The following is a 144,179-nucleotide window of genomic DNA, read 5'->3' on the forward strand; positions in this document are numbered from 1 at the left end:
AGGTCTGCAAGTCTGAAAACAGCCATCCTCGATCACTATTATAAGGACTGTATCAAAGCATCTGATCAGGATATCATAACAATTGACAAAAATATTTGATTATAAGCATCGTCTCCGGCATGGAGAACAAAATAGAAATGGAGATTGATTGCCTCCAGATTTAGCAATATATGTCAGTCATGTCATGGACGAGACTTTACCAAACTGGCAGAGTTTTTTTATCAGGAAAAAAAAAAAAAAAATGTGCGCAGCTAGTTGTTATGGGCTATGGCTTATGGGAAAGCGCATGAGTCTTCCCTTAATTTTTTTTACACAATTAACAAAAAAAAAAAAAAAAAATGGTCAGCAAATTTGGGATTTTCATTGATTCAGAATATCCCAGAACATCCATTTTTGGCTGCATCTTTCGATGGACTTGTGAAAGAAGATTCAATCAAATCATCGAGGTGAAAAATATCCTTATTCAAGACGATATGATAAAATCGTTCCACGATCTAAATTTCCATTTTTGGAAATTTAAAAAAATAAATTACAATTATTATACTACCAAATTCAGGGTCAGCTATGAGCAGCAAAGAAATCAAAATGTTTTTCACATTTGAAAATACTTTTATTGATTAAATTCTATTAAATAATAAATTCTTCAATGAGGATATACTGCCTCCTCTCATCAATTTTATAACCATCGTTATGTTAAATACATATTAAAAAAAGAAGATATTGCTTGAAAACCTCACGGTAAGCACGTAGTTTTTATTCCTTGAAGGTCACATCCGAAATCGCACTTCAAAGCTTTTGGTTTTCCAAGTCATTGGAGTAAATCTTATACCACAAATATTTTCAATCATGCTAGGATTTTGGTTATGAAAGATATTGTTTAAAAAATACATTTATAAAGTAGTGAAGAAAGCATGCCCATAAATATGAACTATGGGAAGGTGGAGTGGCGTTTGGCATATATGTTACAAACATTCGAAAACTTTAGCATCCTTGCTGAGGGAGTCCATCATAAAAAAATACATTAGACAATTGTACATTAAAAATTGATTGTTCCATTAAAAATCATTTGTATTGTAATTTAAAAAAATATGCTTATTTTCTTTATACTTATTACAGGAAACTTGCAAGAAAGGTTCTAATTGTACTGCATCACTTTTATATAGTAAAATAATACATATAATTTTGCTCTTCGAACTGAAATTCAATGTGACAACTGTGGTGTGTGATTTCTTTCAATAATATTTCTATTTTTCATCTTATTTTTTTACTGCTTTTTGAAGATCAGAACAAGAATTTCATTATTATGGCCCTTTTAAGACACATTGTAATGCTGGAGAAAATGGATAAATCTATCTTCATTTTTTATAAGAGAGTTTTTCCATATTTTCTACGATTAAAGCTTTGGAATGGTTTCTAAATCTTCTAAAAACACCAAAGTATTGATTGCATGGATTACTTAATTGAAGTAGTAAATAATACGTCTCCAAAATAAAATGGAGTTAAATGGTTCAATTGAAAAAAACCCGTATGTAAATACTTTAGTAATACAAAAGAAATAAAAGAATATCATGTATTTATGTTCTCCTCTGATCATCCTTGAAAATTTTATGAGTACCTTCTCGTCTGTTTTGGTCTTGATATATTGTTCAACTTTTCAGCTATAAAAGTTATTTTCTTTGAAAATCATCTTTTTTTATATTTTCAATAGTATTAGAATTGCTATATACTGCTAAGCATTGATTCAAGTATCTAGATAATTTGTTCTTTCAAATTTATAGTATTCGTGTCCAAAAAGTTGCTACATAATCGTAAATTTTGACAACGTTTCTAATCTTTCCTACCATAATCACAACTTCCCAACCAATGTAGTATAGCAAAGAATGTTTACAATATTAATCAATTATCTTACTCTGTTTGTATCTAACTTAGCAAATGTTCAAATTTGAAGAAAATGATACTGGCCTGGATTATTTGTGTCCTAAAATGGCATTGCTATCAATAAATGCATAACAATTGACGATACGGATCTTCGGTATTACAATATAAAATATAGGTTGTAGTCTTCCTTTATGTAAGATAAAAATTATAAAAAATATTTCCATTTGTATAAAATATGCGCATATAATATAGATAGTTTCATTTTTTTCAATGTATTTATTTTATAACTTTTGTACCTAAAATTCCAATATTACTTACTTTTCTTATGATGAATTCTAACACGTTTCAAACAAAATATTATGTGTCTAACATGAAAAAATAAATATAACTAATAATTATATGTTATTTTCTAACATTAAATAACATTCAATTATATTATATAACTTATATACATAAATATTAATTTTAATTCTTTTTTGCCGATAGTGAAGGAGAAAAAGTCTAGATTTATGTAAATGCTTTTAGAATTGTGTCACGTGGCCTTTGTAACTTTTTGAGTCAAGCTATTAGAAAATTCGAACTTCAACAACATAATAAAAGTCGTATTCACGATAATAATTTGAAATTTTATTCAAATAAAATATTTGAATCAAGTCCTAATGCTTCTAATTTTATGTCGGATATAAACATGATGCATGTTACATACACTTTCCCAGTCCTCATTGAAAGTCATCCCAATCTTGTAAAATTTATGGAACTTTATACTGATAAAGCCATTCCTTTTCGCTACATCATTGCTACTCCCAAGTCAATAGAGTCCTAAAGTAAAGTATTGTTGTGAAAGATTAAGAAAGAACTTGTAGGAATAATTATCCTCTTGTCTCAGACGAAACTACGATATCTCTGGAGTAAACATTTAGTTTCTTTATTCTGATGAACAAAAACAATTGATTACTACGTCGATCACTTTAATTCAGTCTCAATGGTATGGATGAAAACAGTGATGCAATCAATAAAACAACAAGGATAACGTTATCCATTCATGGTATATAAAACCTCTGTTATGTTGACATTTGTACGCATAACTTAAATGTGTACTGATGAATGATGCCACTACACATTTTCGTCGAGGTTATCATCAATAAAACCTACATAGTACTATCAATATAAGAAACCAAATATTAAGATATATTTTTAATTATATACTAATATCTACCTATATTCATAATTCCCATTAATTATTTTGCATCTTCATTTAGATCCTCTTCATATTCCATATAAAAATTTAATAATTCATTCTAAATATAACTCAAGAAAAGAGTAAAAATCCAATTATCGGAGCTGTATTTGAATCCACCTATTCAGTGTTCAGATCCAAGTCCCACTCCTAATGCTCCGGGATTTCCTGGTTCCGAGTACAATTCCTCATGCTCACAGTCGATGGAAAAATAAGTAATGTAGCCTCGACTAAGGTAGGATATCCTTTCCCAAGAGTTATTCCATAATCTTTGACAACACTAACAATTTTTTTGACGGCGAGGTTCTGTAGCAAATATATATGTATATATATGTTTAAAAATTAAAACCTGTGTAATGAGTAGAACACATTGAGATGAATGTTATGGACACAAAACCGAAATCTCCAAATAATTGATCCTCTTGCACAGATTAATCGAATCCTTAAACACTTTACATACATAGGGAAATCTGAATGCTCAATAATCATAAACTATATTCCATATTAATTTCTTTCTCTAATTAAACAAAGATCAAGGACTCACAAGTAATATATATTTAATTGAGTTTATAGTAAAAAAGGAATAACATCAAATGGATGATTAGAAGAAATATTACCAATATGAGGATAGACGTTAAGAGCTCGGCTTGTGAGCTATCGCCTCATCCCTAATTATACGACGCTCTGACGTCAGAGAACATCTCTGACGATCACTAGAACATTCTATCAATATTCATGAGTATTATTATTGTGTTATGAGTAGAGATATACACGTGGGAGATTAAGCAATAAAATAGAATTAATTATATAAGATTATATTATACATTATTTAATTGGTCTTATGGTAATCCCATAACCGAATATAATCCAAAGTATCGTCATTCAATTCTTTAAATTACTAAAACAAAGTAACTCTAAAGTCAACTCCTGTACATTTTCTTCCTCTCTTCAACTCCGTAATTTTTCTTCTGAATATTGACAGTTATTTTATTATACAGGAGTGCAAAAAAAAAAAAAAATAACTGTCTTAAAAAAAAAATCTACTATAATTAATAATCCCACATTGAATACATCAACAAAATTATAAACGCTGAAATATTCTCTCAGGTGCTTCAATAAATACTTATTACATGCTTAGAATTAAGAATCACTTTCCTCTTAATCCTCTAAAGAGTAATTTGTGGATTAGATCCTAACTCATATTTGATATTCCTCAGAATAATAATACAATTATATTGCCAAATGCTAGAGTAGAAATTGAAAAGAAGGGATTCATTGGAATTATTGGAAGGCATTGGGAGAAGAGGGAAGAAAACGGTCAAGACTTTTCTATTATTATTTGTATTTCAAGTTGTGAGTTGAAGTATACAATAGTCAAAAGAGATTTTTACTCTTTAATATCGACTACGAATCTCAAAGAAATGAAAAAGATGATTTTATTCAATAAAAATGTCCAAATTAGATATTTCATTAAAGAATAGCGGGTCAAACACTCTGTTCATAATTAAATCCTAGTATCGAATCGCGAAAATAGTATAATTACGTTATCAAAAATTATTGTAATACAAAAAAAAATTGTGATTTTTTCCTTATCTTGATTTTTGTTCAATAATATGTGTATGTTGAGACACCACAATTGTGAAAAGAAAATTAAATCTGGAACACCGTGTTTTATTTTTATTTTATAGTGACCGTAAATTTCATCGTCATCTTTACGTAGGAATAAGGTGGCCTTTGTAAGGCTAATCAAAGTAATTTATTAAAAGAAATGGAAGATAATTTATTGAAGGATACAAATCCATTCTACTCTTTTTTGAGAAAAAATCCTTCTAGCCTCATTTCAAGTGGCCTCACTACATATTTGCATTACACTATTATTTACAATTTATCAATAAGAAAATAATTTCAACTGTTAATGTGATATTAATATACTTTACAATTCTCAAAGAACATAATCTATTAATAAGTGTTAATAAATACTAAAATAATTGTTCTTATATACAGTTTTGTTACATTATAAGCATTTAGTGTAATACGTAATTTATTTTATTAAATATTGATTTGGAGATCCTAAATCCTCACAATCGAGTGATATTTAAATATCACAAGTGATTTAGTAATTCAGAAAATGACTTCCGCCTCACTAACTTAAAAAGTAAATTAACTGAAATTCATATTTTCTAATATAGCTCTACTAAAGTTATAAGATTACCGTTAATTTATTAACATGTTTATTACCTAAGAGTTTCTATGAACTATTTATGCATATATGTAGGTATTAGGAGAGTTGAATATGCCTTGCTTTGCTGATAAAGATATCTAAAAAGAGGACCATATTAAATTCATGGTCCAGGATCGTTTTCTATTTTTTTCCAATGGCCGAAGAGACTCACAAGTAATAATGGAATCGGAAGCGAGGAAGAAGTGTCTAGAATTACAGAAATAATTCAGCCTTATAAATGCATTCAGTGTCATAGATATGAGTTGTTTCTTTGATATGGACATCAATGGCATTTAAAGACTCAAATCGATGTAAGAGTTTTCTAAGAATATTAGGAGACGAAATTGAGTAGACATTGGAAGGTGTTTCAATGGAAGAGATGTAGATGAAGGATGATAAGTCTCTTTGTTCCTCTCTGTACATTTCATTCCAGAATTACTCATCTTGATTAAACATATCCTCAGTTATTATAGAAGTATACAACGATTACATACAAGATATAAAGGGACAGATGTGTATTTGAACCAATGGATGATGAAGTAACATATTTTGGACGTTAAAAGACATCTGCACAATGACAGATACTTCAATTAAATAAGATTCAATCAAGGCGCGATAACCTTTTTTAAAGAGATGAAATCCCTGAACATGATGGATATTCGCATGTCATGAACACATATGAGTTGAATAGAACTATAAATTGACTCAAATCCATCTCAACCATTCTTAGTGTCTTAGAAGTAATTAATTTGATGACTAAAGTTTATTACACAAACTCAGTCATTCTCTCTTGCTTTAATATTATTGGATAGTTTTCTTTTGTTGTTGTTAAGCTATGAGGTTGGGTAGACTCTTGTGGAATAAGTGTTCCGAGATCTGTGGTTAATACGTATTTATAATTGTCCTCAAAATTATTCATACCCTTGTGAATTTTTGTTAAACAAACTTGACAAAAATGTATTAGTTCAAGGACGACTGAATATTTTCATCATCAAAATGAAAAATCACAAAAATTAACAGGATTATGAATAATTTTTGATTAAAAGTTACGGTTATGGAGGATAAAATATAACGTGGTGCTGGTATAAAAAATGAGAATCTTCTATACAAAATATTACACTAGAAGAGTGAATATAAAGATTAGTTGAAATTTTCAAATTCAGGAATACCTGATTTACTTCGTGAAAATCAAGAAAAAACTTCCAAATTTATATATTATAGATTTATTAACAAATATTAATAAAAGTCCCTAATATGATATGTAATAAAATGAATAGTCAAAAACTTATGATTATCACTTAGCCCGTAGCAGTAGATTACTTGTAAATTTAGATATTCCGTCTCCAGCTTCTCTATTTTTTAAATTAATTCTGATATCGGGGGCTGGTTAAAGAATGCACCATCCCTAGAACACCTTCAGGACGGACTGCAGTAGGATACCTAATCCGGCAAACTATTCCAAGGCCATCAAAAGTTAAAGTTATTTTTACATGTGCCCGTACTGATTATCTGTTTTATATGAAGTGTAACAATAAATGTTTTTTTTAAAATTAATTATTAGTAAATTTATAAATTAAACTATTATAACGTATATTTGTGATATTAAGTTAAAGAAGTATGGGTAAAATAAAAAATTATAAAGAAGAATATTAAATAAAATTTTAATAGTAGCTATAGACAGAAAGTGAAACAAATTAATAAATTCAAACGATACTAAATATTACAAATGGATTCAACAAATTATTAGGGACAAATAATACAAAATTCAAGTTATTAAAATTAAATATTAGGAATGGATTTAACAAATTATTAGGGACAAATGTCAATTATAAATATACAAAAAATAATAATACATTTTTATAAAGAAAAAAATATATTAAGTATGAGTAGAAATAAAATCCGTCTTTTTCCTATCAAACTTCAAATTCCATGTAGAATCCTCATTTTTCTTCTTCTAAATAATTTGTATAGCTAAGAAAAGAAAAAGTAAATTAATATGTGTAGTATTAAAAACGTCTTATACTTATCTTAAATAAATTGTACTTTAACATGTTGGAATCCATGGAGCATACCCAATTTTTAACCCGAAGAAATTGATGTTAGACAAACTATTTGCACGCTAGACATTTGTGTCTTAGTCCCCCTTTGACACCATTCATGCTGTTGAAAAAAAAAAAAAACTGACATCCATCAAGGCCACAAACTTCCAAGACGAAGAAAATACGTGGTAATTGATGGAAATTTAAAAAATGAAGTGTTACATTATAGTCCTAAAGAAAAAATTTATTTTGAAAGAAGAATCTCCTGGAAATGGCATGATTTTTAAATTGATTTTCATGTCTTTATGTGTATATTTTATTTGAGTAGTTTGAGAAATTAAAATATGTATTATTATTTATTCCTTCACCTTCCCTTAAGTAATAATATATTATTTAGGACGCTCCATATTGTCTTTTTTTTACCTATACCGACATTAACCAACTCTTAATTTCCAATACCGATATTAAATTTAAGTGTTCACCATTAGTATACGTCTATTTACTTTTTTTCATTGTTAAATAGTGTTTACTTAAGACAAGGCCAGGTCATCTTGTATTTGTTTAACAGAAAATGGTCACCTAATTTCAACTAATGACAATTACAGTTTTCCATAAGCAATTGTTTTCTTTTCGAGACTTTTTAAAATCCGATACAGATATTGTTTTTAAATTAATTATATTGGGTATTTCTAACATAAAAACTTAATTATACAATTAGCAACTAAGTAATATCTTTGGGGTTTCATATTATAATGATACAAGCACATTTTAGATCAACGGATTTAAGCACCGTTTCCTAAACTAATTTAATGAAAGGAGATGCTTGCTCTTATTATCGTTGGTTATGTGTCAGCTATATTAAATGTTAAATAGAAAAAGGTATACAATATAAATGACTTATAATTTACAGTCAGCCTATTACTCAAATACGATGTTAATTATTGTGGGGCTTTGGTCAGAGACATAATACACACGACGTGTAATGTATTTCATATTTCCTTCCCCTTTGTTCTTCTTATCGTCTTGTATTTTCTTTTATTATGTATTAAAGTACTGTCTTTTACGTAGTATAAATAGTCATATATTTTGTATATTAGAGTAGGTTTTTATATTATAAATAAAGTTGATAATATTGTAGAGAAAAACGCGTGCAAGGAGAAGGGGGAAAAAATACATATGGTATCATTGTTTAAAATACTGATGTGATTCTCATCTGGCTGCTTTATTATGATTTTTGAGGGTATAACGAAAGTATTTATTAGCAAAATGTTTAATGAAGATATACTACGTATAATTGACTTAGACGTTTTTTATCCGTTACAGTAGATTTGAAAACGTCACACTCCATGAAATTATAATTCATTATGAACCTTATTCTCAGAATAATAGCTATTGAAACGACAAAGTAGAGTATTCCAAAATATATTCTAAGTTTAAAAAAGAAGGCTTTCATTAAATATAATCTACATACTAAAAAAATATACCATCATACATTTAAGTTAAATATACAAAATTAAACAATTGGAATCATCTGAATAATAACAATACATTATATATAGAGAGTATTGAAATAATAGATTGATACAAATAATATTTTCTTGTTCTGACATCGGAGCCCAGTTAAATATGTCATAACTTTAGGTTGCAAAACCCAAGCGAGACGTGAAGTTTAAACAAAAAGATAATCACCCCTCTTCTTCAAGTGGAAGTTGCTATATACAATTGTGCACAAGATAGATATATCTCTACCGATGAAATCTAACTAATTATTAATAATAAAGTAAATGTCAAAATCATAAAATTAGACAATAAATATACTAATAAAAAACATGTTACAAATAAATCCATCTTAAAGATTTAGAGCCAAAGAAAATTATGTAGTAATGTCCGGCGATATTACTTCTTGTTAAGAGCATCAAAAAAGATATTTTCCCCGTTATTTATACTTATATAACAACATACTATTATTGTGAAGGATATACACAATTTCTAATTATAATGCTACACCCAATGTAACTACCCCCGTTGTTGTGACCATTTAAGCAGTTGTTTTTGTCTTTTATGAGTTTTCTGAACACCATGTCTTGGAGCCTATCAACCATAACTAAGCCTTAAGTGTTAAAAAAAGTAATATTTATTGACTTTATAATATTGGAAAACCTAATGATCATACACAAGTCTTTAAGTGAAGAAACTAGTCTCAGACAAACTAGTTGTGAACCATCCAAAGCTATTACCCCCGTTGTTGTGACCATTTAAGCAGTTGTTTTTGCTATTCAATGAGTTGTGTATCATAATTCTTGATATGTTTAGCTAAAATAGAATTATATTTTATGGTTAGATTTAAAACATATTGAATACTTACTGTTAGATAGTACAAAATTCAGAGCTCCATTTCGAAATTAGTAAATATTTTATACTTTTTACTGATAACTTGATCGTCATTTGGTGTGGATGACTCAAAACATTTTTATATGTATTCCTATAAATGATATTAGTACCAACATCCTCCATTAATTTAATAATGGTTCCTCGGGAAGGGATAGGTTTACCCGTGTATTTCTCCATAAATTTTTTGAACATAGATGATTAGCAATGGATAAGGTTATATTACATACAATCAGCATCTTTGAGAGATCAAAGGTAAAGTCTGACTTGATGTATTCACCGTTAACTTGATTTTATAGATGAATATCCATACTCTTGTTATGAGATGAGGATAATGAGTGGCGTGTAATTCTAGACAGGGGACTAAAGGCACATTTATATCGATAAATCCGACAAGCCATCTGTTTCTCATCCGGTAAGTATTTTCCAAATTCCTGGGCCTCTATTTCCAGAAATCCAGACAGAAGGATACGTTATTTTAGGAATTTTATTCAATTCTCTATCGACTATCATTATCTAACATTATATTAATATTGAATAATAAAGGCGGGAATGATAACGTTCTTGATTGATAGATGAAGATGTATATTATTTAATCAATGATGCCATAAGTATTTCTTCTCTTCTCCTCGCACGCTTTTCTATTCTTAGCAAAATTATCACCCTTAATTATAAAGAATACAAATGTTCCTTTAATAAGTGTTATATTATTGCTCCATGTGATTTCTTCTCATTTGTCTCTCGGTCGTCCTGGATCTCTCCGCCTACAAATAAGTTTGTGTCTCCTCTCCCTCGTCAAGACACGACACGACGTCACGATAAAATGAAGGGGTATGCCGTTCAAGAAGTGTAAAAAGCACAAAAGGATCTTCCAAACTCCAAGACAACTCCAATTATATGCCTGTAACACTATTTTTTTTTGACACAAACGTGGAAAAAATAACATATATCCCTTAATTATAAGGCCTTTAAGACAACTTTTCCAAAACTGGCGTTCTTGTACCACTAGAAGTACTCAACTTCATGGTGGTTCATTTGGTAGAGCTGTCATATTTCGTTTCTCCATTTGTTAAAATAATGATATGCACAAGAATATTTTTAAAACAAGAGCCAGGCAAAGACTGTATGTAGTAGACTAATAGCAATTGATATAAAAAAATAACCAAGCCAGTTTGGCCTTTTTGACACAGCCTTCTTCTTCTCCAACTTTCGGACTTGCTTACGGGGTAGGCAGTGTTTGTTGAGACGCCCAATTGATTGTTGTTCACAAATGAAAATTCGTCAATCTCGTTAAAGTGTCATTTTCTCGACTTGTACGTAAGTTTAGGTTTGTTTTGTTTTGTAATTATTGTTAATGATTTAATACATATATACAAATATGAACTAATTCTAATATTTCACCCTTCATTAATTATTGAACTAGTAAGTATTCAAATTTCAATGGACCACCCGGTAATATAGTATTATAACTTGAACGAACTAATTGTTATAATATTGATATTGATATATTTCCCATGTAAGAGATACTGTTTTACATAATAGGAGGACATCAAGAAACAATTCAGGATTGACATATATTTCCTTTAATCATTAGTTTGATATTGGATAGAGATTTTTTATTTTTCTATTATTAAATTTCTTGTCTGATATCCTTTTTCTATTCTGAACAGAAATATGTTCATTCAATTGACAGTGCAACAGTAGTAAAACTAAATTACCACAGAATTTGAATAATAGGATTATACTTGTTAAACAAGAACTCCGCTATTAAATTTGTCAGAAGGATGAGGGTAATCATGTCCATTTACTTCTCAGCAACTGATTTTATCATAAAGGGGAGAATAGTTTGCCTTATTGTTCTCATGTCCAAAAAACTTACCACTGACAAACTTTACTGTTTGAGCTGAGTATATTTCATCAATCATCAGTGTCAAATACTTATCTCTTTCAAACCTTTGATTCTTGAGATGAGGTATCTAATCCTGGATTAAGGTAGTCTGCTTGTACCGGGATCGCATTATATATTATTTTCAGGTATCCCGTAGACATAAGTGTCAGGATATTGGGGAATCAATGTTGATTGCTTACTTTATATTCTGAATTGAAACAATAGGACATTGAGTTATTTTTAAATTGTGTACAATTATAAAATTTTTTTAAAGGAGAGATCATCTTCTACTCCAAATGCTACAATATATAAACCTCTCGTATTCAGAAGGATTTAGACTAGTGAAACATTTGGAAATTTGAGTAAAGAGTATTCTGAGTGTAATGATTCTGACAAAAATATAACATAAAGTTCTTTAGGTGGGTGTAATTTGTTCTCTATGAACTGCTTTTTGTTGTTCATTCTCAAACTGGAGCCTTTTTGTTCTCGATGATAATTGTGTAGGTCTAGAAGAGGAAGTGCTAATGAGAGATAACTTGGCAAATTTGACCACTAGATGGGATGACATCACCTTGAAACTTCATGTAATGAAAAATAAAAAGTATGTATACTCATATATCGATGCTAGTATTTGAAATTGACCTAAATCCATTACCGCGAACACACAAAAAATTAAAAAAAAACTAGCTTTTAAAATACAACAGCATTTATTAAACTCATAATACCATTCTAAGTTTCATTAACACATGATGCAAAAATTTCAAATAAGTTATTTAGGAACTTGAGAGCCTATGTTTGACCCATAATAAATTTATTTTTTATATTTAAAATTTACGTTACTCTATAAATTTGCAATGAAGTAGTCCACCAGTGGTATGTGCCCAGTAAAACAAATTCCTTCTTTATTTATGGAATATATGAAATTGATAAGATAAATAATTATGTTGGAAAAACAGCAAGGAAATAGTAGTAAAATTTGATATTAACACCCCTCTCTACTCCTATTTTCCTAATGCACATGAGAATGGGCAAGGTATCCATCTTTATCTATAACTCGGGTACACTCCTTGATGTAAGTAGAGATTTCAATATCTCTTTATGACCTGTTGATAGAGAAATGGACTGCATATAAATGCAATTTTGAATGTCTAGCTTGTTTACATTTTTGTTTATAATTTCTCAAACCTGGAATACAATGGTAAAAAAACGTACTTATCTTCATTTAAGTAAGTGATGTAACATAATTAACTTCTTAACTAATTATAAAATGATAATTATAATTATTACGTAATATCTCTACCTATAATTCGTCAGATATTATTCTCAGAGAAAATCAAAGGACAACTTATTGCTTCCTAAACCCACCATTATTTGTTTACAAAAGGAAAGGAATCCTTACTACCACAAGCAATAGATTATATTTTCATTTTGTAGAAAAAACTCTGTCAATTAGAAGAATGCTTGGAAGGAGAAAGCTTCTTTAAGTGAGCTACAAGCTGTTTGAAATAAACAGCTAAAAATTAGTAGTGAAAAGGGAAGAAGGAATTCACAAGGACATTGGCAAGAATTACTCTACTGCCGATCCTCAATTCTACTCTGAGTTCAACAAGGACTTACAATTATAACTGTGCAACAAATCTTGAGGGTTGAACTTCGTCTTTTATGATCACACACGAATGTTTAATCAGGTTCTTTAATATAGTTGAATTTATTTAAGAAATTATGCTCAGGAATTAAATAATAATGAAAACTTCTGAAGGAAAGAAAATTCATTCTTCAGATAACCAAATCCTAAAAAAACGGTCTACCTCAAAAATTCAAATGACTTACATCACTAAGCATGAGCGTTTACTTATGTTACTTTGTAAATAAGGTGATGTATAGTGGTGCTGTATTTGTAAAAAAAAATATTGCAGAACTCTCTGAATGATAATAATTATCATTAAGCTATAGAGGAGACACTAGTACCCTCAATTAATCCATACTTATATTAGAGCCGGCTACAAAAATAACAACACCTTATGGATATTATATGTAATTTTAGTTTGCTCATGGTTCATTGAATTAACAAGGTAAATTCTGCAAAGGAAGAAAACGTTGCATTTGGCATAAGGTGAAATAACAGAAAGTCGTCTAAGGTATCATAAGATGCGAAATCTTGCGTAGGGCAAAATGTATCAGTACGAACCGGAATCTACTCAATCTAACAGCATTTTTATAAAAAAACATTACGGATTATCTTGCTAACTACTCAGCAACTCCTAAGTGTTACTATCAGCCATTTATAATCACATATACTCCTGATTACTTTTAACTTAGATGTTCTCTCCTCTATAGTTAAAGAATATTGACAACAAGGGAAAATAAAAATACTGTTCATATAGCCAACAACTCATAATGTTATACGTTAAAAGATACTTAGAATTTACACTTCTACCTATAAAATATGAAACGCTCACTCTGTTTTCCCTTCTCATTTGAACAATTTAAGGTTATTTGATTTATTTTTCTATTATTATAATTTTTTGAAAATAAAAGAGAGAATTGAATTAAAACAGTCGTGTAATGAATCTATTCAGGGAATTAAATATCTTTTACTTATGAATAATTATTCTGATACTATAATATAAATAGATTAACCAAAAAAAAGTATATATATTTGTATTTCTTAACACATATTAAATGTTGTTTAATAAATGTCTATATATCTTTTTTTGTGCTCGAAAAAAAGATGCACTACTTTAATTTCATATGGAACATTAAAGATTTTTTTACTTGTGTTACGTAAAAAATCATTTTTACATACAAACATATGTTACTACTTATTTATTTAATAATTAAGCTCTTTTAACTCTATTACTATACGTACATACATTAATTAGGTCATTCATATAAGAAATGATCCGTTGTGCTCTATATTAGTTTTAACTATCAATTGATACAACAAACTTACAACAATTTAAAATCCTGTCATTTTTGAAATTTGTTAGTTACACATATACGTATACTCACAATTTTAATTACTTTATTGATTAGTGTCTAAATTTCAATCTCTAGTAATATTTTTTTCTTCTTTTAAATGGCCTATATTTGAACTAATATACATTTTTTTTCGTATTTAATTATTATTTAATCTCTTAAATAATAAATTTGATAAAGATCAAGAAATATTAAAAAGTGTATTAATTTTAACATTAAAGTGTTATCACCGACCTCAAAATACTTATAATAAACGGAGAGCGACGCTACATTTGTGGCGTAATTGTTGATTTAATAATGGATAAAAATTTACATCCTGTACAGAGCATCTGGGGACACATATATAAATAGGGTTGGGCAATAACTATTTTTTCTTTAAATTATTGATAACCTTCTTGTAGTAGTACAAAATTGCTACACATTAAAAAACCTTTTTTACTAATGCATAACACATGAAAATTACTTTAAATTTTACTGCTACCAAGTTCAAAACACAATTTATGCAAATTTTAATGTTTTCTTAAAATCTATATTGTACCTACCTTATAAACTTTACGTATCTATATCATTAAATTCACCATTTATAAATATATAATTAAATATATACATTTTATATCCTATTTGTGTAACCTTTAAAAAAAAAATTATAACATTAAAGAAATGTTATAGATAAAATGGGTACATATAAAAATGTTATTCGTCAAGTACTAGATGGCAAAAAAAAACACTTGGAAAATACATGTAATGGATAACCAATGTTTTTATGCAACTGTGCCATTAATGATCCTTTTGATCCGGAGACTTAAAATGGGGTTCAGATACCAAATAAACGTGTCTCTTTAATGTTTAGTTTTTGTCTGCTATTTTTTTCTCAAATATTTGACTGCCAAGCAAGACCAGCCATCAAAGTGTGTGTTGATAAATAGCTAATATTCACTTATTAATTGAACTCTTTGTCATAAGCAACGAAAATGAGCTACAAAAAATTTTCAGGTGAAGAAACTTAACATTAGTTTGGACAATATAAATGTAGAGGAATATGTTCTATATCTCAGATATAGAGGACCTTTCAGAGCCTGAGAACAATTTAATTGATGCCCCATATTTTTATTATTGTGTTTGATTGTTTAGATTAAATTTATTCAGTACGGTCAAAATGAATCGAAACTTAATCAATGTAATTTTATGTTAATAAATTACTAGAGTTAAAAAGTAACAAATACCTACTTTTATGTATATTAAATTTTTTTTCTCCCAAGAAATAAAACCCCAAAAATTAGTACAAACCTTTAAAAAACATATACAAACTATCTTTTTTTTTTGTCATAAATCGTTATAACGTCATTTCTACACGTATGATATGTAAATGTAAAAATAGACATTAACTGGGTTGCTTAAGAAGTATATTTCATACTCATGTAGATGTAAATAATTTTTTAACCATAATCATAGTTGTAATATAACAACGTTATAAAGATATGTCATTATAAAATCGTGTGTATGTTTTGAAGTTTATGAAATAAAATACTAAATTTAAAGCAAAATATCATTTTAATGTTCTTACGTTATTCCTTGAAAAGCTTGTCTTGTCTCACTTGAGATATGTACATTCCACATTCATAAATATGTGCCTTAGGATATCTATTATATATATAAAGAAGGAACTTGTTCATAAGCATATTTATGAAAGTATACAAATACATCTATGTAGTTGCGATAAGTGGGGAACAAAAACCACATGCTTCAAAGATAAATGATGTTTTTTGAGGGGGGAAAAAAATTACAACCCTAAAAATGAGCATCATCAAAAGAACTATTTTATCTGAATGAAACCTCAAAAAAAGCCTTACATATTTTGATAACATACATTAGACTATCCAATTTTCGGATTAATATTGTTCTCCCTTAGCAGAAAGACCGTTTATACTGGGAACACCAGAAAAAACTGACTTTGTGTAACTTTTAGGCCTCAAGGGCTACAGGCTTTTTTAACTTGTAAAAAGTATTTATAAGTTACAAACCATATATCAAAAGTACAATTTTTTACTCTAGTATCATATTTCCGAGGATACAAGAGGCCTAAAAATGACAAACTTTGATCAAAAAGTACTTTTTCTTAACTATATTGGCCGGCATTACCCTGAAAAGAGCCTGAAAGTCCTTCAAGTTTGTAAAAAACATAGGAGACTTTAGAGTAGGGGTAAGGTGTTAATTTATGAAAATAAGCAAAATCAACTTTAGCCCAACTTATATCGTGACTACATATTTGGGTAGTATTTTTGCGAGGAAAAAAATAAGATCAGAAAGATGATATTAAATAGACATATAAAACATATGTCGCTATTCAATAAACCTTGGGAAAATCGACTCTCTCAAATGACAAAGCAAACTAAAGTTCACGGCTATATTTTGAGTAAATGGACCAAATATAAAATCAACGTACATAATCAAAGCGCAGGTGTAAACCTCCACAATAAATTATGTTTCAATTGATAAAAAAGTTAAACTGTTTTTGTCTACTAGTTGGCTCATGGCTGTCGTTAGGAACGCAATATATATATTTATATATTTTGACCCTATGTCTAAGCCAAAAAAGAATTTCTGTATTACTATTATTCATTTCCAGAAATATTGTAGTACATATACAAATTGCAAAGAAGTAAGGAGCCCTACACCTCATGGCCCCACTGGTTGGGTTGATCCTTTCGTATAAATTACATCTTGATTTAAAATTTATTATCTACAAGGTAAATACTCGATTAATATCTCGAAAAAAAATACAGTAAATTTTGATAAAATGAATATTTTTAAGAAAAAGTAATTTTTTTGTGTTAGGAGCGGTTTTTGGCCAGATATTCTAAAATTATTTGTTTAGAGGGCTTAGAATATGCTCTTGTATCCGAAAAGTAGGGCTAAAAATGAATTTGATATCAACAACCCCCCCTCTTACCATACTGATAGTGTTGTGTCAGTCCTTTTTTATTCGGTCCAGATTAGTCCATTCCTAAGAAAAGTTCTTAAGACTGTTGATCCTTTTGACTGTCAGTACTACAACTTATTTAGAAAATAAATAATTGGGTGACCTCATTAAAGAGCAAACTGTATTATTTAAGGACTGATATGCAGAACTTAATTGGATAGGACTATAGTCTTTAGTCCTAAATAATGGCCAACACAACACTAGTCCTGACTTTTGGGGGAAATTACAACTAGAGTTAAAATGTTTACTCTGACCTTCCCCCCACCCCCCTCTTTTTTTCTTACAAATATATTAACTTTTATTACAACATATGGCAGGCAGTATTGCAACTCTTTTATTTTGTTTTTTTTAGCCTGCGGGGGAAGTAATACTCATTTAGATAGATTATAAATATACTCAAGCAATAGCTTATGAATTTAAATATGTTTTGGTTAAATTTGCTGAGTGTATGTTAAAAAAACCAACTCAGAGTATCTGAACCAAATACATATGTTCTTGCAGTTGTCCATTTGTATCTATAATAACAGATCTAAAAATGTCGAAACAAAGCTGTAGGAAGGACATACTTTTCCAAAGTTATTTATCTAATTCTGGGATATCCATCAGATTTTTTATTGGACGTAAAACTTAACAACTTGGAACAGTATCTTTGAATCCAAAATATTTACTACTTTTCTATATGACCATATAAAATTAAGTATGTAAATGTACATAAACTCAGTAGGCCAAAGAAACACATTCTTTCCTTATGACTTGATTCTTCCGTATTCTTGCATGAGAATACATAAAATATAATGCCTAGAACGAAGATAAATGTATTATGTACTTCTCATAACGGTCAAAAATATTTTTGATTTCCAATATGTGATAAACCAACGAAGCGTTATAGCATTAAAGTGGATATTTGATCATGTTATCTCTATCTATATATCCATAGTCCTATATCTAGTCATGCATTTCATTTTGTATTAACTTTGAGTCAATATTTTAAGATAATTCTCATTAAAATTCAAATAGGTATATATATCCTTTAAATTCAAAAGAATCTAATTTTTTTATTAACTCACATATTAAATATTGGATCACGAAAATAGTTTGAATTTTTATGAATTTATTTACCAGTGGGAATAGCCAGCATTGCTCAGAGATATCAGTCGTCGTTACAAGGACTGACAAACTTTGATTTTAATATAAAAATGTACTCCCCTGCTTCTTTTCTTTTTTAACATTAAGCTCTGTGCTTTGATACACACACTCCTTGCTACATTGCTAGCTTTTAGAGGAAGTAGTCACACAGTTCAAAGTTCACACTTAAAAATTAGATTTAAAAAAAACAAAAAAAAACTACTTTGATTTCATTAATGTAGATTGTAATTAGAAAGATATTTTATTTTTAAAAGCCACTTTAGTGCAGAATAGCTGCACTAACAATAAGTGCGGCCACGTATATTTCTTAATATGAGATTTGTGTTTCAGCAGGAACTTCGACAGTTTTAGATATAGAGGAAATATACGGGCAGAGTAAACTTTTATAATAGTTAAAAGAAATAAACCTTCCATAAATATCTTATTTATAAAAAACTTGGACAATGCCTCCCCCCATCTGGTGTGAACAGCCTTAAATTCAAAATATGAAAATTGCGTCATTAATTCTAAAGACCGATATAATATATATATCGATCTCCAATTTTCAAATGATAAAACTGGTCTATTACACCAAAAAGAGTGAAAACCCCCTAATTAGTATATATTTAGAAAAAAAAAAGCTTGAACAAGATGTACTCCTAAAAATTATTTAATTTCAATTTTCTATCTGGAATAGGCATATTAACTTATAATTTACATAACGTTATTAAATTCTTAGGTACAATTTGAGTACATATTATGAAAGGTAATTTTTTCAAAAAATAAAAATATCAATTCACTGAAAATATTTCCATAGGTCTTTAAATTTTTTTTTTTTCAAAAAAGCTATGTATGCAATTGAGTATTTATAAAATAACTGGAATATTTTTGTACAACTTCACACAACGTTATATTTTAAGATTTTTGATGAAGAAGAATAGATGACATTATCATGTTGTCATAAAACCTATTTTTGGATGTTGAACTTATATTTTTCTTTGTAAATGAGTTTCTTTCGATACATTGCAGTTCTATTTGTCATAATTACTTTTACCATATCTTAAATAAAATCAAAATAATAATATATTTAAATTAAAGGAGGTCGTTTGTAGTGTAGTAAATCAGATATGTTTAATTACAATAGAGCTCTCAATTCAAAAAATAAAAATAAAACATGTGTTATATTCAAAGACAAATGTTTCTTTGCAAATCTATTGGATTGAAAAAGTCAGTATCAATTCAGGATTCTAAGAGCTTACAAAATGATGAGAGGAACAAGTCTTGTTTGGAAAGCTATCATCATGATTGTTTTGATACAGGAACCCTTTGTAAAAGGTAAGGACGACATTAAGTACATAAGAATAAGTGTTTCTAACTCAGCATGAATGAACTTTCAGCTCAACTTACAAAAACTACTCCACCACCTGCCACAAAGAGTACCAATGCTGCTAAAACACCTACTACAGCCCCTCCTATATTTACCAAAACAACCCTTCAACCAGCCACAAAATCAACCGTTCCCCTCAAGTCAACTAATACAGCTGCCCCACCCACCAAAACCACACTTCCAACAGCTACCAAATCAACTACTCCTTTCAAAACAACTACTGTTACTCCAAACACCAATCCAACTCCTACTAAAACTAGTGCTGCTCCCACCATAACCACGACTCCTATTCCAACAAAAACTAGTGCTGCTCCCACCATAACCACGACTCCTATTCCAACAAAAACTAGTGCTGCTCCCACCAAAACCACGAATCCTATTCCAACAAAAACTAGTGCTGCTCCCACCAAAACCACAAATCGCCTTTCAACGAAAACTACTTTATCTACTGTGGTAAATACAACCCCTCTCTCGACCCCAAGTTCCCGTAAGTATAGGGTCTGTCTTTTTTGTAGATGATTAATAGTAATGCTCTATTTACTGGTAGAATGCAAAACATTGGGAGGCAAGAGATGCATATTTCCTTACACTTATGAGGCCAGAACATATAGTGGCTGTACCGACGTCGACGATGACCGATTCTGGTGCGCAACCTCAGTTGACCAAAATGGATTTGTTCTTCAATTCGATTACTGTTCTACGAGTTGCCCCGGTATTCCCTTCATTTTTTGCATTTTTTTTGCTTGATCATTATTGATTATTTCTATAGTGGCCACAATTCCACCCTCAACAGTATGCCAGACACTAACTGGTTATGATTGCATTCTTCCCTTCTTCTATTGTGGAATTGAGTATAAAGGTTGTACTGGAAAGGACAATCTTGGAATAGGATGGTGTGCAACATCGGTAACTAGCAATGGAGAAACTGTCACTTGGGATGAGTGTACAGATACGTGTCCCAGTAAGTTGATAAAGATCCTTTTAAATATATTATTGATTTATTTATATTATTTTTTACTCTACTTATAGAAGCCTAAATGAAATGAGGAAACCATGAACTGCTTTAAAAAAACCTTATTTATTTATTTGTAGTTTCTTAAAAATGCAAACATACTATAAAATAATATATTTTTCAACGTACTTTACAATAAATTTTTTTTTTTTTTCAATGTACATTTCGAAGTTATATACTCTCCCAATTAAGGTGAAATATTGAAAAAAAAAAAAATGGGAGGATTAGTTTTAGATTGGAATACTCTGTATCTTTTTTACGTATTTTTTTGAAGAAAATAACAATTTTCCCTGGGGAAAAGACTGATTCCACATTTTGCAAAACATATTTCTAGCTACCATTAATCCAAAAACCTCAGTCCACTTGATTTCACTGGAATCATGTAAGATTAAGATAATTGATTTATTTGTACGGAATCCAAATATCAATTTCCTGTTGTTAAGAAGAAATGTCTTGCCTTTGAAATAGGGCCATTTGATTTAATCGTTCACTGTCTCTAGCGATCACATAGAGGCCGATATGAAGGCCAAGGGCCCTGCCATATAAAAATAATAACTGAGAGCTATTTATCCTTTGTTAGCTATCCTAGTCTAGTAGTATTAACTTAAGTTAAATTGCTTCATAACCTTCCATTTTTAAATTGATATGATAACTATAAAACCATTCTAAAAATAATTATATAAATTAAAAATATATTTCCGCTTCATTGAAGTGAATGATCTTTTATAATTAGTTCAATGAGGGATCAGATAAGATAAGAAATATAGGTATCTAATCCATGAATACAAAAATAAGGAAGAAAAGGCTGCCAAAGATAACTTCATGAAACGATCTTAGTGTAGTGTGATTAAATATCTTGGCGGCTTGATCTTCTAATTTATTTATCTGGATGGATCTCCTCATCTATCTCTGCCCACTGTTCCTTTGAATTTATATATTTTGGTTTGGATATCCTTTCCTCTCACTTCCAGACTTGAGCCTGATGTGCAGGGATATCATCCTTTTATGAAGAGGCTTATATGCCTTAATCTGGGGATCGCAGGTCCCATCTCATCTACCGTCAAGGTTTGTGATAAAAACTTCTAACTTTGTGGAACATCGTTTAGTACTCAATTCTATCAGTCGGAGTCTATCCTTCATCCAAGGTTCCTTGACTTACATCTTCATCCAACTGATTAAATAGCAATTTCATTTATGAGACTGAATTTGTGCTGTACGCTGTGTACGAACTATTAATTACTATACATCATAGACTCTTCACGCCTTCCCCTTGAGTTTTTTTTACTAAATGTGAGTCATCTAAGTCATTCAAAAATATAAATGTATTTATAAACATAGTGAGTCTGAATTACTTAATTGTTTATCACCGTACTAAAATATTGACATTTTCAAGACCTATAATTTTCTCTCAAATAAATAAATTACAGATTTTAACTAAATGTTCCTCATAATATTTTTTATTTATTTTAATGGTTATATCTTATTTTGGTTTTCGTATTTCATGACAAAACCATTCAGAACTTTAAAAATATTCTGTTCCTTGAACATAAATTGTTTATTTCCTATTTATTCCCTATAAAATTTTAATTCTTTTTGATTCCTTGGATTTAATTTTACTGTAGCATAGATCTTCTCATTTTTATGTACAATCGTATTATCATTCTTTGAAACAAATTTTGTAGCAATGTAATTCAACATTTAACTTTAATAAGAGAGTTGTATTGTTGAAAGTGATGATCTTCATCATATTCTGATTCCGGAATTTCAAAAGCACGAGGTTCATCTGCTAATATTTCCATAAAACAATTTAGCAATATTTTTAGCATAGGCATGGAAGTAATGTCTTTTAAAATTGACTTTTTTTTCCTAGTCTCGAAAATATTTCAAATTCAAAAGTGGAAATTAAAGACATCAACTCGGATGGACGTTAAGTCCTCCTCGGTCAATTTGATTGATAAGCATGAAATATTTTCCCTTGATATGTAAATATATTTTTAAATTATCAATATTTTCAATAAAATTTGAATGATTCAAAATATAATTCATACAGTATAACAGATTCAAGTAAGCTACTATATTCAGTAATAAGTCCCATTTTTGAATACAATTGTTACTAATAATATACTTTAGGCAGTGAAGTAGGAGCTTTTTATTTTTTATACATAAAATTAAAAAATCTTAAATGCTTAAGCGCAAAAATATTTTTAATTGTTACCTCCCTTACCAAATTTGAATCGAAATTTTAACATCAACTTAACACTAAATCCCACCAAAGATCAAGCTGCATTTACAAATAGTAAGGTTGTAAAATAGGTATTATTTAAAAGATTCATTTTATTAAGATTTTCAAATATGCCTTTGGGGTAACAAGCTCAATCAAGCTTCATTTAAAGTTGTTCTGGGAAAGATGATGTGTCAATCATTTCAAAGTTTTTAATATTACGATTCCAACTAAATGCTGTGTTACTCATAATCATTTAAGAGTTTTATATATTCAACGGCAAAGGGTTACCCAGTGTTACTCTGGCCAATTAGAAAGACGGAAATGAAATTGGCCATGGTGAAAATTATTTATTTTTAATGTTTATAACACTTAGGATTGGGCACACATTATGTATAATTGAAATATAAGGCCTATTCTATAAGTTCAGCTATGATATAAAGCATTTGAAGAAAGAATAATGAAAAATATATTAGCATATAAGGAAAGTCCTTCATTTAACTCGATTTTTTTGGTGGTTATATACATTTTTTATTAAATATAATCTAAATAACGTAATAAATAATTAATTTCTTAAATGCTGATATGTTTTTATCAATTTATTATTTACTTTGATTTCCATATATTTCGCTTTTTCATGTCGAAATATGGCACTGAAGCTTAGTTATACCCTAAAAACTTGATTGAAAAAAATGCTTTAAAGGCCAAACCTTCGTATATTGAAAGTTTTAATGGTTATATTTGTGGTCTACAGCTTAAATAACCTTAATAACTGTGGGTTTCAGTCTGTGGCCGTTCCGAGACCTTCATTTTGTTGCATAGTCTTATGAATTTGAAAAAAAGTGTAATAAACTTTCAAATAATACCAACATATATGAATGAAAAAATTGTGTTCATGAGAAGTCCAATTTTTATTGTTGTCAATAAATTGCCTAATCGAAATTCTTGAAAAGAACTGTTTTAGCGTTAATTTTACAAAAAAATAGTAGTAAAAACATTCAATGCCATTGTAAAAAAGAATAAAAATGTAGCAACTTTTTTTTGTACATTCAAAAACAAGAAAGTTGAATATGTTGTGGAAAAAATTACCCTTGATATTTTTTATTGGAAAAATTATTTAATAAAATGTTTTTTTGAAAATACTAATTTGTATAAATAGAGTCTACTTATTGAACAAAATGCATCGTTTTGTCCCATTTCTTCTTAAAAATTGAAATGGACGATGGATAAAAAAAAGAGAACAAAATGAAAAAAATATTTAAAAAGTATTTAGAAAGTAGTTGATATTTCAGTTAAGCATCAATTTTTATGGGACCAAATTTATATGCAAATGATTTTCTTGACAAATTTCTACAAACTTTATTTTATTTAAAAATCCAATATTCCAATGGAAATACATTTTTGTTGCATCTGAAAAAAAAAGAAGTTGCAATTTTCGTTTCACTTAGAACAACAATAAGGAAATTGCATTTAAAAAAGACAAAAAACGGAGACAGATCAAGACATTAGATATAATTTAAAAGTTGTTTAAAATTTTAAGTTACTTACGGAAGACTTTCTTTGATTATGATCAGACGAAATTCCTGGGCTCTGTAAGGCAAGTTTGATTTTTGCATGTAAGGTGAATTTTTTCCTTCACTTCCCTGCGTCTCAAAGTTTTTTCAGGTATGAGTTTTTGGTTTGAAAATTCACCAACAAAAATTAAAAAAACGAATTATTGTATGTGTATTAAATACGAATTAAAAAAGGGAATTAGGAAGAAAATCACCGAATTAATTTTAGTATATGTTTTCAATCTTCTTTATGGTTGAAAAAGGAACATGACAATTTAGCAATTCCAATGACAATGAATAAATCATAGGGGCAAACATTTAAAAAAATGCTTTATATTTACCAAAATCAGTATTTTCACATAGTATATGTTGCATTTTCAAGAATATCAAGAAGGGGTGCAGATTTGATGATATTTGCATCAAATGGACAGACACAAAAAAAAATATTGTATACAAGGAGCTTTTACAATATAAATTTACTTAGTATATAGTTATAGCTTATAGAAATCATTTTAGTTTATAATTTGAACTGAAATAAACTAACTATAATTAAAATATTTTTAATTTTTCATGGGCTACATATCTTTAAAATAGCATGTTTGTGCAAGTCTAAATAAAAGAAAATTAAAGTAGTAGTAATTTTTATATAGTTGCTAAGAGCAGAAAAAGGAGGAGCTCTCTTTCTTCTTTTATTCGATGGGTCTTGGATCCAGCTATTATAAAGGTTGGTGGATGTAGCAGACATATAAATGAAATAAGGTAATTATAATCCTGAATATAGATAGGTATAAAATTGTCTACTTACGTAATGAACATCTTTTTTACTTGCATTATTCTTTGAGATGTTTTTTTTTGTATATAAATGTTAAATTTTTATTTATAGAGTGACATCAAGCCAAATTCTACGTTACAACAATTTATTTGACTTACTTTTAAAATTATCAATGTTTAAACAAAATGGCACAGTTATTTCGTTTGGACCAATTTGACGGGAATTTGAACAAGCAATGGAATTATTGACATGATTTTACTTAAAGGTGCTGTTATCAAATAAGCTCACGTTAGCTGTTGTTTTGGGGATTTATCCCATATTTATATATATATATACAAGCTTGGAAAAACCTGATTTTTTGTCAAAATCGTTCCCAAAACTTTTGAAGGGTGTTTAAAATTCTAATTGTTTATATATATCGATTTTGAAAATTTAAAAAAAAATCTAATTTTCCACTTTTTATTGGCTCAAGAATAAGAAGTTTAATCTTTAATAATTCCTACACAAATCAAATTTAGAGAAATATCTTTGAAATTAAAAGTGTAGTACTGCATTATTACTAACAAATTGTAAAGGTCCAATAAAAAAATATTTAGAATTGTAAATTTGATTAAGGATTTGTATGTATTTTCAAGGTGAAATTAGTTAATTTTGTAAAAAAGTAATCTTTTTATTAGGGCAAGGAAGTCAAATAAACTTTTTGAATTAATAAGTTTTATAGAGAAACACATAATCTGCTATTAATACATTTAAAAATGGGTCTTTCTTATTCATAAAGGATAATAATTACAAAAACACGCTCTACGTATACAGCGTATACCGTGCACTTTTCTGAAGGCAACTTCCCAATTTGAAAACATAATATTTTTTTTGTTCTACCATCTTCTATACCGTAAATGATTTTGTAAAAGTTTGAACTTGTAAAATGAACAATATAATTATTGTAAAATGTTATTAGAAAATAAAATTAAAAAATTTTTTGCATTTTAAATTAATAAAATGTCTCCACGTTATCTTTGATTCAATATTAAATTATATTAATTTAGTTAGAACAAATTATTTTTTAATTTTATATCCTACTACTCTATTTAATTAATTATACGGTTTGTAAAAATGTAAATTTTTGTTAGTCTAGATTATCAATCTCCCATTATCTAATTTCAACTATGAATGAATGACTTGTAAAGCTATGTTTATAATCAGTCTCATTGGAAAAATAATTTCTTTCTTTCTGACAGACAATTGTTTTCTGTTGCCATGTCTTAATGATGACAAAATAATAACAATACAGAAATGTAGGCGCCAATTTAGGAACAAGAAAAAAAGAATGAATAAATCTTATTTATAATTAATCATATCAATTTTTATTTCATATTCATCAAGATAAGAACAAAAAAAATTCATTAGATATTGGCAGATAGCTGTTCAAATTGTTTGTTCTTGAACTGTTATAACCGAAACTGGTGAAAAGGAACAGATACATTTTCACTATTCTCAATGGTAAATATAAATACAATGTTGGACCATCATGTAATTGGTCTTGGTAGAATTTTCAATTTGATGTACCGTACCGACTGCGGGACAAGATTGACAGATTCTGACGTCATTGGGAATAACAGTGGTACATTAACACCATATGAATATAATACTGGAAATTACATGATTAATAGTAATATTATATACTCTTTCACGTCACTATTAAAAAACGAGGTGGAAGTCTAACATTACTACAAAAAGCGTAATATTTGTATTTCTATTAACCTTGGAATATTCTCAGAAAACAATTTATATATTTATTTCACGGGAATTAGTTTTTGATGATTCCCATGGACATTTCAGACAAAAAATCTTTGGCACCCCAAACATACTAGAAAATGTTTTTGCTTTTTTACGTTCAATCGAATTTAGCAATCTCATTTGGAGTATCCAACTTTTTATGCATTATAACTATACAACTTCAGTTAACAAGCGCACTAGTGTATGTATACTGTACATGCCTTGTACAATCTTATGATTGGAACGCTGAATCGAATCGGAACGGAACAAAAATAATGGATGAACGATGAACTAAAAAATAAAATAAAAATATGAAAGGAACGCCAAAATAGCGGAACGTTTACAAGCTTACGCCTGCAATTAATTGTTGCTCCGTATTAATAAAAAATAATTATCACTAGGACAATGAAGATGTCTTAAATTATAATGACTCACTTTGAATTGAAATTATTAAACCTTATCATTTCTCTCATTGAAAATCTTTGTTTCTTGGATAAATTTAATGCTGGTATTCATTCCTGTTCTATAGATATTTCAGAAGAGGATGAAGCTTTTTTGGGTATTGAACCTTCTTTACTACCCAATAAATTTTTTGCTTCCGGAAAATGTAGTTTAATAAGTACTACAACAGATTCATTGTGTTCCCAAGGAAATACAGATTGTGTAGGATAGATTGAGTATTATTGTCAATCTCTATGAACAAATTACTGTTATTAACCCATTGGAGCGCTACAAATTAAACTTGAAGTAAATCAAAATAATTGTCACAATAAAATAACAAAAATTAATGGATTATTTTTGAAAGGCCATATCTTAGTCAATATAAGTATCCTCAATCAAATAAAGGTTATTTGATATAACTATCTCTTAGGTATCTTAACTCATTCAACAAGTTTGAATAATAATACTATAGTTGATTTAAATATGTCTATGAAATATTAGGATGTTGGTATATGTATATGATGTAAACTAATATATTTTATTTCTATATTTATTTTTTATTTTTATTTAAGATTATTTTAATATAGATTCACATTTCTTTCACGAAAAAATACATTCAATAATATACATATATAAATTTTTACAATTATACATAACAAATAGTTGTGCAATTAATTATTGTTATTCCAGATAGCAGAAAATAATAGTCAATTTTCTTTTAATAGTCCCTTACTCTTTTGTTACTGTGACTCCTTTTGAAGTTATTGTGGGCTATAAATAGAACAGTCTGGACTTTGAACCCTCTCAAGGACAGGTTTGCACAAAAAGTTATGATTCATAGTGAATGAAAACTCCTTGTTATAAAATTTGAGTTTGTATGAGGCTAATTAATTAATAGCTAATCTATACTTAATATCAAATCTTTCTAACATGGTTAAATTGAGTAAATAAGATATTGTATGTTATTATGTGTAACTTTAAAGCTGAAGGTGTATAAAATAGATCCAGATTCGGGATTTCGCTCTCAAAAATGATTTGCTTTGGCATTTTTTGAGGTCTAACTTCTTTTATCTCTCTCTTACTTTTTCTCTCATTTCCTTCCTATTTCTTCTCTTTTTGTCTTCCTATAGGTCTGTAATGGAGACTTTTTGAAGTACAGTACATCTTATTAGCTGATTACGGGTAAAATTTGAAACAATAATTATGACTGAAAAAATAAAATGTGAAAAATCCAACTCAATGCAAAGTTTATTTATCAACAAAATGATACCACGAAGTAATTTTGATTCTTCGAAGGAAAGTGTTTACATTTTGAGATCCAATGAGTTTTGATGGAGAGAAGGCACCCTAGTATCCATTCTTGTACATGAAACTGCCTCTCTATAAGGGTATCTCTTATAAGATCAATTAATAAAGGAGTTTAATATACGAAATATTGTGATGGCCTTATTTCAAATTGACCAAAATATGGAGCGTTTTTAAAGAAAAGTCATTTAAAAGAAATGAAGTTCAAACTTTTAGCTGAAAGATGAGTTATTTATATACTTTTTGTATTTTATTTTCTTGTTGCTGTAAATCATTTTAATAGAATACACCCATTTTCAACTTTCATTAAAAATAACTCAAGTTTTAAATATGATGAAGATATTTTGAAATGTTTCTGGAATAATTTGAAATTGGAATTTGACATTTATTCCACCCAGTTATCCCTATCTCCCACACCAATTCTTTAAAAAAGCTTTTAAACTTAAAAATTACCAAAAATATAAAAAACTTAATGTCCTTTTTTTAAAGGTATAATAAAAAAACTATGACCATTTTTTGAGGTATGGTTCAAATTCTAATAAGTTTGACATATTTCGATCTTGGGAAATTTTTAAATTTGAAGAATGAATTATTAATCAAAAATATATATTTAGATATAACTTTCGATGTTGAAACTCGTCATTTCTTTATGCACTTTCAGACTAACTCATCTTGACATGAACGACTAATTGTACATACCTATAACAACAATCAAGAGTTGATTGGAAAGGGGACCAAAAATTTTAGAAATATCATTTGTTTGGGAAATTTTGATTAAATAAGTGTGACATAGACACTAGAGTATTTATATTTAATTTTTTGTAACTTGTAGAATTTTGTTCGCTGAGTAATGAAATGACAGATCGTGGGTCCTGCTTTCTCATTACTTAACATATCACTTATCCTGACAGGCTTTAAACTAATATTTAAGGATTATTATCTGAATGACATATTTGGAAACAATTCACGGGTTGAATCCGGTAATTCCTAAAAAGGAACAGGATTCAGACTTTCTTTGACGATATTATCTAAACTGTATCAATATTGCCTCTTCTATATTATTATTAATAATATTAATTCATTATAAATATTATATCAATATTGGTATTCGTTTATTATAGTAAAAAATCGACACTTGACGTAAAACCCATAAACTAAATGATTATGGCGGTTGCAGAAAGGTTTCTGAGTTATTCCGATTTGAGACGTTTGTGATTTTACTTTATGGTATTTTATTTAAAGGAATTACTTACACAAACAAAAAGGAATGTAAGAAGAATATATGATAAATGTTGCCAAGAAATATTTACACAATAAAAGTAGTTATAATTAGGTAATGAGTAAAATAATAATTTTTATCACTATCATTTCTATCATCAAGCTAAAAAAGAATAGTCGGACATTAAAAAAAGAAACAAATATTGAGTTAATTACCTATTCTCTTGACTTTTATTCTTATAGAAAACCTCAAAATAAATAAGTTATGGTTAGTTGTATTTGAGCTCCTTGAATGCTCAATGGACTCTATTTTATTAGTTAATTTGTTTGAACTTTTAATGTGTCTCATTTGATGACTACTCTTACACGTCGCTACCTTGGTTCTATTTTGCATTTGTTTTTTCTAACAAAATACAAAAAAAGGGCCAAAATCAATTGGTAGTTATTCAATTCTTCAAATACTATGGAACTATTATCAATTAATCATTCTTGGAAATTGTTCACAGCTGAACAAAAGCTAATTAAAAATCACAAATTAACATTAAGGGCGCTGATAACCACGTTATTACGTTTACTGTGTATTGCAATCTTTCTTCCTAAATGAAACTTGAAAAAAAAAAGACTCAAAATCAATTGGCAGTGAGGTGATTCTTCATAACTATGGAATTATTGAAGGGAATTGTTCACAGCTTTATAAAAGACAATTTGAATTCAACCAATCGTCATTCAGTACACCGATAAGCATGGCATTACTTTTAATAATCTATAACCTCCTTCCCCCCAAATTAAGGAATTTTTACTTTTCACCAGAAAATTTAATTTAATTTTTTTTTTCAAAAAATTAAATATTTAAAATTTTATTTTTATGAATAGCTGTAGATTTTTTAATAATGATTTAATACTTTAAACTTATTTCCAATTTTTTTATTTTTAGATATTTTTCCAAAAACCAAACCCTTCCTCCCTAAATAATATATACCTCTCCCCGCCCCCCTCAAAAAATAAAAATATATAATCTTACGGACGCCCCTGTGCCTTTTTATCCAGGAACTTTTTTCTCAATTTTATAAAGTTTCTGGTTTGTTATGGAATTAGTCAATTTTAAAATGGACTTAAAAGTTCAACTATTAATCAATTTAAAATAAAAAAAGTGTAAAAATCATCATTATTTCATTTCATTAAATAAATTATATAACACTATGCAACAAAAGCAAGGTCCAGGAGTGCCTTCAGGCTAAAACCTCAATATATTATTGTTTTTTAAACAGTAGAGCACAAATATGTGCATGAATACTTTCATCAGACAAAGGTTTGCCCTTTAAAGCTTTAAAAAAAATCATATTATTAGGGTATAACTACGATTTATTACTATATTTCGACATGAAAGAACGATGTAGATAAAAATCAAGGTAACTAACAAATTGATACAAACATTTTAGCATTTGAAAATGAATTATATATTATTTTATCTTGATTACAATTAATAAATAATATATATGACTATCAAAAAATAAATTTTGGGTTTTTTTTTACAATCCCAAAAAAATGATACTAACTATTTTTTACAAAATTAGTATAATAAATGTTTTTGTCGATTTTATCTTTTTGAAGCTATAATCCCGTAAACTCATCAACCTGATTAGTGAGGTTTCTGGATCCTTCTTCGCCTGTGAGGGTATCCATTCCCTTTTATATATTTTTAGCCAAAGTACCAAATATTGTACCAAAGATAAATATATATACATAAAAGGGGAGGGAACTTTGTTCCCTTTTACACAATATGTCAAATAGAACCAGTACGCAAAGTTCTCACATATTATTTTGTCTTCACTTTACAATAATGCATAAAGCACTTCTTTATTTAAAAAGAGACTTTGAAGTACATCCAGACGGTTAATGGACCAAATATTTTAGTATCCAACTTAATATAAAGTTTATTTCCTTATAAAATGTAGTTAAACAATTACATAACAGGAGAAGTGTGAAAAGTGTCTTATATTGCATGTTCTAATCGATGCTCAAACATTTCATAATGGGTCAAAGTCCTTGTCCCTAGAACAATTTTATTTAAACCTGTTCAAGTCCTCTAATTTCGTTTTAAGTCCATTATTAATTTAAAATTTCCATAGTTTTAAGACTTTTCTGTAGTCCCCCCCTATATACAAATAATACATTAATGAATATTGTATATCCTGTGTAAAAATTAAAAAGGGTGTTAGAAAATTTTTCTTGATGAAATATATTTTTATTACTTACAACTTTAGTGTATAGAGTGATATGAAAGATACTTTGTATATACTTCTCCGATAAAATTGAAACGTTTGTGACAAAATTTGTTAAAAAGTGATCTAAAATTTAATAAAGTATGCGTAGTAACTTAGAAGTCCAAGTCGTAAGCTTATAATATTTTTCAACCTCTTTAATATCCATAGACCAATCAACATTTCGATAGTTAAACCCCTTAAAAATGAATCCATCAGTTAAAAATATAAGTCTGAACTTAGATGTTTGATTGAGATCTTTATTTTTATTTGTATGAGACCATCAGTCTTTTTCATTTGTTAAAAGTTACTTAAATTCAATCAATAAAAATATCTAGCCAATCCAATAAATAACTCTAGAAAGTTACATATAATAGAAGGATGATCATTAATCAAATCAAAAGTCAATTATTTGCCAAAAGGGACTTTGAAATAAAATCTCATTTCAGTCTTTTTGTTATTCTCAAATGAATTGGTCTTATTATTAGTGCTGAGTCCAGTTTAAGACCTTTTTTCCCAGTCCGGTATTAAGTAATTTTTCTGTACCAATATGTATTAATATTTTGGTCAACATAGACCAAAGTTAAAAGTGTAAACCGGAAAAAAATATGAAAACTATTTTTTATAAGACAAAAGGATTTTTTTTTGTGTAGAAGCGATCAAAACTGTTTTTTGTGTGATGACCGAATTTTACAACGAAACCCGTTCAGACCTAACTTCTACCAAATCACTTTAGAATTACAAAATTATAGTGATCCATCACCGGTCTAGTATTTCAAGATCCAAACCAAACAAAACATAACTTCAACTTTTTTTAATCTGAGATCAAGAAGATTGTGCAATCTTATAGCTTTCTAATCCAATGAAAAATATAATATTATTATTATAAATGTGTATAAATGAAACATTTTCTTTAAAACAAACAATGATATAAATCAATCAATTTCTAGGAATTCAGATTTGACAAATATTGTTCAAAAATGTTTATTGGCTTTTATCCTTATTTGTGAATCTCAATCCTCATTTATCCAAAGTGCTTTTCCATTAAATTTGAAACAAAAATCTTTTATTTTCTTTCATTCATACTTTTTCAATTTTACATTTTCCTTACATTATTTTTTGATATATTTCATGAAAAGCCAATATAAGTACGTCATTAACCTTTGTATAGATTTATCGCTAATCAATATTATCCAAAATGTTTACTCGATAACTTTTTGTCAAAAAATATGAATAACACATTAAGTCATTATCAATAAATCATTGTTAAGCATAAAGACTAAGCTTTTTGTATTTTCTGACTTTCTGAGACAAAGTTTTCGCTAAATTGTTAAGAAACATTTGGTTGATTTTATGTCCATGTCTCTATTTTATTTTAACGACCCGTTTGCATTACATTTTAGAATTTTTGCCATGATGTACAAGCTGTTGAAAAAAAAGCTGTTATTCACGTATGAATAAACACTAAAAAAAACTTTTTAGTGCATCTATGCTTAATTGTCTTTCATATCAGAACGAAAAGTTTGACATGTCTGAATTACTTCTTTTTGGAATTTAGGACCACACTACCTGGAAAGGTGATTTGGGGATTCTAAATTGCGTGACTTGCAGCATTGGGTCTAATTTCAATAATGAAAAGGTCTCTTCAATAAGCTATAATCTAAAATTATTTATTCATTTAAAATAATATCTTTTCGCATTTACCGATAGCAAATGTTCTTGTAAATATAACAAATATTGCATTTATATCTATAAGAAAGATTCGTTTCTGGGTTTATTGATTATGCCTCGGCTTTGAATAAAAAAAACCTACATTGGTTCATCAACCCATTCTGTAAGGTTCCCAGCATTCCTTTAATTATCTACAAATTGAGCTTACCCCCAATATCTATATCTTCGTGGGTATGTTGGATATAACGTTAAATATGCAAGTTTAGAGTCATATTGTTTTTTTAAAAGATGTAATATGACTACATAATTAGGCAGTCCCTATACAAGGTTCTTATGATAAATTGAGACTAACTTAAAACGTTTGTATCTCACGTATTTAAAAATCTCGAGTGCTGTAATTAGCGTCAAATAAAAGATTGTAAGAAACTATATGTGTTATTGCGATTGAGTTATTTATCAATCTTCTGTACAAGATAGATGACGCTCGAATACAAAACTATTGATTAATTGTCACATCTAAGAGATCTTTAAAAATATAGTTGTTAAGCTTACAAAGTATGCATGGATGACTGGTTATTGAACATTTTAAGACCACAGCCCAACAGAGCTAAACATAAATGTTTAGATGTGATGGGAAGATCACATCGCTTCTAAACGGGCTTAAAAAATTTGATAGATGCTAAGTGTGAAACTTCAAAGACTGTGCTTACCAAGAACAGGCACTGACGTCAATGTCGTTAGCAAATTAAGCATGAATATTATCATTGACAAAGCAACATCTTCTAACTACAAGCTCTTTTTCTCGAACAATAAAGATACTGCCAACATTTGATATTACAAGTGTATCATAATTATTAGCAGATTATTGTAAAAAAATTACCAAAAACTTTTTTTTCAAAATACTGATTAAAAACTTACTTTAAGGAGAAAAGTTAATTTTTGAAGGAGCAATATTATTCGATAATGTAGTTAGTTTTTCATATGTTTATGCTGAAAAAAATATAATTTGTAATTTAAGTTTTTGATTATTTTGTTTTTAGCAGATTTAATTTATCAAAATTCAAAAATCATTCATAGACGATAAATTTGAATAATAGTACTTTTTGGTACAAAGGAATCAAGACCTAAATATATTATGTTTTATGCCTACAAAAAAATTGAAATAAAAAGTTTTGAAATTACATAAACCTTTTGCCAAATTTACGCGATAAAATTTCTTGAGTTCCAAATAGCCACTTTTATTGTTTGTTAGAGATAGAGCAGACCAGAGAATCTGTTATATACAGATTACGTCGCACGGGATTCACTCTGCATGAGATTATAAAGTGTCTCAAGTACCCAAAAAGTACAGTTAACTGGATTTGTGATTAATATCAGACAATCAAACTATACTACGATAAGAAATTGTTACAATATACTCCATTTTATTTGGTAAAATATACCTAGCCCAACAGCTTTTAATTGGCTTTGTGGACTAGTGATTAACTAGCGTAATCCAAGAGCCAGGGAGTATTATAATATATTCGAATGGGTCATTGATACTCAGGATAGCTGTGGCGATCGGTTTTGATCCACTTGCAAAACCTGTTGGCCTAGGTATATTTTGCAAAATAAAATGGATACTCTTGTAACAATTACTTATCATGTTATAGCTAATTTGTCTGCATTAAATATAAATTTCAATAAACATGTACAAAATCAGGGATTTTGTATCCTTGAAATATAATGGGTTTGATTGCCACTTGGAATATTGTAGCCACATAACCTATTAAGTTAAATTTCTTGAAATTGCGTAAATATTGATTACAGTAATATTGCAGGAAAAAAATTGAACCCTTTATTATAACTTATACTACAATAATAATAATTTAGATATAAAGTGATTTAGACAAGTTTATACATCCTTCATATTCAATATTATTGTGATTAATTGATAGTTATAAACCAAAAATTTCTTAATAAGTATTAAAAAATAAACTCATATACATTTTTTATTAATTGTAATCAAGATAAAGTAATAAATATTTTCAAATGCATAGATGTTTATATCATTTGGTTATTTACTTTGATTTTCATCCATATAGTTCTTTTATGTCGAAATATGGCCCTGAATCGTAGTTATACCCTAACAACTTGCTTTATAAAAAGGCTTTAAAGGCCAAACCTGCAAAAGTTGAAAACTTTAAAGGTCAGTTTTGAGTTCTACGGATTAAATAACAATAATGAATGTGGGTTTCAACCCATGGGCCAAAATGCTGTTGCATAGTGATATATGCTCCCTCCATGTTTTTGCTTAAAAAAAAGAAGAAAATCTGTGTATTCACACACCTTTAATATTTCATGAATACAAAACAACTACGTTGTTATTTCATAGAGCAAAGTATATTTATGATTTACATTATGGATCTTTATATATAGTGCAACCATTAACTCGTTTTCATATATATATAAATTAAGATATTCATAAAGACAGACTTTGCTTATTAATATAGAATATTTTTATAAAAAAAATCCGAATCTCTGATGTCCACACTTTCCTTATTGTTATTTCTAGCTGAATAAAAATCTTATTGGTAGTTATCAGTATTTTATACCCAAATAGGTAATCGAAATTGGCTTTTAATTGGTGTACCTTCTATTTATTATATAGTTTCACAAAAATTCAGAGTAATTAAAAAACAGTATCTCTCTGTCTTTATTCTCATAAATTGACCTTTAATAATCCCATTATACTTTAACATAAAATAAGATGTAATAAATTTTTCCAACAGATGTCATGTTAGTAGAAAGACTTTACATATTATAACCAACCATCTTAAGAAAAAACTCAAATTGATTACATATGTACAACGTGCTTTTTTTGTTAATAACCGTAATAAAGTTTAAATATTAGGATTAGAGATCCAATAATTAACATTTAGGAAAAGGAATAATTAAAAACTCCATATGATATTTTTGTTTACCTAAAATACTTTTTTATATTAAGAACTACCTTTTCTTGTGAAAATGATAACAAGCATAACTTTTCAGAAGAAGTATATTCACATGATGTGCCTTAAACTTATATAGATTAAGAATTGAAAGCATAAAGTTCTTATTAAAATTTATATGTTAGCTCTTTATTATCATTATAGCAGGGATTTTATATTTTTTCTATTTGTGGCCTAAGGGATGTTCTTAATCGAAAATCAGAAAGAGTTTTGTGTTCATGTTATCTAAAAAAATAAATCTATTTTCAATTTTAATACTTAAAAGAGGGTAAAAATTGCTATATTTTATTGATATGATACATTTATAAAACATTAGTGATGTATCACGTATAAAATCAACAATTAGAGCTCGAGTTGTATTAAGTAACCCAAAAAATGCCCGAAAAATCAACTTGTGGGTATAAAAGCCGAGAATTGTTCGGAACTTGTCAACTATTATTTGAGACTAAAGTTCATAAACAAATTATGCACGCACAGTTTTAGCATTTTTTTGCCCCCTCTTCAGCCATGTTTGCATTTGGTAAACATAATGTACGTACATTATGTTTTCAATATTAAAACACCTCCTCCCTTCCCATATCTACGTATTAGAGTCTTTGACCATATTCCCCTATTGATTAAATACACCAATTAAATTGGAATGACATCATTATAAGGATGATAAAGAAAAGTATAGGATTTTTTTAATATTATTATTATATTATATATATTATTCTGTTATATTGAAAACAATTTCAAGAATCCATACCTATTAACAAAAAATAAAATTTTTTGGAAAAAAAATTGAAAAATTAAACATTAAACTTTTTGGATAAAAAATTATCATATTAAAGTTTTTGAAAAAAAAAAATCTAATATTAGATTATTTGCTCTGCTGCATGATTTGCTAGAATGATGAAAAAAATAAATCTAGTAACAAGCAAGAATTCCTTAATTGGAGTGGGGCCAAGCTACTAAAACCCTGCAGCCCACCCCTTGCGGACGGCCCTGATATCCAAATATAAGGGCCCTCATGAGGGGGAAGGGTTGTAGCCCCCAAAATATAATCTTGCGTACACCCTTGCATATATCACGGTGACACCTCACAAACACAAAAATTCCCTATGCATTTTGTTGCCAGCTGTTGATTCCCTCTTCTGACTTGATACGTCATGACTATTTTATAATTTATTTATTTTGGTGAATAAATGAAGCGATAATTGAAGCTGCTAGGGACTGGATTCAGTTGACATAGAAGTATATTGGAAAGATCTAAACCTTTGTTTGCTAAAAAGATTCATGAAAAGCGAAGACGTTTGGGCAAAAAAGAATCAAATAGGCATTCGAAAGATCAACTGGATATGATTTCTCAGAAGGAACATTTTTTGTACCGATGGATGTTTTTAATATAATAAAGACCTTATGTAACTGTTGGTATTTCTAGAGTAAGTTCTGTCATTGGTACTCTCCTTGCCTTAGGTTCTGATGAGCTACTCAACTTTAACCCACACCTTAGAACTGTCCATCAGTACTATAAAAAACATGGCCTAACTTCAACATGCGGGCTGAAAGATTTTCAGAAAATATTGCAAACTGGATTGTTCAAGTAGGGGTCACTTCCATGACTCGTACTGCTATTTTCCGACAACAACGCCCGCCAATCCTCTTCCTGCAGGTCTAAACAAAACAATCGCAATATTATTTATTGAAACAATGGACTTTTAACCGGATAAATTTTATGTTTATAGTTTATAAAGGGGTCTGTTACCCCATCCTTTTAATAATTTTGGAATCTTTGATACTTTTTAAAGTAACTAAAGAATACTTTAACTATAGTCGGAATTGTTGTATAAATGAAAAGATAATAATAATAATATATTAAAAAAAAGTAGTAAGTTATGCAATACTTATCCTCTGTGTCCAAAAAGACGTGAATATAATTTCTTGTTGATCCCTCGTCGTCTACTTATGTATATATTCTTCATCTTAGTATATCTATGATTTTTTTTAGCTATCATATACAAATGTTTAGCTACGCTTTTAATTTAATATTACTAGGCAATATTATAATACAGTATTGAATAAAATACAATGTAGTATTTTAGTATTATGTGATACATACATATGCTTTTGCAATACATTTTACAAGTTGTGAAAAATTAATATGACACTCATCCTCGGGGAGGACTTAAAAGTTACATAGTAGTTGGTGTGATTGAATTTTTTGCCTAACTACAAACTGATTTTGGGCCTTTTTTCTGTTTCTTTTTGAAGAAAAAGTTGAATGATAAAACAAAGTTAACATGGTGATATATAGTGGGCAAATTTTTATCGTTTCTACATTAAATCTTAATTAACTCTAAATATTTTCATTAATTTTTAGGGGACTCTTTTAAAAAAAAAACTTTTAAGTTTCAATATACAATAAAATATGATATGTACCATTGTAATCAAAAAATGAAAAATTTACTTTACTTAAAAAGAAACAATCTTTTTGTTTTTGTCATTTTTTTGTATTTACAAAGCATTTTCTCATATTGAAAAAAAAAAAAAAAAAAAAAAAAATAGTAATTTCGTATTTTTCACTTTTTTTCTATGCTATATAAGAAGTATTACAATCGTTCGATTTAAATAATGTATTTCCCGTTCAGTTCGATAACTTTTCAACGAAAATCCAACTTCATATCTCCCTTCTCGTAGAAGGCCTTGCCCCTATTGGGAAAAATCTGGGACTTACGTCTCTATTGAGGCAAAATTTTATCCTCCAGCGGGTTGGCCATAGATAGGATCAGGTGAACGTCACCTGGTCCCAGGTCCGTATTGCAAGGTGAATGCATAATAATTCTACATTTGAACTCTCAGAGCTTCTGGCGCGACATCTAAGATGTGAAATTTCTTATGAAACACGATTACTCTCCTATTCACTAATGCTGACTGCTTCTGTACAATCGCCAGTTTCATACAGTCAAGTTGTTCATATTCGAGGGCAGAATTGAGCGTTTGCATAGCGGAGCATCTCATAGTTGACATAGTCCTGCCAATTCTACAAAAGACACATCAACACCTGGCGTCAATTCTGACTTTTTTGGCTTTTTATCACGATCTCTTGTGCTTGACATTGACGAAAGTGATTCATTTTTATCTCCAGTTACAATCCGCTTCAGAAACGACATGTTTTTTTTTCCCTTTCAGATAGTAAAAAATTAAAATATGCCGAATTTCTCAATTCAAGACCTCCATATTCGTGTTTGTATTGTACATTCTTACTTTCATAATGCTTTATAGTATGATCCGATGAGACCAATAATGAACAAGATATACTTGGTTCAAAAAAGAAAAAGAAAAAAAAAGCGTGAAATACTAAATTAATTTTTGCCCAATCTAATGTTATACAGAACATACTTTTATAAATATAAATGGATCAATTAGATAGCAAGTACATAAATAAACATTAAATTCTATAATTATTGCTCTGGGGTAGAATTAAAAAAAATATTCTACAAATCAATTTAAAAAACAAACAAAAATATAAACAAACCAAATAAAAGTTAAATCAATCCCGAGTGATATTTTTAGATTTGTAATAATTTCTTAGAAACTTTTTTCATATTTATTTCACTACGGGAAGTGGATGCAAGATACTAAATTTTTTCTCTTGCCAAATCCCATGAATTCATTCTGATTTAAAAATTGTTATCGCTAGAGGGACATAGCTAGTAGAAACTGCCAATAAATTTCAACTCATCTTCCCGAATAGGAAATAAGGGTTTACAATAAAGAAATGCAAAGTCCAGTGCCCTTACTACAGCGGAAGTTCCATGATTCTTCTTTTAAATTGCAAAAAGAACCAGACCTTTGACTAATTTTTCTTCTCCGTTTCTTTATCCCTTTAGGTCTATGGATAAAAAATATTAAATGATATTGCTGAGCCTAATAAATTTAACTTTCGGAGATTTGTAAGTAAAAGGTATACTTCTTATAACTATTTATCTTTATCAGAAAATACACTATTATTCTTTTCCAACTCACAGGGAGGCCTAAAGCTTACTATGCAGCTCCAACAGTCAATTTATAGTTTAGAGGGACCATTTTAACGTCCCACGGTCATGTCAGTATATAAAAATTTGAAGAATTATTATGCAGAAATCATACCATCGTTTAGCAATCTTTCTGAGTCTAAATTATAAATTGTTAAAATGTTTAGTCCGATTCTATGTTGTTCTAAAATTCAGGGGTCCTTTAAATTTCTATAACACGATTTTTTATTTATATTTTGTTGAATTCAATCAATCCTTGTGTCATTTCTAAAAGAACTCTTGGTTAGTGTTAATTGTGAATTTGTTGGAAAGATTCATCCCTATCTTAAACCAAAAGTATATTCACGGTTTGTTAGAGTTCTTATCATTTTTAGAGCTGGATTTCTTCAAATATACAGAAATATTTGAATGAAATCTTCGGGATAATATGAGATACTTTGGGTTTTCCAACACATATATGGGATTTATTTCTTTACGTGGCGCAGTTGCTTTATTTCTATATAAAATTAAGTGTATTACCAAAGTGTAACAAAGGTGAACATTTTTAAGATTGAATATACAACGCCATGAACCATAACTTCCTGTGAGTACTGGACCTTCATTATGCGAGGGACGTTATAAGGACTTTTTGCCAAACATCTATTGTTCTTCAAGTCATACTTCTGGGGTTCACATAATTTTTTCACTTCTAAGGAGAACCAGACAAGATCTTTCATAGGAGGCCTCTGTTTTAGATTAATCTAAGCCTTGCTTTACTGTTATACTGTAGTTCTTCATTGATGCCACGATGAACAGTCGAAAGGGACGCTACGTCGATGCTGCCAGCGATTACATTCAATGATTGGCCAGATTTTTTTCCCTTCAAATAGGAGGACTGTGGACGATTTTGCCAATTCTGGGTCACAAGGTTTCCAAGAAGTAATTATCAGTGGGCACTCAGAATCCCCATCGTTACTTTTTCGGAATTTTAGCCAAAAACGCTCTTTATATTTACCATTTAAATTACACAAAATAACAAAAGTAATCGTAGTATATGGATTTCCTAAATAAAAAATGAAGTAGAGATTTTTAAGTTCTGAATAATAAAGTGCCAATATTTGAAGTTAGACTTTTAGAAAAATAGGTACTAGAATTACAAAAAATTAATGTTATATAGGGTCAAATAAAAAAACAGATTAGTAAACTTAAATGGAAGTAATCTAAATCGGATTACTTTCATATAAGTTTACTAATCTTTTTTTTTTGTTCCCAATTAAAAGAAGATGGGGTATGCTGTAGTAAGGAAGCATAATGAGAAACTGAGTGGATACAGTGAGATTCGTACCAGACTGTGTGTCTGTGTTAAAACCAGTTATAACGGGGACGGGATGAGGCCAGATAAATTTCACAACATTTTAAAAACTCCAATTTAACTCTATATATCTTAGGTGTCATGCATAAGAACAGTAACTTGTAATTACGTTGTACTTATATGTCATCTTTTCAAAAATGGAAGAAAAAATTATAATAATTTAGACAATTAAAAATAATATTCAGGGGTTTAACAACAAAAAGATCTCAGAAAATGATTAGAATTTATAACTTTATGAATAGTAATGTTGTTCAGTATAACAGTACCATACTGGTAACAAAGCAATGAAACATTTAAAACGTTACTATAACAACAGGTATTGGAACCAGTACTCCAATCAGTCATATAAAATGGTCCCAGCGGTTATTATACCCTCAAATTTTTAAACCCCACTCTAAACAAATTTGTCTTCTATAAAAATAAGTACAAATATCAAATCAAATCTCCTATCAAAAAAGTCACAAACTTCGGAGATAGCCACCACTCAAACAAAAACTCCGTAGATATCAATGTAAGTGCATGTGAATTGCCTCTAAGCATTTTTGTTTTTACATTTTTTAGTGGAAAAAGTATCGAACATTACCGAAGTATTGATATCCATTTTTTATCAGAAACGTTAGAATAATATTGGTATCGTGACAGTACCAATGTATAGATTGTATATATAGAATGTTACAAATTTTCAATTTTTCTTTGCCTTCGGATTGAAATGGCGTCTTTATGATTTGTCTTATTTATCTTTTAGCCAGCTTCTGCAGTCCATATTGAGCTTTTTAGAAAAATATTATTTGACATACTCTAGATGATTAAATCTCGATTTTAGCTATGAAAATAAATAGACAAAAGCAAATAATATAAAAATACTTTAATTATTTTTGTACATTTTTCTGAAAAAAAAGCCTAGTACATAGAAAAATGGACCCATTTGTTCAAAATAAAATTTAATTTTCATTTTAATAAATACACAATTTTTTTAAAATTTCATTATAATTAAAAAGAATACCTTTAAAACGAATATTTTAAAAGTTATTTACCGTTTGTTTCTTGTAAAAAAAAATATTTTTATTAAACTATGAAGGTTATAGAAAAGAAATAAAATATTTATCTTTGTAGGTCATAAAAGCAGAAATCTAATTTTTGTATATATTTCTTTTTTTCATATTTATCGAAGTAATAGCAGTCCATAGCACACCACCTCATTCTACTGCAAAAATTTGTTGATTAGTGTTTTATATTGAGAAAATTATTCATTAGTTTTAAAGGTAGAATAAATAATAAGAAAAAAGTAATTATCGAAACAGTAAATATAAAAGTTATAGACTATATTTCTTTTTTGATGTTATTACGGAGAGATAAAAAAATACGGTAGGAATGAATTTAATCGAACAAAAATCTTCACAAAGTTAAATAAAGTTTTTTATCATAATGTAGATGAATCATATCTAGAATCAAGGCCTTATTATCATATGCACATATCGGGTATCCCATGTCATTCCGGAATGTGATCCGGAATGATCTAGAAAGTAATAAGTAAGGCAGCACTAAACCCAAACTCTATAAATACTTGAATCTATTATAAGGTAATCACCATATTACCGCCAAAGTATTATAATATACAGTGCATCGCACAACTACAGGAAACCCCTCGCTATATTCACTAAAGACCTATTTAAACATCTAAATCAATGTTAAGCTCCTAATACACCTCATATTGTTATTAGTCTCTAACGTAATTTATATCCAAAGATAGAGTACTTCTTATACATTTGTTACTTGATATCCTTTTAAAAATATGAGTAACTTTGAAGTAGCCTATTCTACGACTGAATTGAAAATGACAAATTGTTTACTTAAACTGTTCTTTTTATAATTTACTAGTATGAAATATCGCAAGGTTACAATATTTGATTAAGAGATTTTTAATATTTGTTCAAACAATCACTACGAAAGTAATAAATAATACTTAATATAATAAAAACTTCTTTTGAATTATGTTGCGTAATTTATTGGATAAATAAATCTACTAGATCATCTATAAATTACACAAATCAACAAATTTTAATACCTTTTCGAATATATATTAGGTTTCATTTGTAACAATATGAAAAAGTAAATAGAGTAATTACTAGTCTGTTAATCAGTTTTTTTTCTTGTCAACTTTAGTTTTGAGTATTTTGACCTTTTTTATATGTTTGAAACAATTTTGGAGGGATAAAATCCCCTAGAAATTTACATTCTAGAAAACTTATTCCCTGAAATATTTTATATTAATTCAAAATATAGAATTTTATTTTCATTTTTGAGAAAAAGTAAAAGAGATAAAAGTAAAAAAAAAATTATATACATTTTTTTGCAAAGGTGAAGGAGAATCAATATTTCCGGGCTTTTTCATTATTTCTAAAACAAAAAAGAAAAAGCAGATTACTTTTAAATTAAAAAAAAAACAAAAAAAAACAGAACAGAAACCAATGTTTCTAAAAAATCAAATTCAGTTGCAATATAAATTTATGTCCAATTTTTATTATGGCGGAAATTGCTAAAGGTTTAGTATGAATCTTTTTGCGATAGTGAATGGTATTCTTTTAGAAACGAAAACATGTAAACACAATTATATATAAATATCCCTATTCACAAATGCTTTTTATTTGCAACGGTGTCTCTGTTTACGGGATTAATTTTACTCCAAAAAGATGTCTGTGAAGCAAACTACTTACTTTCCAAATCAGTAGTGATCGCATATATAAATGGAAAATCAGTTATTCCGTTCACATCCAAATCCTTTTTTTTAGCTTATAGATATACAATTTGTTTTCCTTAATTAAAGAAACAAATTATAAAATAAATATTCGCTTTTCATCCTCTGCTTAATGCCAAATTTACACTTGCTGAAATTTTTGTTCATTTAAGAAGAAATTATCCAAATACATTTAACTTAGTTTATTAATAAGGAATTTTAATTTATCAAAATACAACATTAATTTGTCCTTAAAATAATTCATCGTACGCCAAGATACCTACTGTCATATCAGGGGTCCCAACAACCGTTTTCAGTGGTTCTCACGCTTTGTAAGCCTTCATTGTATCACATAATGTAGATTTTTATTCCCTTTCTTATCACCACACCCCCAGACTATCACACTGAGATTATATTATGTATTATAACTATCAATGTCAATCTTGTACAAACATAATACTCAGACGTAATATTATATACCTACAATTACTCCACTACATATGTACTGTTACGAATATATTCAGTTGACTTACCAAATTTTACTCGTACCAAAATATATTTGCAAGGCAAGCACAAGATTCTTAGTTTTTCCTGCCAATTTTTACCTCCATACAAAATACTTACAATCATTGTTTCATTAGCAAATCATTTATATAAAAGAACAAACGGAAGCTAAGGGTCCAATATATAGTTCGAATGATTTTATCGTCAATATTACTGAAAATAAATCAATATTGATGCTAATCTACTTTTAAGAAGCAAATAATCTTTTTTATGCGAGGAAAACGTTTTTTACACTCCGAGCTGCAAAAAATATTAACAAATAAAAAATGTTCAATAATTTAAATTGGCACAAAAAAACATGTTGGGAATAGTTTTAAGATAATAAGCCCTTGAAAATGGACATCAAGAAAATTTTTCTGGAGGAAAATGACAAGTGTAGAAAATTATTTAATTAGTTGTTTAATATCAATTTTACATTTGATAATTAATTAATATTTAATTATATATTAATTTATTTCAATAGAGTCCAGCCTTCAATTTCCTGCTTTTGTATTGAATAAGTAATAACTTTCAATCCGACTTTTTAATCGGTTTTTAATATATTATATTTCCTTAAATATATGTAGTATAAAATATTACACTTTTGTATAGAACATTTTTCTTATATATGTTTAACTTTATTGTATTTGATCGATTGATAAACTTCTGATTATACTACTCACATCTATCATTTTCTTATATAAGCCTCAAATTATGCACATATTAACTTATTTTTAATTTATTAGCTATTGATCTAAAAACTGACAATTTAAAAAAAGAAAATACTTAATCAGTCTATGTTTAGATTTGTAATAAATTTGTTTTTGTAAATTCAATTATAACGGTTAAAATATTTGGTTATAATCAAATTCTATTCAAAACTACGTTGAAGAGTAATTCCTTTGAGTAGATATCTAACAAAGACATACAAAATTAGATAATTTTATATATTTTTAATTCCCAACATTAGTGTTGGATTATTTTGAAACTAATTACAAAATGTTTATATATTGACGTATAAGCGGTAGTGCCTGGTATTATCCCAAGTAGTTAGGCGTTGGCTAAATGAAAAATATTGCTGCATGATATAGTTGATAAATCCCTAATAAATCTTTAGTGTTTCCTTCCATTTTTCATGAGTACACTCACAGGTAGCTACATGATATTCATATCAATTCATATATGTGCTCTCTTTAAAAATGAAATAATAATACTAATAGCTTGAGAAAAAAAAAAGATTTGATGACTGTTGAGCCATGGAGCTCTTCAGTCTCAATAGCGCTCACTAACCCAAACAGAACTCCCTGTCTATACTCTCAATTCGACATGCAACGCTCCTGTGATATTTCATTATTAAGACTACAATGATATTTCTTAGCTCAAATTTATGTATTTGAATATGATATAACATCATTCAAGGATAAGCAATATTTTACTCGATAAAGGAGTCTTAAGTTGAATCAATATTAGCAAAACGATAGGTTTTTCTTTCAATTCAGTCAAATTGTATCAACTGACTGAATACTCAAATTGTATCTTATGGTCACATAATGAAATAATAATGATATAATTACCTTAAAGGAACATCCTTTTACATTGAAAGAAGCAATACTTTATGTTATTATATTAAGTGTGGTAAGAAAAGTGGAATCAGTTTACTCTAGATTGCGTTAGAAGGATAAGATTTTGTGGGGAAAAAAAAATATTTGACAATTTTCTGATTGATTGACTCAGTAGTGTAATCATCGAAAATATGAATACAATAATGGAAATTGTAGAACCCCACCGTCATGTAGCCATTGTTTTGATTGCTAAGGAGACAAATACTTAGTAGTAAAACCTTGATTCATTAATTAGACTATCCAATCCAAAATTGTAATATATGTTTGTCTATTTTCTACTATTGCAATTTTTCTCGAGTGTGGTTTCCCAATAACAATTTTCTGTACACGCTTGAAAACGTGTCATTCACAGAGCTATTTTCCCAATTTCCTCCCAGTTGCATCTCCCTATTATAAATAAGTACTTAAGATATGCTGTCACTAAACCTATCATATTGAATTGGAAGTATCAGATGTTGTCAGTTAAATATTTATTAGCTCCTTTTATGCATATCCATTTATGGTTTATTCAAAATTAAATATTTATAGGCGTATAGGTAGGTATATTATAATTAGTTTAGGTATAGTTTGTATTGAAATAATTATACTTTTAATGTTGGTTGTTTTTGTTTTTGTCATGGAGAAATTTTGTGTGTATTTTTTTTCATTTTTACTGTATCATATAAAAAGTTTATTTTGTACAACGAGACAATTCGATCATGCTTTAAAAAAATGAGATATTTTTTCTTTGCACTTTTTCCCAGAATAAAAAGTTGAATACCAATTGGGGATGAGGCTGTATTGTAATCTAAAAGTACACATTCATTTTACTAATTAAAAAAAACTTGGATTTATTATATGTGGTGGGTTAATAAGAGAAAAAAATCTTGCACCAAAATCAAAAAAATTCAAAATTCTGAATTAATTTTTATACAAATTACATATATTACAACTCAATATTTCATGAACATATTTCAGTGTATTGTATGCTTGGTATTGAAATTTATGGAATAGGTTGAGATACCCAATGACACCCTATGCTAACCTTACCTCTGGTGCCTACCCTTAATAAAAAGTAAAATTATCAGACAAAATTCAAATAACTTTTATCTTATGGCAACACAGACATTAACATCTATAATACAAATAAAAATCGACAAAAAAGTGTGAATTTAGTTATTGTTGGTGTCTAGAAACGAAGATATTATATTTATAACATATGTTTCTTAATATACTAATACTTGAAATAAGCAAATAATTCTATAATATTAAATAAATGTGACTAAAAGATTGTAACATTGAATAAGTGAAAATACAATCCAGGACAAAACGATTTAAAATACGTTAGATCGAGATTAAACTTATTGTGTTATTCGTGTCATAATATTTCATCAGAGGTTTTTAAATTAATTTAGAAAGAGTATTTCGATTTATTTCCTTATTGATATAGAAAAAAAAAAATATAGTAGGATATTTCACATTTATCTGTTTCAAAATAAACTCGACTTAACGTGTAAATGAGATGTATGAAAACTAGAGGGAATGAATACAAACATATCCTTTTCTTTTTTGTGGGGTTTAATTCAGCACCTCAATGAACATCACGCTGGGCGATTTCCTAGATTGCCATATTAGGAACTCTCCGTGCTTCGATGATATAGTTTTGCTTTGATATGTTCTTTCAAGAAGAACCCATTAATTTCTTACTCTTTAGAAGTGATAATGAATTTTTTCAACTCTAAGTGGAATTTGTGGTACCTAAAATAAATTAATTAGAATATTTTATTAACATATATAGAAAATATTTATTTAAAGAATACAAATGTATTCCAGACTTAATTTTAAGAAAACTCATTCTAGCTTGCTCTTGTGCTGATGGACGACATATGTATATACATCTTCATTTTATATCTGAACCTTTAATTGAAAAGACAATTATCCGAAATAGATTGAGAGTTAATGTTGAAATGTTTTTTTGTCTTTTTAATAGGTATATTCATTGCTCAACAAGATTTAATTCGAATTTTATAAATTATCGTTCAGAATATTTATAACTCTTCGTTTGTTCTCTTTAAATCCAAACATGAATACTTCGCTGGAGGTATTTAGTCAGTTCAATAATAAACAGATGTTTATTTTTACAATATGCATCAAACTATATTTTTCCTACGTTTTATCAAAATGATGCTAAAAGCATAAATTAACATATTTAATACTTTTTTTGCATGATAATTTATACAAGTAAAACATGAATCTGAAATAGTAATTGGACAAAATAATATTTAATTTTGTATACTGTAGAGTATAGGTTGTTATTAAATTGAGAAAGAACAAGTCATGTTTTTTAAAGAATCAGACATCTCCAATTCCTTTTCCAGAGATAATTTTCATCACTAGGGCATATAAATGAATTGATACATCCTTTGAAAAGCCGATAGCTATTTATAGAATTGGTTAATATCTCTGAAACTAATGAAGTATTAAAATTTCCAAATATGAATTGGATATATGGCTTATATGATAAATCAAAATTTTACATAAAAGTTGTAGAAAAAGACGTAATACACACAAGATATCTATTGGAATTAGGTTTAAAAGGCAAAACTAAAAGATTGACAGCTGATAAAAAGTACTTGGGAAGTATGGAAGCTATGGGTGAGTCATTGTGCATTAGCAAAAAATTCTTTTTTTCAGTCAGAGTTACAAACACACGCACCAATAAATTATATATGCAATAAATGATTCCCATTGCAAAAAAAAACATGTGTTAACTAAGCAAATCAACATTTCCAAATAATAAATGCTCTATTTACAAACATATTGATCATATTTAATTATTGAACATAGAAGTGAAACCGTTTGTTGAATTTTAATATTACAGATAAATCAGTGATATTTGTTTGCATAATATTTTAAGCAAAAATGGGTGTCCTATTATTATTGTTAAAGATGTAAGAAAGTACTTGGCAGTATCTATAGGTATACGAAATTAATGATCTTGAGGGACTATATTTTACTTATTCAATACTATAAATCACATATGCATGGTGCAGTAACATGAATTCCTTTTTTATAATGCGTGGTAATTAGTCTATAGAAGTAGTAGCGCCATGGTCTTGGTTTAATTCTTGAGGCAAGATTCCAAAGTTGGCTTTTAAATAGAGTCATTTGCTATTATACGTTAGAGTTGTGAGGAACGTCTGTTTGCATCAAAAAAGAATATTACCAAAAAATAATTCTACGGAATATTTTAGTAAATAAAACTTATTTCAATTTAGCTTCGTAGTCTTTGTTAGTGCCATTCATGAATATAAACTAATTCTTCAATTTATTATATATATATAAAAAAACAATATTTTTCAATTCATTTTTATCATTAGAAGTTTGAAAAATTCTTGAAACGTATATAGCTCAATAACAATTATTCTAGAGACATAACAATAATGCTATCAAATTGTTTGTTATACAAAATTATAAATTGATGCTATTTGTACAAATCAGATAATTACAACGTGATTTATTGGGTGAAAATTACCAGTTTTAAGACCATTGCAGAATCCATGAACATTAATTATTTAATCATCCATGATTAAAAGATACAATACATTTTCCATTTAATTTTGCATCTTTCGGTTTACTATAATTTCCCTTTAAAACCTCTCAAAGAGAAACACAAAAATAAATCATCGGGTATTAATATACCAAAGTTCGGTTTAATCAGTGTATTGTATTCTATTTGATATAATATTCAAAACTATGTAAACAAAACTTTAAAAGTGCACTTTTATTATGAAATAAAAACAAAAACCTTTTTTTAATTAGGGAACTTTTTTTTTGGGAAAAAGGAAATGATGTTCCTGCACCCTGTTGTTTTGACAATTATCATTTTATTTTGTATGTACTATATTTTAAGATTTTTCTTTAAGCTAATACGTAATAGAAGCTCTACAACATTAACAAATTCTATGTATATTTTCTCACTTGTCAATTTCTACATAATTCATTAAGTCTTCTGAACATTGATCTGTTAATTATAATTTACTCTTATTGAGCTGTTAAAAAGAGAAATGTCTTACGTTTTAAAAAAATGACAGCATTGGCTTACTATCGATTAATTAAGGATATGCTTGTACTTTTTCTGTTTTTAGAAAAAAATTTCAAATACTTTATAAATATTTTTTGTGAGCAAATCAAATCTGTAAGAAATTATCACGGTATTTCCCCACCTTTCCTAAAAAAATTAACAAAAAAAAATTCTGACATTAACACCTTGTTAGTAGAGGTTTGTACATAGACTTGAGCTTATTAGAAGATTTGCAACTTGACTTAGATTAGATAGACGACTCGCTTTGAACTCGAAAGTTATTTTATGTAACTCTAAAAGAGCATATGAATCCTTTAATATATGTAATGGTGGACTTGAAATAAAATCCAAATAAAACTATGAGCTCAAACAGAACTTGATAAACATATTCAAGAACTCGATGAAAATATTCATGGATTTGGGTTACTGAGAAAAGAATTGAGATTCAACTTTCCAAGTTGGTAAGTTACTTCATTTTCCCAAATTGTTATACTTCATTGAGTAATTGGGATATATTCAATTGCTTAACAAGATTTCAACAAGGCTATTTTTAGGGTACTAATACAGAGAAAAGTTGTAGAAAATCAACACCTGACAGAAAATAATGCGTTTAAAAGTGTATGTATGTAGGACAGCGCCATGAATAAGGTAAATCTATGTTATTCTTGATAGTATGTTTAAGAGTTGCATCAATTTTTGTTTTTTCCTCAATTATTTAGAGCTGGTTTTACTTAGGAAACTAAAATTTAATCCAAAATATAAAAAAATATCTGCTACTCTTTAAATCTATTTGTAAGTTATACCTACTAGTTAGCAGTTTAAAAAGATTACATTTAAATTCAACATATTAAATGTTGCAACTGAACCCGTAGTGAGGGACAGTTGCAGTAGTTAAAAATCGAACTTATCATAAATTAAATTAAATTAGAGTTAATAATATTGTTTGAAAAAAAAAAACTACATATTCAGGGAGCGGGGATCAAATTGTTGCCAAAATATTTTTCTACAAAAAACCACACAAAATATACATTTTTTAACTTTTTTTAATGAAAATTAAAACCATGACGAGCATATAGGTATAGAGTAGCAATTCATTCGATATAATCACCGTTGGCATCAATAACGGCCTCAATACGGCCTCTGAACTGGCCGCAGGCTCTTCTGACCATCTCATTTTTGAAAATATAATGGTTACTAAAAATAAAGGGCAAAATATTGTTTTCAGTAAAAGCTATATATAACCTATTATGTAAGAATATTAAAATATTTTAAGCGAACCTAAAAATATAACAAAAAAACATAAAATTTAAATGATATGTTTTTCAATATTTTAGATAATAATAAGAACGTAAAAATTGCTTGAATACTTCCGATTTTGAAATAAAAATACAAAATTATTTTTTGTCCATTTGTGGAAATCTTCTTTGATGATGTTATTTTATTCTCCAATAAAGAAAATTTATAAATGATTGTGACAATTTTAGTTCAAAGTTCAAATATATCACATGATAACAAAGGAAAAGTTTTCTATGATAGCATCCAATATTATCTTTTATATTTCAGACATAAACAGTGATTATTTGTGTTTCTGTATTTGTCGTGTGCAGTCATTTACGCTTCATAGCTGTGTTAAATATTTTAATTTTTGTGGATTTAAGTGATTTTTACATTAATTGTTCGGTGTGTCAGTGTATCTCTAAAGACTAATTTTGTCTTTTTCGGGATCGTGAGAACATCGTTCTGTTATTCAGTTGTCTAAATAGACAGTTTTTATATATTCATTCTAATCATTCGTCATCGAAAAGGTAAGAGAAGAAGTTCAATAGATCTTATTTTTATTAAATATCAACACGTATGTCTAAGCGCCTGCCTGATATACCTCCTGAACAATCCCAAGGAAGAGAAGAAGTTCCTTCAAATTTTTATCAAAATACTACAAACACGATTAATCATAAATATAATTTTTCTTTTTATCCAAAAAAGATCAGTAATTTATTTTTTACACATTTAGATCCACCACCATACAATATACTTTTAGAAAAAAAGAGAAAAACTTCACTGTTCCATAAGGAGTTTGAAGAACTTTTATGAATTAGTTCTCTATTTTTACGAACAATTACAAAAGATACTGTAAACCTATTTCTTACCTGAATACAAAGAAAAAAACATATTGGAAACTAATCCGTCATAAGACAAAAAATTTGGTCCGAAAATATCGATCGACTACTATGATCAAGAACATTATTAAAATTGGCCTAACAATCACTGAGCCACAAGAAATTTTAAAACTCTTCCATACGCACTTCCAAAGGCTTATTGGTGGTGATAGTGCTAATTTTCCTTCGATCTAAGTCAGGAACCATTACCAATTTTAATGAATATCTTATTTCCAAATACATAACAAAGCATTTTAATGGTAATAATGCTTTTGGACCCGATAGTAATGCTGGAAGGATTTTTACCCAATGTGTAAATGAGCTAGTTCCCTACTTAGTCCAACTGAAAGTCCATGGAAATCTATGGGAAACTTCCAATATCCGTTACTAAAGGCCGGATTGCTCTTATTCCTAAGGAAGGTGTGGCGACGGACATTAATAATTGGAGACCAATTGGAGTCCAATTACAGTGCTCAATGAGAACTACAGAATTTTTTCTGGTGTTCTGGCAACTGAAATTGAACCAATTTTAAATTCCAAAATAGGAAGGGATCAAAAAGTTTTCCTCAGGAGAAGAAGATTTCTGACCTTTCAAGGAATGTACAATCTACCATTGAGATTGTGCATAACTTTTCGAGCTTATAATTGCTTTTGACTTCAACAAAGCTTTTGATTCAATTCTACATGGCCATGCATTGAAGGCAGTAAAAAAACTCCTTCTTAATAAATACTTACATCCTGTTAGAGCTCTTCTCTTCAATGGAACATCAGTTATCTCTATGGGTGATAGGAAAACTGACCCTATAGCTTTAAAAAAAGAGTGGTCGGCAAGGCTGTCCTTCAGCTTCCTTACTATTTGTTGCTGGGATAAACGATCCTGCACGTTTTATTTTAAAGAAATTTAGGGGGGTTGGGTTGATTTTGGGAAGTCATAACATATAATTGATATGTACGTTTATGGCATCACGTTAATGTTAGAGGCTAAATCTGAAAGACAATTAACTAAACAGATTGAGATTGTAATGGGCCACTTAAAAAAATATGAAAAAAGAAACGGTTTAAAAATCAACAATAAAAATACCACGATTCTTCCTATTGGTAATGGAATCTTGATAAAGATTCTCAAATTTCAGATTGTGCTGTTAGGGGAGCAATTGAAATTCTTGGATTGGGATGTGACAGAAACATTGCCTCTTTTACGAATTAAATGTTTCTGGATAATTATGTTAATTCAGCAATCTCCTCTTGGTGAAAATCTCTTATCAGAGGAGGACTATCTCTGTTCGCTAGAATAATCCCTAAAATATATCAAAATGTTTCAATTGATCTTACGCGACATTTGAACGTTGAGTGGCGATCCACTATCTCATCAAGTCCGTGTTACACATGGCTAATGCTTGGAACGGATTTCAGAAATAATCATCTGGAGAAATTTTCTCAATCTTTAGCAGCAATTCAAAAGATTTTATAGAAAGGAATACCGTCTTTTTCATCGTCCTCGACCATTAACCTGGCGAGACAAAATTGCAAAAGAAGTTTTATTTTAAAAACATTGTAGAACCCAGAAAGTTGGAATGGTTAACTTTATCAAATAATATTATTTCGATTTACGATTTAGGCAATAACTCAATGTTTAACTGTGGTCACTTTTTTTACCCACTCATAAAATCCGCAGAACTTCATATAATTCCCATTCCGTGGCATTTGAGAATGTCTTTTGAATCAAATGTTAAGGAAGATGCAGACGAAATATGCAAAAAGTTTTTAAAAGTTTTAAACCTACCCAAATCATGGAAAAAGAGAATTAAGAGCTCAATTGCGATACAAAAAAAGTTTTACTTTGCAATTTCAAATCTCAACCGGATGTCTATTTTTTATGCTCCTTCCAAAGATTGTGGGAAATTATTTAATACAGCAATACATACTTTTGCTTCTGTCCTGGTCTTTTCATTATGAAATAATTTATTTCCCTTAACATATCTGGACTACAGGATAAGTTCGTAACTCTTCTGCCATTATTCGGGGTCAGATCAAATGTCACTAATACTCCAACAAAGACATGCGTCTTGGAGTTTGCTCTCTCGAGCCGTAAAAGTAGAATAGCTGGGATGTTAACTGAAGGCAAGCCAGTCAGAAAGGAATAACTCAGAGCTATTTTTTGGGGGACCGCTGTAAGGTATTCAGTATTCACCATCTAAATCCCTTATCTGGATGGTCTATCGTGGAAATATGCGGGAATCTTATTTGCTGATACCCTTCAAGTTCGAATAACAATAGGAAGTTTCTTCCTCACTTGATAAGCATCAATAGACAGTTTAAGAAGTTCTGCACCTCAAAAGTTCAATGTCGTCTTTTTTTTTATTAGCATTGAAAGTTTAGGTATTGTTGCACTTTTTTTTTGCTGTTATAATTTTAATATGAATTCTTAGGATTATATTAATGTTTGCTTTATTCCTACGGACATATTTTATAGAATATACATATAATAATGTACATTATCTGTTTACCATGTTTATAGTAATCTTGTCTATTTAGTATAAAAATACATATATAATGTTATATAAATTAACATTTTAATTTCGAAATATTTTTAACGTATATAACTTCCATAGACCAAGAAAAAAAAAAAAAATGGAGTAACTCTTATGTCGGATCTAAATTTTACTCAAGTTCCAGCAAGGACTTACACTTATAACTCCTGAGAAATTTCTCATTCATGTGCACTCGCACCAGTTATTATTTAATATTATGATTTCTTGTCTTTGAGAATAAAATAATAGTGTTAACAGTTTTGGAAAATAAAAAAACCTTCTTGAGATTGCTTAAAAAATCTACTGCCGTTTTTTTAGAAATATTTTATAAACTTATGTACGTAAAGGAATGATGCTTAGTATAAGATAGAATAGACAAATCATCTTGAAGATTATTGTCCGTTAAGGATTTCATTTTTGTTAAGAAAAAAGAAAAAAAAGAGAGTTTACAAATTAAAAAAGGAAAACAAATAGTTGATGCATTTGCTCTTTCGACTTTTTTGTTCAGAATTTAATTTAATTTTTTAATATTTATTCTCTACCGAATAGACAAACATAATCATTATCTATGAAGAAATAAATATGTTATCAATATAAAAAAACCCACAAACATACATAATAAGAACATTACAATAAAAGGAATTTTAGAAATTCATTCATTTTCACTAGGAGAGGAAATTAATAGCTTCTAAACTTGCATAAAATTAGAAAAATTTAGTTATTCAAATGGTTATTTCACTTTGACTCTAAATAAAAGTGAAATAATATGTCCTTTTTTTTCTTCTTCTTTCAAGGTAGTTTCATAATTTAACACTAGAACAATGAGGGTATCATTTTTGATACCCATTTAGTATTCAATGAAATATTGTAAGAAACTTCTTGATTATATTTGTTCAAAATTTCTATTAACAATAAAAACAAAACGATTACTTAATATGAGTAATCGTTTCGTTGATATAGTGAACATTACTTAGACAGACGCGGGTATCATATTTGATATCCAATCATTTCAAATAATGTTTTTGTCCCACGATTCTGTATGAAACGGCTCAAGCAAGGTCAGACAAGAATGGACCTTGTATGTACCTTCCTTATATAAATATAAATAAATTTGGCTGAACAAGGAATCATGATTCAATTTCTTATTTACAAAATATCCATTGATGAAATAAGACATTATTTTGTGTCTACATCGTTCTCAAATTCTGAAGGTAATTATTTCAATTTGGAACAAGATGAATGATATGTTCAATCACCTCAATAGTTCTTCTGGTCACTATTCTTATGTTTTTGACAAGCCTGTCGGTGAGAAATTTTGTTAAATACCATTATTAGTTTTGCAACACACTATATATATATATTGACAACACATTTGTATATTTAACATGTCAAGAAATGTTAGGATGCAATCAAGTGAGTCAACTTCCGCTTTCTTCGAAGAATAAATCAACCAACTTATTAGGAGAATCAATACATGTTGGCAAAGATAACACAATTTAGCACAAATAGGAATTAGAGGGAATTCTGCCGGTGTAGACAAAAAAACACACACATTTTGAAGGAAGTCCAAGGTCTATCATCATTTGCAAAACAAAATATCTTTACAGATACATATATTGAAAAAATAAACAGGTATCATTTTTGATATCCACGGTTGTTTAAAGGGGGTTGCTACCATCCGTCGTTCTAGTGTTATATATAAAAATACAATGATTATATAATATTTCCTTCTATGATTTAATTGGCCGTCATGTAATTAACTTCTTCATCTGAAGTAGGCATGATCCCCTATCTATTTTGTAAATTGTTTTCAAAATGCATAATGAAGTAAATATATATGAATTTAAATATAATTATAATATTTTCTCCGCACCAATGCTATTCGATATGAAGAAGATTCTCCTTGAACAGCAGGTATTCATTTTCTCTTCCTCCCACTCATATAACAGGGAGCTGATATTAATGAGGATCAGTAATACCATACGTCTCGCTCCTACCTTCTTCTTACACTCTTGCAATAGTGACATCCCTGCAACTATGACGTAAGAAAATAGGATAAGAATAATTCAAAGAAAAAAGTATTGACTTCTGTGAAAAGGTAAAAAAGGCAGGATAAATAGAATGGTGAAAATTTTCACAATTATTAGATTCTGTATCTCTCCCCTGATCCCTGAATAAAGTCATGTCTCTCAGCTCCATTAGTTCCTTATTTTCTATATTTTCATCCGACATGAATTTGGAATAGAGTGATTCATAAAATTATGGATCGTCATTGTTGGGTCCATAGATGAATATTTCCTTATCCTTTGTTCTTTATGATGCAGAGTCTAATGACGTATTCCCTTCTCCATCCGTTGCTATTAGTTTGGAGTCCCCTTTCTTCTTAATTACAATCATAATTCCCCTCGTAGGATAATTTCCTGTATTTCTGTTCGCTGCTTCCGGAATTATATTATACTTGATTAGAAACAATCACCCTAAATTAATTTTAGATACCTCAGTTCAGAAAAAGATAGGATATCTGTATCATAGATCGAAAAAATTTCGACTACAGTCTTACATTCTTTAATTTGAACAATAGTATTTGCGTTTCCAGTAATCATTTTCAAATATATTCCCATTTCAAATTTTAATTACTAAAAAACAATACAAAAAGAAAACCTGGCAAACTCAATCCAATTTTGTTCTGAAATAAAGTACAATTTTTCCGAATATTGGAACAATTTTTTGAACTTGAGCATACAGGAAAATTGGAGATCTTATTCATGGGCAAAGCAACACTATATCCAACTCTTTATCCAGATCAATAACTCATATATTTTTATATGAAGGGGAAACACGAACTCTTTAAATAATACTCTGATTTAACTTTAGCTTTACAAATATGATAATTTCAACCAAGTTAGTTATGGGCTTACAAGGAAATTTTCCATGTACTTATCACTTACGATGAATAGTAGTTCTATTTTTAATTGCCTTTGTAGCTAAGTTTTTCTTTCATGTTTCAAGATAATTAGAGAAAGATCAATCGGCATCGGAAGACTCATTAATGTGATTAGATTATTTTTCACAATATTCTTACCAAATGGTGTCACAACACAGCATCCTCAAGGAGCTCTTCAATAATTTAATCTAATGAAGTGAAGACGAAATATCCTGGGAAAGATACCTCCGTGAGTTTATAAAACACACGTCACTCTCATAGATCCTTGAATCTCCGTTAAATTAATTATAAGGTAAGCTATGATCACAAGCCACGTTTTTTGTATAGAATACTTTTCATTCTGTCTTTTATTATGCATATTATTTTTTATATGGACTCCCCTTTTATTTTATTTTTTAATATGAGGAACCGAGCTACACTCGCTCACTATAAAATTGTTATTCCTTTGATCAAGTAGTTTCACCGTTCTAAAAGTTGGTTTACTGATGTTCTTACTCACGCATTTCCAAATCATATCTTATTCCTTTCCTCTTCTTATATTATTATTTCCTAAAATTTTGGCAATAAATACTGTGAACCTACTTTTAGAATTGAGCACACATTCAAAAATGACTTTTCAGCCAGAAACTCAAACTTTGTTTTATCAGTATTGATACATTATTGATTATTTATTCAAATTACTTAATATATAACCAAAATTTATTACTACAGGATATTGTATTTTTCTAAGGAGTTAAAAGTTAATTTTTTTGTCCTTTTTTTTCATTATACTTATAAAGACATAAATAAAAACTTTTTCCTGGTACATGAAAGATAATAATAAATTTTTTAGTTGGCAACCTGATCTACTCCCTCACTTAATAGGTTAAAATCATTAATGCTGGCGGTAGATAAAAAAATAATTATAATTATATGATCATTATGTACATTGGGTAAATTAATAGGAGTAAGAAACAAATATTAAAATTCTTATATGATATATCTTTATAATATATATAATTTTTTAATATATTAAACTAAGAATATTAATATTGATATAAAAAAATTACAATCAAAACTAGATTATAAGTATTTTCGAGAGAAAAAAGTGTCGGGAAAGTTTTGACATGGATACTATATTTGGCCTTCTTTTTCCTACATTTAAAATTAATTATAGGTATTTTTTTATATTATAAAAGTATAAAGATAGTTTAATCATGATATATTGAACATATGTAGAAATATATATTTATGATTTTTATGCGTAAAAAAAATAATTTTGAAGCAAAAGGGAAAACGTATTTTCATTTTTTTTACTTAACAGCCATAAGTACTTAAATACTTGAGTTAAATAATTAAATAAATATCTATTTAATTAATTAGATTAAATGTTAATTTAATAAATTTTAGCTATAGCAGTTATTTGGTAGGTAAAATTTCATTTGGCTCTGTTATGGAGCTATCAAATATAATTTATCATTCGTTTTATTCTTTTCTCTTATTTTTGCCCGTAAATGTTTACAACCTATTATAAAGTATCAAATCCGAACTGCAAACCAATTCCAAAAATATAACCCGAATAAAAACCGCCAAAAATTTAATAAAGACCCACTAAAATCTGTTATCCTTTGAGTATTAACCAGATGTAATCTGCTAAACATTATGTAAGAACCTTGACATTTCTAATTCCCATCAACCTTTTTCAGTTAACAATATACTAAGTTTTATGCTAGGAAATATATCTTGAGTAGACAATTAGCCTGAAACATTTTTGCCGACATTTCAGCAAAGGAAAATTTGCCAAACTGATATTTCGCTGAAATGACCACTTAGAACATTTCAACATAAAATTATATTTAATATATACGTATAGGCATTGTTTATTGTATGGGTAATAAGTATTCTTCATATCCTATATATTTCATATAGGTAAATTAATTAGAGTTATTTTCTGAAAAAAATATGTTATTAATAAATGGCCATTATATAAATACATCGAAGTATTATTTGAAGTTGCTTTGATTTCTGTACACCCTGTAGAGTTTTGATATTTATATTCTTTGATACATACCACTTAAGACAATTATTAAAAATGAAGTTATATATAGAAATGTAATATTTCATTCTCGAGACTAACACTTGAAAATTGGTTGAAGGAGCATATAAATGACTCATTATGCTTCTTATAACTTGGCTTGATATCCGTTTGAGGTAGATATATAACTCCAAGGATTTAAGTCCTGTGAGGGATTATGTAATGCTTACTGTTTTGTATTCAATAGACTAAAAAAAGTATATGAATAGACAATTGCCAACGCTGTCATCTTTCTATTCCCACTCAAGGTTACTTCAACTGGACTGAGCTTTATAGTTTTCCTTGCTTACGTCGCTCATTTTTTCGTAGTCTCCCAGGACACGGTCTTAAAGCTGCAAATCTTCTCTGACAACCGTATCTTCTTCTGATACATATCATTGATTATAACGAGGTGGAAATCGTTGCTCTAGTCTGATATTGTGATTGTTTCTAAAACAAATAATCTTTACATTGTCTAACAACATATTTTAAAGGTCGAACTGAAAAAAGTTTAGAAACCACTGCTTTAACGTACTATGTACATTTCCAAAAGTAAAAAAAATCAATAATAGCAGAACTGACACACATGCTGCTAATTTAAAGCATGAATTCACAAAAAATTGGAATTAGAACAGTTTCTGGTTTTCAAAGATATTCTTCATCATAGATTATTAATTAATAAATTTTTATGATGATATTGTTTAATATGCAAACAAAAGCCACACATCTACCAACAGAAGGATGTGAAAGGGTAGTTAAAGAAATTCAAGGCTGCTAAACCAACAGGAGAGGTCGTCAATAGTTCAAAATTACTGCTCACATAGTTTGTGTATATACCTAGATTCATAAATTGATTATAACAGGTTCTTTTAAGTTAGATATTTATGTTCTAAAATACTAGTGGTAGTATCTGTAACTGCCCAGAATTTTAGAAATCGACAAGCAGAAAAAAATTATTTTTATAACATTGAAGATAACTACCCTACAAATTCTCAGTTTTACTTATCATTTTTCAGAACCCAAGGCATACATAGTAACTCATTAATTATGTATTATATCCTAATGATAAAAACACCTCAAGATTTATTAAAATATGGCATAATAATCCAGGGAGTATATTTGTTCATTGCTAAAGTTTATCTCACATTCCATTGTTTTTTTTATATAAAGTACTTCCCATCCCCCCCCCTTTTTATACAACTTTAAGTATATACTTTCTTTAAAAATATGATTTGCATTCTTATCTCGAAGATAAAGTATCTATACTAAAAAATGACATATGGATTGCACCGATAAAAACAAAGTTAACTATATTGATATATATCGATATATATATGATTTACATCAGGGATCCCTATATACAGTGCACCCTGTTACACGTTCGATGCTACATGCAAAATGTTTGCAAGATTTCATTAATATTTGTTGACTAATGGAGTAACAGACTTAAACAACTATTGAAGTAGTACAGAATAGATTTCATTCAAGATGTGATCTCAATAAGCTATGTATATGGTGTATCCTTCATTGGAAACTGTTTAAGGTTAATTGTTCTGTTTCTGTAAAATTTTGAGTTTGATAGAAATAATAAATACTTCATGAATCATATACTCATAGTAATCCTTTCAAAATGATAGAATCCAGCTTCGATTATTGTGGACTTATTTATTAAAAATATTATTATAATTCCTATTATAGTGTACAAAGTATCTTCTTCTATTTTAATTCTTGAATTATTAAAATGAATCAACGAAGAAATATGTGTTTCTAACATCTTAAATTACGTTTGTACATTCCTTAAATAAGAAACTCATTAGGGAAAATTAAAACAGGAAATTATTTTCCCATTTTACTGGGAAAAAAACATGAACTGTGGGGGGCTTATTACTTAGTATTTCGTGAATTTTGTTAGTTGATATTATATATCTAATTAACTTGTTAATGACAATGTGCCCCATATTTGATATCGTCTTAAAAACAACTAATTTTATTTACTATTTTCTATAAATTTCTAAATTTTTGACTACTTTCCATATTTTATATAAATTTTATTCCACTTTAGAAAGACTTCACTTTACATTTTTATGTACAATGCACTTTCAATTATAGAGAAAAGTAGGTACATTTATTTTTTGATTATATTATGGAAAATTAAAAGTAAGTTTTTAAGAGTAGTATTTCAAATTCATATTGATTTCATAAAAAGGTATTAGATTGAGTATAATTTAATGTCACTATTCTATGTTCACGGCCAAATGTGAAAAATAAGCATAGCCATATAACATTTCGAGAACATTCAGTTTGACGTTTCGTTCTTGGTGTTTTATCTCTATTATTTATTTCTGTCACTTTTGTCTTGAACCTATTTGATGTCTTTGACTTACATATTGCTAAATATTATGAGATTTAAATTAAATATGATAAGAACATCATTGTATTTTAATTTCCTTATGACGTTTTCTTTGTATTCTTGGATTTTTAAATAGTTCTCCCACAAAAAAATTATCAGAGAATGAGAGGACACATAAAGTCCTTTCGATGGACAGCTTTTATTGAGTTTTATCCAATGATTATTTTCAATTATGGGCACAAATGAGTTCTTAAAAAATTATGTAGACTTATTTTTTTATTTAATTACTTAGGTATTGAATTAATGGCTTATCTTATCTTTATTTTTGCATTTTTATAAGTCTTTGATCTTTTGAATTTTTTGACCATGAACAATGGGTTGTAGGTCCCATGTCCCTTGGCTGATCACTTTAAAAAATTTTAAGTATTCATATTTTCAATCATATCTCAATAATGATCGGTAGAAGTTGACTGGATAATAAAAGCCTTATTCCAAAGTAAAAGTTATATAAAATACATCTTCATTTTTTTTTACAAAAGTAGATCCATATTTATTCTCCGTTATAACTAGTATGAATATATTATTTTTTATAGAAAGTCTCGTTTCTCTTTTTTCTATATAAGAAAATGTGACGATAAACTTTTCATATAAATTTAAGAGTAATCACATTATAACCAACAAAAAAAATGAGTTTTTTGCTCTTCATATAATAATTTTCTCACGGAATTTATTATTTAAATTTTATTCATTTATATATTATACCATTTTTTTGTTAAGGGTATATATAATGATTTGTAAAATATCATATTAAATCGGAATACTCAATTAAAAAATATTCTTTAATTGTATCGGATAAAATGACGGATCGAAATATATTTCTTTAATTATATCGGATAAAATATCAGATAAGAAAATATTTTGTGATTAGTTAAACTCCAATAATCTTACAACAGCTTGTAAGATTAGACAATGTTGAAACTATTAAATCTCCATATTTGATTTCGATTATATTATGGCGGAGTTTGTTTGATTCTTTATTAATCCTCCATTATTGAAAAAGGATATCATAATAATGCACAAATCCTCAACAAAATCCAGTAGGTACTCATTTAATTTCCAAAATATCTATCCTATAGAAATTTAATAATTTTACTATGAAATTAAAAATTATACTTTGTTGATCTCCAAACTCATATTGTTAAGATGATTTTAAAATAATAATTTTTTTGCTTCCATATTATATTTTCATATTTAGCATTGTAAATAATATTTACAAGTGAAAAATGAATGGATTATGATATGAATATAAATGTATATATAATAATACAATATCTAAATCATATAATTATTATAATTTTTCAAATATTTATTATGTATTTAAATACGTGTACCCAGTTTACTCACCGTGATATAAAAAGAAGGTTCACTAAAATATTAACTAAAAAGTTAATATCAACGTTTCTAAAATGTAAAAAAAAAGATAATTATTTACTTTAAAAGATGAAGTTACTTTCAAGGTTGTCAAGTATTAAGTGCCTATATCATAAAAATAAATTTTCGTCAAAAATAACTTTTAATGTAAACTTATCTAACACAGCCTAAAAAATATTCATTGAAGGCACCAAACGACCAGTGATGTCTACCTAATTTAGTAGTTTTTCAGGGATAAGATTAAATTAAACGGCGTACAGTTTTGATTAAAAAAATGTGCACGTTCGAGCCTCCTTGCCTTTATGAACTCTTTCAGATTGTGGTGTGGGGTTCTCATGTATGAAGACAATCCCAAGTAGCCCTTCACGGGCCACCTGATGGTCCTATCAGCCAAGGTGTGGTGCAGTGCGGTCTCTTTGATCTTTCTCTCTAAGCTAGACAGGAACTCCGATCCCCGATCAAATTGTACTCTCCATTTTCTGCTATGCTAGAGAGGCCTTCCCATCATTTTTCATCTTGACCACCTTAGAAACCAGGCACTTGTAGCACTTTGCAATGTCCATAATTCTTTTTTATCCTCAAAATCAGTATGTAAAGCATTTGAGATGCACTCCCTTTTGGCTTTTTGCTAACTCATGATCACGAGATGACGAAATGTTAGCCATTGTTTGTTTACACACAAAGGATGGTTAAATCAGAATTTCAAACAATAATCACTAAAGCTTCATATATTTATGAGAAAGTTATCATCAAATAATATCCCACGTTTTGCAACCCAACCCTGTATATATGTACGTGTAACTTTGAACAATTATATTCGTCATAAATGAAGTATCTTTTTGGAAAAAATATTATCTAACAATGAATTATTAATCATAAATCAAAATTAAAAACAAAAACAAATTCATGAGTTGACAAAACAATGGAACAAAAATCTTAAGAGTTTTTCTCGATTTAAGACATTTAATTCAATAATTATAGCTTATAAACTAGAGTATACGAGTATTTATTATTATTTTGGTACACATTTCCAGTGTTGTGTGAATCCTTATTTATGACTGAAGTCCCATTTAGTTCTGTCTCGTTCCGTTCCTACTAGGCATATCATTCTAAACTGATAAAGTTTAATCCTTGATGACGTCGCTCGATTTTCTTTTCTTTTTAATTTTACTTCTAGCAGTGCCAGTTCAAAAGACTGCCAATATTAAAAACTGGTCTCAATAACTGATTGGAGCAGTCCTAGGACTGAATTGGAATGGACCAAATAAATAAGTTAAATTAATAATAAATAAATAATTCACATGTACACAACTTTTACATTGCTAGTTTTTTTTTACAGATAAAAAAGCTAGACATTTTTCTTTGGCTCTGTATTTTTCGATTAGTGAAAAAAAAAAAAAAAAATGGGCCGATAGAAATAATATACTGGAAAATTAATACAATTTGAAAAGATTTTTTAATCATCAAAATCTAGCATTTCAATAAAAATAACTTTTTTAGTATATTAAACAATCTTTCAAAAGTGCTTCCAAAATTTCACCTCAAATTAATTTTTTATCTGTGAAAAAAAAAACAAGAACACAAATAATGTTGTTAGAATTCTTTATGAGAAACTTTTTTATTTCTTTGATCAAAAATAGAAATATGAATATGATACATTTTAATTGTAACATACAAACATATATACTTATAAGGAAAAACTTTGCTTTATTAATATAGATAGTAATGTGTAAATTTAATAACTAATGTATTATTCTTGTATAATCAAATATAAAACTATATACGTAAGTTCATAATAATATAATTTTGCAGAATGAGAGTTGAAAAAGTTTTATATGTAACCCCTATATAACACTCACTCCACTAATTAGTGGTAAAAAAATATTTCATTTAATGAAATTATAGTCTTAGACAGTTTTTAAGTATAAAGGTAATATTTTTGAAAATGTTTCAAACTAAAAAAATCAATTTTAATACAATAAAAATTACTGAAATATATTTTAGAAAATTACAAACTTTTTATTGAATATTAACTAAATGACTATAAATACAGATATATAATTAATACTAATTATTTGCTCCATTCTAAACCTAATTTTGTTTGTTGTAAAATACGTGGTTCTATCACTTTTTTGAGGATGTTTGTAACAAGGAATAGTTTCTGATTAGTAAAAAAAATTGTTTATATAACGATAAATTAATTACATATTCATTAATACAAACTTCTCAGGCCAAGGCCATATAAACTCATGTACCAAATATGATACAATTAGTTCTATGGTGTTATCATAAATCAGTTTACATTTATATAACAAACAACAATCTTAAGATATCACAATATGTAACAATCGCATAAGTAAAAAAAATTAAATTAAACATAGATATCAAATTTTATACGATATTCTAGTGTTATACATATAGAACATAGAAATATAAAAAAGTGCAATAGAAATATATCATAATATTTTGCAGGTCTATTGTGGAAACAGATAAATCGAAAAATTTATAAAATATTAGTGGATGTTTTTCTCATTTCATTATAAATGAATAACTTGCTTATCTCAATATTTTTTTTTTGTAAATTTTGCTCCTCTGAGTGGAATCTCCATTGAACCATTTTTTATCAAATGCTTTTTTCCTACTTTTTATAAAATAAAATAAAATAAATTTTTTCTTAAAAATTATTTTACATTCTTAATACTGTGTTTTTGTGTGATGTCAGCATTATTGATGTCAGCCATTTTGAGGGTCTAACTAACTAAGTTTTATAACAAAAAACCTATTATTATTCGTTATTTAGAAAATTTTTGAACATTTGAGGTATATTGGCATGTCAAAATGGAACCAACAAATAGGAGAACTTTAATCATTTTCATCCATCAAAAATATATCTCTTTAAAGTCTTGTATATTAACTGTATGAATTAAAAATACATTGTTGCATCATTTTATATTGTCATATACTTAGTTTAGACCATATTTTACCCATTAAATTTGCAAGAATAAGATATTTTTAACAAATTAGCTTATTTTTCTCATCCCTAATCAATTTAATAACAAATTTAATTAAAAAAACCTATTTATTTCGTACATGTTTTCCTTACTTATTATATTGATATTATTCAAATATCACTGTTTATATTTTGGATCAAGTTAAAGACGATAATTCTTTTATTTTAAAAGCATCTTTAGAAAATTTCATTAAGAGTAATTAAAAAATATGTTCGTTTAATGTTTTAAGAACATAAACTATACGGTTCCAAACGTTTAAAATTATGATACTGTTTAGGACGTCAGTGGAAACACTCCATACACTGTTGACCGTGGGTTTCTTTTTCTATTGAGGATAATATAAAATATATTCAATAAATCCAAAAACTTTTTTCCATCAAAAACTAGAATAATATTATAAGTAATCTATAACGTAAGGTGAGAAGTTCTGAAGAACTTATAACCTAGATGACACCATTAGAATTAAAACATAGGATTTTTAGTTAACGATACGTTTACAAGTTCTCAGCTGTTAAAAAATCTATTTATGCGATATAGCTTTATAAGTAAAGCAACTTTTGTTATTATTAAAAACAAATCTGCAACAGTAAAATCAATCGTTTAAAAATGATTCACTAAATTTAAAAGTGAGCTTCTAAGACGTCAAGATATGAAAGGAACGTGTTAGAAATGTCGTGCATGAATATTAGGACATGCAAAAGCTGGGTGCAATATAGATTCTGCATGAGCTCACAAGTAATAAAAAGTATCAATGTGTTTATTAGTCGAAGCAATTTTTAGCTTTGCCATATTATACAAATTTAATAAAGGATATTTGAATATGGATTTTCCAATGTTCAATCGACAATCAGCCAAGTAGGGTGTACACAAAGAGCTAAATCGAGTAGAAAGACGAAAAAACTGGGCTGCCAAAAAATAACATTAGTATTATATGATACTATTCATTGATAACCTCAAATAGTGGGAAAACATTAACAACAATTAAAAGATTACAAATCACAAAAAAATGTTCCATTTAAAGAAAAAAAATTGATGTTTCCAAAATCACTGAAAACTATGGGAAAATTTCATAGACAAGGCTACATATTTCTTCCCCATCCACTGTATTCTCCTAATCTGGCCCCATTGCCTTATTCCTGTTCTAGAGCTCAAAAGAATGATTATTACAAAAAATATCAGAGTTATTAAAAAGGACTTCGCCGAAATTGAGCCCTTTTATGATACTAAAGAGACATTGTAGTATAATAATTGCTTTAAAAACTGTATGACTGCTAGAATCATTGTATAGGCTTCCAAGGTAACTACATGGAAGAAATAAATAGAATTTTGCTAAATAAAAGTGTTCCCCTATGCTAGCCTAAGAACTTTATAGACTACATTTTATTTAAAACTGGTTTAGAGTATTTGTATTTTAATATGGGGACACTCAAAGCATTATTTTTTTACTAACATGTAATAAAGTGTGTGGCAAACATTGAGTGAAATATTTGCACAAACTAATGTTTTAATATTTTTTTTAAATAATTTTTCTGTTAACCAACAAAAATCAAAATTTGAAAGGAGTTGGCTTAATTTAAATTTCTTTAAAGTACAAATTTTGTATTTGGGGACACGGAAAAGTCAAAAAGAGTTTTTTATGCAATTTATAATTATATCATTTACTTACGATATTTAAAAAATTAGCAATTTTTTTTACATACCATATGGAATACATATTTTGATGAAATTTTTTAGTACAGGAAATTCTTATAAAATAACTTTATCAAATGGAAATGTTGATACTTTCAAAAATAAATACATTTTATAGAACTACAAAATTAAAGAATATCTTTGAAATAGAAATTACATTAAATATACAAAAACTTTCGGACTTATTTAAAAAGTTAAATATATTTATTAAAATTCTGCAACTAGAGGAAATCATATCTTTTATATAAATTTTACATACCAAGAATAAAAAAAAACTTGCATTCATTGTTCAAATTTATGTCAGAGGATCTAATAATCCCACATGTACAGGAAGTGACTGGCAAATTACCTATAAATATTTTCAAAAAAATTGGAAAAGAAAAAATTATATTTATATTTTAATGGCTAATGTTCCAGAAGCAAAAGAATGATATCACATCTCTTATTCTCTAATGTAATGATAAGATTGTTTAGTGTCACTATCTCTTACACTTCATTATTTTTTTCAGCTTGTTCTTTTACCGTATACATTTTTGTATCATGAAGACCTTGGAAGCATCGTTCACCAATCAATAAAGTTCTTAATTATAAATTTTTACATCTATGCACATTTCTCTATTCATTTGGAAAACTTACACTTTCGGAATTGGCAATGTCTACACCGATCATCAAATGAAAAAAAAATGATGTTTTACTATTCAATCGATCCAAACATGGCCTTCAATTTAACTTTAGTGATTCTGAATCTTTCTTATTCGAAGTTTTTTCTTACTTTACTTCAATTTTATCAATCATCACTGGAGTGAGTTAAATAACTGTTTTCCTCTTCTTTGTAAAATCGTCCGATTCACTTATTTATTCCTCGTCTACTTCTCCGTATCTTCATCTCAAATATTTTCATTGTTTCGTCACTATATCATATATTAAAAACTTTAATACTTGATTTTGAGACGAAACAATCCTGGCATTTTTTTTTGCTGTACCTACATTAAAAATTAAGAAATTTATTTTAAATTACAGAAAATTAAAAAAAATCATTTTTGAACCAGTTAAACTTTCATATTTTTTAAATGCTTTATTTGTTAAATGCAAAAAAAAAAGAAAAAGTGATTTAAACAGTTTCTTTGTGTTGTCATATTGTAATTTAAATTATTTCGAGTCTTAATTTGTTTTATTATATTTGGAAAGTTAATTTAGATATTATAATCGATATTTTTAATTTGTATAACTGTGGGTCTAGTAAAAAAAATGATTTGTATTTTATATTAATGTGTTTGATTTAAATTGAAAATATTACCAATAGTTTTTTATAGTTTTAATTTTATTTTCTAAAAATATGCTTTTGGCATAAATGTTCATAATAATAACAAAGTGTTGGAACATCTATAAACAGTAATAAAGACCTATTACTGACATCCCAGGTTCAATTATAAGCACTATATTTAAGGCTTAGTAGTTGATTAAAGAAAAATGATTACTTTTATAAAACATCGAAAGGAAACTTAATCTAATGGTATAAAAATAATAAAAAATCTATCGTAGCGACAAGTATTCAGTTTTAAAAAATATTTTTGGTTCGGTGATGCCTTTTTGAGTTAATCGTCTTCCATAATGATAAAGATAAAGGGATACTACTGCATTATTTAGAATACGAGTGACGTCAACACAAAGTACTTGTTTTTATATTGGACGAGAAACCATATTTTGTTCTTCAAGTATATTTTATTGAATTATATAACTTCAAAAATACCAAATCTCTAGTGGCAGGGTTGTAAGGAGCACAGGGTCCATAACCCCCTGCAATTTTCTAAATTAGTTAAAAAAGAAGAAATAAAATTTGTATTTTAAAATTAATACAAGATCCGAAATGTATTTGTTTTTTTAAGTTACATTACTTCGACGTGTCAACATAAAAGTAGGCTGTAATTGTTTTCGTCGAAATCAGTCAGTCAGCTTAAATCATTGATTAAATTCTGTTTTCCAATTTTATTACCAATTTTTGTATTCTTTGGGTGGAAGTTGCAGTTCTGAACTGGTTAATAACGTGTGATCAAATTTCAAGATAGAATACAATGTTAAATATAAAAATAATCGTGATTTATGAAAATTTTAAATTATTAGTAAGGAACATCATAAAAAAACCTTAAAAACTTATCTATAATAACCCTATACCTATAAGTAATATTTTACTGATATAATTGTGGATAATGACAGGTAAATAATCATGAGATCCTTTCTTATGAAATAAACTAGCTAAAAAAATCTTTTTTTAATCCCACCTTAATCTTATGTTGACATGCAACATATTTACTATGCATACTGTTATAATATAGTACAAAATAATTAAAGGATTTATGTAATTGCCTTAAAAAAAATTAAAACATTTCACAAATAAATATCTTGATTATAATTCCTATAACACAGAATTAATTTAAAAGTAAATTAATTAACCTTTATAAATATGTAGGACACTAAAATTAAGAAATAACCTCCCTTTTGAAAATCGTGCCACCCCACTATTGCTGATCTCACAGAGTATATATTGAGCTTGTGAATATTCAATATATGAAGAAACATGTTGATGGTGCTAATTTTATTGTCAATAATCAATGTTTTAGCATTTGTTTTACAGCATAAGTAATTTTCTTTTTTTGATTTAATTACATAAGCTTTCATAACGTAGTTTAACTACATACAAGTAGCTATGAGAGGAGGAAAATAAACACAAATTCTTCGGGTATTTAGCAATGAGATACTTGGTAATTACTCCAAGTCCATCCGCAATTCCACTTTCAGTATAACATGGACTACAGTTATAACTGAGTAACAACTTATTTATGTTACTCTCTGATATTCATGAATACATGTACATTATATCTATATCTTCACTCCACAAGACTTAAAGAATTTATGATAACAGTTTTGGAAAATAAAAAACACACTTCAGATGGCATAAATTTTAAAAATCTCGCACGTGTTAAGGTCACTTTTTATAGGACTCAACTTATTCCACATAATCCTAAGAAGTATTGTATATTTTTACAAAATTACACAGGTTACAAATAGGTTGAAATTGGTCTTTTTAAATTATTAAGGATTTTTTTAAAAATAACGTTAACCACTAATTAAACAAGTTTTTTCAAATAGGAGTATAATATAAGCTAAACTATTAATGTTTTGTATAAGAAAAATTGCATAAATACATATGGCATGCGATAAAAAGATAATTTATAAGAATTAAATATGAGAGTATTCATATATTGCTGATTTAGGATATTTCCTAATTAATGTTTGTAGTTGGTTGTTAAATCGAATTTTTGTTCTATATTTACATTTATATGTATCTATGTGGATAACATTAATAAATGTAATACAACAAAGTTGATTTATAGTTCATGTGACCTTATCCCTTACCTACTCGAGTAATATAATCTTATTAAGACAAGTTATACCATGGGTTGCTTTTTTTTTTGATATAGGCAATTAGAAGATTTGTTGATAGTTTTCTATGTGCAGCAAGTTAATGTAGAAGGTCATTTGATGACAAAGAAAGATAAAAACTTAGATTAAGTACTATTCGAATTATATTTTTCTTAAAACACTAAACTTTTTTTAATTGGATCGATTCAGAAGATGTGCCTAAAATTATTACAATCAAATAGAAATAAATTATAGGACTCAATTTTTGGACAATAAACAAATTAATAACCCTTGCCTGATATGTTCTTCCATCCACAGAAACATATTTTTGGGAAAAAAAAAAAGAAAAAAAATTGTAAATTGGTCGAAAAATACACTGAAACCAAATACCAATTTGTATATAACAACAAATTAGAACCAGCATTATACTGTTAATCCCCAATCTAGGCTCCCATTTCAGGTAGAGTCATTCAAATGTTGTTTTTTATAAGCTCAAAAACTCCTTTTTTAAATATTTAGATCGTTGAAATATTTGAAAGGACAAAAATAGCTACATTTTCTTTCCTCGGAATTAGATCGCTTCACAAAAATAGTAAAAACATTAAATATTGAATCGAATTAGTTTACTTTCATGATGATTTTGTTTTTGTTTTCAAAATCAAACCTAACAAGTATAGTATATATTCAAGTTTTAATTAAAATCCAAAAGACTTGAGAGCTTTTTTTGATTCGGTAAAACTAATTAGTACACGTCAAGTAGTACTAGAATGATAAATAAAACCTCAAAACTTTTTTGTTGTTGATTTGTGTTATTCAAATCTTTAAGAAATAAATATTTTTCTTTAATAAGTAGTCATATGAGGTAGAATATAATTCCCATCTAAAATATATACTTATTCTCAAGAGTATGTACAATACATACATTCATAATTAGTATTTATAAATTAGTGTACTCTTATCCTTAAATGTGGAGCATCAATATAAAGTAGATATACATATATGTATACTGTATAACTATTTCGACTAGCAGCTACTTATAAATGCCAGTGGGGGTCGCCTATAACTAGTTAAATTTATCAAAACAAAATAGAAATGCAGGTCAAAGATATGAATTTTAAACAGAAATAATGTTCCCTTATATGATGTCAGACGTATTGAACTCTCTCAGGATCAATCATAGCATTTTTGACATATTTGCATATTTTCATTAAGCAAATATAACCAGTCTTTAGACTTGACATAATCAACAAAATGGGGGCCATCCATAAATTCTTATGTTTATGATATTTCCATACGCATATCCACATTTTTTGATATTATATAGAGACACTTAACGGCTCAGTAGCAATAATTATTTAGTACTTCAACCAAGGATATCAAAAGAAATTTTATTGTAATCATCACACATTTTTGAATAATGATTTTATTAAATTTCGAATAGATTTTTTAGATATAGTTTTTGAGAAACAAAAGTTGAAAGTTTAATGTTCTAATCATTTGTAGTTAAAATTCAATACATCTATATTTATGATGTATGCTAATATGAAGTTCAATAAGAGTTTTGATAATTGTATTTTATTTATTTGCTGGATTTTTAACATACTATTTACGAATTAATCGCTATCTCATAATATGACCCAAACAATTTAATAATTCATATTATCAGACAGTGTATTAAATTGGATGAAATAATAAATAGCTAGTATCGAAGAGAAAACCATTCGAGTAGCTCTTAATCAGGACGAAGAAAAGGAGGAAGAGACGTACGGTACATTCAACTCCTTAACGCCTCACATAAATCATATTAATAATTACTAACAGCGATTAGGTTTATATCTGTGAATTCAACTCCGTCTCAGGAACGAATATAACGGTTCCACTTCGGGAAGATAATGCCATTTATCCCATGAATACCTCCTATACATATTTGATTGCAAGCTAAATCTCTCTTTGAATTAGAATATCCAAGTATCGTATGAAGTCTCTCAGAGTTCGAGTCGTTTCACTCCAACTGATCACCTTGGGAAATTATCAACATTTCCTTTTCAAGCAAAAATAATGTTAGGGATACCCTAACACGTGCTCATACCACCATTTAGTTTAACTGGATTAATATGGAAAAATATGAGAAAACGACAAAAGGATTTTTAGCCAATATTATGCTCCACCTCTCCCAATGATTTATTAACCAATCAAGCCGATATATTTAACTAATTAACCAATTAAGAACTCAAATTAATTCATCTATGAAACCGATATTATAATATTAAATTAATTGATTAATGAAACTATAAATTTGACAAAATGAAAACAATTTTTAATTATTGAATCAATGAGAAACTGAATTTAACAATAACGGAGTTGCAAATTGTAATTTATTAGTTCCTTAATCCTGTAAGAGCTCAGTTCTGTTTTGTATTCTTAAATACATCAGAGTTATCAAGGTGCAAGGTAGTCTATTGACTTCCTTGCTTATTAACAAGTCGAATCAAATCGAACATGAATCTTCCAAGTTAGTGAATTAAGCCTTTCTCAACAAAGAGGATGGTACTAGGAAAATTCCCCGCGGAAGATTGTCTTGGAGGAAAATTGCCCCGGAGAAAACTGTCCGTAATTTGTTCAAACTTTATGATGAATAATAACACATTATAAATTCACTCAATGTTATTTACGCCAAATATATAAACATATTTGTTTGTTCCATTCCACATGGGAGTACCTTCAAGTGTGAGTAACATTATTGCAATACAATTTCCTTGCATTTTTAAAATTCAATCCAATTTTCTACATATTGAGAGAATTGATTAATTCAATTGATATTGAATAGTTTAGTGACTCTTAAATTATGATTAAATACCTTTTGACCTCGAATTCGCCCAGAGATAGTGTAAGATTGCTAAAACTCAGTGCCAATACATCCAAGGAACCTTTCTAATTCCCAAAAAATGTTCTTTGGCATTGGTTTGCAAATTGAAACCCGCATTTTTTCTGTGTTTTTACACCATTTTACTCATTTTTATTATGGATGCTATGTTACATGTCAATAACTTTTACCTTTCATTTGGTAATGGGCGCACTGAATTTTTAATTACTTTTTTTGTTTTACTTTTGTGAAAAGTTGGAGTATCTAATAGATTTCTTTTAAAAATAATTTATATAATCCTGTTAGTAAATGGTTAAAAAAAATTTTAGTAATTATAATTTTGCTCAAACAAGTATCTGTATTTTATAACTTTCTACCTAAAATAATACAATACATTTCTTATACTAATTTTTAAACACCTAAAATAGATGCAAATTATATGATAAATCTTTTAAAATACATAAATATTAAATAAATAGTATTAAGGGAATTGATAATGTGTTATTATTCATCACTTAGTTTGAACCAAATACAGGCAATTTTCTCCAGGGCAATCTTCCACGGGTAATTTTCTTTTGGCCAGTTTTCCGTGCACGATTATCAAAACAATATACACACTGACATGGAAAAGTCTCAATGAAATATAGGATCCTATTGGAAATGAGGATTTAACTTTCTGGAGTTTACTATAAAAACCCGAGAATTATAACACATCCGAGTAAAGTTGATTATTTCCCGAGGTTCCATGAGTTGAAGTGAAACTAGAATCCGAATAGAGATTTAACAACGAATCGGATATTGTAGGTATTCATGGAATACATGATATCATATCGCAAAACTGGGTGCATTATATTCTTTCCCGAGACGGAGCTAGAAAAACAGACGTGATCCTTTAGTTTATAAATTATATGAATACCTCGAAAGGAGAAGGGGGAGAGTAGATACGTTATATTTTGAATTTTATCGACCCATAATTTATCTCCTATAATTTTACACTACAGTATGTCTAAAAATTGATGGTGTTTTTTTTTTTTAAATCATGAAATAACCTAAACAAGTGATTTTTTTTGGTGGAAAACTTTATTTACTTCCCAATATGACGACCATTAAGCTTAATACATTTTTGATCCGTTTTGGCATCCCTTCATACAGATTATTCAAAGTATCTTGAGTCAATCTTACTGCAAGTTTCTTTGTGGATTGTATCTTTTTGGTCAAATATTTTGAAATCACAAGTTTGGGAACTTTGCAAATATGTTGCTTCCTTCCTGGACTCTTCTGATTTGCAAGGGTTTGTCCATCCTTCCTTTTCTTACACCAATTCTTAATGGTCCTGAGAGGAATTTGTAACCTTGGAGCAACGTCTCTCTGGCTTGATCCACCCTCTATCATGCCAACAGTGTTGGCCCTGGTCTCCAAAGATTGCTCTCTCACCATTTCGGATTTTGAATTTCAACTAACATCTTATGGTGGTTTCTAAACCCTTTTACACTTATGTCTAAATTATTGCATTAGAAAAATACAATATTGCCTAATGACTGTATCAGCCAAATTTCATTATATTCCGACCAAAAATAATTTTACTTTTACCCTCAAACGGATATTTCTAATACCACGGTCAATTTTATCAATACATACTGTATGTTATGGTGTCTGAAATTAAGAAACATGATTCGAATAACGTCTGAAATTAAAATTTCTGATTTGAAACTTGTCTGAATTTATCAATTTTGGTCATTTTTTGATAGTGTTTTAAATTTTTAATAACCTCTTTATTCGATCTTTTGATGATAATATTTTGATACAAAATTTTACTAGAATATTTATTAATGTGTTTATTTAAAAAAATCTAAAATATTACTTACAATGTCCATATAAAATATATGAACATAAACACCACTTCGATTTATCCGACGATGTGTAATATTATTAATTTAAATATGTCATAGTCTTAATACAATCCATCCATCGACTTTTTAAAAGGGATTCAAGGACCGAAAGTCCTAGAAACCGTACCAAATCTTCACATAACTAGTTATTAGGCTTGATTGAACCAAAGAAATGGTTACCGATACAATACTACCTTAAGGGACTTCAGGTTTTGAAAAGTAATGAACAAATCAAGATAAATTCAAATTTTGCAATTTTTTTGGCCAATTGATTCAGATAAATTTGTTTTTAATCTATAAAATATAAATGTAATATTGTTAGTGGTTATAACTTATTAGTTATTTTCACTTATATAAGAATTTTCATTCTATTTTCTTCTTCCAATCACCTTATCCGTAAAGTTTCATATTTGAGAAGAAGATTTGTCTTACTGCTAATTAAATTTGTGCCTTTTTTCTGATATTTTTGTTAAACAGGTTGCAGTATTAAAGTAAAATAACAACATGTTTCGACTAAATGTTCATTACCGTCAACTATAAATAAAGTGTTTTCTAGAATATTCCTACTTTTTGTTCAAACATACCTGTTGCGTAATAAGAATCCCTAATCATCTCTTTAAATTTGAGCTAAATCATAAGTTTCTTTTATCTATGAATATTATATAAAATATTTTTATTTGACGGTATTATGATAGTTTGTGATAGGTAATGATGATTGAGTATTTACCCTAAATAAAGATCTAGTGAAATTGTACACAAAGTCAAACTTAATAGAAACAATAAAACAAAATATTCTGATTACTTTTGTTGAAACAAGTTCTCTGTTTTTTATCATTATTATTTAAATATTCATAAGAAATAAAACTTTTCTACATTGTAGGCTTATACTTTCAAATAAACATAAAGCTATTTTTTGCATAATTTATAAGCACGTTCATTTGAGAATACTCTTATGAGAGCATTAGAATTGCATCATCTACTTTCTTAATAGCATATATGCATGCTCACTAATATCTCAATTTGAGGTCATACTATTTTTGAACCTGTTAATAAGAATCTATAGGATAGAAAGAAAAAATACTTGATTGAGGCACATTTTGGTATATTTGATATGCATTATTATCTATATAAATTTAAAAAGTATACTCAAAAGTTCTGATGAAGTTCGTCTTTTGTTGGAAATGATTTGATTACTAAAAAGTTTAATTTAGTTCAAAAATTAGGTAAATTATGAGAGTATTTTTTTAGACCGTTCTTTTCATTGATTAAATGGTGTTGTACAGATAAGTATAGGTAAACATTATTTTACATATTACATTAACTCCATCTGGCCAAGGAATGGTCTTTGAAGTCATATCACATCAATTCGTTCTCTAGGAACGACCCACTATTGCACCTAAGTACATTGAGTTAAAGAGATTAATTTCTCCAAAACGCTTTGTCAATTGAGCTATGTCGTTCATTGTGAGAGTATTTCATCTGAAATGAAAAAATACAAATGATTTAATGAGGGTTTGAGAGATGTAAAAGTCATTTTTTGGAAAACCCTATTGACGTAGCAGGGTAAAGGACAAAGTTAGACCCAGCCTTTTCCTGCCTTGAATAATAGTTCGATACAAAAGAAATATTTTTGACATTTCAAAAATAAATTTAGAATTGTCATGATTTATAAAATTTCTACTCTCTAGTCTCTTTTTTATCCCGTTAATTAAGATACTTTTTGTATTTAACAAATATAGGCCTAGCAACAGGTAGTATATTTTATTTGTCCTTATAGCTTATTGATATGTGATTGTGCATTAAGCTGTGACTTCATCACAAGATTACAGTGATAATGAGTTTATCTGTTCCCCATTTACCAGTTCTGTTGGCACACGATTGTTGCAACTCCTTTATTATGGATGTAATGGATATTCGTTTTCATCTCGTATAAAAGTTGAAACTTGAACCAACAGATAGTACAAGTTGCAATTAGTGTTGTTTGGTATTCCAGATCTACAATGATACCGGAGACTGACACATGTAAAATTGTACTTTACAAAATCAGTGTAAAAACTGAAATTCATCTAAGTAATAATTTTTGACCCACAGATTACTTATCTTCTCAAATTTTTAGGATATACACCCCCCCCACCAAAAGAAAAAAAGAAATTGTGTTCAAGGAAAAATACAAAACAAGGATAAAAAATTTATTTTATAAACTCCCCCACTCCAAACAAAAATTAAACGGAAACCCCTCTGAGTGTATATGAGTTCCCTATATCTTATAGTTTGGAAATAAAAATGCCTTACATTCTTCCCAGTTATAAGATATTTTGGCCTCTAACGTCCTTCCAAGGGCTATTCGGATCTAAAAAAGATTAATCTTATGAAAAAAAGTTTAACTATTTATCCCTTTTTCTCCTTGCTCGACTGTTTGGAAGAGTACATTTCGAGTTACCATATTTTCGATATATGGATATAAATCTATTTTCTAAAATTACAATGCATAAAAATCAAGGTTGTTCCTTGGAATACAGTTTTATCATGAATCGATTTCTGAACCGTTCGGTTGAGGCCTATAAAAAACTATTTGGGGTCTTTTGAAAAAATAAAAATAAATTATGTTGTAGTCACTAGAGGGTTATTTATTTTTAATTTAATAAAAAATTGGTTCATAAAATATTTGTAAAAAAAATGTCAAAAACAAATTTACATTGTCATTTTAAGACATAATTGTGAATAAACTGGCAAATTTAATCAACCAAGTTACTAGAAGGCAGAAAAATTTTCATGTTCACAGTTTCATACTGATCAGTTGTCTCGTTTGTCAACTTATCCTAAAGATTGAAACTGTGATAAATACAAGGTTTTTTATATAAAGATTCATCATATGTCATCTGGTGGATGAATATAATTCAATACCATTAAATGACATACTTGCTAAATTATATAAAAAAATAGATGTGAATGATATTTATCAATATTTTTTTATTTTATGATTGAAATATGTAGTTTAACAATACCATTCGAATGCTCTCCAAAAAAAAAAAAAAAAAAAAGGAAAGATGGACATAAGTTTTTTAATTACAGATAAAGATTGATATTTTAAAAGTAATATGTAATGCAGTTAAGAAAATCCTGTACCATAGCGATCAAGCCAAACATAGAACTTAAGTAGAAAAAACGAAAAAAAATAAGTTATTTGTAATGGATAAAAATAGCTTTTCAGAAATTCAATATTGAACTATTAATAACTTTTTCATAAGTGAATATGTTTTCATGAAACTTTGCAAAACTGTACAATTATTAATGTACATTCAAAATATAATCTAATGCCCCCCGGCTTCGGTCATTACTTGAACGTGGTGTCTGAAACTTTGACAGGCCCTGACATTCTTTTCTGACGCATTTGAGTTCTATTCCTTCGTGATGGCTACCTTAAGTGAGTCAATGTTGGTTTGAGGAGTATCATTGAGCTTATTCTCATAGACGGTCCACCAAAAATTGTCAACAGTTTTCAATTTTTTACTTTTGAGACAAAAGAAAAGATTATTTTTGCTTTCCATTCTTGTAAGGTTTTAGTTTTTGTAATAAGCTGGTTTAAAAAAAATGTAAGACTTATAACCCAGATGTCCTTCAAATATCATCAAATTTTGTCTTGTGACAAGTGCATCTCACAGGAGTTATAGAATTGAAATTTTGGTATTGGTGCGAATTTTTCGTCCGTAAAAGTGCGTTTAATGTCCTTACTAGCTCTTTTGTTCCCTGTTATAGGCTCTATTCCAACTCCATTGAGTTTCATTTTTTTTCTGAGGAATTTGGGGTTAGAAAGAACTCTGACCCTTTAATCATTTTTCTTTTTGCGATGTCATTTTATATTAATTTTTTTTTGGAACAAAAACAAAAATAAACTTAATAAACAAAAGCTTATTTCATTTTCACATCTTCGAAAATAAACACACTTAATGAAATACACTTTTTTTTAGTATGCGCCTTGAAAATTACATTCAACCCCCACAAATTATTTTCAATTTACACAAAGTCTGAAATTTTTTTGAAATAATTAATGAATGTAGTTATTGTGATGCTAATATTCCATGTACATTTGGTATTATGCATAATAGGTAAAAATGAGTATAATTCATTTTTAGAGTAATATGAGTTTTTGAGAAAAATAAAAAGTAAGTGAATGTAAAAGAGAGTGAATACAAATATTGTATTTAAAAGATCAATTTATAAATTTATTGAAACAAAAACTTCCTTTACTTGCAACATTCACCCTGCTAGACATTCCCATTTAATATATGTAAATATTAGAGTTCAACTAATATATATCCTAGAATTTCTGATATATTTAGTGCATTCTGCTTCTAAATATAATCATAATAAATGTATTAATTTTTGTTTAGAAAATTTGATATTGGTGTCATTTAAAAATACTGATTTATAAGACCATCTAATTATAACACGATAAGACGCCTAATAATTTTTACTTATGTTTTCAAAGATTAGTTTGAACAAAAACTTACTCCATTAATTGGTCATCAGTTGTTTTATACCTCGAAAATCCTATTGATCGGATCATCATCAAGACAACGAAATAAATGATCAGTTGTTAATCTCATATAAAAGTACATTAGATAGTAATATATTATGAATGATAAAAAAATCTTATTCCCCTGCAACATTTGTACCTATGAACAAGTACATATATGTATGTAGGAGGGGGAAGGGCAGTCCATTTGAAAATCTCATTCAGATATTACTGTGGTGGTGGTTGTAGTATATTTTTACGACCATTTACATATGTATATAATAAATGTACAAAGGGTAACGACGTTTTTACAATCTCCTATTTCTGAAATATTTTTGACAAGTTTGGTATAAATTTTGAATACTTATGGATTTTTATAGCTTTTTTAGCAAAAAACCACACGCATAAACGGATTTTAAATTTATGTTATAAGCTTATATATATATGATTTTGGGGTCTCAATACAATATGTAGCTGAAATGATTTTTCCTAAAATTAAGTGTAGATGACATTTGTATTCATTTACGAATTATCGTATATTTCTATTTACAAATTATGTGGAAGCACCGCAAATTGTATTTTGAAGTAGTTCAAATTGATTGTCACAATAAAATAAAATAGATTTATTTTATTTTATATCAGGCCATTAATTCCTTTAATCAAATAAAAGTCTGGCACAATAGCTAAAACTCTTAGGCATTCTAACTCGTCCCACAAATTCAAGGTATAGGTATAATATAATTAATTTTTTTTTGGCAAGACCAAGTTACAAATATTGTATTTATTCAATACCTGGAAACACTCAAAACGGAAGGGATAATGAGATAAAATATTGAAATTACTTATATTTTATTGTTAAATTTAAAACATTTATCCTTTAAATGGCTTATGCGCCATCTTATTTTTGAATTAAATCAAATTATGTTGATTTTAGTCCTTTTTATGTAAAAAATCATCCATTGGCTTTACAGGGAATCAATTTAAAAAAAAAAGAAGATCATATAGTCATTAGCTATATCATCAAACTACTATGTAATATTTTTGTAGATATTCAACCATAAAAACGTCTCATTACTAATATAAATTTTAAGAGTTGAATAATATAATTATACTACTTTTTAATTATTACATTCTCGCTATTCATAGAACATTGATATTGTTAAATCATAAAAAAACAACTAAATAAGGTTCACGAAATTGTTGTTATAATGTTGAATGATTTGATAAAATCAAGGAAGGAATAAGTTAAAAACTTATTGTACTTACTACTTATATAAAATAAATGTAGATCCTATCATTAAATTGAATTGTTTTTTTAAGCTGCAAATTACATGCAAATGTTCCATAATAATGTTTACAGTTTGCAAAAGTATTCATGAGGATTTAAACATATTTGAAAAACATATTTTATGAAAACTTTTTTGAGCAAAAACTTAAGAAAATTTAAAAAAAAAATTTCAAATAAATTTTTTCTATTTTCTACTTTGCCTTTAAATGTGATGATGAGTCAATTTCTAAAGTTCTATATACATATTAATGATGTTTCTGAATTAGACCCCTTAACACCATTGAATTAAAATTATTGTTTTTAGAGATTTCCTTACCCAAGTGAGAATTATTTCAACAACAGGATGAAACTTTAGTCCAAACTTGAAATCATGTGAAATATTGTTGCAAAGACAATTTTGAACACTTTTGGTACGAACACTTAGGACTCTCTCTTGCCTCATCTGGTCCCCTTTGACTTTACAGAGTAGGGTAAGGTTGACAAGGACACAAAATCAGTTTCCAAGCTCAGCAAGAACTACTTGATGGCACGCAAATTGACAAAATATTCCCGAAAAATACGATGTGTGCCCTAGTTGTTCGGGAGGAGAACAGTTTAGCAATCATGATGTTCAATTGGATACGTTGCAAGGAGCTGTGAGATGAAGGAAAACCAAAATTCCACTCTGTGGATATTTTGGCTGGAATTAATACGATATCGATCCTCAATGTTACTCCAAGTCCAAAAAGACATATAATTATAACTATCGATCAAACCCTCACTGGTACTCCCTGTCTTTCTTGAGTACATGCACTATTTTTACTTTATACTTAAATGACCCCTTTACCAGAATTAAATAATAATGACAGCAGCTTTTGAAAATATAAAAACTTTTTTACAATGCGAACTAAAATACCCAAAGTGGGTATTTTAGTTCGCATTCTAAGACAAATTTTATATACCTCTGTTGACGATACCTCCTAAAAATTGTTCAGAACAAGATAATTGTATGGAATATTTTGCAATGGCTCTATGGTAATTTTAAACCAGTACAAAAGTATAAATATATATTATTCATTTACCAAAGAAGAACAAAAATATGTAAGATTATGATATACATCAGCGATCATTGTATACTGTGAATCCTGTATAGAAGTTTGATCCTACATGCAAAACGCTCGCAAGAGACAAATAATTTATTTTTATTTTCATAGATATGATCAAAATTGGGAAAGAAGGCTTCAGAAACGTATAGGAGAGCTTGAACTTCAAAAAAGAAACTAGCGACGTCACTGTTGAAAAGTAGTCCATTTGTATGGACAATAAATTATAACTCCTTTTTTTGGTGTATGTCCGAATTAAAAAAAAAAATAATATATTTATTTACAAACAAACACACAAAAAAAAACTTTAATTAAGAATATATTTTAAAGTGTTCCTTTCTATGTGTTAGTATTATTCCGTTCATTCCTTAGCCTTAAGGCATTTTTTGCTACAATATACACACAAAGTTTACGAAAAATAGAGAAGTATGTTAGGGCTAGGCTGATACCCCAATTTTGTCCAAGCTTACACTTTTCTGACACTGTGCATGGACCTTATCACCAAATCTGTGCAATTTAATCAAAATATATAATAATACGTACCTTCAGAGAAAGTGACGATAAACTATTAAATCAAATTTTTGGGTTTTTGAATGAGACTAATAATTTTTTTTTGTGCATATATATTTATGAGAGCAATTTAAAATCCTCTCTTAAAAGAATGTATAAATGAAGTAAGAAACCCAACATAAATATTGTATAGATTGTGCACAGCCAATGAAGAAAATAAATATATAGAGTTTTCATAAGACAACATAGTTTTTTAACAATGAAAACCCTTTTTTCATTTATACTCAGGAATACAGTGAGCTTTTGAAACTTAAAATGGCACCAACAACTAAAATAACTTCAGCCTTTCTGTTTAACAAAATTTGACCCCTCTTTTGCCAAGTTTTTTGGTATATCTGTTAAAAAATATGTTATGCAATAAAACTATGGAATCTTGTTTCCATAATATTCATAAAAATTAACTATTACGATAAAAATAAGCATGATATTTTAAACAAATTATCTTGTCTAAGATCGATCAAAAAAAAGTTTTACAAATTTAGTCAATTTTTATATATATAACTTTTATTATATTCAAATATCGCTAATTATCATGAACATCAATTAGATTCTTTTGAAATTTGTCTATTTTATTTAAGTTGTAAAAATATCAACTTTGAACTCTCAAAGTAAAATCTCTTTCAATTGTGATGCATTTTATGATGTCAGTAAAATTATCCTTTGCAATTTTTTGAGAATCTTATTCACTTTCTTGTATTAAATAGTAATTTATCGATCTAATGATAAAAATATTTTCGAATAATTTTATTTCAATCTAAATAATGTGATTTGTATACTTTTCTGTCACATTGTTCACTTCATTAGTTTCTTGGTCAATGTAAATATTAATGTACTTCAATAAAATTGTAGAAATATCTTCATTAGGCCCATATACAGTAACAAAATAAGATTAATTTTTGTTTGTCAAAGTTAGAAAAAGATTGAGCACTTTGGTGAAAATATTGTATCTATTGTTTGTTGTCATTTATCATTTATCTGGTTGATATTGTTCGTGCTTATAAAAGTATTTATGTATGTAACGATCTGTTAGTTGGACCTTACCTCAAGTAGACTTAAGTCAATTAAAGCCATATTTTAGGTTACAACAAGCACCAAACTCACCCTAATAACTCTATTTATTCATTTTTATAATTCAAACCTTACTTTGAATATATGTTTTATCATAAATACATAAAATTTATGTATATTCTATAAAGTATATTTGGTATTGTAAACGCCAGTTTTAATTATTTCATGAATATTAATGACACTTTGGCAAGGAGAAATCATGTTTTCATGTTTGTATGTAGGAATAAGAAAAAAATGACTTTTTGGTTATAATTTGCATGATTGAAAGTTTTTGGAGCACATTATACTACTTATGTGTCAGCTAATTTGAAAGACTAAACTTATTTAAATATATGTTTGAAACTTTTTATTTGATATTTCCCTTTTTGATATACATACATTAGGGTGAGGCTAGGATCTTACAATTTTTTTAAAGATTGGGCGGATAGTGCTTCACCTATATTATTGCTGTTGTTAAAACCTAATTAATTTATCTCTGCACTTACAGAGAAATATGTATATATATATACATATTTTTTTTTATTCGGCTCCTTGATATTAATACAAACATTTAAATAATAAAGTTCAGGGCAATTACGTACAGATACATAAAACACATTATAGTATAAATTTAGTGCCCGGAGTTGAACCATATCTACTTTAACTATACATGCAGAACAAATTAATAATAATAAAATAATAACTCCAAATCAAATGCCATACATAAAAGATAAAACGATACTATGACATGCTTTTCCAAAAATTCATGATTATTCTGTTAAAAACTCTTCCCTTGTTGAAGACCATAGATGGAATAAACATGATCACTTCTGATGCTATGGATCATGTATCCGTTCCTATGTTTAAAATTTTCAGCGATAAGGCTACATATCTCGGAGATGCAGTAAAAGTTATACTTTTCACTTCTTTCACAACAATCAGTTGATATGACGCCAGCCTACTTGCAATAAGAGCTTTAGAGTTTAGCAGAGCAAAGTCAATGGCTTTGTTTTTGGATGTAGCTCCTTTTTTTCTTCTTTTCATCTACACTTATCCAACCTTTGAAATTTGATTTTACAAATTGTTTTAAAATGGTTAAAGACAGGCAATCTACAAACGCATGGACTGTGTTATTGAATATCTTACAAGAGTCCTAACATGGCCTCAAGAAAACAGTTTAATTAGTGGAACTATATAATTGGATTCCTCTCAACAATGACTTAATTTTGTTATTTCGGTTGTCAGGGAGACTTAACCGTCTCCTATATACATCACATAGTATATCTGTCTCACCTTCAAAATTGGGCAATGTATGGGCATGACATAATATAAAGAACTGAAGTCCTTTCAAGAGGAAACTTGAATCTCTCGTAATTAAATAGATTGAGAGTGAATATCGTACCTAGCGTAAATGACGTTTCTAATATCATGTTATCTAATATATCAACTTTTTTTTATATTGTAGGTCCCAACTTTGAGATCTCCAGCAGGATTCCATAAACCTATAGACAAAACAGCAGTTTTACTCAAATTCACCTCCAGACCATAGAATCAGATTATCTCCCTCAAAACATACTCCAAACCCGCCATGCTTTTTTTATATTAATTTGATACCTTTTTTAATAAGTCTTGAGGTGTAAAATATTCTCAGTTTATTAAAAGAAAGCTAAAATATATAAAAACTGTAAGAAGATTGTGTTGCATAATATAAAAAAATACACAAAAAGTTGTGTTTTATTTGTTGGTTCTGGTATTTCTGGGACTGGTGATTCGATCAGCATTTCTCACGATTGTAACGGTAATCCTTAAATTATATTTATCATTTTTCGTTTAATAAACGATAAATAATGTGGTTTAACAGTAACAAAAAGTTCATTTTTTGTGTAATCAGACCACAAAATTGAGTCGCAAAAGGAGTCTTCTTTAAAGATATGTTTTTTTTATTAAAAATTTATTTGAGTTAGAATTTGATAAAATTTATTTACCTAGGTCTCACAAAAACCTTGATTTCTTTGGCCCCTATGCTTTTTAATTTGGGCTTCTAAAAGTTTACAGTCTTTACTCCTCGTGCAATCATTTTGATATTGAGCAAGACACAAAAAAAGGAAAAACAGTGACATGAGAAGAGGAAACTGTGACACAAGAGAGAATGTCGGAAGAGGATTAGACTGCTTTCTCAAAACAACAACCATCATTTTTTAATTTGCCAAAATAATAAATTTATTTGTAAAAAGGTAACATATTTGCACTCAAATTAAAAGACAATAATTAATGTATGGCATACACTCTTAGGATCTAGAAATAAAACTTTATATTTTGAAACGTTATGTATGTAATTTGATATAATATATTGTTGTATATTATAATTTTCTTTAGACATAAAATATAACTTTAAAAAAATTTATTTATGTAATTGATATTCGGTTCATGTAGAGTAAGTTTTATGCTTCAGTGGCGCATACCTTTGCAGTAGAGTGGAACTTATTTTTTAAATGTTCAAAATATAAAGTCGTAAGAGTCACAAATTGTACTTTTTAGTATATAAATATCTATGGTTAACGATGAAGTTTTTTAAAAAATATTTAAAGGTAGCTCCAGGCCTCTAAAGTTTTGAAATTTTACAATGTTTTAGAAAAAATGTGCTTTTTTTTATATCCTGTATTAGGTACACATTACATATTTTTGTACAAAATAACAAATTTAGATTAATAAAATTTATATTTACAATACCTTATTCTTAGTCAATATTTAACAAACGATATTTTAAATTGTTGTATTTTGTAAAATGATAATTTTGATTGAGGAAGTCTCCTGGAATCTGATTACAAATGGATATTATGGATCTTGGACTACATGGAGAGGAAATTGTAGTTGAGATTCTTCTAATGTTCATTAACCACTATATTCTTTAATTATACCCAATTCATGTTTATTTTTAATACGTTGCTGCCCTCAATCTCAAATAATCTCAAATGGTATTTTTATATGAATATGACTCCAATCAAATTTATTTTGTAAACTTTTATTATAGAAAGAATTATGACTCATTTTTTTTGTTTATTTAATCAAACAATATTAGTACTTGTATATTTTGGTATGTATCAGTATAATACGCTAAAGAAAAGACAAATAGGCGGAGAGCAGCAATTCATGTCGCTACACTTATCTTTGTTTTGGAAACGTAGATAAAGAATTTTCATAAAATTCATAAAATATTGTTTATATTCATTTAGTATATCTAAATTTGTTATTTCTTACAAAAAGATATTAAGTGTATCAAATAGATAATATTAAAACTAAAACATTGTAAAAATTCAAAACTGTGAGTCCATTAAACTATTTCTAATTACTTTTCAAAAAAAGTTTAAAGTTACCCTATAATATATATAGTCTTAAGGTAAGATTTTGAGACTCGAAGAACTTCATAATACTTCGAACATTTAAAAAAATAATCGTCACACTACTATACAGTCTGCATAGACATACAACCATTCGGGTATATATATATATATATATTTATAAAAGGATTCATTATGCAATAAAATAAATCAACCAAGTATTTAGTTGAACCTGAAAATATTTTTTTGCTCTATGTTTAATCGAAAATATTCCTGTAATAAAATTTTTAATATTTACACATAACCGGAAACAAAAACGTGAAAATAATGTTTTTTTCTTTTTTTATTAAGGTGAATTTTTGTTTCTATTTTTTTACTGTGGAATTTTACAACCTTTGAGTGCAATTAGCGACGCCTTAGTGATATTATTAATAATTTATTAGAATAAGATAATCCATTATTAATTGAAAAATCAAATTTAATTCAAAACAATCATCCTTACTTGCTTTTGTGTTGAGCCTAAAAAATAACTTTGTAAGTTCTGAAGAGGAAAACAATGCAAAAGTTATATTTTTGATCTACATACCGAACTTGGTCCTAAACACTTTCGATTTATAAAATTTTGTCGAAATTGGCAAGCTAATACTTTCCTAATTAAACAAACATATCCATATCTTTTGCATAGCATCTTAAGCCATAGTTATGAAAAGTTGTGTAATTTATTAGAAATTTTGTGCACATTTATAAGTTTTATATCGTACTAACGTTTGTGTGAGTTTTAATCGTCTTATTTGCATTTTTGTGGCAAACTACACTACTGTTACAATGGTAGAAATATAATTGAAATGGATAATCGCAAAAGTATTTAATTTATAATTGGTTATCAAGTGTATTTATGCATTTTTGTATTAGGTTTTAAATACCTTTTTTTTCTAGTTGTTTAATATCTTTCAATAAATTGTTCTCCTTTATTAGATCCTTCATATAATGTACAACACATTGGAATATGGTTGGTGTAGGACTCTTTGTTGAAAAACTATCGTGGTAAGATTGATGGGTTGACGATTTTATAATTATTTCGATGGGGATCCCCTCTAATGCACCACGTCCTTTCTTTAGTATTAGTTTATTTACTAGAGATATATATACACGAAATGGCACAGCTAAATTTTATACACATAAATTTTCAAACAGGGAAGTATACTTATATCTTATCGATTACTATTGAAAGGATTATGGTGCTGCCATAATGGTATACATAATTTGACACCCCCCCCATGTAGTCTTTCAAAAAAAATTTATCAATGTCTTATTATTTTATTATAACAATAACTTTTTTGCTACTTCAAGCTCAATCCTCAATTTGCAGCTTCTTAAATAAAGTAGAATTCTTATATTCTACCAAAAAAGGTATTTGAAAAATAAAAAATATCTTTAAAACATAAAATTTTAAAAAAGGATAGAAACACATGAGCTTCTCGAATTTATCTTTGCCCCAGGTCCCGCTTACAATAAACCCGAATCTACCCCAAATATAGTATATATACAGTCATGTTGTAGTACAAGTTACAATTTGTACACAACATAGAGTATTTGAAGTAAAAATTGCCCACTGATACGTCATTCCATTATAATTAATTTGCAGATTGATATCTGCAAAGACCCTGGGCGTAATTGTTTACTAATATTGCTTTGAGAATTATTATTAATATGTCAAAAGGAAAACCAAATAAGAGATATTGCACGTAGTGTTTTCATAAAGTAAAACAAATAAAAAATACTGCCTGAAAACTAAACTCCTCTCTTCCACAAATACTATTAATTTGTTATTTATTTTTGCAATTTGGTAATTCAGAAACGTCAAGAACTTTCTTGGGCATTATGCATATATTTAGGTTGTGTTTTTTCCTATTATAAAAATCTTTTGAAGACAGTTTAAAACAAATGTTCTTCATAATTATATTTCTTTATATAGTATGTAAGTAATCATCTTTAAATGTTATTAAATATGTTGCCAATTTTTATATGTATATGAACAATTGTCTCAAAAATATAAACAAATTCGTCCATTTTTTTTTATGTGCAAACCTATTATAATAATATTAAAGCACGTAATATATGTATACTATATTTGTATTGTATTCATTGAATCCAAAGAAGGTACAATTTCCACAAAAAAAACAAAAATAATAAAATACTGCAAATCTGTTTTTTTAAGTCTTAGTACCACAATCTATAATAAAAAATCAAATTTAAAATAGAAGGTGTTGTTATTTGAAGAAAAATAGTAAACATATTTTCAGTGATTATCCATATGTTACTTATGGCAATGCCGCACATTTTTACTTTCAATTATTTTACTAATAAAATAACACGTTTATTAAATTTGCAAAATATTTAGCCTTATAAAAGTTACTATATGAGGAGAGAAGAGATAGCAAGCACAAATAATATGTACACACAAAAAATATGTAGCCCCTTTATAACAAATATCGGAATAACTTATTTTTCTAAAAAATAAAAGGCTGAATGATATTTGAATCATTCAACTAAACATTAATTATTATAGTTTTTTAGTTATCTAGTTTGTTCTTTACAAGGAGTTCCCAATTTATCTTGACCAACCTTTAGATGCACTCTTTTCAGATTTGAAAAATATTCTACTTATTTTTGAATCTTTTTCTGAATTGAAAAAAATTTACCATAAAAACAAAAGGCAACCACAGACTATATCTTTGGAAATCTACTAAATTACTCATTTTTTATAAAAATGAAAAAAATTATAACTTGCTGTAAAGTCAGGATATATGATTTCATAATAAAAACTTATATAAGATTTGTTTTTTAGAATATATTTTGAAATATTTATGAAACTATCAATTCTTATTTTTTCAAATTAAAAAACTTAGGCCACCACACAAACAGATTTTAATACTACAAAAACAAGCTAGAAAAAAATAATTATAAGGATAAAAATAACGGAAAACAAGAAAAAAATATTACATTCTTATAAGCAAACGAGGGAAAAGCTATCTTATTACACTGTTATTACTTAATTATATGTCTATAATAATTGTTATTTTTTGCCATGCTCCTCCACCAATAAATGCCTAACGCCGGACTGAGCAATGAGCAAACATTGATATGTTTAATCTTTCTTTCGATTGTCGAATCTGAATAGGCTCCTATCAGACATTTGGTGGAAGATTAAAATATGGTTAACTCCGGAAACAAAGACTTCTTTATTTTCTTTTAATGTACAATCCCGATGTTGATCCTTAAAAATCAGTTTTATATAATGGATTTGAAGCCTTCTTTGATGTTTCATACTGTACTTATCTCCCCATTTTGTAAACACAAAATAAAAATTATTAGGCATTTTACCATGCACACAATACAAAATTACAATAAACAAAAACAGACAATTAAACAATAATGTACTTTAGGTCTGAGTATGTAGAAATGAAAATAAGAAAAAAGGAAGAACTATATTGTCTGTGTTTTAGTTGTTCTTGCCTAATATGACGAAAAGCTCTAAATATTTCCTTAAGAAAAAGAGATAATAAACAGTGCGTGGGTCAATAAAAAAAACTAAGATAGGTCAAATTGATCTTCAATATATCACAAAGGGTTAAAAAAGTCTAAAAGGGTCTTTTTTAACCTCTTCTATTGCACTTTCTAGCTTAAAACTCCCTGAATTCAAATAAATTTAATTTATATACAATTTTTTTTTTCAAAGTTTGGAACAAACTTAATAATTAACGACATATAAACAGAAAAATAATGAATAAACATTTTATATAAGTGACCTAAATTAGAAAATAAAGGGTTCTTTGATAAAAGGAACATTATTTTTTTTTTTGAAAAGTTGATGAACAAACAAACAAAATTAGTTTTATCCATTTGTGGAATCAAAGAAGTAGTTTGCATATAATATTTATGTTTATTATATACAACTGTATATAGTTGAACTTCAATATATCAGTCATACACATTTCTAACTGACAAATAGCCTCATATCAATACATAGATTGATGTCAAGAGTCTAAAAGGAATATCAGGTAGTATCAATTTATTTTAATAATTATTTTTAAACGCCCATATATGGTTTCGTAGACTCTATTTTTTGTTAGTTTTTAAAATCTAGTTCTACATATGTTTAAGTAAATTTGTTAAAAATATGACTTACGATAAGTTTAAAAAATGAAACCAAAAATCTATATTGTATTATGAATCATTTGAAAAATGTTTTAGAGATAAATAAAAGAGTATAATTAATTTTTATTTCCTTCCGTTAATAGCTACTCGCAGTTAATCTAATAAAACGTCATAGTAGTTAAAATCTTCTTCTCCCAAACATTCTTTAAATTGTTAAGGTAATCACAGTAATTTTTTGTTCATTTTTGGGGATTTTAAATTTTAAGTTATAAATCTGTTGTTACTTGTTGTTTATTTATAAAAATCATTACTAAAATTTGCTGTTTTGTGTTTTTTTTGCAGCGATATATTGTACGCTATTTACTTTCTTTTACATATTGAAAGGTAGTCACTTTTAAAGGGACTCTCTCACGCACACACAAATTGACCTCTATCAATAGATATTGCTTTCCTAAAAAAATATTAAATCTACTGTGGGTGTAACGAAATTTATGATGGATTGTGTTACTTTAAACGGATAACGGGAGAATAATTCACAAACAATGCCTTTAATCTAATATCAAGAGTTTATATATCGAGGAGTTTGACTTGTTTAGATGATATTAATTATTCATCATAGTACATTGTATTCTTTTTTCTTTTTTATTTTCGTATAAAGGAATGATCATTTTTATTCAGTTAAATAAAAGGTATTAAAATCTTAACATAGGCGACCCCGACGTGATATCATGCCTCATAAAAAATTTCATTCTAATGGCCAAGACCATGCGGACAATGCCCCTCAGGTCGAACAAAAGTACGTAGCGGAAGAGGTCAGCAACTTAACACTTACCGTAGCAGAACTATGTCCTCCTAAATTCTTGGCGATAGATCCAGAAAACTTGTTTTGAAGAATAGAGCAGGGTTTTTTGAAGAGGAAGCTCATTTAAGATCAGACAAAATATTGTTTAATGGCTTCAGCATTTCCTGGTACAGTTTTGAGGTATATTCATATTACAAAAGAAGTACTCATGTATGATTGTGCAAAACTGGTAATTTTAAAGAAATATGGTCTCTCACCTTCGGATATAATTTTAAAAAAATCTGATATGCTGTGCGATTCATTGAGATTTCCCCCTGGAGAAGTTATAGATGAAGTTGAGTGTCTCCTTGTCTAGGAATACATCCATAATTTGCGTCATCATTTACTACGGAAGGTATTCATCAGAAATGCGCCTAAAGACCAGCAAGGGTACTTGAGAGCACAGTCCCATTCAATTAAAGAGTTGAAGCAAATGTGTGTTGCAGCCAAAGAACTTAGCAATTCACATTTAACAATTCACCACTCCTATCAATAATCTTTTCAAAAAAACCTCTTCATAACACGTACAAATTTACTAAATCTAAGGAGAAAAAAAGATATCTGCTATTATCATTCTAAATTTGGAATGAACGCAACTATCTGTTTAGGAGCTAGTTGCCATTTTTTTTGTACTTGTTTCAAAAAACTAATATGCCCTCGGTTGCAAGGGAACGAGGTTGTAAATAAATCATCAAACTTCTTTTTCATCAAAGACAATTCCAATTTGATTAATTTTCTGGTAGATACAGGAGCGGAAGTGTCGGTTATTCCATTTAAAAAATGTAAAATACTTGTTCTAGAAAAACTTTCCCCATTATTGTATATGGAGGAGCCTTTGTTGATGTTATTGGTACAACAACTTTAACTCTCAATCTAGAAAATCTAGGAGATTCCAATGGAAATTTATTGTGGTATAAAGGGTTGTCCAACTTTGGGTGCAGATATTTTATATAGTTTCAGATTTTGAGTTGATATTTTCAATGAGAAATTATTCGATGATGAACCGGGCTTCATTTAAGAACTATCGAAGACTCAAGAAATCAAATCAAAATATAATGATGTCTTTAATAATAAAAGTTTCATTGAAACTTATCCAGCTTACAAAGTTGAATACCACATCGAAAGGTCCTCCTTGCATTGCGAAATCCTCCAAGTTAGATGGTAAGAAGTTAAATTTTGTACGCGACGAAATCAACGAATTCTTGAAGAAAGGAATCCTATGATCTTGTTCTTCTAATTTTTCTTCCGTTATTCACGTCATTCCAAAATCCAAAGAAAGCCAGCGAATGTGAGTCTTATATCGTCAATTAAATTGGATGACGGACCTTGATCGTTATCCCTCCCAAATCGAAGAGATTTGAAGGCTAATCTAAAAAGTATGATTGTTTTTACTAAAATGGATTTACACAGATTATATAACCAAACACTTAGGAATAACACTTCTATAAATAAAAATGGAATCATTAAACCATTTGGTTTATATGAATATTTGAGGATGGCTTTTGGTATTAAAAATGCTGCTCCGACATTTCAGAGACTCATCGATTCAACTCTACGCGGAATTCTAAATGTGTTTGTATACCTTGATGATATCTTTGTCGCTTTGGAGTCGATGGATGAGCATTGGAAAACGTTGAACGTGGTTTTATCAAAGTTTAAAACAGCTTCTATGATTGTCTCCTTTGAAAATGTGAGCTTTTCATGAAATCAGTAGACTTCCTTTGGACTTTCTATTTCATCAAATGGTTTTAGGCCTCTAGATTGTAAGGTAAAGGCAATCCAAAAAGTACCAACCCCAAAATCAAAAAATGAACAGCATAGATTTTTGGGCATTGCACAGTTCATCGAAAGATTGTCTCAATGGACAAGTCATTTGTACCCTCTGTTAAAGAAGAATGTAAAGTGTAATTGGAATACAGAACATGAACACGGCTTTTATTGTATTAAAAATAGTTTGTCTAAAAGTACTCAACTTGCATTCAGATATTGCTTTTAGCCCTGACGACTGATGTATCTGATACAAGAATGGGAGCTGTTCTCGAGCAAAAGGTAAATGGACACTGATCACACCTAACTTTTTGATCTCGGGCTCTTTCAACGACACAACATAAATATTCAACGTTTGATAGAAAATTATTAAGTGTTAAGGAAAGCATCGAACATGTTCAATGGGCTTTGAATGAACAAGTTTTTAAAGTTTTCATGGACCACAAACCTTTCGTCACTGCAATTGACGTTTGCCATCCCTCTTGGACACCAAGACAGTTCTGTCCTTATACATTCATAGCAGAATTCAATTGTGATATCGAAAAGGTTTCTGGAAAATTAAATCATACTGCAGACATTCATTATAGAAGTATAAATAACATCACAATAGACCCAACCTTCATTGAAGATATAATTGCGGATCAAAACAAACTGGATCCTAATTTACTTAAGTTTAAAATTAAACCTTTTTTTTAAATACATTGCAGGAACCCTACTTGCTAGTTTAGACAATGCTGACACATTACATCTGGCTGTGTCATCTCCAGAATTGGGTCAAAGAATAGTGCATTCTGTACACAAGGACAATAATCTGGGATTCAAAAAAACGTAAAGGAGGGTTTCAATTTCTTATGGTTGGCCTAATTTGCGAGCAGACGTCAGAAACTTCACTGGAGAGGGTTTAGAGTGTCAGAAACCCAAACCTTTCATGACATCAAAACCAACGTCATCTTTGGATCTTCCATCTGAAAGATTTTCCTTTATTCACGTGGGAATAATCGGCCATTCCCGCTAATTCAGGGACAGCACTATGTCCTAACTATTATGGATCGTTTCACAAGGTGGCCAGAAGTGATACATATTCCAGATATAAACTCCCCAAACAAAAGTCTATAATTTTTGAGTTATTGGATTACGAGATTTGGAGTTCCAGAAACCATTGTGTCTTACCAAGGAACACAATTCACACGTTCATTATAGATGGGTGTATGCAGGACACTTGGGATTGGAAGCAAGAACACAACCTTGTACCATCCAGAATCCAACGGACTCATAGAACAATTCCACAGATCGTTTAAGACCGGGCTAGTAGCACGAATTCTTTAAAAAGAAGAAGACTGGATCAATGCACTGCCAGTAGTTTTATGGGGATTGAGGAACTCAGTACCAATAGACTCCGGTTATAAATATTCACTTTTTCAATTACTCAAAGTCCGCTTAGTATCCATGGCCTTTAATTTAACGCGTCCACCTTTGACTTCTGGCAACCTGGACGTCGAAAGTTTCTTTAAAACATTGGAGAAAATAACACACGTTCCTTCCGAGAAACTTTAATAAATGAGCCATAAACAAACAATTAAAGAAAAAACAAATTCGTTTGTGTGCAAAATAAACCTATAAAAGAGTCTCTTTCTCCAACTTTATTGGGACCATTTTAGGTGATTGAGAGGCAGGATCGTTACTATAAATTGGACTTTGGATCAAGAACAGACAATTTTTCGATAGATAGATTTCGACCTGTATTTGGAGCTCCATTGTGTATTACTAACTAAACGATCTCTTTACTCACTCTGTTGTCTGTAGGAGTTCGACTTATTTAAATGATATTAATTATTCATCATCGTACCTTGTATTCTTTTTCCCCTTTTTATTTTCCTATAGAGGATTGATCATTTTTACTCAGTTAGAATAAATATATTTAATTCTTAACATATATGTATAAATACTAGTCTGGTCCCAGAAATAACTTATTTGAGTTTAAAACGGAGGGACCCCAAGTTATTATGAGGTTTGATAAGTAGAACACTTTATAAAAAACAGCTCATTTTCACCTTTTTTAATAGTGTTGCATACAAATTTAATAGAATTCAAAAGCATTATTATACAAACTATAAACAAATTGAAAAGTAGATTTATTTATTGATAATGTAATATAAATAATTGATGTATTGACATTTCAGGGATAAATCTGTAATGGCATTCACTTCTTTACTACGTAGAACATATTAAATATTCTGTTTTAGAACTAAAACTTGATAGTGGCATTTTAGGTCTGAAGATAGTGGTTATAGAAAACAGTCAGAAGAGGACATACGCTGCTACAGTATATTTTACAACGTTTAAAACAGTGATCTAATATAACAACTTCTAATTTCCACTCAAAAGTTTACAGAACTATGACTAAAGGACATTCTATTGAGTAAATAGAATGATGAGAATTACCCTCCAATCGTAATATTCTATGTCTAATTTTCCATTATTGATGTATGAAGGAAACATTGAAAAATGGGGTAAAATGTGTTTGCAAGGAACTTCTTGGTGAATTTTGCAAATGTTGCAGATCTTGAAAATATCACAGTCGCTTTTTTAGAAAGCTCAATGCCAAAAATGAAGAATGAGTTACATAGAAGCTGTGGATCAAACATTTACTCTCAAAAAGATAAAAAATGATCTAGAAAATAAGGATATGGACGTCAAACTCAGAAATAGCTAAAGATAACGGCTACAGTAACACCATTTTAGTCCACTCACAACAGTTTCGAAGAAAAGCAAATCCCAACCACGTGATTGACAGAAACGTCTGGCCCTTGTAAAAAAATTGTCAGCAGAATTGTCAATGGAACTTGCTAGAACAAAATTGAGGGATTGAAACACAGTTATTTTTATAAGGAGCTTCAGCAATATCACTTAGTAAATTACATTGTTATGATTAGAAGTACAATACGGAGAAAACGAAGTTGTGAAAATAAAAATCCACCCAAAAAACTAAATTAAATGTGGATGGTGACTTTTTGCAGTACAAAACGATCTTTAGTTTTGTAATTTTATACAATTTGATTTTATTCTCAAAGTTTTCATTTTCAATAGAGTTTTGATGAATGATCCAGCTCAACGAAGCTTGTACGATGAATATACTGCTTCAAGTCTTTATATAAGGAATATGAATGTGGTAAACGACAACTCGAAAAGAGATGTTGCTTTGATTTAGAAACTTAAGTGGACATCTCACAAAAAATATAAAACAATTACACTACCTTGAAAATGATTTCCAAACTGGAATAAACCAACACTAAAGAAAGGTTTTCACCAATAAATAAACTGAAATAACAACTAAGTGCAACGAACTAGGCCTACAGGGATATAATAATTAAAATATGCAACGATATTAGATACGTCATAGGTAGTAAAGAAATACTAAGTATTATTTGTTAAAGATTAACCACCCATTCTGCTACGGATTTTGTCAATATTGAATATTACACATATATACATGAAAAGTTATGGGCTTATCAACGAAAACCTTTTTTTTTCTTTCAAAATAGTTTTTATTAATACATTTAATCTCCATCAAGAGCAACACAATCATTCAAACGCCGCTCTAACATTTGAATGCCACTTTTATAGAACACTTTATCCCTTGCCAGAAAATAATTCTTTGTTTCAGCGATAATCTCTTTATTGCAGCGAAATTTTTTACCAGCCAGTAGATTTTTAGGTGAACAGTCAGTAGTTACTGGCAGTCGAATTTGGGGAGTTAGGTCGATGCGGAAGAGATTCAAAGTTCAGTCCATGTAGTATGGCAATTGTTTTGATTGACTTGTGACACTGTGACTTATTTTGGTGAAACAACACTTTCTTCATCTCTAAATGGGACCATTTCCCGTTATTTCGTCCTGCAACCGCTTAATTATTTTTGCTGTTTATGGTATTTTCTTCCTCAATGTAGTATATGAGTATTATGCCATCCCAAAATACCAATGCCATAACCTTTCCAGGTAATAGTTGTGTTTTTTAGCGCTTTGGACAAGGTTCACCAGTTGCAGTCGACTCAAATGATTATCTTTTTGATTCAGGAGCGAAGTGATGAATGAAAGTTCCAGTCTTTGTTACATTCCATACACTAACTTTAGTTTGTTACTTTTAACCATACTAAACACTGCTCTGAATCATCACCACATTTTTGTTTTTGGTCAACTGTGAGCAAGAGCAAACACAACATCCACTTTGACCAATGCCCTCTAATGGATAAAGGATCATGCAATATAAAGAGAACATGTTCCTTTGTAAGATGCCAGTTTACTCACGCTACTTCCTTTTACCATAATTTAAAACGATTTTGTGTATTTTCTGTTGTTACTGCTTCATTTGGACGTTAACTATGTTCTGCATCATTAGTACTCTACTACAACGTAGGAAGTAAGCAAAACAACGTTGAAATGTTTTTCCTGATAGAACTGAGTACTTTTCTAGGCATTGCTTAGCGTGTACCTTATTTTTCCCAATTAAGAATTAGCGTCAAATTAAAACACGAAAATATTTTTTATCCATTGCTTGGAAATAACAAAAGTAGCGTGACCCATACCACAGTAAATCGCTAGTTAAAGGACAAATTGTCTTGAAATTTTTGCAGCTGTCTTTTGAATATTGCTACGAACTAAGAATGAGGTAAATTAAAAAAGTAGCACCATCTTTTAGTGAAGGTCAGGACTTTCTAGTCAGTTTGCTATATCTTTAATTAATTTAATGTAAATAAAAAAAAATAACTCTTATTCCGAGATATTTGCTTAAGCTTATAAGCGCTTCAATTAAGTAATCCTCCTTAAAAAATGAGTGTATGATATCATTTTAAATTTAGATTATTCTCTGTGGAAGCATGACGTTACAAATTAACAAACAATAGTCGAAAAGGCTTGATTTTCTGAGCAACTACCTAATTATATAATACATATTGAAACTCAGGAGAGAATCATATCAATTAAGGCCAACTTATCATACATTTGGGGATATTTTTAAGAATATAATTTTTATAGTATTTATTGAATTTACAGAAGAAACAATCAGCAAATTTATTTTAAAGTCAACAGAAAAAATATGTACATGTGTAATAATTATGTAAAAATTATAATATGGAGATGCATATAGGATTATTATTACTTTTATGTGCATTAACATATTACAATTATGTTATTTTCATCCAGTAGCAGAGTGCACCAATGTTTAGAAAAGCAGGTATGTGTTAACTTGTTTAAAAACTATAATTAAGAAGAAAAAATGCTAGGGGAATTTCGAATCTTTTTTTTTTTTTTTTTTTAGACATTTTCAATTTCAATTAGATGTACCCTACAGTATATTTTGTACCAGCCACTAATTGAACTGTTACTACAAAAAAAATTACAACAAATATTTACTTTTGGTTATTCCAATGTTTTTTCTACTTAAAAACCTGTCTAACTTTTACCACACTGTATATCTTTATAATAGGAAAAAGGGTATGTATCCTTTAACCCCATCTATTTGCCATCTTTTATCTAAATCTACAGCTTTGAAATCTGCATATTTTTATCTACATTTGCAATTATATACATCTGCAAATATTTGGTACATCAGTAACGTTTTTTTATGACATTTAATATGATCATACAAGTCATTAAAGACATATTAATATACATAATGATCTTCAAAGACTTGGAGGCAGTTTTTTTTGCTTTTAAAAAATCTTATAAAAGTTGTTTGAAAGCTCATGTATTTAAAAGTTACTTAAATAATTGTATATTTTTTTAAATACAAAATAAATTGTTAACTTTATAAATTTATTCATAACTAACTATTTTGCTAAAAATTAAAGAAGTTAAAAAAATTCGATGGCCATATTTGCTAACTACCCGTTCATACACATATGTACACTGCATCTTTATCCAACATGAAAACAAATGTGGACAATTTTGCAATGAATATGCATTTATGTTTATATTTATATATTTGCAAACAAAAATTTACTCTTTGGTTTTTTTAGTATATGTATGTACGTAGAAGCATGTTTTGATATGCATCTCTGCATTAAAAACAACTCATACATGTAAGTGTGTATGTATTTGAAAACACTGGGTAAAGAGTACTTAACATTTAAATTAGGTAGTAGGGATACTCTGACCTAATTCAATATTCGTATATCGTATTATAATCATAGTTTATGAACGCATTAAATTTAAAAGCTAATGAGTTTTATTCATGCCAATGGTTAGTACTTCGGCAGTTGAATCACCAATTTGTGATAAGATAAGAAGTACATTTTACGTAATTTGTAATTTAGGTAACAATGAAAACTGCAATGGAATTACATTATTTTAATTTACATGCACTTCAAAAATAAGTTTTTACTCTACTAAGTATACTACATTATTATATGTCATAACTTATTGCCAATGTATGTTTAACTTTGGAAGTGATATTTGCCTTTGTTATATAACTATCGCTTTTTTTATTTGATTCTTTATGGAAGTATGATGATTGTGCTTTTAAAGATATATTATATTAAACATACCTCAACTTCTGAGTATATGCTAAATAATGAATGGTTGCTTGAAATGGACTAAAAAAATAACTTTGTACTTTTTTAAAAATCTTTTGAACTCCGTCCAACTCTGTCAGTACTATCAGTAATTTGCAAATAAGAAAATAATTCAATAACTTATATACAAATTCACCTATTTTGTACAAATATTTGGTAATTTCAAATAGTGTTCTATTTTTAATCTCAAATTATTTAATCCTATGAATATACAACTTAAAGGGCAAAAATAAACTCTTTTTGGGTTCTTTTTGGAAGGATTAACGCCTTATTTTTTATTTGTTATCAAAATGAATCTATTTAAAGCGTAAAAAACATATTTTCCATGTACAAATTATTATTTGTTTCACCAACTATAGCTCTGCAGCAATATAAAATAGATTTAAATTTTATTGAGGAAAGCATCAAATGAGGCTGATATAATAATATTTAATTATAATATTATTAGAATATATTTATTTTCTTTTATAATACAAAATTGATAGAAAAGTCATTTAATTCTTTGTCACTTTTGTTGACTAGACCTCTTTGAACCAATGATTTTAAATAAATAAAACACTGATTTTAGGAATTAAACGATATTACGCTTTGTGTTGATAAAAAATAAATTATAAAAAAACATCATTAGTTTGTCAATTTTTTATTAAAATGCACCGTGTAGAGATAATCTAAATTACTCCCAAAAAACAATTTTTACCATACATACCTTATGGTAAATTTATAGTTTATATATAATTAAATTTGTCTATTAATTAAATATTTTGTGATGATTTTGGTCTATTAAATCGAATCAAAGCACAAATTCAAAAATATTCTATTTTGTGTTAATTATTTAAAAAAAGTACTTTATTTCAGTTTTTGTGCATTAACCTGAAAGTCACAGCAATTAAGTAAGTATAATGTGTTGACAATATATATTTTCTTTATAAGATTATTGCATTTTATACTTATGGAAGGTTTATATTGATATTAATTAATACAATTTCTATTGATAATAGGTGATACTTAAAAAAATCTAATTGAAAAAAGAAAAATTGTTTATAGCAATGCATGAAGTTCAAAAACATAAATATATTTTTACAAATTCTATAGAGTAGTGACTCTCAAAATTTTCAAAATGTTTGCCATCTGAGCAAAGAATATCAAGTTCTCCAATTACCACCACCGTTATAAACAATCTGAATTTACCATAGCAGTAGCTTAATCTATTTATGACATTCATGTATACTGCGCCGTGAGTATAAATCTTTCCTTAGCCAGAGGTGGGTTACTTATTGACATAACTTTTGAACTTTAGTAATTTTTGAACAAAGGTTATACAAAAACTTATGGAAAATTTATTTTTAAATTATATAAAACAATATAATGTTTTTTCTCTTTAACAATATTGATTTTATTTTTGTTAATATTGGAATAAAGTATTTTAATTTTTGACAATTTTTATGAGGTCTTAAATATTAAGGATATTGGAAAGCAAAATTAGACAAGTTTGGCAAGAATACTTTTCTTACCCCTTCCTTGTAGTCACAAATATGTTTCCATCATTAGAAAAAGGAATCCGTTTTACCACAGCTATAGTGCGTAAAATGGTTTTAAAATAACATATATCAAATTATGGGTAAAGTTTAATAATTTTGACTTATAAGCAATTATTTTTAAGCGGCCTTCGATTAACCAATTAAATCAGTGTCCACATATAGATTATATATTTGTCTTCGTTTATATTTTGTTTTCTTATACATGAATGAATGTAGTAACTGTGTAGCACATTAGTTAATTGTATTTTTATGTACCATAAAAATAGAATTAACAGGTAACGAGATGAATTAAAATGCAATTTAGAATAAAGCTATTTTTCTCTAATTTGATAACCAACGATCCATTTGAGATACTGTTACTACATATAAATAAGATGTTAATACATAAATTGTCTATCCTACGAAATAAAACTTAATATTTTCTCAATTTTATTTTCTACAAAAATAGGGTGGAACCAGATCTTGACTGATTTTTTTTTTTGTACAGCGAATTTTACTACAAAACTAATTCAGATAGAGAATTAGTCAAAATTATAAAGTTTTCTGACCGTGCAAGGATTTATCGGCCAAACCCCAATCCTAATAGTTATATGTATAAATGAAAATGATTTTAATGAAATATAATGAATCGATAAAAATATTCAAGGATTTAGACATGGTGAAAAAAAGAACATACTCATTGAGGGTTCTTTTTTGAAACTCTCTCCTAAATTGTGATGGTACTTTACTTGCGTGCGCATACTTCCATTATCTTTCCAGTATATTTCCTTTCTTTAAGGCGTAGTTTGGGTGTTAAAAATGTATTTTACATAAAAAACAAAGAAATGAAATAATAGTCTATTACATGTTGAACACATTTGTGTAAAAATTATGTGGTTTTGTTTCCTTTAGGGAAAGGGTTTAAAAGAATTAAACTTTAATTAATTTAGTTTTATGTTTTTATTTCTAGAAGATTATCTAAAGTGACAACCTTCAAAAATATGTGGGAATAGTGTCTCTGTACCTACTGTAGTCTTTAGTACATGCTTTCATAAAGCATACAATATCCGAGGAAGGGGGGGGGGTGAGGGCATAGGAGATAAAAAAATCTATCTTTTCTTTTTAAATTTCTTAACTTTAAAATAAAAACTCATTTATATCGTGTTTTCTGGATTTTAAATAATTTATAAATATTATCTAAATATGCATTTGAATCTACGATCTAATAATTTGCTAAATTTGTAGAAATATTAAAGTTTTTAGATTGTAAAATCACAATTGACTAGTGGCAACGATGTTCAGTCACTCATATATATTTAAAATAGAGGCTTAAATAGCAAAATGCGGAACATTATTTACGCTGCAGTCATAAATAAAAATTCTATTAGTCACATGATGATAGAAATTATCAGTAGATATATATCAATAATTAAAAACGTGAATGATTATAAAACCCTACGAATTTAAGCAGGCGTGGCTTTGAAAACACAAAATAAAAAAATGATAGAAGCACGCAAAAAATAGGATTAATATGATTTAGCTAATTGAAAATTTGTAAACACAATAAATTATTGGTCAAATTACACTACTTTATATACTTGAAAAAAAGTACCTTTTTTCACATTTTCTTCCTAAATTTGATTGCAACTTGTACAAGCAGATTGTCTAAGAGCAATCATAAATACCTTAATTTCCTAAAATACCGGTCTATAGCGATCAGAAACCCTTGAAGTAAATAGTAAATTGTTTCCATTAAAAAAAGTTTTTATTTAAGTATCCTAACTTCTTGCTTACTGTTGGCGCTATAAATTAATTATATTAAAAAAATATATAAAAACGATATATTTATGCGAAGATTAGGTAATTTCTATATTTATTCACGTATAATAAATATACTACTACACTTATTAATTTATTGTTTATATCACGTTTCAGAAACAAAATATTTGCAATTTATTTTTATGAATCCACTTTTTTGTGGTAGGGGTGTAATTATAATCTGAGATATTATTATGTGAGAACAATAACAACTTTTGCACAACATTGCTTTCCTGTTTTTTTATTCCATAATTATTGGGTGAAGTTCCTTAGCTACATTAGTGTTTATAATACCACTAGCAAATAGCAACCATCTCCAAACATGCTTTTTAATAACATGGTTCAAGCTCGGAATTTTCTTTTTCTTGTAGGCAAATAGGTTGTTTGTTACAATATTGGTAACGACGTGTTCATTAGTGGAACCAGAGGTATTGTTAGGTATTTTTTTATGGGGAGTAGGCACTAGAACAATTTTATTACAAATGTGACACTTTGCAGACTACTTTTATGACTTGAACTTTTTGTTTGGAATGTAAAATATGGGCTGTTCATTCTTTCCAATAATGAGTAAAAGTAAAATGTTTTCTTTTATTTATTAATGATGATGGTTCTATTGATAATGATTCATAATTTAGTTAAACATTTAAGAACATTACACTCAATTTTCACATGAATCAAGATATTTATTTAGTTGGACCGTAAGTTAAGATTTAAAATATTATCTATGAACCATAGAAAATATATGTATGAAATTATTATTGTAATTTCCATAATTTTTTTAGTATGACAATATAATTGAAATTCAACCATACTTTAGGTATAATACTAAATTGACCTAGATGAAGTACTCAACATGCACAAATTATTACATTTTGGTATAGGTATATTATTAGATTTAATAAACATCACATATAAATTTAGAAACATAACCAAAATAAACAACATCAAAAGTTTGGTTTATTATTAATATCAAATATATACATTTTTTTTATTTGTATAAATAATATAAATATGTACTAAACATTTCTGTTTTGTTACCACCACAGCTAAAATAAAAATAATGTTGATCACGATATGTCAATGATCAAAAATAATTTTTTTTTACTGTTTTTTAACAAAATACGTATAATACGATGATGACGAGAAAACATCTGAACACGCCGATGTGGAAGGATGAATGCCTTCTGCTGAAAAATTCGAAATGTACTTCCCTAGAATGCGTTTCAAATGACAAATTATCAAATATTTTGTCCCATAAAAAACATATATATATAGGTGGGTCGGGATAAATTGGGAAACATCTTTAAAGGCTTAAATCTTAATGCAAATCATACCTTTCAGATGAAAAACTCTTTTTTTTATTTTTTTTATGTGATTTAAAGACATCCGTTGTAGATTCATGCGAAAGTCCTTGTTCTGGATCCATAGGGGCTGTTAAGTTACTTTAACAATAAAAAATAGGAATATTATTCGGATAATAAAAAGAGGTGGATAACAAATTAATAAAATTCAACAAATTTATATTATTAAACAACATTATATGGAGTGATATTTTGTAATAAATTGGACAGCAATGCTGAAGCAGCATCCCAAATAATTAAACGGCAATAAATCGTGAGGATAAGGAAAATGAATATTTATTAATTCTTTGTTGGATAATTTCGTTTCATTTTTTATAGATTTAAAAAGAAGTTTTTTTTATTACAAGAAAGCAAAGGATCTACATTCTTTATAAAATATTCCATTCTTTTCTCCAGTAAGTTTTTTAGCCCAATATGGACCAGTATTTTTTTTTTTCTCTGGAGTTGAATTTACAAATATTAATAATCTTTTGAGTTTTTGTTCTAAGTTGTACTTCAATTTATATTATTATACCAAATTATATTCCTAATTGTGGAATAGTATCTTCGGAGCAACTTTGTAAAGACAAAAAAAAAACTAACTATAAAAATGAGTTATATGAACAATTTGGTTGGTGTTGTTTTGAATGGACACTCGTCCAGATCGGGTTAAAATTTATTCTTCAGGAATCGAAAGAGGCAATTCACTGGACATAATTTCACGTTTTAATAAGTTCATGGAAAGAGTTTGTGAACTATCAGAGCATAATTTTATGTGTATAGAAGAGGTAAAAGTAGATTTGAAGGTATATAAGTGATATTCCTTTAAGAGAACATAAATATGTTTTTAAAAATTTCATCCGATTATACCTCTGCATTTATGGGCATCCGCTCTTCTTAGAGGATATAACATTGAATATTATAGATGATTTGACGACAACTTGTACTAAAGCTTTGATTGATTTTCAACAAAAAAAATGTATAGAAACTTAATCAAATGCACCAAAAGTAACCATATATGCTACAAAAGCCATAATGATATTATTTATATTCTGGCCTCTGTAAAATAAACTAATTGTCAAATGGAAAAAAACTTTTTATCTTATTATAATTTTCTTTCCCACAACTATTAGATTTAATTTCAAGGCGCAGAAAACAACTTATACGCTGCAATTCATAATATATAAGAGATGCCACACAATTTGAGCCTTTTTAATAGTTTTCTAAAATTATTTTGGAACAAAATTACAAAGACAGAAAACAATAGATAAAATGTATCTGCTCAGCTTCATCAAAAAAATATATATATTGGATGTTCTTTCTCCTTAATTCTCAATAACAAAAAGGTTACCTTTTTAAAAAGAAATTAAATGTGTCCTTCCTGTTTGAATTGAAGAGTACGGAATTGATTTAGCTTTAGATAAGTCCATAGTTAATAACGTAACAGATTTTTGATGATTTGTAACGTGTTGAACCTTCGTATTGTAATCTTTGCGTTCACTTCAGACATGGTGCATGTACTCCTTAATATTTTCGTTAATATTTAATGTCTCATCAACCAAAGGATTTTTTTACATAGATCCTCTTACTAATGAGGCCAATTCTTAGAATGATAATAAAAAATATTGCATACAAAGTTTTTCCCCTCCATAATACCAAATTCGGGAGACGCTGTCGCCCAATGACGAAAAAAATCGCATATACTACAATATTTATCTTACCTTTGATCCAAACATTATTCTTTATACTTATGATATACAACTCCTCTATTAAAATGACTTGACAAACGAATTGCTTAAAGATCATAATAAAATGCAACTCTTACCGGTACAAAAATACCAGGATCCTTCATTAGGTTCCCCTGAAAATTATGAAATACTTTTTCTTTTTTCATTAATATTGCGATTGTACAAATTTATTTGATGAATTTCCAGTCAACTTATGTTGCTAATTTGTGAACCCATTCTCATATTCTGAATCCTTAACTCTGTATTTACCCATAGCCATGTGGAAAGAAAAAGTTGGGAAACAAATTCTCCATTCCCTTATTTGGAATTCGATCTTTTAATCTTGCCTATCAAGGGCAACAAAACTTCGAAATACGTAGGCTTTGATCTCACCGAATAGAAATACATTTGTAATCAAACCAATTAAAACAAGAAGTTTTGTTTTCTTATGGCTTCAATTGTCCCAGAGAATGAGAAAACCCACTTTCAAGATTCCTTTCAATTCTTTGTCCTTCTTCTGCATCACAAAATGTAACGTCTCCATACTCCAATGCTCGGATATCAGAGATATTATTGATATATGAAGAACAAATCAGGGAAAAAATAATTTCTTTTGAGATGAACCAGTTATAAACAATATAACAAATATCAAGTTTTATTCATCCGAATAATCAAATGTTGTCCCATCTTTAAGAGGCTATTCTGGCTCCACCGAATCATTATACATTTAAAAAATACATTTCAATTAAACATAAGCTCTAAGCAATGCGGGGTTTGATACAATTTTTAGAACTTCTACTTAAAAGTGGTAAAATTTCGTGTTACAAGAATAGTATTTTATTTTCTTATGAAGCGAAAATAGCTAAAAATAGAGAAACTTGGTTTTCTCCTCTCACATATTTTTTAAAAGTTGGTTTCTTGTAATTACATCACATGTCGTATATCAAAAAAATGTATTTAAAAAAAAAAAGGAAAAAAAAAAAAAGGTCGTTAAAATGTCGGCACACTATTTTTGAGCTTTTTCCTATGAATATAGCAAAAATCTTACCTTTAAACGTACTATATATATACACATATAACAATAAACTTTATTTTGATCATCATGAGCATTGTTAGCAAAAAACAAAGGCATAAATAATTCAATTAAATTAAATATTTCAATACTTTCAATTTTTATATTTCTTTTAAGTCTAACTTCTTTTTCATATTGAAATAATTTTGAAAGAAATTCAATTTTTCAATTTTTACTTAGGCAAAATTATTCGTAGATATATAGAAAAAGTCATTTTTTCAAACTGACTATACAATGAATGTGTGTAAGAAACTAGTTGAAAAACTTAATGTTGTAATATAACAAAAACTCTCAGCAATACCAGGTACACCACTATTATATATATAAAAAATTATAGATTGTGCATATCTACTAGTAAGAAATTTAATTTTTCTGTTAAAAACGATCTATAACTACCAAGTATCAAATTATACAATCTGGCAAAGCTATTTATTACATTTACAAAGCAGTTATGGATATTTTTTTATACGTTGCTACTTATATATTTAAGTGTTAACACACATAAAATAATGATGCATATATTTTGCAACTAATGAGCCAAACAATTTAACAAGTACATTATATTAATTTTTTTATTTATGTCCATTAGAGTGTGGTTGATGTCATGACTTTGTCCAAAAAGACAAATTTATGTCTTGCAGAAAATGCAAATTTATAGTTTACATATTATTATTGTATTGTTTGTTATAGTATATGTTACAAAAGTATTATGATATATAAAACTATACCCAAAATTGTCTGCTATTTCGCTATCGTCTGTTACTATGACATTAATCTTCTTCCAGAAAAAGGTGCAGGACTTACGGATGTAGACCGGGTGTATTTCAATACTGGACTTGACATTCATTACATTTACGCTCACTTCAATCAGCATTCTCTGCATCCCAACATTCCGCCAGAAAGAACAAGCAAGATAGTGAATATTTGGTGGTTGGAGGGGGAACTTTAATTGTTCCAAGTAATGGATATATTTAGCAAAGACAATTTTGAGCGTATGTGCAGGGAAGTTGTTTTTAGATTACAAACAGTCTTCCTGGTCACTCCAATTAGCTTTGAAATGTCAATTGGAGTGTGATCCGCACGAAATAAAGTTATGGTCTTGAGTTTTGTAGTGTTCCCTTCTGATGTCATACTTAGGACAATTAAAAAAATTAAATGTTTGATAACATTTGGTATTTCCTAGATAAAACTTTGAAAAAGACGGACTTGAATCAACGAATACAATAAAAAATCTGTTTAAAAGGATCAGTAATATTTAATTAATTTTGTTTCCATAGGAAACCTCTTCAAAAAAATGGATGAGTTGCCCGAGTAAGAAATTAAACCTTCCAACAAGATAGTGCATCGGCCCACAAGACCAAAAAAGTACAGGATGTCTTGGCCACTAATCATTTCATTTGGCCGGCAAACAGACCAGACCTGAACCCATCAAAATTATATCTATGTGAGAGATGTGCATTTGAGGCCTGTGTCAAGTATTATTCGTCTGAGGGGGCTCTAATTATCATTCATTTCATTTATGTATCAAATTATATCATTATCCGGCCAAAAAAGTACACCAATTAACCATAAAGATGAAAATATTTTTTTGAAGGGACTTTTTTTTTAGCTTATCTTCATAATTTATCCCTTATTAATAACAAACTAATTTTACATATTGAAAATTTAACATAACCTCATGGAAACTCCAGAAACAGATCCAAAATTTTCTGAAAATAAGTTAAATGACTTTTAATGAAAAGTAGGATTTTTACAACAACCTTCTTTGTCTGCTACCTCCGACATGTAATTATATCCATCTCACCTAAAAGGCACATTTATCAATGAAGTACCAAATTTGTATAAAATTGAGATTAATTAAAATCGTAGCTGTCCATGTATATTAATAAAGCAAAGTTTTTCTTTACTCTCTATATCAATATATGCAAACGAGTTACCGGATGTAATGTATATTAAACTTTTTTATCTAAGTAAATTATAGATATTACTTGCTTATTTATTTAGTTTCTTTTACTTTAAACAGAATAGGTGAGAAGGATATTTCTTTTGACCTAATACTCAGAGTGCTCTATTAATGATGTTTATTTTTTTAATCTAACAGCAATATTGCCAAATCTTTATGGTAAAATTTAGAAAATTAGACAATATCATCAAAGGGACTTTGATTTTTCATTAAGAAATTTTTTATTAGTGCCTCTTGTTACTGTAAATCATGGAATTTCTTTAAAAATTCAAAATTTAATTTTCTGAAAAAAAATCTCCTATTTTTTTTTTAAATAATACAAAAAATTGACAAAATTAAATTTCTGTAACATAAAAGTAGTGTTGTTAATATTATAAAAATAAATACAGTGTCCTTTACGTCTTGCATTTTTTTCATATTGTAAATCTCTTTCTACTTGAAATAAATCCAGTTTCTACTTTTCATCGTTAGTAATTAATAAATGACTGAATATGAATTTTAAAGCTTGACAAAAATTTAAGATTTGGCGACGAAAAAATATAAACAATAAAAACAAAAATATTAAAAATTTCTTATATTTAATTATTAGTGAGCTTAAATTGACTTATAAATCTTGAGAACGTACAATGCCATACTTATCTAACAAGCATGGTGCATAACTCCCAGTATTATGAAGCTTAAAACTTGAGAAGGATTACCTCCAAGAAAAATGGTTAAAAGTAATAACAATTATCGATGATCATTTCTTATTTGAACACATTGAAGTTTTAGCATAACAATGAAAATTATGCTATCAAAAATGGCTCGTAAATCATTGGTCAAGACCGACTTATAGTCTGTGTTGTAGATCTTTCGCCACTCCTTCTGAAATTTTCTTGAAAACTTGAAAATCAGGTCCAGGTGAGGGAGCCATACAAATAAATATGGTAAAACCAATTGAAATACATAATGCCAATAAGGTAAACATAGATATCTTTCCAATTTTGACTCAAGCAATGTACATATACCAATAATCTGACCAGTGTTTCTAGCTGTTGTAAAAAAACATGATGCTCTCACAAAATCTTTGACATCCCAATCCTATAGCAACTACTAGATAGCTTTTTCCTGGGCCTTATCATTTCCGGGAACTAACTTAAGAATAGCCTTAAATTTACTTGTCCAAATTCCAGATATAATTATGTACAGGTGCAAAATTTACCTTTTTTTATCGATCAGGTCCTTGATAAATTTAACACTCTAATGTAGATTTGAAGTAGATTTAGGACCAAATTTGTCTTTCATATAATTAAATAATTTTAGTCCCTCATGGAAGGACTTCCATTTCGATGATTTGGGGATATTGAAGTCTTTAACATTGTAGCCAATACTTTTCAAAGTCGATGCAAGTAATAAGGTTGTATTTCCATTAAAAAACTTTATCTTTTCTTAATATTGTGTGGTTTTACGTTAATGGTTTGTTTTTTTTGTTTAAAAAAAAGATAAATAATGCGCACAGTGAGATAATGCTAGTTTCCAAAAATATCCTGAATTCCTACTCCGTTTATAATTCAATTAATTACTTTAAGAAGAAAGTAATAAAAATAATTATAAATATAATTCACTTATGTAAAATAAGTTAAAAAATACATTAAATTATATCTGCTTTTGATTAGAAGATAATAAAACAAGTAGACGAAAAAAATTAATTGTCAAAACTCTAAGGACGTTGGGTACCCTCATTTTTTTTCAAAATTTGTCAGTCATCGTTTATAACCGAAAGGCATATTTTTCGCCAATGATAGCTCAACATTTCCAAAAATTGTTAGAAATAGACCAGTATAGTGTATATACTACTACTGTTCACAAGTTCACACCTGTCAAGTGGTGTAATCGTGCTTGTAAGTGAAAAACTTAACCCCATTATCGAGGCCTCACACCATGCCTCAGTTCATGAATACTGGTATATTTACGCTTATTAAAGGGGAAGGGTCCTCTCAACTTCGTCAATTAAAGACCTATCACACTTCTCGACACGTTGTACAGGCTCCTCACTGGCACCCTTAGCAAAACCATTAACCTAACTCTCTATCTGATCATACTTCAGACACAGAAGGGCTTTCTGAAAGGCAGGTTAGCAAAAGACGTTCCAATATCCTTTCAAGATGCTATCGAAATAGGCAAGTCAAACAGAACTAACTTTGCTCTCTTTGCTAATTTGTTTCAAAATTTTTTTTGATTCAATTAGTAATGGGTTCATAATAAGCCAATTATTCAGTAGTGGTCTTCCTCCTACATTCATCAGTATGATATACTGTGTCCTGATAGACTATTCATCAAGACTTGATATACCAAATGTAACGGGAAAGTTTTTAATAGAAAGTGGATACAAGCAAGGCTATCTTCTCGCTTCTTATCTGTTTCTCTAAACAATCTCTATCAAATTAATAATCTCTACAACATAATCGATTCGCACCATCTCGTGAAACACTTAAAAATTAATGATAAATAATTTAAGACTATTTTACATGGACAATTTTTACAACAGGATTACAAAGTGATCTTGTCGATATCCCTAGAGCATCCCATTAAATATAAGTACGAAAAAAATGTGGAGACAGTGACCAAGGAAGTCAACATATATACTCTTTTGAATATTAAAAAATTAGAATAACTCCGAATCTGGGACAAATTGGTCGTTCCCAAAATTTCCATTTCTTGAGATACAAACCATTTTTATTGTGCTGTTAATTTCCCGCAATAAGGCCAGCCAATCCCCTTATTTATAGGAATTGGTTCAATGGAAAGGGAAAAGAAGCAGTTGCATCTTCGTTCCACATATTTTATTTCTGTAATCGAGTGATACCTCTATTGTTGATGTTAACATAACTCTAAAGGCGTCAGATTGCCTCATTGCTCTTAAATTGAAAGGAGAGATTGATTTTAAAGTCGAAACAATAGTTGAAAAGACCCTCACGATTATTTACGCATGTAGAACAAAAAGGACTCTATTTTCTACAGGTCTAAACAAAAAATCACAACATATATTGAAACAATGGACATTTAAACCAGACAAATTTTACATTTTAGCTTATAAAGGGGACTGTCACCCCATCTTTTCAATAACTTTGGAATCTTTGATGTTTTTTTAAATAACATGAGAAAACTCTGTTTTTTAATGATTTGTTTTTATAATTTAACTTATTGATCATTAATGGGAATTTTGTACATGCTAAAAGATAATAATAATAAAAAAGAATAGTGCTAATTAATGATACCACAATTAATACATAGGAAATAGAATAAAAAAATTCACCATGAAATCTAAAATTAAGCAGTAGACTTATTCCATCATCAACTTCATTTTTTGAGAGCAAAATTATGTTATTTTTAATTCCTTAAGTAGTTATAGAAGATACAAACCATTTATGTCTCTGACAAATATGAGTATATGAAAACATTTATCTTTTAGCATTTTACTCCTTACGAAATATTTTTAGTTTAGCCTGACAAAACTAATAAACCAAGATAAATATGCAAGCTTGTGAACGGAACATCAAATTGAACGGCGTTCCATGAAACGTGCGTTTAATGAACGGAACATGCTTTTTTTTTGTAACGCTTAAAAAGAGATCCAATTCTAATTCCGTTCAAATTGTTCATAGTAATTTTGGAAGGGTTATATTTGTACACTGGATAAGTATCCTAGAAACACAGTTATGCAAATTCAGGGACAATTTTTGAAATTGTGGAGAGAAATAAAGCCTGGTCCCCTACAGACAAACCTCATATTAAGGAAAATATAAATAATAATTATGTACTTTTTAGAGTGGTTAATTTACGTCACATTACGCAGTAATAATTTACTTTTTTGTACTCAATGAAGCACATTCTGAAGTTCTCAATTCTTTCAAGAGTACTTTACAGCTAAAAATCAAAAACAATGACGCACACAACACTTTTTGAATGATTTAAAGTACGTCACATTGAGTAGATATTTGAGTTTTATATATTGTTTAACGTTACTGGCTGCAATCAAGGTAAATAGTACATTTTTTTATCTTGACTGCAGTGTATTTTTTCAATGTCGCCTACATGTCCGAGTTTAGTTAAAACAACTATTTATTTTTATGAAAAATATACGAATCATATATTCAATGGTTCAATCATTTATAAAATGACGACCAATATTTCAAAGACATAATACGGCCAATTATAAACATTGAATTCAAATGAATTGAGACACCCAAGAGTGTTACTATAGTTTAAAACCTCTTTAAGTTCTATTTTACTAAATTTTGCTCCAATTTTGTCTTAGAAATATAATTTAGTAATTCTACAAATGTGGTGGTGAATTTTGGGTACTTTAAATACCATTTGCGTTGCCTTCAAAAGGATTAATCAGAATCATTTGTTCATTAATTGAACTTTAATTTGTTGGAAAATGTATTCCATGTTCAATTTTTAGAAAAATTATTCTGGATTTCTTTGGGTTTGGGGTGCTACAAATATGTAATTTTATTAAAATGACTCAGAACTATTAAGAGTTGATCATAAATTACATATAATGGATTTCGATAATTAATTATGGCTTAATGAATCAATATTTATATATGGGAATAAGAGGAGATCAATATTAATCACAACTGACATAGCTATTATACTTTTGTCAAAAAAAAAAATTCTTAATTCTAGTTGGCAAATAGTGCTTTGAATTTTAGTTTCGACAATTTTTTATGATTCCCATAGACATTTCCGACAAAAAAATAGCTTTTTTCTTCCCAGACATACATAAAAGCGTTTTCTATCTAATTTAGCAATTTTATTTGAAGTATCCGACTTTTTTATTGCTCAAAAACTGTACAGCTTCATTTAACGAGTGCGATATTGTATGTATGTATACTGAACAAGCCTGGCACAACCTTATGATTGGAACGCTGAATGGAACAAATACAGTTACTGAACGATGAACGCGGAACAAATTAAAAAAATATAACGTAACGCTAAACGGAACCCCAAAATAGCAGAACGTTTAAAAGCCTGTAAATATGGTACGGTATAAAAAGTCTTGTGATTCTTTAAATTATAACAATTGATACAGTGTCATGACTATGAGTATAATAAATAAAGGGGTTTCATTGACGTCATAAATAGTTAATCAAAAGCTATACCATATCGGTTGAATAGTTATAGATATATTTTGTTTTTCAACAAAATCGACAAATTCCCAAAAAAAAATCAAGTAAAATGCATCTAACGGTTTAGAAAAAAAGAGAACTTAAACTATTGTATAAAAGCTAAATGGAAATAGAGACGTATTTGAATCAAATCTAGCCAATTGGTTGTAAATTTTACTGATGAAATAATCTGCTTCTATAGAACTAACATTTTACTGAAGATTGATTTTTGGAAGATCGTTAAAGTTTAGTTTACTTTGTTTGTCAATTAGTTTAGTATTTTAATACGTATGGATTACTATTGTTGGGTCTATTGGTATTATAGTACACCAAATTATTGATGCTTTATAGAGGGTACTCTTCTAAATTGAAATGAAATTGTTAATGTCTAGGTAATTACGCCATAAAAAAACAACTTTTTTCTTCCACTGTATACAAACTGAGAATTTTAAATCCAGAACAATTTTTGGCGTCAATATATTGGCAACCTTGATATCTTTATAAATAAAAGTAATGAACAATACTATGTAAGAGAAATTAAAATATCCTTGAGATATCCTCCAAATACAAACACCGTGTTGCCATTGTTGTGAGCCTCTGTGCCGGGCACATACCTAAGGACACAAAAAAAAGTCCATAGGTAATTATGCTAAAACGCTTAAATTGATGTCAACATACATCAATTTGTCATGCTAGAACTTTAAATTCGTGTGATTCACCAAGATAGGGTTACAGTATTTATTTTGTTACTACTATGTTTGGTGTATCGTGGAGAAAAAATTCAATAAACGTCATGAGGGCTTCCATTCTCGAGGCAATGGCCAATATGGACAAATAATTCATCATCAAGGGCAAGGTTAGAGGCTGTGATTTCAGCTCAAGGTGGTTGAGTTGAGTGATTTACTTCACTACGAATCCCTACATGTAATAAAAAAAGATTTGTAAATTACTGAATTAATTTTGGGTCATAAATTGTTTAAAACACTTTGCTTAAATTTTCCGGATTTAAAAACCCCGCCCGTTTTTTCTACAATACACTATTTTCCTTCATCAAAGGTATTAATTCTTTTAAAATGACAGCATTTAAAATCACTGACGTCGTAAGTTTGAGTCATAAACCACAAAAATTTAAACCCATAATTTGATGCAAACCTCATTTTTTCCTCTTTCATTAAAAATAATTTATATATTTTTTGAAAAATAGTCTTTCATCATTGCTTAATTAGGCATTTTTTTCAAACCCTGCCATAACCATATGCATGATTATACGTACCTACATAAAAAATATGTAGGTAAAAAAATGAACAAGAGTTTTCAATTTACAATTTTTTCTTTATTCTTATTACTATACAGATAGCAACCTTTGTTTAGAAAAATACATGAATATATGTTAAAAGAAACAAATCCATGTATTTATACATTATTTTGGTTAAAAGAATGATTTTTTTTTTCTGCTTTCTTAATTTTATACTTTAATAATACATATTTAAGGTGTTTTGTATACTCTTCCCCTGAACACATTATGCATTGTATTTGCTTTTAATGTTTTTAAGAAAATAGAATAACAAAAACTACCTAGTTTTCAATTTAATAGAAAATAAATTATATTTAAAAATTAATATTAATTGTTCATTTATCTATTGTTTCCAACAAAAAGAACATTGCCAAAATTTTACTTCTTTCTTTATTTGTTTTCTTTTTTTCTTTGAATTAATCATTGACTTTAATATATTACGTTGAAGATAATGAATAATCCCAAATCAAATCATCGTTGTTTTTACATATACTGATCTATATTCGTCCATCATTGGCCGACAAAGATGAAACAAGACAAAAAACGACTCAAGGACTACTTGAAGTAAGCAAACATTATTTATAACTCACAACAAAACTTATATGAAGCTTTAAAAATGGGATACAGGTGATGTTTGGACTTTCAAATCGCTATATTTAAAGTAAGCGTATTGGGATACAACTGTAAATTTTGCATGTCAAATTAGAAAGCGGAATTGTAGAGCAACAGGGTTAAGAATGTAAGCATGTTCACTTATTTTTAAATCTATATATTTTTTCTTATTTAAATATTATGTTTTAATTGATATATGTAACTTGAAAAAATTATCTTCTGAATATGACACTTAATAAAATGATATTTTCTTATTCTGTCCCTTCCTAAAAACAGATTATGATGTTCACATACTTGTTTTTAGCTTTATTCTACCCTCTTGCTTTTGAATATGAAATATCTTTTGGACTGTTGCTGCTAAGTAGTAGCCCTTTTATTTTATAACAAAATACATTCAACCATATTTTTTTTTTTTGCATGGACGATGAAGAATAGATGTTCTTACAACTTTCTAAATTTTTCATTAAATCATAATATTTTCAAATGAGTCGGTCTAAAATTTTGTTAACATGAACAAACCAAGTGGCCCATTAAAATCTGGACACTTTGAATTTTAAACTTCACAAGATATAATATATTAATTAACAATAGAATTTCAACAAAATTAATACGTTAAATATATGTATGTGTGTCTGAGCTCTCTTAGTCATTAATGTAGCGCTTTGAACAATGATGGCTTCCTGGTGGCGGTGGAAGGCCTAGCCCCACTGCGAAAGTAGTCATCTATCATAGCTTCTCAGTGCTGGCTGAAAGTAGCTTTGAGGACCTCAGTTTATGGATGATGGAAATGCAGGACTTCCCCTCGACATGCACCCTAAAGGTGTGGTCGGGGTGGTAGGCATAAGGGCTTTAGGGAGGCCAAAAGTTAAAAAAAGGATTTAAAAACAATTCAATCAAGTCTTGCAACGGAGGAGATGGATTTTTTTCATTGCTGGTGCCAGAAGTGGCCTTTCCACCCTCATAACATTCTTTTCATCTCCTTTTTTTTTATAGTTCTATGAACAGTCTGCTGTGAAACCCGATATATAATTTGCATCGGCCCTCACAGAATTGAGTGGATGTCCTGGACTGTTTTCTTAAACTCCTCTGAGTCCAGTTTGACCTTTATGATTTAATCTTACTTCATTTCCAACATTTCATACTTGCTGATGGTGTAGACAGTGATCTTCGAGACGCTCAACTGCTTGGAGTGCACTAATGGAAATTTGTCGATCACATTCAAGTGTCATTTTCGCGACTTGTACATAAGTTAGAGAGCTCAGATTTGTTTTGTTTTGTAACGAGTTCTTTATGCTTCAATACTAGAATAGCAGATGGTAACGGCCCTCCTCAAACGATGGTGCATATAAAAAATGATACTTATTTATTTTTTAATATTTTTGCAAATGATGATGGACCTGGGAACTAATTCAAAATAATTTATTTGATAAAACTTGATCAACCCTCTTTATGTCTATTTTTGGTGCCAAATTATGTCATTCTTGCCAACATACATTGACTCTCCTAATAAGTCTTTTGATTTATGTTTTTAAAAGTCGGGAAGTGAGTTACTTGATTTCATCCCAGCATTTCTTCAAATGTTAAATATACCAATTACTTGCGAATAAATTTTACCAAAGTAATAATGGTATGCAACAAAATTACTTACCAACAGACTTATGAGTAACTTTGGAATAGGTATCAGAATCCGAAGAATTTGATTTTTTTTGGTTGGACAAATTCTTCATCTTGTTCTAATTCTGAATTGGCGTACGATATGCACAGAAAATTATGTCTTATTTCTTCAATGGATAATTTTTTCCTGAACATCGTTGCACAATAACAGGTGGAATCCAAATAGCTACTTCAGTAAAATCTAAGTTTGTATTTATACAAGGAAGGTATACAATTTCATTCTACACTAGTTGATTCATATATGAACTTGCTTGAGCCTATTCATACACAATTGTAAAACAAAAAGTTTATTTGAAATGATTGGATATCAAATTTTACCCCCGCATCTGTCTAGGTAGTGTTTACTATATCAACCAAACGATTACTAATTTTAATTTTCTATGATTAATTATGAAAATTTAATAAGAAATTATAATGAAATACAATAAAGAATTTTCCCACAATATTTCATTGAATTCCAAATAGAAAACAAAAATGATAACCTCCCTGTTCTAGTGTTAATACATATAAATATGGATCACTCCACCTTCATATGTTATTAAATTAGTAATGTCTCAGATTTCAATGAACCACCCGTTATTTTCTATGAAACAATATCATTTTATAATCACTAGGCTTATCCTACTGTCTACACGATAAGTTTATAACCAGCATATTTCAAAATGAAATAAATTTATAAAAATGACTACAAACGACGTAGCTCAATGGACAACACTCTTCGAAAAAAATTGTTCCCTTAAATTCTATTTTCGTAGGTTCATACCCCGGTCATTCCTACAGAAGGAAATATATTTCAAGTAAGTGGACTTCAAAGAAGATTCCTAGGTCAGATGGATTAAATGCTATAGTATATTCTTATTTCAGCCATGGAACACATAAATTACAATTAAAGTTTTCACTCGCTATAACTTTGACCTTTAAAGCATATCTTTTAAAACCTGTTTTTTAGTATAATTGTGTTATACTTAGTTATCTTACAAACATTTCCTACCAAATGGGCGAAATCATAAAAAATCAAGTAAAATTAATGATCATATTTAGAAGCAAATGTTTTTATCATATTTTTTTCAATCCCATAATATTTAGATTAAAACTGAAGAATATACCACATATTACTACTTAAAAAGATTTGCTGTAGAAACAAAAAAGTTCAATTTTGATTGAATTTTTCAGTTTAACTTTTTATTTTTTTAATAAACATTTAATAAATAAGTAGCGTAAATTTGAATAAAAACCTTTTCTTATATGTTTTGGTAATGGAATCAAAATTTGACTGTAATATGGGAATTTAATTTTGAAACGAAATTAAAAAAAAAGGAAAATTACACATTCTTTAAACGGAGACCAGAAAATATATACAAATCAATAGTTTTTATTTAATATCTACTGATATTTTAAATTTTATTTGGCTAATTTAAAATAACTTTTCCAAATTTTTTGGAAGATTTTAAAGATATAATAGAATTATTATAAAATGAGGACTATCTCAAAGGTAAATTCTAATTGCTTGAATAAAATTCATAAGCGAAGTAGATGAACGAATGACTGCATTTATTGTTATAATGAGATTCTAACTAATGATGAAGAGTAGAAACTATTTTTTGGCCGTAGTTGAACAATATAGACAGTAGTTTCTAATTTCAAAAAATCTACATTATCAAGTAATCATAATTAAAAATGTGCTTGTTTTAAAATGCATTTTACAATCTGTGATTATAATCTTTTCCAACATTTTTTTTCTAGTAAATTTAAAAGATATATTTAGATAGAAAGTAATTTTTTTTACTATAATTCTATCATAAGCTTTGATTATAAGAGAATTTAAATAAGTTTTAGATTATAAAGTAATAAAACAAGTCTTCAATAAAAGATTAAAATATTAATTAGAATATTTTATAAGATTTTGTTAATCTATAATTAAAGAAAAAGTAATGAGCAATATACAGGGTACAGTATATTTGTTTTATGTATATTATTTATCTTTAAACTATCCTTCCATTTTTATGGCAAAATTATATTTTACTAAAACTTGTTAAGTTGTATAATTTTTCTAGTTTATTTATTTTATTAAAAAAAGGGATTAATAAAAAATATATTTTCATTTCTTGGATATGATGAAGGAAGTAGAATATAATTTTTTTTAAAATTTAAAGCCATAGAGCGATCTCTAAGTTATAAATTATTTGGGGTTTTTTTTTAGATCAAAATACTGATTTTCTTAACAAAATGAGCAAATTTTTTTTTTTTTTGTGGGGGGTAACACAAATAAAAAATAAAAATTTATTGGATTTTCTTATTAACTATAATGACTAAAAATATTTAAGACTTTCATATATTTTAACATTTAAGTAATCTTTTATTGTTTTTTTGTTATCTCTCATTAAAAAGCTTTGTATTATTACTTCAACGCATCAAACAAATTTTTACAAACTTTTTTTAAGCATTTATACATTACAAAATTACAATTAAATAATTTTTTAATAGAAAAACTTAAACCTTTTTCTCTAAAAAAAGCCAAAAGTCATTTCCCATAAAATCACCTTAATTTGGGCTATATTGCTTGTGTATTTATATAATACTGTATATAATATCCATAAAAAACACTCTTATCAGAAATCAGAAAAAAAGTTTAGTCAATACCACAAAAGGACAGTAGTTAATTTACAAAAGCCGAAGCTATACTCGTAGAAGTTTGCAATAATATTGAAGTGCATTAACCAATCGTTCTCCCCAACCCCAAGGGATGGTAAGTCGACTCTCTGTTATTGAGAATCGACTTACTAGTTTGATAATTTCTTCTTCGATTTTATTTCACAATACCCAAGGCTTGACTTGTACTCGATTGCTAAGACTCATGACTCGACTTCGGCACAAAGTTCATTTTGTACTGAACTCAAGACAATCCCCCACCACCAAAAGAAATCTATTATTTCTAAATTATATGGAATTATGGACTTGAAATAAGTACAAAATAAGCTTAAAGACTGAAACTGAAATGGTTAACAATATACATGAAGTCAAATTGGAATAAATGAAAATATTAAAAAAATAATTCATGGTGTTGTAAGCAACAAAATAAAATCTTTTTTCATTCTTTATCTATTTGAAATAGATGAATACATTATTTTCTAAAAAGAACATAATTAAATATCAACATAGTTGACATTTTATTACAAAAAATGAAATATTATTTTGTAAAAAAAAGTAATTTGATTAAAAATAGATGAAATTATTGGTTAAGAAATATATTTTGTTATTTTAGGGGAAAAAGAAAATATCTTATTTTCATCAATAAAATTTGACAATATATGGCCCAGAAAAAAATACTTTTTTTCCACCACTGCTTTTCCCCAACATAATTCCTCGGCTTATCAATTATATTTTAACAATTTATAATTTAATTTAATTTTTCAGAAAACCAATTTTTATTGCCGTTGTTTTGATATTTGAAAAAACCTAGCTACCTACTATTAAGAATATTTATGGATATTCATTGGGATAATAACTTTTATTTATTGAATCCTTTTATGTGTAAAAAAGGAATGAATTATTATAAATTTCTATTTTTAAGGAGAGGGAGGGAAATTTATGTGTTTTCATAATAATAATAATTACTTGAGTATTTAAAAACAACAACAATAAAAGATTTAATGCAAGGATGCACCTGCTTGCCATAAATAACTGTTTTATTAAATTTATATGCAGTTATATACAACATAAGTATCAGGATTCCGTTATTTCCCGGGAAATAACGGAATCCCGTTAGTAAATAATGAATGAAGTGAAATTATAGTTTTTTATGTATACTTTAAGAAAAAAATATATATATTTCTTTTTGTATACTCATTGATGTTACGTCAACATAAAAAAAATCTTAACAAAAATCAAAAAAAGGAAAAAATCAAATCTAAAATGTTTCAATTTATATATAAATTCATATAGCCCAAAATTTAATTGACATATTTGAATCAATTATAGGATTTGCTTTTAAATTTGTAGTATAAATTAGGGTACCGAAGAATATTACCTATATATTAATAACTTAATTGGTATTAAAAGACTTATATTGCCTTATATTACCACTGATATGACCCATTTTATCATTTTTTACTGTGAAAATCAATTTTTTCATGTTCTTAATACAATGGGTGGCTCTTCCAAACCATAAATGAAAATAATTCGATTTAAGAAATAAACCATAATTTGTTGCAGGATGTAGCAAATGTAACCTGAACTCAATATAACAATAATTATTCCAGCTTGATTTTGCACGAACAGTCTACTTTTTACATTTTTTTCATTTGATCATTATCGCTAATAGTACATTAGATATTTTTTATTCCCGTTTTTTAAAATTCTGTAAATGGATACGACACTTAACAAAAAACAACATAAATAGCAAGTGATGATAGAACTTTATTTTCAGTAGAGCAAGGGGATTGTATAATTACGTAATAAAAAAGCCGACCCCCATTTTAAAAATATACAGCAACTTTATTAGAATATTTTTAATTCTTTTTAACTTCATGGAATTAGTATTCAACGTTTAATTTAATTAATTATATATAACTAAATTATGTTTATATTTTAAATAAATGCAGGCTTACCAGTAAGTGTAAATCCCTGGAAAATAGGACACCGGAAGAAAAAACCTAATACTGGTTGTAGAAAAAGTACTGATACCTGCCTCTAAGTACTAATTACATTACTCTTAATTTATCAGGATAATGTTGTACATGGAAAATTTTACCTTATAATATTTATGTATACTTCTGGGCATTAAAATTCGGGTGCCGGAATTTGGAGGCCTTATTCTCAAATTTATATCTCAATTTGGTGCCACAACCCCCAACATCATCACAAAGGTCCGATGTTTGTTTTTGGTGACTGTCCTGATGCTGTTGTCAACCTTGCCGAACAACCCGATCATTTTACTTGTTGTTGACGGAATCAACGGTAAAGATTTTTTCATTAAAAGTTAACCAGTTGCTGTTGGGCTACAGATCTTTCAAGAGTTGTTGATATCACTGAAGACGTTGGGACATGAGTGGCCTCTCAATTCTCTTCAGCAACCCTTCTCCAGCCTTTTTTGATGTCCTTGCCTACAGTAGACCGATGCACCATCTATTTCTTGGCTTACTCTGACATCTTCATCGTTGGGCTGACCCTAAATGCCTCCATGATGACTTCAGTCTTCACTTTGGTGGGTCTTCCACTCTTGGGTTTGTCATTAAGGTTGTCCCCGTCAGCCAAACGATTTCTGACCCGACAGACTGTGGTGTTGCTGACATTTAAGGCCTTCATGATGTACGAGGTAGTCTTTCCGGATAGATTAAATTACCTATGACAGCTCTTCTTGCCTTCATCGCGACATATATTGAATTTTTGTTTACAACATGTACATTAATCAAAGACTTAGAATGTAAGTTGCTCAATAATAATCGGAACTTTATGATTTAATCAACAACATCTATTCAAAACTTTATTTTTTGAAGTTCTAATTACTTTTTCTACACCCGGTAAAGATATAGACTTATTAAATAAATAATACAAAATCTTTACAAATTATGAAACAAGAAATACAAGTTGTCGAATTCAATTAAGGTCGCTTAATACATATAATATATGTAAACACACACAAAAAACTGCATTGATGAAAAAACTTGAAATATATCTTCATGGATAAACATAAATTAGTATCAGAACTCACTTATGCTTATAATAAACCACTACATGTTTGGTCATTATACACATATATCTGACCTTCAAATACAAAAGTAAAATGTAACGCTTTTATTGAACATAAAGTTTAAATGACATATTTTGTGTTCATTGCCTAATTATTGTCAATTTCTATTAACAGTTGTTAATTTGTTCTAATTAATCCTTTGGAAGTACTGCAAATTGTAAATTAAAGTAGCAAAAATTTATCATCATATTTTCATAATTATAGAATAATATATTATTTTTGAAAAGAGTCATGTTAGGGATAAGTTAAACGCCCTACTCCAAATGTAGGCTTTCAAGTATTCTTCAAGATTCTATAATTACAAATTCAAAAATTAAGAAAAGAGAGTTCGAAGATTCAGGGAACTATGTATGTATCAAAGCATTTATTTTTACTCTAATTTTATGTATTTCTTTAATTTGATATACTATAGGCTGTAAATGTCTTCTTATACGTCTTCATTGCATTTGTGAAGTGGTTTGCTATTGCCTTTATTTTTATGCATATTTTAGGCTATTTTATTACCTCCTTATGTCGTTTTAATTTTATAAAATCTTTTGAGCAAATCATTGTTCATAAGTTGAGATGGTGTAGCTAGCATCATATTTTTTTAAATGAACTTTTATGTCTTCACTTTATCACTTTATGGCAAACTATTATTTTGATGATTAAAAATATATAACTTATATTTCTTGATAAAAAAATTAAATTATTCTATATACAAAATTGAAACAAACATATAACATTCACAATCGCTAAGCTTTTTTTAATTAAGAGGATTTAGGAAAAATTATAAATAGAACATGCTTTTGTTTAGATCCTTAAAGACGGAAAAACCTTTATCACCCTGAACATTTTGCAATACATTTTTATTCCAAAATCCATTTGTAAACTACAAAAGCAGAAATTTCATATTATATTATAAGGCATTTTCGGAAGTTTTAAGATAAAAAACAATCATAGAGATTCCATTTTAATATATTGACAAAAAAAGTAATGCCGACTGGTGTTTTAGTAAAAATTGATTCTAAACGGTATTTCGTAAATTGAAATATGTGATGCGCCAGCATAAAAAAAAGTATTGACCCAAAGTCAAAAAAAGGAGATAATCCCAAAAAAACATTTTACTTCATATACATTGACTTCATAGTTTTTAAGTTAGGCAAGATGAAAAAAATAGAGAAACCTTGCCAGGATGTTAGGAATTACACCTTCCATAATTTATAGCGGGACTCAAAGTTCTTGTGAAATTTGGAGAAAATTTTAAAGGAGGATCCCACTAAGTCGATGGATTTCCTTCCCAACGACTTCTCTGTGGCTTTTAGGATCATCAGGAGGGCTATAAAGCACAACTTAGGATTTTCTTTCACAAGGACCACACGCCACCTTCTAGCAGAAAGAATGAAAGCTGGGAGGTTCGAGAGATGCAAGAAAATTCTCAGATGAATCAAGGTAAATGGACGATTGTGATAATTGGCTGGCTAGCAGAAACGTAAGAGGTCCAATGTGTTTACCAGACTAAATATCCTCCCCAAGCAATGGTCTTCGGCGTTGCAGCCTCTGATGGAAAAAAGATCCCTAAGTTCTTTTTCAAGGCTGAACAGAAAATCCCACAGAAAACTACGTCTCATATTTTAACTTTCTTATGCATAATTAGCACATTTAGTTTAATGACACAGAACACCACTTATACGCTGCAATTGTTTATACAAGAGATATACCACACAATTTCAACCTTTCTGAATAGTTCCTTAAATTTATTTTAGAACCAGATTACGAAAACTGAAAACCTTATATAAAAATGTGCCTGCTATATTGGATATATATTTATATATTCCTTTTCCTTTATTATTTACAACAAATAGGTTAACTTTCTTAAGAGAAATGAAATGTCGCTTTCCTATTTGAATTGACAAGTAAGGAGTGTTGCTTTACAAAAGTACATAGTTAATAATGTAACAGATTTTTGATGATTTTTTGCATATTCAAACCTCATGTTGTAATCTCTGCGTTCATTATGATATGGGCATGTGCTCTTTAATAACGTTGTTAATATTTAATGTCCTATCAACCTAAGGATTTTTTTACATAGATCCTGTGAGTAATGAGGACAATTCTTGAGCATGATCATATCCATTATGGAAAACATAGCTTCACTGTCACGTAATGCCGAATTCAGGACATTTAGTGTTCCATTGAACTTAATTTAATACCGTACCATATTTAAGAGGCCATTCCGGCTTTTTTTAAAGCATTATACTTGTACAAAAGGTATTCAAATTAAACTAAAGATTCTAAAAAAGACGGGGTACAACTTCTATCTATAAGAGGTGAAATTTTGTGTTACAAAAGTAGATTAAAATAGAAGAACATGCGTTTCTTGTGTTCAAATAATTCTTTAAAAGATGAACTCCTGTAATTGCCTCACATATATATGTTAGAATCCGATATATTTAAAGCCTGTTTGAAAATAATCTTAAATAATACAGAGTTAATTTATTATTTCAAAAACATTAATAAAAGTACATTATCCTTGCAGTCTTCATTATTATTATTTTTACCATTCTTTCAAGTATGAATAATACAATAATCGTTCAAGCAAAAGTATTTCACGGTAATAAATCTATTATAATGCATTTTGCAATAGAATAAAAAGATTTGTAAATAAAAAGATTCGAAATCTTTTCCTCAAAATTAATTATAATTTAGTATGTATTATTGCTATCGTTGTTAAATTATCCTATAATGTAAAATATACTGTCTCAAATGTCGATATGTAAGAGTTTTTAATATATTACATTGTAGTTTCGAATTAATATAAGATATAAATGTTAATATGTCAATTATTTGGTACCAGTGCTCCCAAAACCAAAAGGGCCCATTACCATTTGAATATTATTTGTGAAATTTTATGATTTGATGGATTATATTCAATATTGGTGTATAATATTAATTATATTTTATTATTTGATTTCATTAAAAAATAAAATTTGCAAGTATAATACAATACATATATAATAAAAAATAAAACTATATAAACATATGTTGGAGAGACCAGGAAATCTTGGAACACTCCCTTTTTCTCGACCATCAAAGAAGTAGTTATCATAAAATTTAATAGCCGTTGTATAATTTAATTTAAATTATTGCGATTAAAAAATAATTAGTTTTTGAAAACTTTTCTTTGAGATATTCTAATAAAAACTGATTTTGAGGAATTAAAGAATTTTGTTTTAGAGGAACAATATTTTAAAAAAAATGTAATTTATTTATCAATGTATTTGATATAACTCATATCATTTGAATTTTTGATTCCATTGCCATCGATAAATATACTTTTAACAAAATTTGAAAATCACTTAGTTATAAGAAATGTAGATATTTTAATTCTTGGTTCAAGGGGAATACGTATCTTAATTGTACCGTATAGCTCCTTATTATTATTATTTTTATACTGAACGTGTTTCTTAGCCAATATCTAATTAGGTTTGTGTGAGATAATTTATAAAATTGAAAAAAGTATTAAATGAATGATAAAGCGAACCATTCCTTTTCTTTTCAGTATGACTGTTTGAATAAAGTCATTTTTGATCGAAGAAATATCAATTTAATCAAATTAATGAAATTTTTGCAAAACTTTTGCATGCATCAACAATTGTGTTATAGGTTGCACTGTTTATAGTGGTCCTTGATTTCTATCATATATATATTTTTAATCTAAAAAATAATATTGTAGTAATATTTTATGAAATATCATAGGCGTTTAGCATGTAACATCGAGCGTGTGTAAACTAAGGTAGGACTTTAGAAACTAAAGTACTTCCTAGTCTATCCGTAAGAAAGTCATATTATTAATTTCTTCTCAAGGTTTTATAATTATTATTATTCTGCGATTTGGAGGAGAGCACAAATATAATCTAAGTATTGAGTAACAACGTGTGAGTGTGCTCATGAAAAATAACATTGAGGATATCTAAGGTGAATGAAGGAAAAAAAAAATATGTAGGGTTGTGTAAGCGTGTGATAAAGATAAACCTTTTTTTATTTATATAGAAGAAGTGCTGAGGTGTAAGTACACACGTTTATGAATACACAATTATTTCGTAAATAAAGTTGTCAAGCTGTTTTAAGATATTAAGTAAACATTCGAACATGAGACCTCTCATTATCGTTAGAATATCATTGCAAATAGCTAATAATAATAAATATTAACAATTTATTGACTTGAAATTTAAATAACATTAAATAAACATCTTTCTTGTATGAAGAGTATCTTCTTTATTTTTCGGCAACGTTTGTCTCTTCGGTGACGCTTAATAGCTCCTGGCAGTGCCAGGTAGTACCAATAGTTACATATATAATCATGTGTTAATCTGATATAACACATTAAAAGTTTGTAATTCAATTACATAAAAAGTCTAGTTATTTATTTATTTATTTTTTTCTAATTTTCTTATTTTTTTGTTCAAATTTGATTATTGACGAATGAAATCGGCATAGTATAAAGGAAGACAGTTTTAACATTTAATAGACAGTCTTCAAATACAACTTTTAGATAAGTTTGTGTCTAGTGTTAAATTTTGACATGTCCGAATCAGCCCAAATCCGGGTAATTGATATATACAAAAGATTTTTGTAACTCTACCCGGGCCCCCCTAGAGATCTATACAAATAATTATATTTATATTTTTTAGGTACAGCACAGTCAAAATTCATAATACTGTTTACATATTCACAGGAGATTCCCTCTCAATGAAGGGTTATCGCTGCGCATATTGTATAAACAAAAAAAAACAGCATTTGCATCCATTTATATCCATTAAGAGACTGTACAATAAAAAATTCCAATAAAATGTATGATACTTGTAGCAATAATACTTATAAAAGTATATACATATATTTTTTTGTATTTTAAACTCAACGAACTTTATAGTTTGGGATCTAAATTGTAAGCATTCCTGGGATTTTTTTTATGGTAACCCGAACAATTTGAGGGATGTTAGAGAGGAGAGTTGCTTAGCTGTATTACATGAAGTTGTAAGATGAATTAAATAAACATAAATCATACTCCTTATATACCACAAACATTTCAGGAATTACTCCAATGTCGATCCTCAATTATACTCTGAGTCCAACAAGAACTTACACTTGTAACTCATTAGAAATCCTCATTCATGAGCACAGAGTGACGACTCTATTACTCTATACTTAATTATTCTCTCTCAAAGATTTATGATAACAGCTAAAGTAGTGATTCTCAACCTTTTTTTTAGTGACATGTAAATTATTTATTGAACCCATTGTAGCACAAAGCATTTTTAGCTTCAATGACAGGGGTGTCCACAGGATTCAATTGGGGGGGGGGCGGAAGGGGCTTAGTCTTTGGGATTTGAAAATTAATTTGAAAAATTTCAAAATATTATATTTTTTCGAACAAAAGTTCAAAAATTCACAGTAATTGGAAAAAAAAATTAAAATTCACAGGTGTTCACAAAAAATTAAATTTATTGTACAAAAATTTTGATTATTAGTTTTTTGAAAAATATTTCATTTATTACATTTAGTGGAAAAAAATTGAAGTTTTAATATTTTTTGGGGGAAAATTTAAAAATCCATAGCTTTTCACAGAAAATGAAATTAAATAATAATTTGAAGGCTTTAGGTTTACATATTATCTATCATTTTTACCATTATTTTTGAATTAATTATCTTCTTCCTTTATTATTAATAAACTATATTTTATATAATATGAATGTACACCATGTGTATACAATTACATTTAGTTGTTAATTGTAAAAAAAATATAATTTTTTAGATTAATAATTTTTTTTAAACAATATATGGTAAGTAATAATTACAATTACTCTCATTATTTCAAAATAGAAAAATATCAAACTATAGGATTTCTTTTTCGCTAGCAAAAGAATCTCAAAACGTTCAATAACCAGTGATGAATAACATGCATATTAGGGGGTATCACGGGATCCCAAAGTTGACACACTAGCCGTTGAAGGAGTATTTGTAGGAAAAGTTCAAACCTCATTTCTATGTCGGACAAAATTCCTACATTTGTGTTTCAACCATCACATATGATAGCAACTGGGGTTTCTAAGCTTTCATGATCTTCTAGAACCGATAGTGTTTCTCTAGATTGATCCTCTGCTTTCCCACTTCTCGCTGAAAAATGGTCAATGTATTCATGTTGGGGATCTTAAATGTGGGAAAGACCACCATTAATTTGTTTGTATAGTTTTAAATTTCAAAAAAGAATAAGAAAGTTTATTCTTGTTAATTTACATTTTTAGTTTCAAATCATGAAAGTTACAATTTCCTACCCTTATATATTTTATACGAATAAAAATTAAAACTTCTTGTAGCCATTGTTGTTTTTGTTTAATAACATTTTTTGAAAAATCACTTGCATCGCATTTATAATTATGTACTCTTGAAGAATGGTTCGCTTTAAAGTTGTTGTATAAAAGAAATATGTTAATAAGTCTATTTTTCAAAATACAAAGAAGTAATGATAAAGAATGTTAAATTTTGATTCATTTGTTCCAAATGTACAATGTACTTTACAAACAAACGTAAATAAAATTGTTGTCCAAAAAAAAAAAAAAAAAAATGTGATTAGACCCAATCCTCCATACTTTTTTGGACAGATAATTCGCATCTGTGTTATTCTTCTCTGGTGGCATCAAAGCAGAAAGTTCACGCACAACTCTTTTATTATGCTTGCACACTTCTCATTATTTTGTGTAATTCTTAACAGATGCGTTATTTTAGATAGGATAAGAGGTTCCAAATATGAATTCTCCCTGCCAGGCTCCTCCCAACAAGATATATATATTTAGCACAAATTTTCATAATTTTTTCTTCGATTCCTTTCAAGTTTTCTGTAAAAGAGTACCCCGTGATAGATATTATAGCTCCAAAGACTTTTTATCTGAAGTACTATCTATATTTCTAGATCAGGTAAGATATTTTCTTTGTGCTTAGAATGTTTGACTTAATGAAATTAATTATCAATCCAGAAGATTCTACGAAAGTTGTAAGAAAATCTTGTGTACAACCTACAGATTTCTGGACGACTTCTAATCTCCCAGAATAAAAACAGTCAAATCGTCCGCAAAAGCTTCAAACCTGTGTCCAAAAACCATAATATTTAACTTCTTATTATTCAAAAAATGATAACAACTACTTATAAAATTCAGTTAACATTTATCTATAAGACATTCATGTTCAAATTATTCATTTTATACTTTTGATTTGCTTCACGTTGTAATTTTTGAAGTGATGAACTCTGTTTTTTTTTTTGTATATAATACAATATCAAAAGTGAGACTTGATTTAACCATTGGATGCAAACCTTTTAATTGAATCTTTGTCTCACCTAAAGTTTTGGTATAATCTTTTTTTTTTTTCCAAACGATAAAAATGAATCGTCATATACAAACTTAAAGAGATATAGAATTTAATCGAAAACTATTATTTTAATTTTAATTTTTTTCCTGGCACCGAAAGAATTAAGTCTAATTTTAATACAAAATTCTGCAGAGTTTAAAACAAATTTAACTTCATACTAATTTGGAACTAATGTAACTAAATAATAATAAAAAAAGTATCATTGCAATACAAATTAGATAAAAGAAGTTGCTATTTACAAACAACGTGTTCTCTAAGGGGAGGGATCCGTATTTGGACCTTATCTAAGCCCATTGAGGAGGGAGGGGGGTATTTTAATACCACATGGATATTAATAACAATTTTGTTTTTCAAAAAAGTCATTAAAGGTTTGGCAAACAAATTTATTAAATAAATGTATGAAAATTGACAATATGAATAAATATTTAACTAAAAAATATATTATTTTTATATTTTATTATATTGTTTTCTGAAGCTTGTTTATAATTTAAGATAATGCTTCTTTTTTTGTCTAAAATTAGGAGAAGCGACGCTCTTTCTTAGAGTTTTATACTTATTCATTGTTTATATTTAAAAAAATCAAAGTTCATAGCATCAACATTTAAAAAAGACTTATTAAGTATCAGTTTAAATGTTCCCATTTATTGTTATTTCATGGTTATATTTATTTTAAAGTTGCGAAAAGAAAACAAAAACTATCTAAATTTGTACGATTCCAAAGTATTTTCTCAAACTTAAAGTCACACTACTGACAGCAAAGATAGTGGAAAAGTGTACCATCAGTTCAGATCCTGTTTATTTAGTAAACTATTGCCCTCCACAATCACCAAATCTGAATCCCCTGTATTAGACATACTATCCGGTGGAACGTTGAGTCCCAGGCCTGCACAATGTGACACCAAAATGTTGAAGACTTAATGCACTCTTTCATTAAGTAGTGGGCTGCCATGTCAGAAAAGTACCTGTAACTAGTTCCACCGCCACCTGGAAGCAATTATTTTCTCTACAGGCGTAATATTCATGACTAATTATCCTTATTAAATTGTTTTGAATATTAAATTAATTCAAAATCATATAACATGGATTAATTCGATCCTTTGAGTCTAAATACTTTAGACTACCTTAGAACATATAAATTTTTTTATTTTACTTTCAATTCAGCCGATTAAATCCTTTTTTGAACCCGATACAATAAGACAACAATTGAAATCAAAGATAAAAAACATTTGAAACAATAAACCGCATAATAAAAGGCTTTCTCCAATAACAATAAAATATGTTGTATTGGAGTATGTATTATACAATAAAGACTTTGAAACAATTGTTTGGGAAAGTTATTCTTTAATATCAACATTAAAGAGGTACATTATTGAACACAAAAGTGTGTTGGGAAAAAAAGAAGGCATTAAAAAATAATTTAAATTAAACACAACTTTAAATAATTCTAAATCATAACTATCAGACAAAAATAAGATTTTAAAGCTTAATTATCATGTATTTGAGAGAAAACGTCTACATATAGTAATAGTTAGTCTGGATGGTTATTATTTTGATATAATTTATAAGCCAAGCTCATTAAATTGTATATTTGTAGTTTCAAAAATACCTTTTTTAGTTTCATACAGAATATTGGTAGAATTACGAATGATTTAAGATTATTTAGTATTGATTTCACAATGTGATTTTCATTAAATCTTTCTTTTGAAAAAAAGTTAAAACAATACTTGGTGCATATTATTATTGTTCGGTACTCCGTTATTATTGTAGTCCAAGGGTACGGATGCATGTAAAACAGTTTTATAGCAGATTCATTATGTCATAAAAATTTTACCACTGATGACGTAATTAACCAAATTCAGAGCCAAACATGTTCAAAACTGTCTTTTATAAAAGAGTACGTAAATTCCAATTCTAACCTCCTCCCCAAACATAAATCCCGAACCACCCCAGTAGGTGCATGTGAACTACCTTTGACTACATTTTGGTTTTATATTATTACCGTTACAAGCATAAAAAATTATATAAATTAAGGATAACTGTTTTTGTCGTATCAAAACTGGACCTGGAGTCTACAAAGTATTTTCTTATAGATAGTGTGTGACGGCCAAAATATGGAATCATTTGACTCAAGTAATATATGTTAAACATAAAATATTCCTTAGATTGAAGAGTTTCTGTTTTATCTATACAGGACCTGAAAAGAAATTAGTTAATCTAATCATTACAAAATTGCATAGTATTTTATATAATTTTAAATGTACAAAAAGCCTATTGTCAGTTAGTTTGATTTTATCCTTAAGAAAATGGTAAATGTACAGTTGAGCTATGAACAATTTGAAATGAAATAAATGTGGTTGTCCGCTCTTACGAAAAAAAAGTCCTTATATTTCAGAGCTATCCTCAACTCCGAACTAAATCCTGCAGATGTTAATGCAAGTTGAATTATTCTTGATTACATTTTGGTTCATTATTTTTATCCAAAAAAAGATAGAAAATGAAAAAAATAACGGATAATTCTTTCAGTACCAAAACTGTTAGGAAAATATTGGGATCGTTACATTGTTAGCTCATAGTTGGCCAATTCTTCCTCTCAGGCCTTTTAATTTAATTTAATTGAAGGAATTTATTTACAACTTATCAAGAACTAATACGAGTTCAAAAAATTAATGTTCAGAACAGAAAGGGGCAATAGAATTGGAAAAAATATTAGAATTACATTTGAATTCAAGCCGTCAGATGTTGCTATTTTCCCCGTAGCCAAGTTTCAGAGAAATTTAATTTGAGTTCAAAATTAATATAAATTATTATAAAAAAAATTTTTTTTTTAGTATTTTACAAAAAGTTAGAAAGAAAAGCATTTTCTGTAGTTGTATCTACTTAGAAATAAACTGTTAAGTTTTTATCAAAAAAAAAAAAAAAAAAAAATAGGGCTAGAAATAAAGAAATTAATTCAAAATAATATATTTTGAGAAACTTAATAATTTAAAGTATATTATTAAGTGTTAAATAATTTATGTCCATTATCTTATACTAGATTAATATATAATGAGGTTCATATTTTAGATCATTAATCAAAAATATAGATCGAATAAATTCAAAATACTTTCCTTTTCAGGCCTGTACAATTTCGAAAGAACTTATTATTTTGTAAACAGTACATATAAAAAGACTAAAGAGAAAAATTAAAGCACATGTTGTAACTTTCACAATTTTGAGTGTATTTTTTATATCTATAATACTGATGCTATAATGTTTCAAACTCTTTTTCCATTGTAGTTTATTCCTTTTTAAAATTTGTGGTCAGGAATTCATGAAATAACTGTTGAAAGTTTGATAACTATTAAATTTCGTTTCACCAAAAGATTGAATTATTCATTGAAATATCGCCTTAAAAGAAATATATAAATAACTTTTTTAGTCTCAAACTGAGTCTCCACACTACTTGAGATGTGTTTTTGGTATAATTTGTGGTTATATTAGTATAATATCAAACTATATAAAGCTATGATATAATTTTATAGAAAGTGACGAGGAATTTGTTTTAACAGATATCGCTGACATGGAATTGTATGTACTATGTGAAGACAACAACATTGATGAAGAAGAGTCAAACCTATTTGCACCTTCTTCTTCAAAATCCACTAAAAAGTAAGATAGAACTACAATTCTGTGGAAACTTATCAAAGACTACTCTGGAAGATAAATTCCACAATCGAAAGGGCAACTTGGAGATTTAGTCGATGTTCGTTCTCCCATCGAAATCTATCAAAAAATTTTATAATACTTTTCTTAGACATGGTGGAGCAAACTAATCTTTATTCTAGTCAAATCAATATCAATAATCCATTGCAGTATACACAGGCAGAACTCGAGCAATTCATTGCAACACCCCTAATCATGAGTCTTGAAAAGCTATTTAGAATAAAAAACTATTAAAGATCAGATTTTTCAGCTGAAATGAGATACAAAAAACTTGTTCTATAGATAGATGGGGAAAATAAAGAGATGTCTCCATCTAATGAACTATGAAGAAATACTATCAAGGAATCACCCAGATTACGACAAGATTTTCAAAATTAGACCATTTGTTTCTCATCTCCAAAAAATGTTCTGGAATATTGAAAAGGATTAAATGCGTTGTATGGATGAACAAACTGTTCCATTCAAAGGAAGACTTGTCATGAAGTAGTATAAATAAGCCGCATAAATAGGATTTATATTTTTACCTTGTGCAGAACTAATGGTATACAAAATGATTTTTGAAATTTACAATGAATTCATTTTCTCGTTCCAGGGAGAACCTGACTTAGGATCAAGCTCCGACATTGTCTTGGAGCTTGCAAAGTTTATACCAACAGGACTAAATCACCTCTTGCATTTAGATTATTGGTTTACAAGTGTTCCTCTCATTTTAGAAGAAGCAAAGAGGTAAATATATTCCCTTGCAACTACATGAGCACATAGTCTACCATCCTACAAAGAGCTAACAAAGAAAGAAAGATGATCATATGTTGAATTATCTTCATTTTCATGCAAAATAGAACTAAGGTTTGTAAAATGGTTTTACAATAAATGTGTCAACATTTTTTCCACCTTTACTTCAGCTCAACCAATTAGCAAAGTCAATTGGTACATTAAAAAAATACAAAGAGTTTGCCCTTGTGCCATCTCCCTCCATTATTAAGACTTACAATACAGTTATGAGAGAGTCGATTTGATAAACTCTATGGAGGTCTATACAGAATCCATGCCCAAACAAAGAAGGCATATCTGAAAATAGTTTTTTATTTGCTGGACGTGACTATTATAGACTGCTGGCGCTTATACAGAAGAAATTGTGCTAAGCTAAGTTTTCCTTTCAATCAACAAGATGATCTTCATACATATAAAAAAAGTTCCTAGACACCTTCCTTTCAAAGGAAAGGCCCCCAATAAAAAAGGAACCGGTCGGCCATCAAAAAGAAATTTGGAAGTTCAATTTGAAAATCGAAGGAAATTTTTTTTAGTAGAGCCAAAGCTATTCCTCAAACCCAAGTTCGTTAGAACAAATATCTCTTTTTTTTTAATCCCTTTATATACATCAGCATTGTAAAATGACAAAACGCTCCATGAAAACGAAATGGCAATGCAGTAAATACATAATCTATTATGCTTAGTAGAGAAAAAGCTGTGTTCAATTTCATAGTAGATTCTTCAATTGTAACTGTGTATCTTTTTAAAGTCACCAAAATTAGATTTAGCAGCAAATATATATATTTAGAATGAATGGAAAGTTTAATAATGTTACTTTTACAGTAGTTTTTTAATAGGCATACATTTTATGACAACAAAAGGTCTTTATATTCGAATTGTACGTTTAAAAGGACACCAATGAAAATCCTTGATTGGAAGATGAAATTATATTTTCAAATAAATATATTTTTTAAAGGGGTTATACTGGGTAAAATAATACAACTTTCTATTTTTTTTAAGAGTGGATCTTCATTTCGTCAATATAGGGATAAAGTTAACAATAGGATGTGAGAGGAAACAAAAAGGGTCAACATAAATCTACTGGATGGCGTTGTTTGTAAACACCCTACATTTTTTCTCATTACTTCTCATGATAAGCTTTGAGGATTAATATCTCTTAAAATTTGGATTTATAATCAAATTATTCTGACTTGAAATTGACGGAGTTGAATTGTGAACTTTCAAGAAAAGAAGCTAGCACTCATAGAAGGAAAATCCAGTTGATTTAAAATCTTCAATTATATGATCGGATTGATGATTTTGTTGGCTCATCCTTTCAAGTTCCTGAAAAGAATCCGATGCCACTCTGACAAGACTCCTCAGAATTCAAGACTATCGTTGAATGCAGTAGATTGGGCATGCCTCCCATTACAAATGGTCATATTTGGCACTATGTTGTCTACGGCCAGGTGATGAGTAGCACTCAGAACCATGATCTTGTGTTAATGCGTAAAGGGAGGAAGTTATGTAGCTCAGTAATTGCTATGAGCTTCTATCAAGCTGATTATTTTCGGGAATCGTAGGAGCCAAAATGAAGAGGTTTAAAAAAAAAACATAGATCTTATTTATGCAACATTAGGGGGAAGGTTCCTATCTGAAGGAAATTTGAACCCCACTCTTTTTGAGCAACTAGGAACAGGATGGCATATCCAGAAGATGTATTTAAAATTTTATTTTAAACAAGGATTCACAATGGATATACTTTGATCTAATGAACTATAAAAGCTTTTTCTCACTAGTGACACCAAGTGGTATTGTTTATAAGCTCAAATCTCTCACACCATATTAGTTTTATTTATAAAAAAAACAACACCATAGTTAAAGTACATGTTTAGAACAGTTTTTTATATTGGCAATTAAAAAAAATAAAAGAATGATACTCAATTATTCTTAATTTTTGTATTATACATTTTATTAGTTTATAACTATATTAACATAAAATAATTTATATCCTAAAAATAATAGTTCATACTCTATCAAGCATTATTATACAATTTGACTATAAATAAATGGTTATCCTTTTTTTCTCAGTAATATGTCTAATACACTACGGAAATAGTACTTACAAATATGTTTTTCGAGTCCTAATACAGCTTTCGATGCTCTTTCACAACTTGTAATAAGAACTCCAGTTAGTTAGTATTTAACTTGTCTCTGTATTCTTTAATAGTCGCCACTTCGAGTTCTGCTTGGTCATTAACAACTTGAAGAGCATTAATTATTTCTAGAAATTTCTTATAATCATCGTTATTTAACCACTATTTTAGATCAACTTATAACAGCTCTTCTTGGAGTTTTAGTATCTTAATGATTTTTTTTGTCTCGTTTGTACCAAAGCCTTCTAAACTTTTATGGATAATTTTTTTCGTTTAGTTTTGGTCTTGTTTTTCCATATTTTTCCATTCCAAAAAATATTTATTTTTTCGTTGCCAAACTCACTCGAACGATCAAACAGAGCCAAACTTACAAGTTTTTCATATATATGGCTTTGAAACTTTTTGAAATGCCGTTTTTGAAATTAAAATATTGATTCTGGAATAATCATTTCATGATTTCATCAAATTCATATGATTAAATGGAACATTTGAGGTTTTAGGAGCAGATATTTATGCTTTCAAATGTATTAAGACAATAAAGATACAAATATCTTTCAATCCTCCTTCCTTTTTTTAACTTAATTTAAATTGTTACTTAAATAACCAAATTTTGAAACAATAAATTACAATACTATAAAAAACCAACGAACATGATTTATTGGACTGGAAGACATTAATTTTATTCCTAGTTTTGGAGTACTACCAAAAAATACTATTACATGTTTCAAAAATTCTTTAAAATGATATCTTGGAAGACTCCGTTGAAGATCATCGTTGGCAAAATTGATAATTTCTTCTGGTATATCTTCAGTATGACATGCTATTTTATTATTGACAGTTTTAGTTTCGTAATTAGTTTTGTCTATCATTTCCAACATTTTTTGTAATCTGTTGAAGAATAGAGCCTCGGTAGAAGCAGTATCTCCCGTACATGCATTGAAAACTGAGCTAATTATTTATTCTATAATGTGATGTCTACATGCAATTGGGCATAATTTTTTATAAAGTATTTATAAAACACAATTTCGAGTTTTCTACCTGTGTTTAAGCTAGTCCTATCAAAAACGAAACTTTAATATTGTCTACTACTCCCCAATCTTGAACGGTATCAAAAATTGCAGTAGCTTGGGCTTTTTCTGTACCAGATGGACGCTTGGGAACACAAAGTAATTTGGTAATTCCTCTTCCATAAATTATTATTGGGGGACGATCGACCATACTTTTTCCAATTAGATTGGAAATCGTATTACCATCTCAATGGACTACCAGAGGAATGTTACATCGACAATTTTTCTAAATATTTTTTGATCTATATTCAATTCTCTTAGTATGAATAGCATTTTGATTATGAATAAACTTATTAAGGTTTCTCCCCATAAGCTGATTTTTTTTCGAAAAAATTTATTGTCGAATTTTTATATTTTTTTCTACCAGTCGAGTTTTTATTTTTTTTTCTATTATAAAAAAGTTTTGACCGATAGTGAGAAAAAAATTTCATACTTTAATTTTTTCAAAAACATTCTTGACTGGTTTTGCTAATATAAAAACATCATTTCGATTAAACACTTTTGTACGATCAAGAGCTGATGCAGCTTCTAAAGTAATTAAAGTTATTCTTCATCTTTTAAAATTTGACTGAGTAGACTCTAGTTCTTCTCCTTCCTCAATATTTTTGTTGCATAAATATAATATGAGTAGAGTTCCATGCCAAATAGATTTCAATTGTAACCCAAAGTACTCCAGATGTGCATATAAGAAATTATGCTTCATAAAGGGTGCTTTGATATTTAGGACACCTTTGCAGGACCCATAAATGGCACTATTTTAACATCCCAAATTAAGTACCAATACAATTAAAATAAAGAGTCATGTTTTGCAGAAGGAAAATAGTACAAATGTAAAAATATTGCATGCAGCAAGTTGTACCGGGCCGTGCAAAATTATTTACCGATGATGTAAATATACTTTTTAAGAGGTTTTGTGGCCACCAATCTAATTATTTCGTATTTTTACTGTTAAAATAGACAAAAATCCTTTCTGTGAGAGCGTCACAACTTCCACACGTGAGACCATGTCCAATCAGGAAACAAAGAGGATCGAAATTGCAGCCCTCCTCCGAGCGGGAGTGCTTCATAAAAACATTAAGGAATAGGTTGGGGCCTCGTTGAAGACAATTTACAACGTTTCCAAGCGCTTGGAGGCTGGGGGTGATCTCAAGCATTACCCTTTCATATTATTAATGAGTGTATGTATATGTATGATAACTACTGTGGAGGGGGCCAGTTCATCGCTGACTGAGAGGTTTTTGTATCATCATGTAGATTAATCATTTCTAGAATCGAGGCCATGTATCGTGTACCAATTGATGAATATGATCCGGAATGATCTATAATGTAATAATTAAGGCAGTGCTAAACCCAAATGCTATAAATACTTGAGTCCATGTTAAGGTAATCACCATATTACCGCCAAAGGATTATACTATACAGTGTATCGCACAACTACAGGAAATTCATCGCCATATTCACTAAAGACTTATTTAAACATCTAAATTAAGCTCCTAATACACATCATATTGTTATTAGTCTCCAGCGTAATTTATAGCCAAAGATAGAATATTTCTTAGACATTTTTTACTAGATATCCTTTTGAAAAAATATAAGTAACATTGTTGTAGCCTTTTCCATGATGGCAATTCACATGAATAGAAAAAGGAACTACACTAGATAGAATAGTTCAAGGTGGTAACTACTGGAAAGGAGGGCTCCCATATGTTGAATTCCAAAACTTCAGAAAGTTGTAACTTAAGAAGTCCTGTGTCTTAGCGATGCTATGACATGAAGCTCCGTCTTGAGTAAAAAAAAGTTGTCCTTGAACGTTTCTCTAGCTAAAAACATCACATCAATTATTAGAGATAATGAAAAAAAACCAAAAAAACATGAAAATTGATAATGTTTATGGTTAAAAAAGTATTAAAATTAAGTATTTATTCCGAAAATATAAAAATGAATACTTAAATTTTACAGTATTCATTATTTACAAACAAGATCCCCCTCATGAAA

The 144,179-nt window shown here is 28.4% G+C and overlaps 1 protein-coding gene and 2 long non-coding RNA genes across 4 annotated transcripts; 2 read left to right on the top strand and 1 right to left on the bottom strand.

Annotated features, from left to right (window-relative positions):
* Nucleotides 1–8,861: 8,861 nt before the first annotated feature.
* Nucleotides 8,862–10,382, bottom strand: LOC139905065 (uncharacterized). Its single transcript, XR_011779536.1, has 3 exons — nucleotides 9,741–10,382; nucleotides 9,549–9,688; nucleotides 8,862–9,485 (listed from the first exon to the last, which is right to left on the bottom strand). It is a non-coding gene; the product is annotated as an uncharacterized lncRNA (long non-coding RNA).
* Nucleotides 10,383–19,951: 9,569 nt separating this feature from the next.
* On the top strand, nucleotides 19,952–21,262 carry LOC121116734 (uncharacterized). Its single transcript, XM_040711027.2, has 5 exons — nucleotides 19,952–20,070; nucleotides 20,133–20,609; nucleotides 20,670–20,834; nucleotides 20,892–21,083; nucleotides 21,152–21,262. The coding sequence occupies exons 1-5, from the start codon at nucleotides 19,998–20,000 to the stop codon at nucleotides 21,157–21,159; spliced, it is 915 nt and encodes a 304-aa protein (XP_040566961.1). The 5' UTR covers nucleotides 19,952–19,997; the 3' UTR covers nucleotides 21,160–21,262.
* Nucleotides 21,263–53,269: 32,007 nt separating this feature from the next.
* LOC121116945 (uncharacterized) lies at nucleotides 53,270–113,011 on the top strand. Of its 2 annotated transcripts, XR_005863986.2 has the most exons (6): nucleotides 53,270–53,476; nucleotides 59,368–59,594; nucleotides 87,977–88,309; nucleotides 88,501–88,745; nucleotides 90,825–90,893; nucleotides 111,935–113,011. It is a non-coding gene; the product is annotated as an uncharacterized lncRNA (long non-coding RNA). The 2 variants fall into 2 exon arrangements; XR_011779755.1 differs by having other exon boundaries at nucleotides 87,977–88,745.
* Nucleotides 113,012–144,179: the final 31,168 nt, after the last annotated feature.

The sequence above is a fragment of the Lepeophtheirus salmonis genome, chromosome 4 (genome assembly GCF_016086655.4).
Source record: "Lepeophtheirus salmonis chromosome 4, UVic_Lsal_1.4, whole genome shotgun sequence".
Taxonomy (NCBI): domain Eukaryota; kingdom Metazoa; phylum Arthropoda; class Copepoda; order Siphonostomatoida; family Caligidae; genus Lepeophtheirus; species Lepeophtheirus salmonis.

What these genes read in the sequence shown, in the direction of transcription:
- LOC121116734 (XM_040711027.2), top strand. Translation starts at nt 19,998, where the DNA reads ATGATGAGAGGAACAAGTCTTGTTTGGAAAGCTATCATCATGATTGTT. An exon ending in ACAGGAACCCTTTGTAAAAG is followed by an intron (nt 20,071 to 20,132) that starts GTAAGGACGACA and finishes ATGAACTTTCAG; the next exon opens with CTCAACTTACAAAAACTACT. An exon ending in TCTCTCGACCCCAAGTTCCC is followed by an intron (nt 20,610 to 20,669) that starts GTAAGTATAGGG and finishes ATTTACTGGTAG; the next exon opens with AATGCAAAACATTGGGAGGC.